General features: G+C 36.8%; 8 protein-coding genes across 18 annotated transcripts; 4 read left to right on the top strand and 4 right to left on the bottom strand.

Annotated features, from left to right (window-relative positions):
* Positions 1-454: 454 nt before the first annotated feature.
* Positions 455-9,718, top strand: alx3 (ALX homeobox 3). 2 transcript variants are annotated; one of them, XM_051903267.1, is made up of 6 exons: positions 455-1,203; positions 1,491-1,545; positions 2,921-3,204; positions 6,736-7,010; positions 7,616-7,741; positions 8,517-9,718. In XM_051903267.1, exons 1-6 carry the CDS (start codon positions 1,173-1,175, stop codon positions 8,880-8,882), a joined length of 1,137 nt encoding a protein of 378 aa, XP_051759227.1. In that variant the 5' UTR covers positions 455-1,172; the 3' UTR covers positions 8,883-9,718. The 2 variants fall into 2 exon arrangements, with proteins under 2 accessions (XP_051759227.1, XP_051759228.1); XM_051903268.1 differs by having other exon boundaries at positions 6,739-7,010; positions 8,517-9,717.
* A 3,204-nt stretch (positions 9,719-12,922) lies between these two features.
* On the top strand, positions 12,923-21,987 carry rbm15 (RNA binding motif protein 15). The gene is made up of 2 exons (XM_051902367.1): positions 12,923-21,591; positions 21,689-21,987. The coding sequence occupies exon 1, from the start codon at positions 13,088-13,090 to the stop codon at positions 15,647-15,649; it is 2,562 nt and encodes an 853-aa protein (XP_051758327.1). The 5' UTR covers positions 12,923-13,087; the 3' UTR covers positions 15,650-21,591; positions 21,689-21,987.
* Positions 21,988-22,181: 194 nt separating this feature from the next.
* On the bottom strand, positions 22,182-41,032 carry slc16a4 (solute carrier family 16 member 4). The gene is made up of 11 exons (XM_051902368.1): positions 39,935-41,032; positions 39,403-39,524; positions 38,338-38,448; positions 34,721-34,853; positions 34,480-34,612; positions 34,259-34,402; positions 34,008-34,169; positions 32,419-32,994; positions 27,831-28,042; positions 25,074-25,167; positions 22,182-24,144 (listed from the first exon to the last, which is right to left on the bottom strand). Exons 3-11 carry the CDS (start codon positions 38,358-38,360, stop codon positions 23,939-23,941), a joined length of 1,683 nt encoding a protein of 560 aa, XP_051758328.1. The 5' UTR covers positions 38,361-38,448; positions 39,403-39,524; positions 39,935-41,032; the 3' UTR covers positions 22,182-23,938.
* A 213-nt stretch (positions 41,033-41,245) lies between these two features.
* Positions 41,246-45,838, bottom strand: lamtor5 (late endosomal/lysosomal adaptor, MAPK and MTOR activator 5). Its single transcript, XM_051902369.1, has 4 exons — positions 45,647-45,838; positions 45,502-45,563; positions 41,789-41,906; positions 41,246-41,608 (listed from the first exon to the last, which is right to left on the bottom strand). The coding sequence occupies exons 1-4, from the start codon at positions 45,679-45,681 to the stop codon at positions 41,548-41,550; spliced, it is 276 nt and encodes a 91-aa protein (XP_051758329.1). The 5' UTR covers positions 45,682-45,838; the 3' UTR covers positions 41,246-41,547.
* Positions 45,839-49,918: 4,080 nt separating this feature from the next.
* Positions 49,919-53,857, top strand: prok1 (prokineticin 1). The gene is made up of 3 exons (XM_051902527.1): positions 49,919-50,303; positions 51,911-52,036; positions 52,774-53,857. Exons 1-3 carry the CDS (start codon positions 50,232-50,234, stop codon positions 52,891-52,893), a joined length of 318 nt encoding a protein of 105 aa, XP_051758487.1. The 5' UTR covers positions 49,919-50,231; the 3' UTR covers positions 52,894-53,857.
* Positions 53,858-56,508: 2,651 nt separating this feature from the next.
* On the bottom strand, positions 56,509-75,208 carry LOC127517209 (zinc finger protein 335-like). 10 transcript variants are annotated; one of them, XM_051902516.1, is made up of 32 exons: positions 74,316-75,208; positions 72,429-72,630; positions 72,063-72,333; positions 71,869-71,946; positions 68,807-69,733; positions 68,551-68,694; positions 68,323-68,478; positions 67,931-68,189; positions 67,612-67,789; positions 67,320-67,432; positions 66,969-66,987; positions 66,459-66,596; positions 66,211-66,287; positions 65,948-66,108; positions 65,638-65,855; positions 65,193-65,292; positions 64,962-65,035; positions 64,414-64,700; positions 64,188-64,329; positions 63,889-64,095; positions 63,638-63,780; positions 63,316-63,455; positions 61,910-62,010; positions 61,619-61,705; positions 60,971-61,054; positions 60,738-60,803; positions 59,863-59,968; positions 58,603-59,766; positions 57,698-58,425; positions 57,114-57,422; positions 56,707-56,830; positions 56,509-56,624 (listed from the first exon to the last, which is right to left on the bottom strand). In XM_051902516.1, exons 2-28 carry the CDS (start codon positions 72,621-72,623, stop codon positions 59,645-59,647), a joined length of 4,593 nt encoding a protein of 1,530 aa, XP_051758476.1. In that variant the 5' UTR covers positions 72,624-72,630; positions 74,316-75,208; the 3' UTR covers positions 56,509-56,624; positions 56,707-56,830; positions 57,114-57,422; positions 57,698-58,425; positions 58,603-59,644. The 10 variants fall into 10 exon arrangements, with proteins under 10 accessions (XP_051758476.1, XP_051758481.1, XP_051758475.1 ...); XM_051902521.1 differs by having other exon boundaries at positions 57,114-57,169; XM_051902515.1 differs by having other exon boundaries at positions 56,509-56,830.
* Positions 75,209-75,354: 146 nt separating this feature from the next.
* mmp9 (matrix metallopeptidase 9) lies at positions 75,355-80,164 on the bottom strand. The gene is made up of 13 exons (XM_051902526.1): positions 79,877-80,164; positions 79,504-79,742; positions 79,257-79,405; positions 79,039-79,167; positions 78,333-78,506; positions 78,007-78,180; positions 77,598-77,771; positions 77,366-77,521; positions 77,007-77,211; positions 76,749-76,882; positions 76,508-76,658; positions 76,269-76,372; positions 75,355-76,162 (listed from the first exon to the last, which is right to left on the bottom strand). The coding sequence occupies exons 1-13, from the start codon at positions 80,009-80,011 to the stop codon at positions 76,053-76,055; spliced, it is 2,034 nt and encodes a 677-aa protein (XP_051758486.1). The 5' UTR covers positions 80,012-80,164; the 3' UTR covers positions 75,355-76,052.
* Positions 80,165-95,153: 14,989 nt separating this feature from the next.
* Positions 95,154-99,300, top strand: zgc:110353 (uncharacterized protein LOC550482 homolog). The gene is made up of 6 exons (XM_051903282.1): positions 95,154-96,776; positions 97,180-97,240; positions 97,474-97,621; positions 97,777-97,873; positions 97,986-98,242; positions 98,530-99,300. Exons 1-6 carry the CDS (start codon positions 96,521-96,523, stop codon positions 98,662-98,664), a joined length of 954 nt encoding a protein of 317 aa, XP_051759242.1. The 5' UTR covers positions 95,154-96,520; the 3' UTR covers positions 98,665-99,300.
* The last annotated feature ends 22,596 nt before the right edge of the window (positions 99,301-121,896 follow it).

Here is a 121,896-nt window from a genome sequence, read left to right as displayed (position 1 = left end):
CAATTTTAAAATATTTTAACTGTTTGAAACTAACAAACAAAACCACCGAGAGAAAAAAAAAAAAAAAACGTTTGTAATTGGAGTTTTGAATCCAAATAAGATGTAGCTGTTGTGACAACCTGCCCCAGTCTCCTCAATAGTCATTTATTTTTAAATAATTACACACACATTCTCTTGGTGAATTAAACGAGCTGTATTGTTTTTAGAATGCATCTGTTACTTCAGCTTTCTGCTGTCCCGTATTAAACTCTCCCGCACACTTGTGTATATAGCCTTAATGCTCACTGTAGCTACATGTTGCTGTATTATTTCATAGACAGCGATACTCAAAGGGTGTCCAGTTTTCGCCCATTTTTCCAGAGCTCCCACAACATAATCTAAGTCATGTTCTTCATTAATTGGGTTACAAACATGCCACAGCAACCACGAGCGGCGGGCCGGTCATGTCCTTTTGATTAACTTCTGCTCGGTAATTAACGGGGCTCCTTCTGATGCCTTTTAGCATCACTGTAATGAAAGACGGCGTTTTTACTCTCTCTTTTTCATCTTAATCTCGTCTGTGCTCGGCTAGATGTGGGCTGTTTGCTCAAGGCTTTCCGCAAATTCATTTTTTCCCCTGTTCTCCTCATTTGTAACAAACATAATTTAGCCTACTCTCTCTGCCCATTACAAATTAGCATAGGCTAGGTCACTTTTTATACACAAACCGCAATAACGAACTTTCAATTGAAAGACGTAAGTTTAAACAACAGAATAACAGAATATGAGATGTAGGCCTGATGTTTAGCTTTGACGAAGAATACGACTTCAGTGTCATAAAAGTGAATCAGTATTTAATTTAACTTTTCAAAAGACTGTGCAGTTTGCAGTGCAACAAAACAACTTGTCAGAGGAAGTGATATGATCTCTTCCGTATTCCCAAAGCCTGTTAGCTTGGTGAATTCATCATCGAATGAAACGGTTCTTATGTGGGCTGACCCGAAGCAAATGGACTGGATGTTTACACACTTGTCCGTCAGGTTGGCTCCATGCGGCCTTATAGATATCCAAAAAACTGTTAGACATCCTGGAGAGCAGTGTAAGCCCTTTAAGTGCTCTATGTTTAGAGATCTATTGCAGAGATTTGAGCTGCCACGTCAATATCAACCGTTTTGAATTTCTTCGATCTCTGGATGTCCAAACTGAAACAACTCCACATGGAAGGTGATGTTTTTTTTTTGATTATTCGCTTGGAATATGGTGGACAGTCTATTATTCCTCAAGTTTTGAGTTTAACAAAAAGTCACTTAAAACCTAAAAGGACAAAACTTTTATTAAAACACTAACTTTTCTCAGAAAAAAATTGATGCAGCATGACTTGTTAGAATTAATCGTTGGCGATTCGTTTTAATAACCCTATACCTTATCAAACATTGCCTCTACAAAAAAGCAAGAACTAAGTGACATTCTCATATTGATTTGCTTTAGGCCTATTCTTTCTCTATCTATAGGAATAAAGTTGAAGTTCTGTGCTTTTGCGATGATAGAAGTGGAAAGAAGTAACAGGTGAGTTGATCACATTGACGAATTTTATTCTCAAAGAAGATTGTACATTTTCTGTAATGTTTAATAAAGACGCAACTGTATCAGCGTTTTGATAATTTTATTAATGTGTATTAATGATGCACTAACCATAAACCTGCTCATTTCTATTATCTAGCTAGTTTAAAATGTTTAATCTGGCGGTGTCATCATCTCTCGCTGTTTACTATAAATGTGCTGCTTTCTATTAACATCTTTTTAACGATTTTGGGTTATGTGTGGTAATATATGCTCAAACTTCCTTGTGACGTAAAAAGTCATAATGTAAAATGTTGCCACCATAGCTAATGAAATAATTGATTGTATAATATAGCCTCTTAGCCTCTACCTAATTATATAGCCTATATATATATATATATATATATATACGCTCTCTCTCTATATATAGATATGTATGCATAATTGTTGTATATGAATTAATTTATAGCATAGAGTAGCCATAGCATATGGGAATAAATATCGATAGTAGCCAAAGGCTACTTTTTCCTGTCTAAAATTCTACATAAAATCTCAATCAGCGGCAGTATTAGGCTATTACTGTTGTTTTAGGTGTTTCACGAGGTTGTTGCATTCTGCAAATCCAATTTCAATTATTTATTTGTACTTCTGACCTCGTTCATGTCTCGATAATAAAATACGATGCTTCTTCAACGCAGATTAGGCCTAATTTCTGATTATAGGCCTATTTTGTCCATAGCCTATAGCTAAAAACGTTAATGGCATTTCAGCAGTAGCCTATAAGATTTGTGTGGTCATAGATCCGTAAATGCAAAATATCTTAATTTTGTCAAAGATTCTTTATGTAGATGGGATAAATCATAATCACATTTTTTTCAGGGTATTTTATAGCCAGTTGGGTTGATCTCTGGTGTGATTGAGCTCTGACAGCGACCGGCAGCGTCACGCGTAAAATGCTCCTGGATCAAAACCCATCAATTCAGGCTACTTCGGTGATTTAAAGTTATAAAGGCTCAGCCAGTCACAATTACTCGATTTAATCACATTGTCCTATCTCTCATAACAATTTTGTTTTATTAAGAGAAAATGTTTTGGAGGTAGTAAATGGTTAATTGACAGGATCCGCACGTGACTGATTTCTGGGCGTATTGAATCAGACCGCTGTCTCACTCTTTCCCTCCCAGTTCACGGGTCTTTGTTTCTGATCCTCTAAATCCCACCCACTTGAAATGGAGAGGTGGAAAAAAAATCCCCATCTCGCTCGCTCATACACTAACTTGTCCCCTGTTAATAGCATCCTAGTCCGCTATTTGCGCTCTTGTGCTCGGGACGAGGTGATGGAGACTGAGAATTGTTTGTCTTTCTCCTCGCCTCCAAACAGGATCACGCCGGAGAATTCACCGGGTTTGGAGCATAATTCCGGCTCTTTCTTTCCGTGTGACGACCTTCAAAAGTCTCCGCATCTTCCTTTAGCGCATCGACATGAGTTTTTTATGGGACGCTACGCTGACGGCGGCTCCGCGGACTTTACGCACGGGGTCAGCACAACAGATCCCCGCGCCTCGCCTGGAAAGCATACCAAGTATTTGGAGAATATGAATCAGGACCAAAAAACTTCTTCGATCACTGAGAAGAACTCTTCATTTTATGAGACTAATTCCGATGGTAAGTGATAGTAGTTTTGTTTTAATAGTCAGTAGGAAAAAACCCTCCAAACGTTATAATAATAATAATAATAATAAAAATGGTCAATTAAAGTTTAGAAAACTTTTCAAAAACTCAATCTCAAAACGACTAAGAGGACTAGAAATGTGACAAACCATTAATGTTTTCTTTAATTGACAAATAATTTCTTAAAAGTTTATGGCAATTGGAAATGTAAATAGGCTATTACATTTCCCTTAAAATGATAACAGATCAAATAAGATGATGTTTGTCTGTGATTAGAGATAGATTAAGCCTATTTTAATAATTAATTTCATTATTCTTTTCGGTCAGTCTGTAGGCCTATTTCGTTCTGGATCTGGAATCCAACTTGCTAAGCATTTTGGAAATGTTCGGCTAAATGTCATTATTAATGTCTTTATTTTTATTAACTTCTCTAAGTTCTAAATATACAATATTCTAACTTTACTAATAAAATATAGGCTACAGATCTCAATAACAGAACAATAAATACGTAACATTAATAAGGTATTAAGAAAAATACCAACATCTTAAAAATAAGCATATATAGGACAATACACTCTTAAAAATAAAGTTTCTTCAACACTTTAGGCTCAACAAAGAAGCATTAAAAACCCCTTTGGCCGTATGAAAAAAGTGGATGTTTGGGGGTCAGTTTATTCGTTGCCATGTTCATAGATGGTTTTCTAAATAACTACAAAAAAGGTAGGCCTATATATTTATATATTATTTAGGCTATACTTTTGCTACTTAAAATAGTTCTGTTAGGCTTTAAAAAATATTTTAACTACCACCATTTTCAGGTTGTAGATATATGCTAGTTGATCTCAATTGCCGAACCGAACTACTCGACTTAATATTTTTATATTTTGATCTTGAAAAAAAAGGTTGACCTTAAATAAGATTTTGTTGTTGTTGTTGTTGTTTTTAGCGATGTATTTTACTATTTTTTTTATTTTATTTCAGGCCTTCTCCCAATATAGCCTACATAGCGCGTTTCGTCCTCAGACTTTTCCATATTAGGCCTATGATAAAAATAAAGCAATTATAGCCTATAGTTCTAAGATTATTGATAATTATTTAAACAGGAGGTTGAATAACCTTCGAAGCGATTTAACATTTTCTTCCCTTATACCGGGCTGGAACGATTAATTTTAACCGCAAGTCCCAATTTATATAGCAGGTCTAAAATATTGCAATGTGAAGGCCTAATGCTCAGAAACAATATTTCTTCAGATTACAGCATTCAAAACTGGATTTGTCTGCGCAGTTTTGAGGCCTGTCTCATTTGCTTTTAAATGCTTTATTGTCACATATTCTAAAGACGAACATTGATTTTCCTTTATGGAATAACAGATTGTAGGAACTGCTTGAGGATTCTAAATTCGTTTAATTAAACGATATTGTTGATATTTACCATTTTCCATACGTCAACAAGCAAGTGTCTATTTCTGAAAGGACTTATTTGATTTAAGATCACGAGTCTTGTTCAGCCAATATAGGGTCTTTTTTAGCCTTTTAATTGGGAACCTTATACCTTATGGGGGTGTGTCTAACAAATATAGCCTGGATTTGATTGGTCAGAAAGCAACACTGTTATAATGAGAGGTCAATTCAACATTTCAAAGACAGACTCTCCTTACAGTATAAGGAACAGAAAAATGCAGGGCTGTTTCTGCTATATGGCCGGGGTTTTGGGTCTAACTTGTTTCTGATGCGCTATTGCACTTACTTTATGTTCTCATAAAGACAATTTTGTGAATAATTCATTTATTAGGGTTTTTGAAGGCCACTAGAGACATCTTGGGATATAGCCTATTTATCGCAAATAAAAATGAAAATGGAAAAAAGTTCTTAATTCTTTCTCTAAATGACACAAAGATAAATCACAGTAGAGTATAACTGTTCTTAAAACTGAGTTTAGCATTTTTTCCCCCTCTGAACTATTTCAAGAGATCAAATATAATGCTCTTTAAATTTATGCAGCTCTAGTAAATGGCTTCTTCTGTTTTGGTGAAAATTAAATTAGGAAGAACCATAATTCATTTCTGCTACTTGTAATCATTGAGCAAAGAGACACATTGAGCAGTAAAGCAAACTGCCTGAGGACATTTTATGACCCAAGCAGATGTTTTTAATATCTAGAGAAACATCTAAATTATAATTTCACTCTAATTCAGATGGAAACCAAACAGCATCAATTCATTGATCATTATCAAACAATATTATGAGATTTGCTATATGAATGTCCATTAATTGTGATTATTTTTATTATGTCTCACAAACAAGATTTTTACTCCTGTATGTATTTTATTCATTAACTTACATTTTTAGAGACATAATTGCTTTAAACATTACCTCTCCATTCTATGCCTCCGTTCAGGCAACTATGAGAAATTGCACAAAGATATATGAAAACATGAATCCAGCTACATATAGAAACGGTACACTGAGGTATTCAATAAAAATGAGAAATACACATATTGCATTACAGTTTTTCTCAACGTCTCTATATTTTGGATAGAGGTGGGCATGAAGGAAAACAGCCTCCTCAAGCTAAAGCTCTATGGTTTATTCCTTTTAAACAGCATTTCCCATCCTTTATATTCTCTTGAGAAAAGCAAACACATCCTGTTTGAATGATGTTTATTATTATAGTGATTTTAACAGATCTTTTTTTGTTGTTGTTGTTGTCAAAATTCTTCGACTTCTTACAACCTTTTAACCTGTCGCATCATAATAGATATGGATTTAGTATGACATGCTTTTTTGTTGTATTATTCAAGCAAGCTTCTAAGCTAGCAAAAATTGCAACATTCATTCTAAACTCAAACCATTCAATATCAAGTTTCAAGCTTAATCAAAACAGTAAGCTCTGACAGTGTGTTTTATTATTCTTTTTAAAGTATGTGGAATACTCAAAAACAGACAGAATATTTGAAGGAGAAAATGTTTCTTTGTACAAGATTGGTTTAATGGTCTATATTTAAAATAAAAAGCAGAGATATTTTTGATGTTATGTGCCTGTTGCACACCATTATTTCAATCCAGTCAGGAAGTACATTACATAAGCGCTGTTGATGTACAACATAGCAGTTTACAGTAGTATTGCTATTAATTTATCACAGATCAACAAGTGTATGTGTTTTTAACTAAATTCATATAGGGAAAACCATATGAAAACCTGGATTATTTTTTTTTAAAAAGATAAATACTGCATTATAAATCTGTTTGCTGTTTAATTAAAACCCACATATTTGACATGCTTTTTTCGGTTAGTTTTTGGACGGCTAGCTCAGATGAGGAAATATTCAGGCTATACATAAAAAATATAAAATAAATAGTCATTAACAGCAGTTGAGTTGACAGGAAAAGCACTGTACTTACTCAGAAAATGTTTAGTTAGCCAATGCACAGTATTTACATTTATTTATTAGAGACTAAATGGTCACTGATCTGTATTTAGTGGCAAATCTTGCCGGTCTGTAATTCATTCTGTCTTGGTGTCAGCAGGAGAGAAGACCCTACCCAAACCCCTTGGCTATCCTGCACTAAACTCAGATTGCTGTGGAAAACTCAAAGAGCCGTCCAATGAGCTGGCTGGAGACTCCATCGCTGACTCCATCGATCTTTCTTGCAAGAACAAGAAGCGGCGAAACCGGACAACTTTCAGCACCTTTCAACTGGAGGAGCTGGAGAAGGTCTTTCAAAAGACACATTACCCAGATGTGTATGCAAGGGAACAGCTGGCACTGAGGACGGAGCTCACAGAGGCAAGAGTGCAGGTTCGACTCCACCTCCTGGGACACTATCTATTGTTAAAAAATTTGGGTCTGAGATTTTTTAATGTGTTTGCTCACCAAGGCTGCATTTACTTAACAGTAATGCTTTCACAGATTATTTAAAACAACAATCAATATACTCATTATACTGTAACATTTTATTTTATTCCTGTGATCATTACTGCATCATTACTCCAGTCTTCAGTGTCACATGATCCTTCAGAATTCATTCTGATATGCTGATTTGGTGCTTAAGAAGCATTTCTTCTTATTATTATTATTAACATTGAAAACAGTTGTTTGTTGAACAGTTCTTTGATGAAAAGAAAGTTCAAAAGAACAGCATTTATTTGAAATAGAAATCTTTTATAACATTACAAGTCTTTACTGTCACTTTTGATTAATGTATTGTTTCTGAACAAAAAGTATTAATTCAAAGTAAACTTTTGAGTATAATTGATAATATGATTTAATAAAATAAGAATTGATACAATTGTGATTTAAGAAAAGATTGATACATTTTACTTGAGACAGAGGTGTTTAATTCTGACAGGGCCTACATTTATATCAATCAATACTTCAGCTTAATAAATGTGTTCTTTCCCCAGGTGTGGTTCCAAAACAGACGGGCCAAATGGAGAAAAAGAGAGCGCTATGGGAAGATGCAAGAGGTGCGAAACCACTTCGCTGCTACATACGATATCTCCCTTCTCCCTCGCTCCGACACATATCAGGTACACACACGAATGCACAAACACAGAAGACACAGAAAGCGTAAGACAGAGCTTGAGAACAAGAATGCATTTTTTCTAGTATTTCAACACACACTGGGAAGTTGCTTTGCATGGTTTGGCTGGGGATAGAGAACATTGTAACAAATTATACTTGTTGTCAAACACACAGAGATTGAATTTAGTTTTAGGGGACATTTACACGACACCATTTCCAACTAAAAAAACGGAAAACTTTTAATGCCTTTGTAGCCGTTCATTTACACGACAGCGGCTTTTGGGGGCCTGAATACGCAAACTTTTGAAAACGGGTTTTCAAAGTGCAGTTTTTTCAAAACGATACAGTTATCGTCTCTGTGTAAAGTACAAAAATGCACATTTTTGACGTCATGCGCATGCGTATTACATATTCAGTCTATAGTGTTTCTTTATAAAGTGACATTGCCAACTACTGGCATGACATGGATAAAAAACTTTTTGCCTTTTTTTGCGAATCCAAGTGAACGGGGATTGTTTTGACCATTTTGTCATCTGTACGCAAAAAACGCATCGTGTAAACGTACCCTTATATTATCTGATAACATCAATCTGGTCACATGGCATATAGCATACATTAGCAACATATAAAGATTCTTAAATACTTTATTTATTTATGCATATTTATTTATTATTTTACTTTTTCAGACAATATTCTATAATTATCTTTAAGACATATTAGAATAATTCACTAATTTCTTTTTTGTGTTTATTTTTATTTTAATGTCTACTATCTACATAGATGCAAAATAACCTATGGCCAAGCAGTGCAGGAACGGGAGGCGCGGGCGGAGCGGCCAGTGGTTGTGTTCTGGGCACGGAAAACATGGCGTCATCCTGTATGACCCCTTATCCCCATCCTCACGGCAACCTACCCGGGCTTATGAGTATGTCTGCATCTGCAGGCCATCCTCCTCATCATCATCATCATCACCACCCACCCCACCACCCTAGCATCAACGGGATATACTCACTCCATGGCTTCCCAGGAAGCCTGGGGGCCCATTCCTTTGAGCCCGGACCAGAGTCTGAATACAAGCCCTCAGGCCTGGTGGCCCTGCGCATGAAAACCAAAGACCCTGGGAGCCTGTTATCCTGGCCGACATGACCGTGCAGCTGCAATTGAGATGACATCACTGAGCCAACAAACATTTAGCATGCCTGCACATACCGGCATGTTCGTGTTACTCAGAAACACACAACTGAAAGACACTATTTTTAAATGCTCAATGTACATGTTTCTTTTTTGCAGGCTTCCAGGTGTTTTCACTGCAAAGAACCGGACTCTTTGTGTTGATCTCTTTCGCTATGGAAGCATCTCATTTGTTTGTGTGATTTTGCTGAAACCCAATGAGCCATAATGGGCTTTGCACACAACTTGCCTTAATATAAAATTCTTTCTGGGATACTAAAATTGTAAAAATGGTGTAATATTAATTACCAAAGAGGATGTGCAACATGTTTATTTAAGTATGTTAATGTTAATCTCATAGTTTCAGTGTATGCAGTGTTTTAGCCCCATTAGCCCCAGTCAATAAATGATTTTACATTTCCCAAATTTGTGCATTCAAATACGTCACCACTAAAATAAATGTGCTTTTTTCCAAACCATGGCAGGAATTAAGCATCTCTGCATATACAGTCAAACCAAAAATTATTCAGACATATTTGATATATTTTTACTAGTGGGTGCAGGACACTATAGTTCATTTATGTAAGTGAGGATATAATATAAGGGTTTATGTAAGTGAGGATAGCAAAATAAAGTGAACTGTGACATATTATACCCAAAAATTCTTCATACAGTGGACTATCAGTAAAATTGATAAAAATTTGGAACCAAAAATTATTCAGACACTTTGATCTGACCATGTTTTGCTTAAGTGTTATCTGACATAATTAAGATTATTTTTTCTGACACAGTTTAACTCTGAGATCTTGTCATATTTTATTTCCATTTTTTTTTAAACTATAGTGAATAAACTGTATTAATGAAAGAAATGTTCAAGGTGTCTGAATTTTGGTTTGATTGTAGGTGGCATTCTGCGTTGCTGATTGCTTATTCTAAATAGGTATGCGTGATATGTATCATATTGGTTATCACTGATATTAGAGATTTTAATTTTAATTTTGATCTATATTTAATATCTACTTGTGCTTGCTCATTTCTCCAATTTTTACATTTAGATTACATTAGCCATCATCTAACGCTCACTTAATCTTTAAAAACACTCATAATTTAATCCATAATTTGTTAGCAAACATCAGAATTTCATATTAAGCATTAAAGAGTTACCCAAATTCACTTGCTGCATTAAAAATAATTTTAGTAGTGTTATTTTTAAATTATTTAGACAAAATTCTACAGAATTTTGGTATCCTAATTGTAATATTCATGCATCCTTAATTCTAATCTTAAAATATATCTGGAACACTTTCAGAAAAAAGGAATGCCGCTGTCACTGGGGCAGTTCCCTAAAATACAAAAGTGAAAAGGTACATCTTTGTACCTTACTTAGCCCTAAATGGTAAATATTCGTGCCTTAAAGGTACATATTAGTACCTTAAAGATACATATTAGTACTTTAAAAGTACATATTAGTACCTTTTCACTTTTGTACCTTATGGGTACTGCCCCAGTTACAAGCACTGTACCTTTTTTCTGACAGTGAATGTGCGGTTTTAGTAACGAACAGGCCCGATCCATACAAGGAACTTTAAAAAATTCTAATGCAAGAAAAATATTTTGTGTGCCAATTCTTTAAGGCTAGTAGAAAACCTCTTACATGTAAGGTGAAACGTTTTGTATTTGAGAGAGGACATGGCCGTCTAATGTGTAATTTTAAATGTGTGTTTTGCTGTAGGCTGGCTGTAAAGGCTGTCAAATGTCACTCGATACATCAGCAGCGTGTGACAGCCCTGCTAATACAAAACCAACTAAGTAACCACAAGCCCTTCACTTCTGGACTGATGATGGATTCCAAGGTTTTTCTCTGTCATACCCTTCAATTGTTGGTCTGGGGTCTGACAGCAGAGCACAACCACAAAGCCTAATGAATTATGAGCCAACTTACATGTTATGCTACTGTTTAATTCAAAAGTCTTGGACAACAATCAAAATATAACTTTGCAGTGCTGACTCCAAGTTCCTGAAGCTGGATCTGTGGTGGATGTATTGGATAAAAAATATATATATATATAATATATATATATATATGAACGTAATAAAATGCACATGGGCCTCAATATCTAATCAAAAAAGTCAAATTCAAATTTTGCCTGGTGAAAACATTTTTGCACATTCAATTTATCTGACATTGACTTTTAACTAAAACTATGTCCCTCATAAGAATAGAGTTTACAGTTGATCATGTTTGATGTGTTTTTTTTTTTTTTTTTTTAAATCCCAATCCAGTGGGAAATAGCTAAAGTTAAAGTGTTCTGTTGATACAAGTGCCAAACAGCCTTGAGGAGAGCAGTTCTGTGACCAAGCAATGGTGTTGGTTATTCAGCTCCATCTGGGATTAATGACTGCATGCCAATCCTGCCAGCCACTCTTTCAGAGTGATTCACTTAATTTAGATGACACATAAGACGAAATTGTTCGAGATGAAAAAAAGCTGCAGTGACAGGATTTTCAAAGCTTCTCTTATTTTCCTAATTCTCAAAATGGGAACAGATCAACAGTTGCTTTGGGGCAAGCATTTCCTGCTGCTTCTTTGCTTTGTGCATTGAAGATGACAGAAACGCTGGATCACATTAAGTGCCAGTTTAGCGGACCGTGCCGTGTTTTGGAGAGAGCTGACATGTGGTTCCAATAGAGGATAGAAAGGGAAGCTGACAGAAACTCTCTCCACACCCACAGCTTCGAATTCCAGTCTGATCTTTCAAGAAAGTGGAGACAGCTCCAGCTACACATGCAAACTGATTAAATCCCAGATTAAAGGATGCGATAAAGAAATCAGGAATACAAGAGAAGCATTACTAAATGAACTAAGGAAACACAATGGCAGCATGAAAAATATACACAAAGAGAGTGTAGTGAGCTAACTGTTGTAGGCTGTGATAGGAGAGACAAACAAGATAAACTACATATTTATGATTAATATGGTAAACCATGAAATCTCCAAAACTTTTGAGAGGACCTGTAATGACTAGGCCTGCAGCAGTTTGAATGACAGCTTAGTTTCCTGGCAGCTAACTTGCCTACTTAGTCCACTATACTTAAATAAAAATAAAAATGATGTGTTGGCTTGTGCATTTTTGTGTATTTAATCCTTATTTGTAATAGACAAATTATTTGTAGCCAGAAAGCAGTTATTTTCCTATAGCAGATATCTTTCTGAATTGCATGCTTGTTTTTGACCACACAAGGAACATTTACGAATATTTACATTTTTTTGCATGTAGTTCCGGATTAGAACATCTTGCCTTAAATAAATACATTCCTTTTTGCTATTTAACTGTGCCCTTTTCCATAACATTTTATTGTAGCATTAGCCTTTGGTTATTTGGGAGACAAAAAAAATATTCCACCCCTTCTGAAAATCTTTATTACTTAAAAATTATTCATTTTTATAACGGCGAACCGCGCTGACAATGCTAAATCCAACACTGAACCGACATGGTTAAAAAGCTGTTCTTCACGTTTACGCTAACGTGACCCTACCGTTCACCTCAGTGGAACAGACAAACATCACCATCTGTTGGACATAAAGTGAACTACAATATTTTTAAAGTTTTATTTATTTGACCGCTTAACAATTTATAAAGGTTACATTTGTAATTTAAATGAAATGTAAAACGAAACTCTCAGTCTTTAGCATCAACTAAACGTAAAACGCTTTTTTAAATTTAAAGAATTTCATTTTTTCCCTGCCAGATTTATGTATTTATCATGTTTATTAAAATATTATGGAATTCGATGCAATAGCAGATATACTATTTTAAGTGCATGACCTCAAGATCTCAGGGAAGATTAGTTAAATGTCACCTCTCTTGTTTATAAAGTGGCTATGATAAATATTTGGCGTTTGAAGCTAAAATGCTGTACACCGAGACTGGGCGCTGTACGGGCGGTCTAGATTGACAGACAAAACAACCAATGGCGTTGACGATTCTCAGAGATTCAAACCAATCAAAGTCGACGGGCGGGACATGCTTTAGTCTTGACAAGATGGCGTATGCGGTTGTTTTGCCGCAGGGACACTGAACAAATTATAGAATTTCTCGTGTAAATTCGTTGACATCGCAGTAGCATAACTGTTAAAAAAAAGTGTTTTGTTAGACGCGCAAAGCCAGTGGATATCTACGATGAAAGGGAAAGAGCGGTCGCCGGTGAAAAAGCGTTCAAGGGCCTTGGATGATATACGAGACAGGGGAGGAAGCCACCCGACCAGTAAGAAAATGGGGGTTATCTCGATTTCTGGCGGTGGGAGCAACAACGGCAATAGTTCTTCTAAAAGCGAAGGAGGTTCTGCACGACGGGGGCTGATCGGAGATAAAAGAGATGGAAGGGATTTTGATGGACATGTCTCCAGTCGGACTGGAAATAACCACGGTTACACCAGCCCCGTTGCAAGCTCGAGCGGCAAGAATCACGCGTCGAGCTTGTCCTTAGAGGCGGCCGCGCGCACCAACTCGCGTGGAGAATCGCGCGCCCCGCTTCCCACCAACGAAAGTGAGTACAAAACTTTAAAAATCAGCGAGCTCGGCTCCCAGCTTAGCGACGAGGAAATCGAGGACGGCCTCTTCCACGAATTCAAAAAATTTGGTGATGTGAGCGTTAAAATCAGCCGAGTCAACGACGAGAGAATCGCATTCGTCAACTTTAGGAGACCGGATGATGCCAGGGCGGCAAAGCACGCTCGAGGCCGGCTGGTGCTGTATGACCGTCCTTTGAAAATTGAGGCTGTCTATTTGAATAGGCGGAGAAGTCGGTCTCCAGTAGATAAGGACCATTTCTCTGTCGTAGCAGGCCATAGACATTTGCATACCCAGAGGCCGCTCTCTCCAACCGGTCTGGGTTACAGAGACTACCGGTTACAGCAGCTAGCGCTGGGTCGGCTTCCTCCTCCCCCACCCCCTCCCTTACCCAGAGAGCTTGAAAGAGAAAGAGAATTTGCTTTTTATGAAGCGAGGGCGCGGCCCGCGTACATCGCAGAGCGAGCCGCTCCTTTCCGCGAGGAGGACTTTATCTCCCCAGAGGACGACCAGAGAGCCAATCGCACACTATTTCTGGGTAATTTGGATATTACTGTTACTGAAAATGATTTGAGGAGAGCTTTTGAACGATTTGGGACCATCACTGAGGTGGACATTAAAAGACCCACTCGGGGCCAGAGCAGCACCTATGGCTTTCTTAAATTTGAGAACTTGGACATGGCCCATAGAGCAAAAATTAGCATGTCTGGTAAAGTTGTGGGCCGAAACCCCATAAAAATCGGCTATGGCAAAGCCACCCCCACCACACGCCTCTGGGTGGGCGGTCTTGGACCTTGGGTGCCTTTGACTGCGTTAGCCAGGGAATTTGACCGCTTTGGCACTATTAGGACTATAGACTACAGAAAAGGGGACACCTGGGCTTATATTCAGTATGAAAGCCTGGATGCCGCTCAGGCAGCCTGCACACACATGCGTGGATTTCCTCTCGGCGGCCCCGACAGGAGGCTAAGGGTGGACTTCGCTGACACAGAGCACCGCTACCAGCAGCAGTTCTTGCAGCCCCTCCCTTTGCAACACTATGAAATCGTGGCTGAGTCTTTCGTCCATCGTGCCACCCCTGAGGCCATTAGAGTCCGAGAACGGACTCCCCCACCACTGCACTTCAGAGAACGAGAACTGTATGCCGGGGCTGAATGGCCTGCCCCTGCCATTCGTGAACGTGTACGAACTCCTGCATTTGAGCCCCTTGAACACTTGGAGCGTGAACGACGGCGAGAGCCGTGGTCACTGGAGCGGGAGCTGCCGGCCAGGGACGCTGCACGCAAACGACGGCTCATGGAGGACGGGAGACATCTGGAGTGTTCGCCTGACAGCAGCAGCGAGTGGGCGGCCCGACGCCGCAGACCGCCGTCCCTTGAAGGCAGCCCAGGAGGGAGCAGCCGAGACGGACGATTCAGCGACTCAGAGCGGCCAGCCAGAGCGGACCGGGTGTCCCCTGCACGAGAGAGCCGCAGCAGCCTGGACCGAGCCCCTGGTGAGAAGCGCATAAAAGGCAGCAGCCTCTCAGAGTCCAGTGTCGGCGCAAGTCCAGCAGAAAGAAAGCGCAAAGCAGGTGATTCAGCCAAAGGCGCCTCCAAGAGGGACAGATCCGAGAGCAGCTCCAAAAGCAACCAGGCTTCAAAGCAGGATGCAGGGGGCAAGCTGAGCATGGCCTGGAATGGCATGCTGCTCCTAAAGAACAGTAACTTCCCAGCCAGCATGCATCTCCTGGAGGGGGACCTGAGCGTCGCTACTAGTCTCCTTATCGACGGCAGCACGGGCGGCAAAGTCACTCAGCTGCGCATCACGCAACGCCTTCGCCTCGACCAGCCCAAGATCGACGAAGTGTCTCGCCGCATCAAAGTCGCAGGCCCGGGCGGGTATGCGGTTCTACTGGCAGTTCCAGGCAGCACAGAGGAGACTTCATCTTCGGACCCAGCAGCATCGACGCAGAGGCCCCTGCGCAACTTGGTTTCGTACCTGAAGCAAAAGCAGGCCGCCGGGGTCATCAGTTTACCCGTCGGGGGCAGTAGAGATAAGGACAACACTGGGGTCCTGCACGCATTTCCACCTTGTGATTTCTCTCAGCAGTTCTTAGATTCTTCTGCGAAAGCTCTTGCCAAAACGGAAGAGGACTTCCTGGTCATGATCATTGTGCGAGGAGCATCCTAACAATCATATTACACACTAAAGTATTGTTAAATGCAAGCTTCTCTTAATGTCTCTTAATTGCATGCTCTCTAAAGCAGACGTGGTACTAGAGTAAAGGGCAAATGTTATTACCTGCTCTGCCAAACATGTACAAAAAAAAAAAAAAAGAGAGAGAAAAAGGCCCATTCGTATAGCAAAGTTTAGCTCTATAGCAATATATTTGTTTTCCATTGCAATTTATTCAGATGTCTAGTTTGTGATAAGTTGTACCCTGCGTAAAAGAATGACATTGGGCATATTAGAATAGAAATTTAATTTGCTTTTGGTCATTAAACACTGTCTAGTTACAATACTTCCTATCAACATGTATTTTAGTCAGATTCCAGACAGTTATCCCTGTACGAAATTATTTCTGTGTTCATTCATGTTCATGGTTATCAATTGATCTGATCTAATGGGAACCTGGTTTGTGTGTCTTGATGCTTTGAACAATCATTCAGTAATGGGGAGTGTAATATAGGCATATAGTGTTGTAGGCAACTAAAACCGGCAGAATATTTTGCTCAGTGAACTGCATGTTAATGCTAGTGTTCTACTGTAAGCTGTTGCAGAGGTTTAATATACAAAGATGTAGCCAAAAATGTCATCAGTGTTATATTGATTGAAACAGCTTGCATTTTAACACCCCTTATCACATTAAAAATAATTTGTAAACATATTTTGATTATAAAAGTAGGTATTTCTAAGCCCTCTTTAGACCAAAGCATAATGTCAAGCATCAAATTTTGTGTTTAAAGAAGAAAGGTATTTCACACGTACTGTTTTTATGTTTTTTTTTGAAAGGTTACATTTGAAAGGTTTTGAATGAAGCATGATTCCAGTTTCAAAGTGAGATTGTGTTAAATTATGATGGGTGTCTGATAATTAATTTGATTGCATAATATGGTTTTAATTTTATTTTCCCCATAGGACTGTCATAATTATCCAGTTATATCCTTACAGTGAAATTGTTAATACTGGTATTCTTATAAAGGTCTCTTTATAAAGATAAAGACAAAAAGATGCATTTGCTACAAAAACAGACATTTCAAATCATCAATGTTAAGTGCATGTGGCCTATAATGTAATATTTTGTCATCGTCACCCGTAATTTGCTAAATGTGCCATGTGGATAGCACTGAGAGAATTTAAAGAAATCAAGCCCACATATTTGTACAAAAACAGAGACTTGATGCCCTAATAATTTGGTCCTATGTTTTATTTCATTGACATACCTTTAGTTGACAATATAGACGTACATTTAAGTATGTTTATAGTTTAACAGCCATTTATGTTTGAAATATTACACACTGTTGTGGTTCTTAGGTGTTTGCATTGTTCAAATGGTTTTAAAATGACAGTCTATACTTTTCTCTGAAATCCTGAAGAAGTAGAAATTTGTGTTCTTAGTCTGTTTAGCTAATTGCAGTGTACTGATCTGATGCATAACTAACATCTTTTCATGTATGACTTTTCTATTCTTCACACTAAATTGTGTTTTAAAAGTTGATTGATTGGTGATTTCATGATATAACAGCTCTTTGTGTACACGATTAAATGGACATACTGTACGTTCAGTCCCGGCCACACAGGACAGGACAGCAAATGGACCATTCCACAAGTGGACTTCACATGGCTGGAAGCAGAAATAATTGTTTGAAATGATTCAGGAGCCCTTTGGATGCACAGGGGCAAGAGCTTTCCATTTAGTGTTAGTGTACTCTCACTGAGAGCATCTTCCTGCTTGTGTAATTGTTTTTTTTTTTGTTTTGTTTTTTTTGTGCTTACAGTTCCCATATTTAAACGGAAATAATGACACTCTTGATTTGTGCTGTGTTTACCTAATTTCTTGATTGGGGAGAAAGAGGAAGCGTCACTCACTCCTTGCACAGCTCTTGACGTGGCTGTTTGTACACACACAAAAAGTGCACTGGCCCCTCATTTGATTATAACACGCTATCAATAAATTGTTTCATTTGAGGGAGAAATGTTTATTCCTTGGAAATCAATTGAAGAACGCCTGCGCTGCTTTTTTCGGTTGTGTTTCGGGAGGAATTGTTGCTCAAATGCTTGTTTCTGCTCAGGAAAGTGAAATTCTCCTCCTTTGTGTTCGGCCCGGGATCAGTCATGGCAGTGAGAGCGAAGGGCGAGAGAGCTCTTTTGAGGCTCGATGTTGTTGTTGATCTGTGTTTTCCACCCTTGTGTCCCTGGAGTTGCCCCACATGCTAAGTAACCTGAGGGTGCTGCCGCCCCCAACCCTCAAACAGATCAGGGAGAAAGGGGCTGTTCTGCTGAGCGTTGAGAATGAGTGGAGAGATGATGTTTGCGCAGACCTTCATCTAAACTGAAATATCTGTTTCAGCACCTTTCGATTCTCACAGGCGTGGCGGCTGCTCCCCGTATGTTCCCCTCAGCTGGAAGTATCCAGGCTTGCTGTAACCTGGCCGGCCACACTATGCATTGCCAGCACGACTGCCTGCACGATAGAGGCCCCGAATGAACCTCATATCAGTGATTTCCAATTCAGAGGAGCAGGCATTTGTTTATCCCATCCTTTGATCTCGTCTGATATGATTTTGTGAAAATCAGTGAAGGAAGAGGATTTAGAAAAGCCAAAAGCGATTTTAGCCTTCGAAATTGTGTGCGACTCGAATCGAGTTTTGATAGCTTTGTTTCCTTAAACGTTTATTTTCCGAAAGAGATTTTAAAATGCATCCAGATGATCGATACGTGGTTAATTGACGCTTCGTTGTGAAGAACCCCTGAAAGAAAACAAGTTGCCCTTGTGAACTCCACCCAAAGTTAACATGGAGTTTGCTTGCGAGGAGCCTCGTCAGGAGGAAGAGAATGAACAGCACCTCCTTCCCTTTCCTTAGTAAGACATCTGGTCAGCTGCATCGCTTCACCAGCAGCTCATTCAGGCCTCTGACGTGAGGATCCAGACCAGTCCTCTGGTGTGGGTGGTGAGTAGGGGGCATTTGCTTCATACCAGGTTTTTAGACTCAGAGTCTACCTGGTACAGGTAAGTGTCAGTTAAAAAAAATACATTAGAACGTTACAATTGACTGTAACTGACATCTTTGTGTTATCCAAACCTTCTGAAAAAAACAAGAAAAATACAGAAATTTGTTATGTTACATTTTTGCTAGGAGGTCAAAGACTTACACAAATAAACTGGCAATAAGGATGTTCATGTTAAAGCACTAGTTCACCTGAAAATGTACTCACTCTCATGTTCTTCCAAACCTATATGACTTTCCTTCTTTGGAACAAACAAGATATTTTGAAAAACATTCTTTTTTCTTCTCCATATAATTTTTCAAATTATTGTTTTGGACCCTCTTGACTTATGGGCAAAAATGGTTAAAACATTCTTCAAAAAAATCTTTTTGTGTTCCACAGAAGAAAGTCATACAGGTTTGGAACAACTTAAAGGTGAGTAAATAATGACAGAATTTTCATTTTTGGGTGAACTATTCCTTTAAAGGGACACAAAAATTGAAAATTTTGTCATTTACTCACCTTTAAGTTGTTCCAAACCTGTATGAGTTTCTTTCATCTGTTGAACATAAAAGAAGATACTTTGAACAATGTTGGTAAGACAGTTGATGGCACCCATTGACTTCCATAGTAGGAAAAAAAAAACTATAAGTCGATGGGTGCCGTCAACTGTCAAGTTACCGACATTGTTCAAAATATCTTCTTTTGTGTTCAACAGAAGAAATAAACTCATACAAATTTCAAATGACATGATGGTGAGTGAATGACGACAAATTTTTCATTTTTGGGTGAACTAACACTTTAATTTGAGAATAATAAATTAGTTATTTTTAAAATGTAGATAAATATATAACTTACATATTATTCACACATGCAAAAATAATTGTTGGTAGTATCCCTAGAATGACCATAACCCAAATTAACGCTAATAATTTTAAAACAATTTAGAAAACAAAAAAATAAACCTTTAGAATAAATTAATCTGTGTTCTTTCATTTTCATTTAGATTATGACAAATCAGAAACAGCTTTTATTAGATCTAAAACAACCACATTTATAACTTAAATACAAAATTTAACATAATTCCACATTTAATTTTAGCCTTTTACAGAGCTTTTCATTCCAGTTAAAGCTTCAGAACATTTACTATTAGGCTTTTAAGCCATTTAATTTGCCTTATAATCCTAACAATTAATTACCTTATAAGTTCTAATGTTAATATCCATTGTAACATAACATGCTGTGTTGAAAGTACTGTAACTAATGCATTCTTAGAGCTCTAGGTAAATAATTAACTACAATGATGTCAATATTCGGCTCTCGTGGGCTCCTCCTGATTGTAACACTTTGTCCTAATGATAGAAAGAAATGTAGAAGATAGTGATTACATTTATGTAAACCTAACTGACTTGAAAATAACCAGGGGCTTCTTGTGGAAGATTAAGTTGAGTATCTCAGTTTAAATTATGATGGGTATCAGAAAAATGATTTGATTGCATAAGGTTTTACAATTTTTTTCCCCCATAGGCCTGTCATAATTTCCCCCTTTACAGTGACATTGTTAAAACTGGTATTGCTATCAAGGTCACTTTATAAACAAAGACAAACAGGAATTTTCTGTACAAACAGATTTCTGCCTATGAATATGAATAGAATTTACAAGCTGAAATATTACGTATATATACTATTGAAAATATTGGTGTTTTATTTCAAATTTCATCTCTATTGCAGTCTCATTTTAAAGGCTGCGCCCTCCGGAGGTCACATTTGTTGGCCGCATACGTCATTGAGGCTGCCACATTCAGAAAAGTATTACAGTCCAAAGAAAAAAAGAAATGACAATAATTTACACCTCACAAGGAATATGATTACTTTTCCTCAATGACACATGTGACCCACAAAGGTGACCTCTGGAGGGCGCAGCCTTTGAAATGAGACACAGCTTTTATTATGAGTACAGATGTGGAGCGTTCTGTACAGAACACGTGTTGACCAAAATCTGCTCTTTGCAAAAAGATTTAGGCACTGGCTAACATTAAATCCACTTGCATTAACAAATATACCTGAAATTATTCATATAATTCATCTCTATAACATTTTTACTTGTCCATTTTCAGTTACACATGGAGAGAATACCATGCTGAAAATGAGTTCTCTCAGTCCATGGCGCTCAACTGTGGTCTCTTATGTTTTCTCTTGTGTCTTCACCACAGTTCTGACTGACTGGCCTGTCTTCTGATGCTATGGAATGGGCCTGGTAACTTGGTAACCATAGGTCTCCATGGTAACACTCAAGACCCTCCTCTGGCCTCATTTGCATAATCTCTCTGTGTAGTCCAGGCACTGTTCAGTTCCTACTTTACCAAGTAATGAAAAGACCATATTAAGTCTGACAGTCCAAAACATTAGCTCATTGTTCTTGGCTATAGCTTAGTTCTCTGCATAAGCTACCACATGATGACTATAAGCTATTTCAGGCCTCACAAGAGGCTTACTAAGAATGATCTTACTACTCTTGTTTTGTTGGAAACTCAAGTTAAATGTGAATACAGTCAGAATTTGCACTTTAAAAAGTTAATTCTGAACTTTTATACCTGTACTAATCATTACTCCTCTATAATGATTAGTACAGTTATAATAGTTCAGAATTAACTTTTTAAAGAGCAAATTCTGACTATTCAGTTTGCACATTTAACTTGTGATGGTTGATGATCTTCAAACCCAGAAATCTGTTTTGCAACAGTACATTGTTGATGCCATAGGTGACCTATCTGCACCCTCAGCTGTTATAACTTCATTTTAACACCAACTTTTACTCTAGCAAGAATATATGCTGATTTTTTTTTTTTAACCGATGTCCAGGTGGACAGATCTGCTGAGTGATGAACCCACAGCCGGACGACTTCTGATGAAACAGTTAGATGGTTTGTTATTGATTATAAGCATTTGATTAATTATTCATATTTTCTTTTATGCATGTAATTAATGAGCTGTTCCTACACATGTTTTTGGTGTCTACAGAACATCAGTGTTGCATTGTGGGTAATCATCCATCAGTGATTAATCACGAAAATAGTGTCTCATCACGGCTCACATTTCTGTAAGTACTAGTTGATTTAAGTAAATTTTTTTTCCTCATACTTCAGAATTGAGTAGGTTCATATTGATACTAATGTGTGTTAATGCTTTCTTGTAATACAATATATGACATATTTTCATATTAGATTAATGTCTTGGAATGATGCATTAAAATGTAAATGCTGCTTACCATTGTTGTATGTACTACATTCAGTGTTCTCAATAAAGATATTTTTACACCATTTTGTGCAGTATTTTGATGTTACACATGAAAATGCAATCTTTTTTTTTTAAAAAAGCTAATAATAAGATAATTAATGTACTTCAAACAGTTGCATTTTCAAAGATTAAAACATGATAGTATCTATTTTCTTCATGGAGAACAAGAAGAACATCTCTCAGGTATCAACAAATGTTTTACAGAAAACCCAGTGGCTTTGTCTAATTTACCGCTGACTTTAATTGCAGTCATGTAAATCTTAACAGTTGTGAGCATTGTCAACAAAATAATTATTCAAAACCTCCAGAAACAGTAAAAAAAACAAAAAAACGTTCAGCTAATAACCCCAATACCAGCACAATGCTATCACATTTCCATACAATTGCAAAATCACTAACAGTACAGAATAGTGTTATTGTGTCCCCTTAACTGTCTAGTTTTTGAGTTTTCAAACAATTTATACATTACCAACTAACCAATTTCACCAAAGAACCCGGCTTTCATTAAACAATTTAGAGTGATAAAGAAATGCTTTCTGAAAAAGAAAAAAAAAAACATTTCAGTGGCCAGAGTATAACATACTGTTCTTATCTTTGTGATGTGCTTATTTGATAAATTGTTGAAGTTGTGCGTGTCTTGCTCATTCTTGTTAGGAAATACTTTCCTCATAGTTTGTCATTACTTGGCTGATGAAAGAAAACAACTAGACATTCCAGAACATGGATTGCCTGTTAATTGATACAACATTCCAGTAACAGTACATCGTTAGTGCCTCTAGAGGGCAACAGCTCACACAGAACTACTTTGAGCAGTAGTACTTACTACGTGTGAGCAGTAACTAGATTGTATTTCTATATACAAACGACATGTTCAAATGCGTAGAATGAAAAATTATATTTCTATTGCATCTTTGGCTCTCATCACAGGATATTTTGCACAGTCATTGTGTACAAAGGCAAACAGTGGTGATAAACATAGTGCACTGTAGATTACCCAGCAAAACAAAAACCTAAAAAATAAAAGTGACAATAAGTATAAAGGATTTGCACTTTAGAGAAACTCTCCACATAGATGCTCACCATCTGGGCCTCTTGTACAGGTACACATGAACCCACAAGCCAATTGACCTAATTCTTGCAACACTTGGCTCATTAGCATCAGAAGAATATTCACTTGTATTCACGCAGCAGTTTGTTCCAGAAAATCTCTTGGTTGTTGTCAGTAGTGAATGACAGTGGGACTGATTTGGCACCAGCGAGAAAAAAAACTCCATGTCTGGAATATTCTGCCCCAAAATGTCTTCCAGTTGGGGCACCGACGGCAAAACAAAATCTGTGTTTTTCCGTCATTGTGCCCTTATGTAGTCCTTTACACAGCTTAATAGCAACTGATACATTGCAAAAACACATTAACAGACACGAACAGGCATTAAAGGCTCAAAATGGGGGCTCACAGAGGAAACAGCCGTCCTAGGCTTATTGCATAGACCCATCACAATCTGACAAAATACTCTTATTTTAGTTCTAGTATATTTGCCTAAGTGAGTAAAATTTGTCATGTGATACACACACATTTTCAATCATACCAGTGGAAGCGTTTGAGTACCTTTCTAATGAAGGAAGATCCAGATTCATGATGTGCTGGAAAATAAATGCTTATATGGCGATGAAGTCTCCTCATTTTGTTCTTGTGCTGATCTGATTGTCATTAAAGATTGACGGTGAGTGAAACTATTTGTTTATATATCAAACCAATTCAACAAAATCCATTTGTATTCACCCACTAACAAAATAGTTTGCATTGTAGTGTCCTCAAGCATTAATTTATTGGTCTCTGTATTCAAATGAACATTCATTTGCTTGCCACATTGTGGTCCCACCAAATGTTCAGGTCAGGTCCTCTTCCGATCAGCCCTCAGAGGGCGAACCACATGACATGGTGGAAAGTAAAATGGCGTTGAGTTTATTCCTTTATTATACAACACCATTCCTCTGAGGTGCAGGGCAGAAACAGCCGTTACTCCACATCAATTCTTCGTTTAGCGTCTCCAGCCGCTTCTTTCGGGCTTGCCAGCGTCTCGCCAGAGGCTCGAGGAAAAGAGAAACCGATGATAACAGGTAACACACACCTGCCAGGTAGAAGGAGCAGTCGTAGGTCTGAGTGTAGTCATACAGGAAGCCTTCGGGACAAAACGACATAAATTAAACTGTTGGCGAAGGAATGTTTTCCTTAAAGAGATGTCAATGAAGACAAAAAGACTTTGTTTTACTTTAACTTTCCCTTGCATGATACATTTGAGAACAGTCAGTAACCTAACGATGGACAGATGGAGAAAACTTTCTTCACTTTCCACCCCAGAATCTCCCACACCTGTTTTCTGACTGGATACGCTTTTAAAACGACGGGTTGTTTTCACTACGCAAGCAGCAGCGGGTCAAGTCCGGAAAGGCCTTGGGTAGGGTAGAAAAATCAGTTTTGCTTCCCTGGCTGCTCATTATTTTTGGTAGGCGGGGGGATTGTGGAAGGGGGCCCTGACAAGATGGTTCATGTTAGCATAACTGTGTTACAGAGTTCAGGGCAAGCTCTATACTCGCCTTCCTAAAGAGGCCCCTCTGCAAGACTTGTATTTCCAAGAATTGTACCTCGCTCTACAGCTGCTCTACATAAGGAGATTCTGTATTGGTATTTATTACTATATATTGCTAATAAATAGCAGCAAATAAGACAAATAAATATCTGTTCTATAATCCTGAAAGTAGCCTAAAGGTATTTGTTCAGCAATAAATTATGATGAAAAGGTGCCAAATACTGCATATTAGAAAAAAAAAAGTCCTTGTCTACTTCAAACTGATTTAAATCTAACCAGACAGGTCATCCTATTTTTAGACGGGTTAACATGTCTCCCATCTGTAACCCACTTAAATTGAAATATGAAACTTTATGACCCCAGTGTCCCTCAAGCCACACACACAGAAGCAGGCTTGTCTTACACATTATCATGACTGGCCAAGACTTTGGTTATTTTCGTGAGGCATCAAGACTACATCTATCTATTGATGTTCATCGCTTCTATGATCTAGTCTTGGAGCTCATCCAAACTCCACATACCTGCCAGAGGAGGACCTGTGAGACAGCCAAGCCCCACAAAGAACATTGAGAACCCCATCGAGTTGTTCAGCTTTTCAGAACCCACCAAGTCCACCTGGAAAACACAGACAGGAAAATGAATGATATTTATGATAGATGATGTATGACAGATTATGACGATCTACGCACCAACCCAAAACAAGAGTTCAGATGGCATGCAAGAGCTTGCTAGTAGCCGTTTCGATTAATTTTTGTGACACGGAATCAGGACGGAATGTTGTTTGTTTTCTTTAATTTACAAATGCACAATGTTTTGTTTTCATTATGAATCAAAACACTGGTGTAAAAAGAAATAAAAACTGAACCTTTTGTTTTGAATGATGTCTTACTCTTATCTGTATGACCATAAATGACGGAGTATTTCACGTTGTTTCCGCTGTTAAAATGAGACAAAATCATTTGGCATTGTGCCGATTTGTGTCGTGACTTGTGGAAGTCTAACTACTACAGTCCAGTTATGAAATATGCGTGACCTGGAAATGGGAAGCCTCAGGTGCCGCTTCACTCGCTGCCTCCTCGTGGAAAAGTGAAGTAGGCTCTTTTTCTCATTCTCGCTCATCTTTCTGTGATTTCTTGAAGAAGCGTAATATTGAACTTTGTGCATCCGCCATTGTCACCGCATGTTAATGAACTCTTACGCGCAAAGAAAATGACAGCATAGGCTACGCACAACACATTAAAAAAAAAAATGCACAGCATTGGTTAATCTATCAATTAGAGTAACAAATCAACAATTCCTTCATTTTTAAGCAATCAGGAATCTGGGGGGGCCGGACATGTAAATGTACCGAATTTGTATCGAACCGTGACCCTAAAACCAAGGTAGGTATCGAACTGTGACTTCTTTAATGTCACTTTTGACCTATATATATATATATAGGGTATGTTCACGGTGTGTGTGTACACTTGGATGGGTGAATGCAGAGCACAAATTCAGGGTATGGGACACCATACTTGGCTACATGTCACTGAAATTCAGTAATTCCATCATAATAGAACAGCTGATTTTCATATCACAGTCAGGCATGTGTTGACGCAAATGGTATTTTCATATTTGGTTTTTGCTTTCTTGAGGGTCAGGGAGAACACAAAAAAAATCAATATTTGCTTTTTCTGTTATTTTAAAGCAATATTCAACATAACTACTTTTTAAATTCAACAAGCAATACTCATTTAATGTCTATGCATGTTCGCAACAGACTGTTTTCCCCCCAGGGCCTTTTTAAACACTAACTCTGCCTATCTGGTTCACTGACATTTTTCCATAGGTTGTAAAAATATTTGAAAGGTAAAACCTAAGATTCCTTCCAGAGGAACGGGTGTACTGCAGTGCTGCCTGTCAATCTATCCCTCTCACCTTACACTGCCCTGCACAGTATTACAGCACAAGAACTCAATGTCTCAATACTTAGAAACGTACGGAGACCTTTTCATGAGTACATATAATAAAAGTAAAAGGAAGCAGCAATCAGCATTAGGATGTCCTCAAACCCTGCCAGCCAGTCCATGTCAAGTCAAGTCAAGTCACCTGTATTTATATAGCGCTTTATGAAATACATATTGTCACAGTAATAAACAGGAAAATAAAAACGATGCAAAACTTACTCAAATATGAGACAAATTCAAATTGTGCTGTAAAGACAATCGTTTTGTTATTCAGCTTGAGTCCGTTTAGTGTTGATTTACAGTTTTGTTTTTTTTCTCGGAGGGTCTATTTACACTAAGTGCAAATAGCGTCCCTTATTGGCAAATGCTATTTACACTAGCTCCACCCATCAATGTCTGGTTGGGCCATTCAAGTTTTAAAAAAGATGCACGGACTACAATGTCTTCAGTGGCGAAACAGTAGCGATTAAGGCTCGCAGACCTAGCTTTTAATGAAATCGAATTGGGTTCGAATCTGCATTTTGCCGAGCTTGCATTTATTTTCAATAAAAATGAAAATAATGTTCTAAAAGTGGAAATAAACTGTGAGCAAGTGTTTAATAATATTAAAAGTATTCATTGGGTAGGGTTAGGGGGAGGTGTGGGGAGGGATTTTATTCCCCCAACAGCATCCAATTAATACTTTTAATAAATATAATCATTTACACTATGATATTATTGCATTCCGTTAATGTACAAAAACAGGTGTTAGTCTTTCAATTTCATTACTATCTATAAAAAACTCCAGTACATTCCAGTATAAAATTATTCCTAAGTTGTCCAATTTTGTATAGATGGTAATGAAATCAAAAGACTAACACCTATGTAGGTGTTCAGCTACTTCTAATTGTTTTGATAGTATTTCATTTTTTAGATTCAGAATTTATTTCTATATGGTATTACTGTAGAAATGTGTTATGATTTTTGTGTTTTGTTAGGTTTTGAACTTAAGTTTAAGTATTTAAACGTGCAAATTGGCCTGTATGTACATAAGAGTTTTGGTGGTGTTTGTGTCGGAGTGAGAAAAGAATTCATGAAATTTGAAAAATGTTGTCATTAAATGCATTTTGTTCCAAAGTAATGACAGATGATCCAAAGTTTAACCCACATAGACTGATGTTGTTTTCACTGTGTGAAGAGTTTTAAAAAAAAGTGACCTAAGTATTGAGAAATGGGTCCTAGTGATTGTAAAAAACTGTAACATCCATATCATAACTACTCAGTTTATACAAGATCTTTGCAAAACTTTCTTTGTTGTGACAATACCACATGCCCAGGCCTGCCAGTACTCACCAGCACAGGAAGTAGTAGCGCCATGTACCCTCCACAAAAGATGGCAAAGAAGACAGCGTAGACCATGAGCAAGATGTACGAGGTGGCCAGAGGGGAGAGAAGATTGACCACACCACACAGGATCAGGTAGGCCTTATGGTAGTGATATTTGTGAACCAGATTCCTGTCCGTCACCCAACCAGATGCAAGCTGGGCCACTGTCTCTGTTATACCTGTGAGACAGAAAAGATGCTGAACTGATGGACTGAAAATGGACCACTTAGTGTTGGATTCTTCAAAGGTTTCATTCTTATACAGTATTGAAGTATTATATTAAGCCACTAACAGCTTTGAGCACAACTGGCAACACCTTTATGACTAAGTTCTGAAGTTATGCAACAATGAAAAGATTTTCATCTTTTGAATACATTTGTATTTTGTCAACCATCAGTCATGCAATAGCTGCGGGTTGTTTCTTTTTAAATGGCAATTACTGCAGCTTGTATGTGCACATACATGTACAGGTGAGTGCTATGACAAACTCCTGTATACTCCACTGCACACTGAACAAGCCAAACACACAATATAGTGCTGTTTTACATTTTTCACATCTGTGTGTAGTTTGACGTGTATATGGCTAATCATTTGATGGTTTGTGTGTAGAGTTACAATGCAAAAACACCATTTTTAGAAGAGTTAAAATAGTTTTGAATGAAGTGTTTGTTTTTGCAAGAGGTGCGTGATGTTTTGCATCTTGTGTTTGTTTCGTGGTTTTCTGTGTAGAGTTTCAGCAATTGGCAATTAAAAAAAAATGTATTACCTCAACCTCATGTTGTTACAAACTTGCTTGACCTGTTTTTTTAAACATGCAAATGATAACTATGGCTGTCAAGATCTTTATATATATATATATATAAAACAGTGCTTAGCATACTGTCAGTTAATTGCTTTTGCAATTTTGCTGGCACAATCTGTTTTTCAGTTCAAAGAGTGACACAAGAGGAACTTAGTTATTTCGTGGCGTGCTGTACAAAGAATTGAGTGCTGGTTGTATTTGCTGTTGTCTGTGCCGCAGTTGTGATTGTGTGTCCGTGTACTGCAGAGCTTTATTGAACAGTCTAGGAAAAGACCTGAGGCAGCACTATTGCAGATTCATACGCAACAGATCCAAAGTGTGACACTCACTGCTGACATGTATGCTGCCACAGTTTATTGGATGCATAAAAAATGCACAATTGCCCCATACATTAGATTATATTTATTCTGTAATTCATTCATAACCTATCAAGTAACGTATGTTTACACAAAAGCCTAGAGGTGTTGGCATGATCAACCATACTGACCAGCTCATGTAGAACTGATGGCTTGAGCTGATGCTGCAGTTCATGCACATGTGGGGTCATTTATTGCTGGCCAGACATAAAACAAAACAGCTGCTCAATGTTTGCGTGTCCTCGGTGCGCCACTAAAGGTGACGTCCTGGTGTGCCCCGCTTGGACCCGAAGACATTTTGTGCGTTGTTTGTGTGTTTAAATCCCAGCTGGGCCATTGAGTTTCACAGCTGTTCCTATCATGCTTTGCACAATGAAACTTCAATACAAAATCTCAGTGACAGAAAGTAGCAAACTGCCTTTAAATGGAGGTGCCTAGTCCACAAAACTCTGTAGTGTATAGGGGGACTTTCACCAGGGTAATCGGGCATGTGACAGGTGTTTATGTCTTTGTGTACTTCACTCAGTGAAGACAAAAGGACTGGACGAATGCAATGTCCCCACTACATCAAAGACAGACAATAGGCCCTCACTGAGGTACAGAGAGCCCAAATGCATGTCCGATCGCTACTAGCTCATTAAAACACAAAACGTGTTTGGCTCGTCTCCCCGCTCTCTTTTGTCCGCTTTGCTGCCTCGGTGGCAAGCCACACAATGTCAGGCACTTCAGAACTGGGCACAGAACTACCAAGCCTGGCGTCAGCTACTTGGGCTGTTGCTTAGCGACTTCCCTCAGCTCGCCGACTGTGTGTGACCTGCCACGAGGAGGTGAGCTTTAGTTCCCTGCTTACCCTGTATGATGTGAAAACTGCAAAGTGCAGGTGGGAGGGAGTGGGGGAAAGGAGACGTTTGGAATACGTGAGTAGTATATTCACACTGAAAATTCCAAAAAGAAAAAGTGCACTTTAAATACGCAGCACTTAGGCCCCATTTAGTCTAGTGCGTTTTTGTTTTAAAATGGCGTTTTAAAATGAAAACGATCCTCATCTACACTGGCATCAGAAACGATCTCCGTCTACACTACATGGCCGAAAATGCATGTTACATGACCGTTCATGCACACTGGACATGCGTGTACAAGAGTAAACGGTTGCCTCTTGTGCATGTAGGCAGCTGCGGTATTAAAAAATGTAGAGCACAATGCTAAAAATTACAACAAAGCCAGCAAAGATTGCAGTTCAGTCTCCATGTTATTGTTATTTGTGAAATTTACTAGCAATTTTTAGATTTTTGGACAGTTTTTTGACAGCTTAAATCAGGCAAACTTGACAGAAAAACATGACTGAAAAATAAATTAAATACAGTGGCTTCAGAGTATTTGGACACTTAAGGGGATAGTTCACCCAAAAATGAAAATTTTATGTTTATCTGCTTACCCCCAGGGCATCCAAGATGTTGATTGATGATGATTTTTAACTCCAACCGTTGCAGTCTGTCAGTCATATAATGCATGGCAATGGGAACTTCGTCTATAAGAGTAAAAAAAACATGCACAGACAAATCCAAATTAAACCCTGCGGCTTGTGACGACACATTGATGTCCTAAGACACGAAACGATCGGTTTGTGCGAGAAACCGAACAGTATTTATATCATTTTTTACCTCTAATACACCACTATGTCCAACTGCCTTGAGCATCCAGTGTGTGAGGTCTGAAAACGGGCTCTGATGACGGAAGTGATGTCTCGCGCTTACACTTCAATGTATAGTGTGCGAGTGCGAGTGCGAGCGATCACTTCCGGCATCAGAGTGCATTCAGGCCTCACCAACCGGATACTCAAGGCAGTTGGACATAGTGGTGTATTAGAGGTAAAAAATGATATAAATACTGTTCGGTTTCTCGCACAAACCGATCGTTTCGTGTCTTAGGACATCAATGTGTCGTCACAAGCCGCAGGGTTTAATTTGGATTTGTCTGTGCATGTTTTTTTTACTCTTATAGATGAAGTTCCCATTGCCATGCATTTTACGACTGACAGACTGCAACAGTTGGAGTTAAAAATCATGATTTGTGTTCTACTGAAGAAACAAAGTCACCTACATCTTGGATACCCTGGGGGTAAGCAGATAAACATCAAATTTTCATTTTTGGGTGAACTATCCCTTTAAAAATATAAAAACAAATGGCATCTGTGAATAAATGATGCTAAACCTTTCCCTTTGAGCCATTTTTGATTCATGAATTTAAATGTTTTGCTTGAAATTTGACTCTAAAAAGTGACTTTTTGGCTTACTCTATAAAGTAGGGATACACGATAGGATTTTATTCTTAATTTATTTTAAAAAAATATTTAATAATTTTATTACTGGCCATTTATCAGTTATTGGCTATAACATGAAAATAACCAACAGTTTATCATATCGGACAGAATTTCAATATCAGTGCATTCCCAATTGTAATAAGGAAATTGCATGGGGTATAATATTAAAAATTAAAATAGGGCCTGACACGTTAAAAACGACAAAAGACATGTTGAGAATAGAGAGCCTTCATCAGGGCGTGTATTGCATTAAACAGATAATTAATAGGGTGTTGCGCGTTTACTACATACCCAGACAGCTTGTTGGGGGTTGGGGGGTGGGGGGTGTATTGAGTCCAGGGGTGGAGGGGATGTCGATACTATTATCTTTTGGTGAAGAAATGTACATAATTGAAAAAAAAAGCATGTCTGAGTCAACTCTTTCATTCACTATGGCATATTTGATAGGGCACTTACAAGCCCTCTAGTTTTAGCCACTGGGCCAAAGTTCATTATTTATGTAAGAGCACTCATTGCATAACACTGCAGATTTTAAACTGCTCACAAATAATTAATGTGAAGTTGGCTGTGTTTGCATCAACCCTTTAAAGCCCATATTACAGCACATCTTGCTGTAAAGAACAATGGCTGTAGTGCATCTCTCAGGTATGGCTTTATGGCTTTCCAGGAATACAGCACTGATGAAGCCAGAAAAAAAATCAGTTCTCTGGCACCGCTAATGACACGCTGTCCACTAGCACTGACATGGTTTTTTGTCTTTCCATTTTCCTCAGCATAGCTCAGCAGTGCCTGTGTCCTATTGATTTCTTCTACTGTTACACATTATTAGTGTACAATTGAACTGTTGCAGCCAGAGAACAGCAATAACAAACATGCTGACTAGAGAACTTTTTTTTATGTAATAGGTAACTTTGTAATTAGAATGATCACGTAACCTTTGTCACCAACCCTTCATCTATATTTTCCCCTGCTAATGCAAAATTAATTGTGTAAAAAGCACTTTATACTTAAAATAGATGACAGTGGAAAAACAAAACTCTAGTGTTACATAGGTTGGTCAAAGGTAATACGACTCACCAGCCACAGAGATGATGAAAGAAGCATCCATGGGGTCGATGCCCAGGTTCCGGGCCCTTGCAGATAAATGGAAGTAAGGGATAAAATAAGCCAGCTGACTGAAGACTAGCGACCAGGTGTAGATGCAAAAGAAAGGGTTCCTTAAAAGTGAGAAGTCCAGTATTTTTTGGGGGTTTTCAGGAAGTTTTTCTGTTTTGCTGTTCTCAAGTAATGCATCCACAGGAGAAACCCCATTCATCTCAGGGGATGTTTTAATTTGGCTGCTGTCTGTTCCATTCACCCCATTCTGAATGGATGTTTTGAGATCCAGATGTGGAAGAGTGTTCTGCTCATGAGCTGGGTTCTCTATTATAAGTGTGTCCCTGTGATTGGGGGAAGAGCTGTCCATTTTAGAAGTGCCATTGGACACAGGCGTGCTGCCATTCATGTTGTTCTTAAGAGGATCTTTCTCAGATCCAGCCTCATGAAGGGTGGAGTTTGACATGGGTGAAGCTAGAAGTCTAACGTTAATGGGCCGCAAAAGCATCCCAGAGGCCACCAGGTTCAGCATCAGGCCTCCCAAAATCAACAGAGCTCCTAAAGACATAACAAAAAACAGTCAGTAGCCAGGTTTCCATTACAGAATTGCGTAAAACTTTTGCGATATTTTCTAAATGTCGATAAAAAGCTATTGCGATATGACGACGTTTCCATTAACCGATGTTATGCGACTAAACCTTATTTTTTCCCTCTCCCAATAAGTCATTCCAAATATCATGGCAACGAATGTTAGTAGGTTTAAGTATATAGCAGCCACTGCACTAGCCATTATTTTTCATCGAAGGGGACGTAGGTGTGTTGTCCAACCATTAATATACTTGGGACCGGCCACATATGAGGTGTTTCTGGGTGTTTCTCCCTCCTATCTACTTTGAGGTCTTGATAAATTGTGGCATTTCTTTGTTGTGTAGAATCAAGTATATCCAGTAAAAAAAAAAGTTTCGCGAAATATTCCTTTTTCAAATTGCCTGAAAAACCACCTCATGTGAGCGTAAAAACTTTTTTTGCGATATATGGGAGTTTTTGTGAAATTGACGTGTTTCCATTGGGTGTATTTTCAATTCGCAATTTCAATTTGGGCAATTTGACGGGTAATGAAAACACAGCTAGTGTAAATAATAAGATTTATTTATTTATTTTTTGAAAGGAATTGATACTTTTATTCAGCAAGGATATGTTAAATTGCTCAACAATTACAGTAATGACATTTATAATGTTACACAAGATACCTGTTTTAAATAAATGCAGTTCTTCAAACTTTTTCTCATCAAAGAATCCTGAAAAAACTTCCACACTTTAAGCAGCACAACCATTTTCAACTAATAATAATAAGAATAAATGTTTCTTGAGCATCAAATAAGCATTTTAGAATGATTTCTGAAGGATCACGTGACACTGAAAACTGGAGTAATGACTGCTGAAAATCCAACTTTGGCATCAGAGAAAAATAGTTGAAATAGTAATGAAATAATAATATGAATTTCAGTTAAAGATGTATACTGTTATCACATTACAAATTTCATAATAATGTAGCTAAAAAAGCCAATTACCCTGCCAAGCATACTGATCCAAAAGCAGCTGAGTGAAAGGAGCGAGGGCAAAGGTCAGACCCATGCCAGAGCGTCCAATAGAATATGCAGTTGCCAGCCTCTTTCGGAAATAGGTCACTGTTACAACAGATGTGGCCTGATAAAGAAGAGCAAACCCGAGACCTGGAAAGATCAAAGTTTTGTAAATGACTTTTTGCGTGATAACCCTCCAATATTTAACTTTGATATATAAAACAAAACAAAATACTCACCAACAACTAGCCCCATACTAATGTAAAGGTAAAGCACACTGGGGGCAAATATGCTTGAGAGAAAGCCGGCGCTGACGAAAAGCGCCCCCACTATGGAGGTAACCCTGTTCCCCAGCTTGGCACAGGCCACCGAGGCCAACGGACCTAACGGGCCACAAACAAAGTTCATGACCTGTCATATTGACTCTTTGGATCGAAGATGGTTGCTATGGTGACCGTACCTCCGGAGAGCCTGAGGCTGGACATTATGGATCCAATCCAGCTGATGCTCTCGGACGAGCCTCCAAACTCATCCTGCAGTGCCACAAAGAAGATCCCAAAGCTCTTCAATGTACCCATCACCAACACGTTCACCTGAAAAGACACCAGAAGATTCAACTGTTAGACTCAATAAAAAACACTTCAGTTTTATAACAAAGAAGCTCTAAATCAAAGTCTATAAAAGTGGTATTTATGACATACCAGAAAACAATGCAAAACCACCATCCAACCCCAACCGCCATCTGGTGGATCCACGTACACAACCTCCTTCTTTTCATTCTTCATGGCCTTAGCTTTTTCTTCATTGCAGGAGGTTTTGGCAGCCTTGCCATCACTGGAACATCACAACATCCACTTAATACATTTAATACAATACATCCCCTTAAACCAGTGAGTGATAAAGTTTCATAAAATCAAGTATCATGAGACCATGTAGACTGTTCACACTGTCAGTCCAAATCCAATTATTTTTGTATCCAGTTAGAATGTGATCTAAAGCCTTGTTCAGTCCAAATTCAATTTTCGTGCATATCCGATTGGAATCTGATCACATTTAGCGAGTGCGAACAGTAAAAAAAAAAAATCACATGAAATGCAATTTTTAGGAATCCATTTTGAGCTACATTCATATGTGGTTTGAAATCTGTTTCAGTCTGACTGCTCTAATAGGATTTTGTGTGGTTTGTCACTTTTTTTCCACGTAAAATGTAAACATGTCAGATGTTGTTAAAGGTTGTGTTGTTATCTCCATTATATTGTATATTATATTCAACATGTCTCCATTTTATTGTAATTTTCTGCTCGACCGGCACTTTGCAACAACACAACCTTGTTTCTGCAGCTCAGCATGTTTTCATATAACAACGTCTGGCATGTTTACGTTTTACGCATTTTACGTGGCGTGAGAAAGCCACGCAAACCGTGCAAAATCCGATTTAGAGCGTTCAGACTGAAACAGATTTCTAGAAATGCAATTTGAATAGGATTTCAAATAACATTTGAATGTAGCTCAAAATGGATTTGTAAAAAAAACATCTCATGTGATTTCTTGCCGTTCACACTTGTGATATGATCGGATATATGATCGGATTCCAATCGGATATGCATAAAAATCGGATTTGGACTGACAGTCTGGACAAAGCTTAATATTGTCCCTGTTCATTTTCTGAAACATACATCCACTTACAGATAAATGGCTTCAGTGAACACGTTCTAATTTGTTACACTGTTAATTTAAGTTTAAGTTATGTTATAATATTTGATAGTGCTTTAATATTTGATAATATTTTATTCTATTATATTGATGTTGTTTTTATTATTGTTTTATGTATATATGAAGACTTCAGATGCAAAAGCCTCTAAGTGCCGTCTGAAATTTTCTTCTAAAATGAGCATTTTTATCAAGCTCGTATGTTTAGGCTCAGTAATTTCACTTTAATGGCAATGAATAGGTCATTTTCATTGCCATTAAAGTGAAATAACTGAACATAAACATACAAGCTTGATAAAAATGCTCATTTTAGAAGAAAATTTCAGATAGCACTTAGAGGCTTTTGCATCTGAAGTCTTCATATATATATGTATTCCAAGCTTTGGCAATATTGTATTATTTACAGTAATGCCAATAAAGCAATTTTTTTTTTTTTTTGAATTTGAACACATTAGGTAATTTATCAAGTATTACATCAACTGGTTCAATTAAAACAAGGACAACCTACCAAAAATTGGATGATTTATTTATTTTTTTGCTGTAGATTTATAAGGTAATCTAAAAAAATGTCCTCATGTGTTAGAGTTAATTTTTAATTTCACCTCCTGTCACTCTTTTATCTCTTTTGCACTGGACCCAAATACAGTATCGACAGCATAATGTGGTGTGATCCGAGGCTATCTGTTAAATATTTTCTGTTCCAGGAGGTGGTGGATTATGATGACATCAGTAGTACCATGGTTAAATTTTGAGTAAACACGAGGATGCCACTGGTTTAATCTGGTCATCAGTATGAGGTGAAGTGTTTTGGATCCAGGCCCGAGACCTCTTTATTTACAGCTGATACAGCTGAAAACAATGTGTATTTAGTACAGTGTTCAAAATGACACAGAGAGACTGAGCAAAAGAACAGTCAAAGGATATCGGGTTCGTTCAAACAAACACCTGGCATAAAGTTAACTGAACAGAGAGTTCCTGTGCAGAGGTGGTGGATCCTTTGAAATATTTCAGAGATAAATGTTTGCTCAACAATAAATACAGAACAATCAAAGTCAGCACCTCAGGTGGTTCCAGCTGAAACATAATGAAATTTGCTGATTTTAAAATGTATGTGTGCATATTTACCGTTCACACAACTGTATAGAATTATATACTTTTTATTTTAAAGGTACAGTTCAGTCAAAATGTACTCATTTACTGACCCTCATTTTATTTCAAACCTGTATGATTTTCTTTCTTTCATTTGTGGAACATAAAAAGGAGACATTTAATATAATATTTGAGCTGCTATTGGACATACAGTATCACTGTAGTAAAAGTGGATAGGGACCAAGCTCCAAAAAGCACAAAAAAACACCATTAAAGCCTCATAGTCATAGAAGTAGCCCATATGACTTGTGCATTACATTTCAAATGTTTTGAAATGATTTGATAGCTTTACATGAGACTAAAATGTAATGCTTTATTAACTGAAGTCATGGTCACTATTCACTTTCATTGTATGGAAAAGAGCAGCTTGGACATTCTTTTATAAACATCTCCTTTTGTGTTTTCCTACAAGTTTTGAAGTAAAATGTTCTTTGTTGAATGAACTATCCCTTTATCTAACTTATATCTAACTTACTATCCCTTTACTATTACTTTCAAAGACAAAAACAGTTCTGGAAATTCATAGCTTCATTGATGAAAACACAACAGTGTCAGAAAGAAAACATGTGGTTTGTCTCATACATAAAGCTCATGAGTTCAAGTAGTTGGCTGTTCCTTCAAGAGAAGATAGACAAGTGGAGAGGCCAAAGCATGCAGAAACTGCTTAGAGGATTACAGAGCAATGAATTGGGCCAGTGTGTTGTAAGTGGAAACATTTCCTTCCATGTGCTTACTGCGGGCCACCCCGGAGTGTGTTTGTACATGTGTGTGCGCTTGGATGCATGCATGTACGCAAGATCACAAGTGTGAATGCTTCAGTTCAAGGATAAATACAGGAAGCTGTATTAGAGAGGTACTGCGGCAGACTACGATCCACCCTGTTCACTTTCACTCAAAAGCCTCATAAAAATCCAGTGCTAATTACATTTTTGGTAACTGCTCTAAGCTGCAATTGAGTGAGCAATAATAGAAGTCCTGGTATGTGCTTTGTAAATCATTATATCGTTATCAGTTACATGTCAGTCATACAGAACTGATCGCTTTGTTTTAAATGTCAGAGAAAAATATGCATATAGATGAAAAGGGCCGTCTATACAAATTTACACATTTAAAAAACTGTTTTTAAAATCATAATTTTGGGTAATTACAGAAAAAAAAGACTTTCAACATTACATATATCTTCTTTTATCTTTGTTTTTCTTTTCCTTTTATATGTGTATCATAAATATTATGTAATTTAATTCTATATTATTTTTTCTCAACTTGTTCACAGAGCAGAAACTGAACAAAACATTTGAACATCCTAAATATGACAATGTATTCAATTTTAGAGTCACTAACATGAAAAGTTTTGGATGACGACAATAATATAAAATTCACAAAATCGATCAATAATGTTAGAACAATGCTGTCAGAACAATAATGAATAAATAAAAGGACAGTGGAATTGCAGACTCACCAGTGTTGCTCTTTTGGCAGCATAGTTGTTGCACAGGAAAATGAAGGGCCTTATTTACTCTGAGTCATCTTCTGCATGAAGCTCAACTTGCAGATCCCGTATTTGCCAAACCTGTTACACAAACTCTGTTATAACTTACTTCCCCTCATAATAACCTTTAATTATTTGGTGTTCAAGGTGTGTGTTCAAATAACTCATTCTCACAATTTGCATGCATGCTGACAGATGCATGATACAGTTAATCTTACATTCATTGTCACAAGCTTTCATAACTGCAGTGACTTTTGAGGTGAAAAGTCAAGAGTTCTGCTTTTGGCTCAGAATTTTAAAACACTGTAGTATTGGCATACCTGTGTGAAACTTTACACCCCTGTGACTGTGGACCCTTTTTTCTTATGTTGGATTTGGCCCTTTTTAATTAGTTATATAACTTCAATCAAAGTGAGAATTGGAATCAAATCAATACATCTCACTTATTTTGATGAATCTGCAAATGCAGTCTTGTCATTGTGACATTACAGCCAGGGGAGGGAAATCCTTTGACCTCTCCATTGATTTACTGTAATGTTTTCTAAACACATACATTCACAGAAGTACAATTCCACACATTGCCTATTAGTGTCTTCACATCAAACATTTAGATTCTACAATACACATACACAACTTATAACAATGTAAAACATACTAGTAGGTTTGAGTAAGAATAACAGAGCATATTCTAACTTTGGGAGAAAGTGCATCGTGCAAATAAATTATGATACATCATCACTCTTCTAGTCTACTTAATGCTCTGCCATTGCCATAAATAAAAACAGGCCGCGTGACTCGTATCTTTTTTTAAACAAATGTTTGTTAAAGGGTTTGTACCCTTCAAAGATTCACACAGGGAACGCACCGTTCAGGACATCCCACACTGTCTACAACGTGATCATCCTCAAATATCGACGGCAACTAGCAGTGCGGTTATATAGTTAAACGTCTAAAAACTTAGGCTTAGTTCATAATCCTATACCATGACACAAAGGAGTAAAGAAAAGCACGAGGGTGTTGCACTTATGCACTTACCCCAAACGCCAGAGCTGATGCTGTCGCGCGTTGTCCGCAGCCGCATAGCGCTCGTGTGTGGTTCGGCGCGAGCCCAGCGGCGTTCATGTGAATGCGCGCTACTGGAGTGCAGTACTTTACACCTATCGATAACAGTCGATGAAAAAACACCGTGATCAAACCTCCGGCATTGTATGATTGTGTGATCAATGCTTCATGTTCTGATAAAACATGCCGGGTTTTACTTTTCTCTTGTGAAGCAGCCTACTTGGAAACACTAAAAAAGTTAATCTCAAATAGGCTACCTGTCGTTTCACACGCATTGTTTCTTATCAAGTTTTTCAAATACATTAAATAATTAACAAAACAGTGAAAACACATTACATTTGTTAACTTACAATGATTCGACTATTAATTTTAAAAGTAAATACATTTGAAAAGTAAATAAAACTACCATTTTATTCAAGTAAATATAAAATAATTTATTCAGTGAATTGTCAATGACCATTTTATAAATTCAAACATATGGTTGGCGACGAAAATAAGGACTTACCATATTTCCCGAAACGATATCAGTCAGTTTATTCCAGATTTCACTTGTTAAGACTTGATTTGTGTAGACGTTTCCTAATTCGCGCATCTGCAGCTGTGCTGCGGGCAACATCCGTGGATTCCCCGGTGACAGCTCCTCCTATGTGGTGGTATGTCTTATCAGAGTCATCCCTGAACATGGCTGGACTCCCTGTGCTTGATTTCTTTTACTTTCTGAAAGTTTGCTCCTAGTCTCTGAGTCTCTCGGAGGTCACATCTGACCCCTCGGACTGGCACAGATCAGATGCAATACGCTCAGGCTGTGCAGAGCCAAATACCGGCCCCTAGTGCATTAAACGACCATGTGACCGGAACCTAGTAGCCAAGTATTGAAGTGGAACTAATTTCAGAGGCTTTCCTGGACTGTGGCTAATAAAGAGGTTACTACACTGTGACTGCTTCAGGGGCAAATTATGAATGCACAGGTATACAGATATATCACCATGTGGGGAAAAAGCCTAAAGGCACTAATGTGAGATGCTCAGGCCATTAAAACGTTGAAGGTTAATCTTTGAGGCTGTTAGAACAACACAGGTAAATAGACAGTAATGAATGACAGACTGTCCTGAAAGATCTAGATATGAACATTTAGTCCCAAGTAAACATTGCCATGTGCTGTTTTTGCGATTCCAAAAAGTTAGACATTCTGAACATATACTAAACATTACAAATAATACATTACAGATACAGTACGTCAAAGAATGGGACAAAATTACTTAGCTTGATTTCTTAGCATTCATACTGCGTACTTTATTTTTTCATATTAACTGCAAACTTGGCCAATAAACTCAAGTCTGTCTCACCATCAGTCATCACATGCATTCAGAAGGAACGCTTCATGACAGGCCAGAGTGACTGATAAAAAATTCAGCTTCAGATGCTCTTTTTTTTTTTTCCTCCTCACATTTTACTGAAAGTGAACATTACAAAAATAAGACTAACGAAGTCTCTGCATTCCCCATAAGCACACAATAAACCAGTACAATCCAAACAAACATAACAAAGAAAAGAAAATAGGGGTAATATATTTCCGTTACATAGGATTAAAAACATCTCACCTGTCTCAACTTTGATAATATAAACTACAGCTTATAATGAACTTTTAAACCGTTCTCTGTGAAATACTTATTGAATGAAAACGCTTTTGCTGATTTGATTATTTTCAGTAATCTGCTTCATGCAAAACGTGTTACAGCTACTGCCCCCCTCTGACACACTATGGTACTTCAACTAAAGCACCTCTCACGGATGTGCAAATTAGACACAGTCAGAATTAGTTTCCTTAAATAACAATTTATTAACCGGAAACTATATTGTTTGACCAAAAAAAGAAGTAAACACATTTGAGCTGTGGTTTATGGTTATAAGAAAGTACAAACATTGGAAAAGAAATTAGTGATTAACCACGGACAACAAACATGTGATGGTTTCTGATATGATGGAAGACGTAATCTCAGCCAATCATTAAGCTTCTATGTTGCTGACAATAGACCGTTAAAGCTTTTCAAACTCAAAGTAATGATGTTTAAAAACACTGCACACATTCAATATCTGACAAATAGATACAAACAGACTTCATGATGCCATCTTATGCACGGCCAGTGTAATTGTTCCATGTGTTCTCACCAAAATGTTCCTGCAATGACAGAATTACAAAAGTTTCCCAATTAATACTTAAGTGGCTGCGATATGTATTATGAGTCACTTTGTAATAAACTTTAGGATGAAGATACTAAGCCTTTAAGATCTGGAGTTTTTTATTATTCGTTGTTCTCTCTCAAAATTAAGCTTAACCAAGATCCCAGAAGCTTCTTACCCACTGTCAGACTCCAGGCACACAGTAGGGAAGTCAGTGGGGTCTTTGGTTAGAGAAACAGCTTGCTTGGCCAGTACAGACACAATTCCTCCATGTTCATCAGAGAGCGAGCCACGGCCTAGAGTTTAAAACATTAAAGAAGTTTACATTAACAGTACATGGGTCATTTGTTCTCCTATATTTTATTAAACAATATGCTTAATGGTTTAACTCTATATTGTTCAATATGCTCCTGTGTGCAGCAGAGATTGTATTTTCTGCACAGACTTAGGATTTATAGAGTGGACCAGAAAATATGTGTTTATTTTATCAGGCAGATAGAGAGCATAATGAGATATGGCATTACGGTATGGTTTGGTAACCTTACGGTTCAAGCAAATGAAGACCATAGGGAAAAAGAAACATCAGTCCTTTAAATCATTGTATGAATTTGGTTCTTTGGAAAGCACATAAAATTTTATCTGACCCATTGCACGTATCGCACACTGAGTATGAATTGTTGCCCTCTGGAAGATGGTACAGATTACCAGAGTGTAGGTACAATTGTTTTAAAAAAAATAATTTATACAGGTGCTGGTCATATAATTAGAATATCATCAAAAAGTTCATTTTTTTATTATAAATTATTTTTAAAAATGAAACTTTCATATATTCTAGATTCCCTACATGTAAAGTAAAACATTTCAAAAGTTTTTTTTTTAAATTTTGATGATTAGAGCGTACAGCTCATGAAAGTCCAAAATCCAGTATTTCAAAATATTAGAATATTTCCTAAGATCAATCAAAAAATGGATTTGCAAAACAGAAAAGTTCAAGTTCTTTAAAGTATGTTCTTTTGTGCACTCAATACTTGATCGGCAGGACATATTACAGCAAATGACTTGCTCCTAGCGCAAATTACTGCATCAGTGAAGTGTGGCATGGAAGTGATCAGCCTGTGGCACTGCTGAGGCACTATTGAGCCTTCAGATCATCTGTATATTGTTGGATCGACTGTTTCTCATCTTTCTCTTGAAAATATCCCATAGATTCAGGTCAGGCATGTTGGCTGGCCAATAAAGCACAGTAATATCATGGTCAGCAAACCACTTGGAAGTGGTTTTTGCACTGTGGGCAGGTGCTAAAGTCCTGCTGGAAAAGGAAATCAGCATCTCCATAAAGCTTGTCAGCAGATGGAAGCATAAAGTGCTCCAAAATCTCCTGGAAGATGGCTGCATTGACTCTGCACTTGATAAAACACAATGGACCAACACCAGCAGACGTCACGGCCCCCCCAAATCATTATTGACTTCAGAAACTTCACACTAGACTTCAAGCAGCTTGGATTCTGTGCCTCTCCAGTCTTCCTTCAGACTCTGGGACCATGATTTCAACATGAAATGCAAAATTTACTTTTATCTGAAAAGAGGACTTTCGACCACTGTTCACTGTCCAGTTCTTTTTCTCCTTAGCCCAGGTAAGATGCTTCTGATGTTGTCTCTGGTTCAGAAGTGGCTTGGTAGTCCTTTTCCTGAAGATGTCTGAGTGTGGTGACTCTTGATGTGCTGACTCCGGCTTCATTCTACTCATTGTGAAGCTCTCCCAAGTGTTTGAATTGGCTTTACTTGACAGTATTCTCAAGCTTGCGGTCATCCCTGTTGCTTGTGCACCTTTGCCTACCCAATTTCTTCCTTCCAGTCAACTTTGCATTTAATATGCTTTGATACATCACTCTGTAAACAGCCACCCCATTCAGTAATGACCTTCTGTGACTTACTCTCTTTGTGGAGGGTGTCAGTGATTGTCTCCTGGACCATTGCCAAGTCAGCAGTCTTCCCCATTAGTGTGGTTTCAAAGAACAAAAGATACCCAGAATTTATACTGTAGGGATGGTCATTTAATGAAACTCAAATGTAAATATTCTAATATTTTGAGATACTGGATTTTGGACTTTCATTAGCTGTACGCTCTAATCAACAAATTTAAAAAAAAAAAAACTTTTGAAATGTTTTACTTTACATGTAGGGAATCTAGAATATATGAAAGTTTCATTTTTTACTTTTTCACGATATTCTAATTATATGACCAGCACCTGTATGTACCTCAGTTAAAATGTTAAACAACAAATGAATGTTATCTTAACGGTAGGTATAGGGACTTGTGTTTTTATAGGAGTGTTTTTATTGTTATGTATTGTTGCATTTATGCAAATGCACCATGTAAACGCACCTTGAATCCAAGACAAATTTCCTTTTGGGTATAATAAAGTGTATTTCAATTTCAATAATATTGTGAAATATTATTACACTTATTATTAATATTATTACTCCAGTCTTCAGTGTCACATTATCCTTCAGAAATCATTCTAATATACTTATTTGATGCTCAAGAAACATTTATTATTACTATCAATGTTGAAAACAGTTTTTGCTGCTTACCATTTTTGTGGAAACAATGATACCATTCAAAAATTTGTGGTAAGATTAAAAAAAGATAGAGAAATTAATACTTTTATTCATCAAGGACACATTGCATTGATCAAAAGTGACAGTGAAGACATTTATAATGTTACGAAAGATTTCTATTTAATAAATGCTTTAATAAATAAATGTAATAAAAGCAAATAAATGCTGTTCATTGAACTTTCTATTCATCAGAGAATCCTGAAAAGTATCACCATTTCCACAAAAATATTAAGCAGCCCAACTGGTTTCAACATTGATAATAATAAGAAATGTTTCTTGAACAGCAAATCAGCATATTAGAATGATCTCTGAAGGAACATGTGACACTGAAGACTGGAGTAATGATGCTGAAAATTCAGCATTATAAATTACATTTTAAAATATATTCAAATAGAAAACAGATCTTTTAATGTGTAATAATATTTCACAATATTACTGTTTTTACGATGAAATAAATGCAAACTTGGCGAGCATAAGAGACTTCTTTCAAAAACACACACAAAAAATTGAATGTTTCCAAACTTTTGACAGGTATACTGTATATTTCACAATTCTGAGAAATAAACTTGCAATTGTGATTATAAAGTCCAAATTGCAAAATATAAACAACAACAAAAAAAGTTTACTTTTTTAAATGTTTTATTCCATGGCAGAAACAAGCTTCAATATACTATTTCCCTTACTTTATTAGTGAAACAACATAAAATAATGTAAAGCAACGTAATTTTACTATTATAGGTTTTATTAATATTTTGAATTAGCTTTAATTTTTATATTTTGTCATTTTTATTACTTTTTTATATTACAATTAAGGATTTATTTATTTATTATTTTATTCAGCTTTGTTAAGTTTATGTATTTCTAGTTTTAGCAAATTTAAACTTAAATTTAATTAAGTTAGTTGCCTAAGCAGCATTTCTAATTTTCCTTCAGTTAAATTTTTAATACTTATTTTGTTTTATTATTTCAATAAATTTTATTAGTTTTCAATAATTTTAGTTTCAGTTACTGATAACAACCCTGATGTAAAGTTGTCCATTTTGAATAGTAATAATGTCCCCAATTTTATGGAAGTAAACTGAACATCGTTCAAAACTTTGAATTTTCTTTTGGTCCAATTACACTTTCCCTTGTACATTTATGTAAATATTAACCAAAAATTAATGCTGCTGATTTAGCTGGAAAAAAAAAATGGACATGTAAACTACGCAGATACAGTCGTTACGGTCATCATGACCTTGTGAATGAATGAGACAGAACGATACTTACATCCTAGATTATGGCCTTGAGCGTCTGTGCACAAAACCCCAACAATGGCAGGATTTTTCATCCTAGTGTAAGAAAACACAGATTAGTAAATCAACACACAAAATAAGTATATGCTTGATAAAAAACGATACTTTTTTCAACGTACGTATCATCAAGATGCTGCTCCAGTGCACCCTCCATAACAGTGGCTTAAATAACGCTGTTAAAAAAAAACTGAAAAGAGTAAATATTGTGAAGAGAAGGGCACCGACAGTTATTATTTTGGCTACTTCCGGGATGTCAGCTGATATCCTAACATGCGACTCGAACACTACGGCGCCCTCTAAGGAAAAAACACAAAGCGAAAATGATCTAGCGCCATCTAGCTCAAGTCAGTCATGTCAGTAAATAGGGAAATATTGTTAGCAGCGAAACACTCTCCATGTAGCCTGTAATGCAATATGTGTTTTGGGTTAAATAAGCATTTAAGTTAATCTGATGCAGTTTAACAGACGTATGACAGGAGAACTGAACAATTAACATGCTGATAGATGTTGTTTTGCTGGACTAGCTTGGACCACTAGAAACCAGCTACAATGTACCAAAACGCAGCAACCAACTTTAGATGGATGTTCTGCAGGACTATTGTTAGTGGATGATCACATATGATTCAGTGTCTAGATCAACATCTTTTTTTCTTCCTCTACTTCCTTTTTTATCAATAATACTACATTCTTAAAGAATTCTTTAAAGGGCAAATACATCCGGTTAACATTTAGCTGTCATTGTCAGTGAGAACTCCCAGGGGAACGTGTGAATGTTCACTCTTGATATCTCTCTAGACGACCCCGTGCTCTGACCAAAAGCAGAATAAAAGACCAGTCCTGCTCCTCACCTCCTCACTTTTTGTAGGCTATTTGAGCAGAAGTTCTTTATCAGAAACTGACGCTGTCTTCTCTATTTTGAACTCATGATACTGAGTCACTCTGTCTTTTGTGTTTCATGAGCCCGTTTTAAGAGCCACTTTTGATGAAGACAGTTTTTCATGTCGTATCCATTATATAATATATAAAATATGTTCGTAGCATATATGTAGACTGTGTATACTATATACAATTTAAAAATACAGCCTACAATTTTGTGCAAAATGTGAAGTATAAATCAGGTTATTGAACTCAATATACATGCAAATAGAAGGAAGCAGAGCAACATCTGCCGTCTCTCTAGAGCCCATCAGAACAGTTTCAGGTTTCCAGAATGCATACAGCCTTTTATTTATGGATATTACATTTTAGTTATAAGGTCCGTTTAATTTATTTTCCCTCTATTTCTCTCTCTTGATAGATAAATGAATAATATACTAACATGATGAAGTGAATTATTAAGTAAATTAAATATTAAATTATATAATTTATGTAAATTATAAAGGACATGATATATAATATAATATAATATAATATAATATAATATAATATAATATAGGCTAATAATATAATATAATATAATATAATATAATATAATATAATATAATATAATACTCACCACTTTTTGGTTCAATTTTCACATTGCATTTATTATGAAGTTACGTTTAACAGCTTCTAAGCTCTTTTAGCCAACTTAGGTTCTTCCCTGCTGGCAACGCTTGATGATTTCTACCCAGTCCTGTGCAGTTAGAGCCAAGTTGGTCTGCTGACGGGGCAAAAAGATGCAATGTAATTACGTGGCCCTGGCGTCAGTGACATCCATCACTTTCACTGCAGCCAAGTAGTGCACTGCTGACTAACCAATGGCATTTTCATGCTCTCGCTAAACGTAAATCAAATCCCAACAGATAGGACTGACATTTTCCAGTCGGCTATCCTTCACTCCAATTGCTGTCAAGTTGGATATTTTATTTAGCTATAATTTCAAGTAAGCTCATTGATTCTGTATAATTGTGTTCCATCACATATCTCCATCCCAGGGGCTTTGATGATCAGCAGTTTATGCAGGCCATATCCACATTTTCATAAGCTTCTGACTCTGATGAAAAGAGTGTGCCGGACTTCATAAAGTGCAGAGCCACATAAGATTTCATAAAATTATTTCTTTAAATGTATTGTTAGCTGAATTATTAATAAAAAGCAATATCAAAATATTTAAACATGCATGAATGGCAGGCGTTCTAATTCTGTGTAAAACTGCAGAGCTTTGTATGAAGTTCTGCAGGCGCTTATTCAGTGTAGGCCTTCCAATGACCTCACAGCAGCAAAAGCTGAAGGACGAGACCAGATTGAATTTGACACGAGAAACTGAAGAGTCCTTATTTTTAAAGAGTCCCTTCGTGAGAAATGTACTGTTTGTGGTGAGTAGGGCACATGTGTCCATGATGAGATGTAATTACTCTTGTTACTGCTGGGTCAAAGAAGTTTTCAGGCTTGAGAGGACATGATGTCGAATACGTTTAACCATCTGTGCCTGACTGGCACATTTAAGACTTGTAAATAGGAAATTGTCAGTGAATGACAGTGCATATTATGTCATGGAGTGACTGTAGGCTTAAATGTCTCAAATGAATTGACAAGTGCTTAATTTGTTGTGATTTACCTGCGAGCTGCATCATATTGTCAGGAAGCAAAAATAAACGTTTCTTTCGTCAACCCCTTGCGCTGATGACTCATTTCCTATGAACTTACTTGACTTGTGTTGGTGCTCTGAAACTTGGCTGCAAGACTGACATTACTTTGGCACTGTAAAGGGTGATTAATCCTAATGATTCAAATTAGAAGGTGATAATTATGGCTCGTGGACTCCTGTAAAATGAACAAGTGCCTTGTGGAGAAGTGAATAAAGGAATGAAATGAATGAAAAAAAAAAACTGAAATGACTTCAACAAGCTGTGCAAACCGGATGTATGGAGGATATTAGATGATGAAGGTGTGAAGGATTTTTTCTTTTTGATAATGGAAATCATGTTAAAATATATATATTCAAATGATTGTTTCAGAATTTCAGACTCCTCATAGCTCTTACATCATTAAAAACCCCCTCAAATCTTAAAATATAAAAAAGATATATTCAATATTCTTTTAAAAATTGCATAATTTAATAAATTATAGAATCTTACTGCATGTACTGAAGATACACTGTTAACCCTAATGCTCAAAATAATTAATTGGTTTGAGTAGGGCAAACTTAGTTCAATCAAATGAACATTTATGAGTTCACAAAACTGACACATTGTAAGTAATCTGAATTGTTTAATTGTTTTCAGTTTCATGACCTTGTTTCTTTTAATTTGGACAAAGTTTGAGAACAGGTATTTTGTAATGCCGTACTCATTCAGTAATTCTTATGCTAATGCTATCAAAGCATTGTTTTACTTATTAGCAAGTTAGCATTTATTGAATTAGCTAGTTAAAGCTAGCTAAGGGTATGTTTACATGGCAACGATATGCTTAAAACTGACTAAGACGTTTTTCCTTTTCAGTTTTCTGCGTATATACGACACCATTGTCAAAATAATCCCTATTCACACGGATCCGCGAAAACTAAAAATGCTGTATTCTGTAGTTTTACGTTTTTAGTTAAAAACAGTGTCGTGTAAACAGCCCCTAAGTTTTCGCTTCTAAAAATTTTTAAACTGAGATTACATGATAATTTTAAGTTAAACATATGAACTAGCTTACTCAAATTAAGAGTAATTAAAAAGTATGAGAACAAAATACAAATATGTGAGTTCTGCTTACTTAAACTTTGAATTTCTTAACTTAAAAATTTTAATATAACTGATTACCTCAATTTTTTTGAGTTTTGCCAACTTATCTGGGCTTACAGTTATACAAACATTATAACTACAAAAATTATGTCAATCAATCAATAAACAAACTAGAGGATTTACTCAAATATTACATAGGCCTAGTGATTTGTGCTCCAGTGATTCACAAGTAGGGATACTTGAAAATAAACAGATTTCACTTCCTTTTTAGAGAAGAAATAAAACACTAAATAAATAAACAAATATTGCATTTTTTATGAATTTCTGTGGATGACACTCATAGCTGAATATATGTGCTACTGTTTACTATATGTGTAAATCTGTTTTCAAACCACATATCAACTGTGATTTTATTAAATTCTGACTTTAATTGTATTAATGATATTGCGATAATAAATGATATCCGGTATAAAATGAGTCAACAATATAAACACATTTCAGGTTTCAGTGAAGGGGTACTTAAGACTTATTGATGGGGCTTTTGGGGGCACGTAAGTCAAAAAAAAAGGTTGGCAAACAATGCTGTTCTAAATTTAACTCAACTGATGAATAACCACACAAATCCAATAAAAAAAAATGTGCTAATGTAGCTGGTGTCATCAGGAAGGATTTGCTTGAAGTGAAACATCCAGTAAGGTCCCTTCTCCATCATCCGGTCCAGCGTCATACAGAAAGAGATGACGAAGTCCCTGTGGAGGTGTGGGTGGGGGGAAAAGAGGGGCGAGGGGAGATAAAGAGAAAGAGAGATGGAAAAAGAAAGAGAGAGACAGAGCCAGATCTCAGACCTTATTTCAGAAGTTACCAAAGACTCCATACTCTGAGACAGAAGGAGAAGAACAGCAGAGAAGTCAAATCATCTCCTCAGGGCCATACAAAATCCTCTGGGAGCTCGGCAGGACAGAATAAAGATCAATAGGGAGAATTAGAAAGACTCAAAAAACAAAGATCACGCTCTTAGTGTTTTGTGGTGTGTGTTTGTCCCACTGCTGCTGCTATGAGCAGGGTGTTGATTCTGTCCGTGCTCCTGCTGTCCCTGAGCTGGTGCAGATGTGCCGTCATCACAGGGGTAAGTCTGACAAATAATCTCACTCCATTTACTCTTATTCATTTTTATTTCATTTAATTGTATTTGGCTATTTCATTTTAGTTAATCATTCAGTTCTGCAGTTATACATAATAATGAATATTGGTTTTGATAATTGATTTCAATAATAGTTAAAAAAAAGTGACAGGTTTGCATTTCGTCAAAATGGATTGGTAACAATTTACAGTGTTTCATTTGTTAACATTAGTTAACATGAACTATCATTTAACAATACTTCTACAGTGTTTATTAATATTAGTTAATGTTTATCTCAACATTTACTAATACATTTTTAAGATCAACAATGCGCTGTGAACTAACGTGAAGATGAATATTTTTATTATCTAATATTATTGTTCACCCAAAAATGAAAATTCTGTCATCATTTACTCATCCTTGAATTGTTTCAAACCTGTATGAATTTCTGTCTTCTGCTGAACACAAAAAAAGATATTATAAAGAATGTCAGTAACCAAACAGTTGATGGACCTCATTGACTGAAAAAAATACTATGGAAGTCAGTAGGGCCCATCAACTGTTTGGTTATCGACATTCTTTATAATATCTTTAACAACTTGAGGGTGAGTAAATGATGACAGAATTCACATTTTTGGGTAAACTATCCCTTTAACAAAGATTAAATGCTTTAAAAATATGGTGCTAATTTTTAGTTCATGTTAGTTAATGCATTACTGTACGATGTAAGGTACGGTGCTTGTCACTGGGGCAGTACCCTAAGGTACAAAAGTGAAAAGGTACATCTTTGTACCTTACTTACCCCTAAATGGTCCATATTAGTACCTTAGAGGTACATCTTATTACTTTAAAAGTGCATATTAGTACCTTTTTACCTTTTGTACCTTAGGGTACTGCCCAAGTGACAAGCACCGTACCTTTTTGTAAAGTCATTGTAAAGTGTTACCAATGGATAATGTTTATTTATGATTTACCTTCATTGTGTTTGTTCAGGCTAATTGTTTAAAAAGCACTTGCTTGTCAGATTAAATGTATTGTATTAGAAAAAATTTTTTTGTTCATTATTAAATTTTAATAAGCTTTTCCACATTTTCCTTCATATAGCCTAATCATTTTTGCATTTGCTCATTTTTTCCATATTTGATCAGTTTCCAATCCTTTTCCCATCCTTTATCCCAGTTATCATCCCTTTAACTCATATTCAACCCTATCACCTAGCATTTTCATTTCATGTTGAATAATAAATATCACAAGATTCACTTAAAAAAACAACAACAAAAAAAGAAAGTTACCAAGAAAGTGGCTTCCTCTTTGCTGGTCTGCCACAAGTTCTGAACATTCTAGGGAAATTTATATTTAAAAAAAAAAAAAGTTTTCTGAGAAAGCCATTATTTAATCGTATTTATATGTGAAAAGTCATTCACACTCTTGGCACTGGAGAATTCAAATACATAGAAGCTCAACAAGTCTGAAATATCACCCATGAGCAAATACACTATCATTTGTACAATATTTTAATATTACAAGTAAACAACAAGGCAAAAGCAAGATCTTACATGTATTGGGAATCAAGGACAGTATGTGACTGATTGTGTGTTGTGTTTGTGTATCAGGCGTGTGACAGGGATGTGCAGTGTGGTGTGGGTCTGTGCTGTGCTGTGAGTCTGTGGCTCCGAGGCCTGCGTATGTGCACACCGCAGGGGCTGGAAGGAGACGAATGCCACCCGTACAGCCATAAGGTATACACAAATACACTCACACACAGACTCTACGTAGCCATGAAAAACCCCTCTGGAATATGAAAGCAGTGATTTAACTGACTGACCCAAGGGAACCCAAGGTTATAAGAAGTGAAAGAGAAAAAGAGAGAAGAGAAAGAGCAAAACAGAGAGATAGATTAGTCCGAACGGACAATAGATGGTCAAACAACTCTAAAGCGAAAAGAAACACATTCGGATTCAAGAATGCAATCTCTTTTTAAACAGCTGATCTGATTGTGAAGTAAACATGCTGCCAGAGATGACTGAGAAAGGCTTTAAAGGAATCTGCTGATAAGTGTAACAGATATCGATCGAATGTCTCACAGATCAGGGCTGTTTATCACTCTGTCGGACAGTCTCAGACTGATACAGAAGCTTTTCCTTTCAGCTGAGGCTACGAGGTGAAGAAAAGCGGATTTGGGGGGTGTTTGTGACTCAATGATGACTAATAAAACTGACAAGATCCTTAAACAGAAATCTAAGCCTTTAGAGTTTTGTAATATAATCTTGATTGGCTAACCTAACGCCTGCAATGTCTTTACGCCAGTCATGGTTTAAAAAAAAAAAATCCACAAAATTCTGTCTTTTTAAAAAAAAATATTAATTTGAATGTAGCAATTCATGTTTTATTGCTGATCAATAATAATAAATTATATGAAATAATAATATCATTTAATGATTAATAAAGTTACCTGTGTGTTTTGACTTCCCTGCAGGTTCCTTTCCCCGGAAAGAGACAACATCACACTTGCCCCTGCCTGCCACATCTGGTCTGCACCAGGTACAGCGACAACAGATATCGCTGCACCAGCGACTTCAAAAACATAGACTTTTAATACTGGAAAGAGTGTGAGGAAATAGAGGAATGGAGGAGGGGAATACTTGAAAGCAGGATAGCACAAGAAGATTAATAACAAGTGCCATAGCACCTTTCTGCTCATTTTTATTTTTCACACTCATGCACTTTGCACTACAAAAACGTTGTTATCCAGCTTCCACACAAATGCCGACATATTCACAGTGGCACAAGGTCTATGTCAGAATCACTGGTTTACTTTGGCATCCACTACACTTGATAATAAAAACAAAGGTAGTTTCATCACTAGACCTTTATGTTGAGTACATGCAAACATAGACATTTTATAAGGAATGTGCTTGGGGGGAGACATATTTCAGGATGAATTTATCTTCAGTATGCTGTAAATTTGTTGAAGGCTTAGCTATTGTAAATAAATTATAATCAGTCTGAATTGTCTCTTTTCACTGTGTGAATGTGGGTTTGAATGTGTACCTTTTATACTTTTTGATGCCTTCCCCTTTAATGTTTCTGTTAACAAAGTATATGACAGGGAAAAAATTATTTGAATTTAAATTAAACAGTTAAACATAGCATCAAATCACTCCTGACTTTCTCTGAAATTCACATCTAATGAGTAAGGTGAGATTTAATAGTATCATAAAATTAAAGATTATAAGTAAACAACAGCGTTTCATCCCTATAACAGGGAACATTCACAGAACTTTGGCTAAAGTTCTCTCAAAGCTATGAGCAAACGTTCTTCCAGTAACGTTAATAGAATGTTTGTTCAATGTTATCTGGTCTTTAACAATGTTAGCACAAAAAGGTTTTTTATACATCATTCATGGAACAATTTTTTTTTCCTGAGATTTAGTTTGATGTTTGACGAATGTTTTTAATTGCTTCAGAACATTCAGAGAACATAAAAGTAACGTTTCCATAATGTTTGCAGAATTATAAAATGTTTTAAAACATTAAAAAAAAACAAAAAAAAAAAAAAACGATTTGAATGTTCAGGGAAGATTCAAAAATAACATTTTCATTTCATTACTTAATGGGAATGTTAGCAAAACATTCTTAGAATAATATTTTAGTTAGGTGGCATCTGAAGCTTAATAAAAAGGTTTTTCTATATGAACACTTGCAGTGCAGTAAAGACAGCAAAATACTTAATACAAAATACCAATAAAGTTCCAATAAAACTTTCCAAATTTCTATTCAAAAATACAAAATAAAACAATAAAATATTAAAAATAAGACAAATTATCATTGTTAACATGCATTAGGGTGTCAACACTCACTGAAAAAAATGATTTGATTTTCCAAGATACTAATGAAAAAAAATATTGGAGAAAAAATATATGCCCTAGATACATATACTGTATATACCTCCAAAATATATATCTCCAAAAAAAAAAATTCCCCCCCAATTTTATCTGCTGTCAAAAGTAATAATATATAGGACATATGCAGAAGCGCATATAAAACATAAGATTTATGAATGTAAAAATGCAAAATAGAAAATTAAGTGCAACTCTAGGTTTTTTTCCTTCATTTTAACACCTGTTTGCCCCCTGATGTCACCTGTTGGAGTTTGGGTTCCTTGCCGCTGTTGTCTTTGGCTTGCTTAGTCGGGGACACTTGACATTTGATATTTAACAGTGTTTTGATCTGCCTGCATCGACACCATTGTATGCGAACTGAACTGAGCTGGATGATGACATCACTGTTTACTCCAGTGCTGATATAGATAAATTAATTAAATTAATAACTATTGATTCTTACATCGGAATGAATCAATACTGAATTTACTTAAGATGGACAATGACACCATTTTCTTTAAGAGCTGCTGTGCAGCCAAAATTATATACCAGTTATCACTGTAAAGCTGCTTTGACACAATCTGCATTGTAAAAAGCGCTATATAAATAAAGGTGACTTGACTTGACTTATCAATATCAGTAATATAGTAGGCTTCCCAAAACATATTTTACTTTGAGATGTATGAATCAACTATTTGACCCTTCTTCTTCCTTTAGTTTTTAATTTTAGATTTCACTTCTTTTTAACAGTCCACATCTGTTCTGCATGATTGGTACAATCATCTGAGTTTCAGTTCATAAAATGTGAAGAAAAGAAAAAAAAAAAAGATCTCAATACGGTTCCTATGAACTCTGTAGTGAATGCAAAGGAATTATCTTCACTTCTGAGACCTTCTGGCATGGACAGGTCAACAAATTGACTAGGACAAACAATATGAAGACAGAGCAACATTGACTAAATATCAATGCTGAATTTATTGGCATGGTTTGTGGAAAGTGGTTGTCCTGATTCATTTGAATGGCCTCGATTAAACCAGGGCCCTTGAAACAACTCAAGTAATCCTTTTTCGTACTAACATACGAGGTCACAACATATGTCACCACAGATGAATATGTTGCCTTGCTTTGCAATATTGTACTTTTGACAGTGGCAAAGACTCTGACTGGATTGCAAGTACTGGATTGCAAAAACTGGTTTTCACTGATTTCGACATCTAACTAGTTTCATAGTTGAAAGTTTCTCTATTAATCCAAAATAAAATGATTGCAGTTATAATTATTGCATCACATATTGTCGTCCTATGTGTTTTTGTCAAGTCAAACACCCAAATTCAATCAAATACCCAAATTTTAATGATGAACAGTTTGAGAGTAGAGTAACTGATTTTTAGCTCCATATAGAGAAAGTATACATTTTTCTTTACTATTTAGATGTTTTCAGTTTGATATCATCACATCAAACAGCATTGCATTAATAATATATATTCTCATAAAAAACAAAACAAAAACAACAACCAAAAAAATAATAATAAAAAAAAACAAAGCAATGAAAATATCATAGAAAACAAACATCACAAATGTTTATGCTGGTGCTCTCAAAATAGTGGAATATTCTACACTTTCCTCTGTTGTGAATGTACATCTTGAAGAAGGATTAGTGTTTTCTGGACTGTGTATCTGCAAATTGGCATAAAGTTCAGATGGATCCTGGTGGGGCTTGAATTCCACCATAGAGTAGATGATGCCGTTCTGCTCCTGTGGAGATATGTTGAGCAGACAGGGTTTGATGATCAACCATCCATCCATGCAGGTTGATTGGGACACTTTTTGCCATTGAGATGACTGGGAAAAAGTGTCCCAATCAACCTGAATTCACACTATATCAAGCTGTTGCCTTTTACAGATGCTGATTACAGATCAACATACTGAGATATTATGAATAAGGAATGAAACAAGTTGTAAACAAGTTGTGGTTGAACTCAACGATCACCAAATGTCTATTTTACCCCAGAGTAAACCTTATTTATAGCACATTGCAGATGAATTTATTATAGAAATGGGAATTACTTTAAAACATAATCTGCAATTTAAAAATAATCTGAATCTTTAAATATCTTACATCTGATGTATGTTAAGCTGCTTTGAAATATCTTTGCTATATGGGACTAAATAAAAGTCATGTGTCAATAGAGAAAATATGTACAAACTCCTTACCATGGTGGTGTTAGCAGAACCACAAGTTCCACTTTTTTCTGTGGGTAAAAGAAAATGTGATAAATTCAACAAAATTTCAACCAATAATTGAAAATAATCATCATCCCTCCACCTACCTGTGGATTTTTTCTTCTTGGTCTTTAGAAGACACACAAGCAGTGTCATTGACATGACAGCAAACATCAGAACACTTAAAACAGCAGCGAGTGTGTAGAATGTTCTCCAGTCGTCACTGCTTAATGTGTAGTGGTACACAGATTAATGAGCATTAAGAGTTGGAATTGTAAGGGGTTCATATTTGTGACAAAATTGACCTGAGTTTCTCTGGCTCCTCAGGAACAGTGGCTGTTGATGGAGAAGATGACATCCAGACTGCTGGCTTGGTGGATGATTTTGGTGAGAGAGGAGTTGTATTTACTCCACTGTAATATTTTAAGTCTATTTGTGGAAAATACAAATATTTTTTACATTTTTTATTTTAAAATTTATTTTTTAAACATTAAATATTTAAATATTTTACAAACTATTATGTAATAATTATAGAAATACAACTTCCAAATGAGTATGATCAACACATAGCCAATATAAGACTGATCTCTCATGATTACAAAAATAATTATTAATTCTTATTCAATGTATGCAAAAACAAACAAACAAACAAAAACGTTTTTCTCAATCCTTAATAAATGAATGCAATTTAGAAATGCTTCTTAAATCTTACCAGAAACTGTAACTTCAACAACTTGATAGCTGTAAGGGTACCTCTTGACAGCACATCTGTATATACCAGCATCCATTACACTCAGGTCTGTAATTCTTACTTGAAAATGTCTATAGTTTTTACTGATGGATATTCTTCCTTTATACAGAGATGCAACTTGTCCTCTACTATTCACAAAGGGGACGCATACCGACTGTTCAAACTTACAGCAAACTTTTTCAAAACTATCATAAGATGAATGAAAGTAATAATTTAAATTAATTTGCCCTGATAAATAAAGCACATCGAGTCCTTCAGTTGGATCCGTTCCTGTAAAACATTTTCTGAACATTATTGATATTTTATTGCTGCTTCAAATGTTGTATTTTATTTGTAGTGTTATTATGAAAATTATTTATTTATTTCATTAATAAAAATTGAATGAAGGTTAATCCATAAACATTTTTAAATTTAGCTAAAATAATAATAAAAAATTGCTATTAAATTTAAATTACATACAATCCTAGTAATGCTTTCAGTATAATAACAGATTTAGCTCTATAATCTTTTAAAAAGAACAGAGAAAAAACAAGAACCATTCTCACCGTTCTTCAAGAGCACAAGAAGAAAGAAAATCAGCTTCATTTTCCTCTCTAATAGTTCAAATGTTCTCTAAAGCTGGACTGACTGTGGAGAACTTAGTTATGTTACAAATTGAGGAACAAACAATCTAAATATAAGACCATGAAGAACAACTGACAGGAAAAGGAAGTGTGGCCTTGTTTCTCGGTCAAAATGATGTTATTCAAATGTATTAATCAAGCCAGTCACCCAGTAATGAAGCCAGATATTTCTTTACCACCACAAACAGTTAATTGAGTATTTTGATTTCAGTACAAGTGGCATGTTTTCAAACATATCAGAAAATTATTTTCGACGGCTCTCTCAGCATATGAGCAACCATATAATGTTTAAACATTACATGTTATCTTAACCATATCTGCACAAAATTATATCCAATTTTATATCATCTAAGTCAATATATTTTGTTCTACCCACCATTAGGAGTATTGTTGTTAGATGTGTACACTATGACTGTCAATAGAATAAAATAAGTGTGATAAATATCATGATTTCCAATTTCCAACCATCATTTACACTGAAACAGTAATGTCAAATTCATATAGGCTATGTGACAAAATTTACCCAAGTTTCTCTGCATCGTTCTCAGAAACAATGACTATAGATGGAGAAGATGACATCCAGACTGCTGGCTTGATGGACGATTTTGCCGAGAGAGGAGCTGTATTTACTCCACTGAGATCTTTTAAGCCTATTAGTGGAAAACATAATTATTTCACAATTTATAAGAATACAACCTCCAAATGAGCATGACCAACAGGTAGCACAAATAAGACTGAAAGCTCTAATATTTAGGCTTGAGAAAGATTTCTCAATCCTTAATCAATGACTGAAAAGGCTTTAATTTAGAAATGGTTGCAAATCTTACCAGAAACTGTAACTTCAATACTTTCATAGGTGTCAGGGTATATTGTGACACCACATCTGTATATGCCAGCATCCATTACACTCGGATCTGTAATTCTTACTTCAAATTCTCCTTTGTAATTATTGCTGAATATTCTTCCTTCATACAGGGAAGCAACTCATCCTCTATTGTTCACAAAGCGGAAGCACTCCGACTGATCAAACTTACAGCAAACTACTTCAAAACTATTAAAATATGGGTTAAAGAAATATTTCCATTTAATCCAGACGTTCTCTAAAAAGCTGGACTGGCTCTTCATCTGAAATTTTTTTTAACCTGACACAGCTTGGGATGTCCAAGATGTCTTAATAATGTACACAAAGCATAAATAATGTCATACCACATACCGTTTTATATTCTGTTATGTTCTGTTCCCTTGTATTGCTTTGTAAAACCTGTAGAATATAATAAAATGATGACACTAAGAATATCAATGATAGATTTAGATAAAGAGGTTGCGATTTATTTGGTATGCATTCCTTTCAGCAGCCATCTCAAAGAAAAACAAATCTTTAAAACTTAAAAAGCTAAAGATGAAACAGCACATTTTACATAAAATGAAAACAAATGATCAATCCTCCTTTATAAGCACTTTAGCTACAGCTAGGAAGTGTTTCATAACAATGTTAACGTCAATCCTCCAGTCTACCATTTACACACTGTCTTTGAAGTAGCATTCACCATATTACATCACAGCAACATGTAGAATTATATACAGGATTCTCTATACAGGCTGCTCTCAGCTTTCGTGTTTCTTTTTCTTTACAAGGCAAAACACTGTAGGCACACAAAGATAAATGCTCTAAATATTTACAATGGCATAAGTTGTATAATTTGCAGAGAGGATCTAACTGTACATTCACCCTCTTGCTAATTTAAGTCTGTGGAATAACTCGTCAGAGTTTGTGATGTCCACTGCAGTCATCTGTACTCGAGACGAGCCGCAGATGCTCTGTCTGTGTGTCGGTGCTGTTAAATAATAGTCAAAGTGTGTGTCTTGTTTTTACTCCTCGGTAAAAGTGATGACGTCATACTGGATGCCCTGCTGTTGCAGCTGCTCCAGTTGTTCAGGTGTGGCCTCTGTGTAAACCGTCTGAGCCTGAGCCATGGCTGCGTCTGCAACAGCTACACACACAAACATCATTACATCACCTATGATTCTTCGGCACATTACGAGTGATCGAAACGTCTATGGTAAGTGTAAAAGGTGAAAGGTCATACCAGTGACAGCGGAATGGGCGGCTGCCTCCAGGTCCTCAGGGGCGACAACCTGCTGCTCGCCAGTGATGGGGACGTACTGGATCTGTCCATCCTGAGACAGAGCAATCTGAGAAAAAACACAGAATACATTTACACATGAACCAGTTTTTCTGTTTTCACTGTTAAAGCCAGTTAGGTAACGTCTACACATTCACTACCATTTCCAAAGTCCCCAAACTTTGGAAATGGTCAGTTTCTTTTGTTTTTGTTTTAAGAAAAAAATGTGATGTCCTTTTCAACTTTTCATTCAAAGAATCCTAAAAAAGTATATCACTGTTTATACAAAAATATTAAGCAGCACAACTGTTTTCAACATTGATAATAATAAGAAATGAGCACTAAATCAGCATATTAGAATGATTTCTGAAGGATCATGTGACTAAAGACTGGAGTAATGATGCTGAAATTTTTTTTGCCATCACAGGAATAAATTACATTTTAAAATATATTAAAATAGAAAACTGTTATTTTAAATTGTAATAATGATAACATTAATAATTCACAATATTACTGTTTTTACTGTATTTTTATCAAATAAATGCAGCCTTGGTGAGCATTAGAGACTTCTTTTAAAAACATTGAACATACTTCTGATCAATCTCACTTTATTAAAATAACAAAGAGGTTTCATATGCTGTCATCAACAACAAAGCTGCACATGGAGGCATTTAGCATTATGAAAGAAAGAAAACAAATAATTTAAAGTCTGAAGACATGAACAGCTCAAAATAGAATCTCTGAGTTATTATATTGTAATTAATTCAGACATGCCATTAATGTAGCATAAACTAAGCTGTAATGTAAAAAGCATGTTTGTATTCTGCTCTGGGCTCAACCTGTTGCTCCTGCAGAAACGTCCCATCATGCTCGTACTGAATGTGAGCGATCCGCCCATCCTCCATCTGCAATTCACAATCAGATTTTTTTTTTTGTCATAATGTTAAGATATAGCGTCTAACAGACCATGAATGAAACTGAAAATGCTTTTAAGTTAGCAGGTACAGACCAGATGAGTCTGTTCGTAGCCAGAGAACTGTTGTGGACCCTTGTGTAAAGAGCACATACTAACCTGAATGTGGTTTCCGTCAGATACCACCACATATTCCCGTGGGAGAAGGTGTTGAACTCCATCCTGAGAGATGATATACTGGACCTGAGAAAATACAGGGCAGAAGCAGGCACCAAAATTTACATTCAACATGAGTACTACTAAAGGTCTTGAAAACTAATTGACAACAGAACACGAATGTGTGCTTCATATACAAGTTAGGGGCCAGTAAGATTTTTAAATGTTTTTGAAAGCAATGTCTTATGCTCACTCTATTTGATAAAAAATACATTAAAAACATTAATATTGTGAAATATTATTACAATTCAAAATAACTGGTTTTCTATTTTAAAATGTAAACTTTTTCCTGTGATGCAAAGCCCAATTTTCAGCGTCATTACGCTAGTCTTCAGTGTCACATGATCCTTCAGAAATCATTCTAATATGCCGATTTGATGCTCAAGAAACATTTCTTCTTATTATCAATGTAGAAAACAGACATGCTCCTTAATATTTTTATATTTTAATATTATTATTAAAATATTATATTATTATTATTATTATTTTAATATAAATATAAAAAAATCTTACCAACCCCAAACTTTTGAGCAGTAGTGTAATATGACTTTCGCTGGTTGTCAGAATAAAGCCCTAGAAAATGAGTTGTACCTCAGTGACCTGATTGTCTCCAGTCATTAAGTGCTGTACCGTCTGTCCATCTACTGTTGTGATCTGCTGAATATATGTCGCCTCCTCCTGAGAAATGTAGAATTTTGTCAAAAACAAGCTAAACGTGAAACTTGAATCTACCTGAAGGCTGATATAAGAGAATAATCAAAACTGTATTACATACAAATTAAAATGTAATAAGCTATTCTTTGATTGGCCAAAAAGAATCAATTACATAAAGGATGAGAATGAGAGAGTGTGTCCGGTGTGGACTGAGCAATTGCGCAATACCTGGTCAGAAAGCGACTGATCCTGGGCCACAATGATGTGTTCCTGACCCAAAGCCTGCTGCAACCTCTCCGGACTGATGACTGTCTGACCCGCCTGCAGATCTAGAGAACATGGGAAAAAGAAATATTATAAGTAAAATGAAGAACAACAGAAGCTTAAAGTGCCCTTATTATGCTTTTTCGGATATTACCTTTTGTTATATAGCCGTTTGTGAATATAAAAGGTCGGCAAAGTTTCAAAGATCAAAGAGCACGATAAATGGAGTTATTGTCTCTCAGCCTGAAATGAGTTGTCAATAATTCCAGTCTTACTTCCTGCACGAACCTATTTGTAACAAATTTGCATAATGCCAGCCTAGGATCTGCATTGGCTGCCTGCAAACAATGTCTACTTTGACCCGCCCTCAAACACTGTAGTTGTAGCTGAGGCCTGGAAGAGTTTGGTTTGTGTTGTCGACAATATCAAGAAGATGCTGTTTCTTGGGCTGCGAATGTTCAAAAGCAAATCCACTTTGCATAGACTCTAAAGGATTAGGATTCAGTCTCGAATTGATAAGGTTTGTTTATAGTTTATCGCCATAATATCTACCCATGACTATATTCATGGAGAGAAAAAAGTGAAAGATATAAAAATCAAATAAAAAATATAAAACATCAAAATAAAAAGGTAAGTCAAGAAAATATTTATAAGATGTTTTTAAGGTTTATCTTTGATAAATATTCTAAAACTAAAACTGGTTTCACTTCATTAAAAATCTTTTTTATAGAATCAACTGAAAAGTAAAGAGTCCTAATGGAGTTCAAGACAAGACATCCTTCAAAATATGTATCTGCAATAAAGAACAAGAGGGGTGTAAAGGAGGATCTTCACTCATTAACAAAAATGTATTGGTTAGTCTGGAGTGGCCTGTTCAACAGCAAGTGTAGATAATACGGTCCCTGCGATTTTCAAAATGGACAACATTTTTCACCAACCACAGGATTGATTTTGTAAAACGAATTGATAAAGTAAAACCGCCGCCATCATTATTCTCGTATCATTGGGAAAACAATGAAGCCTCTGGAGTGGAAATTCAGATATTTTAATAGGCATTTTGTTTCTGACATGCACAGTAAGTGGTAAACCAATCACAACAGACTGGGCCATCCGACCAATCAGAGCAGAGTAGACTCGTGCAATAAGTCTAAAGAGACCTCAAACCGTTTCAGACACAGACTCTGAGAAAAGAGGTGATGCTGCAATGTATATTATGAGAACATTAAAGTGTTTTTTGACATTGGATGCATATAAACCTATTGTAGGAGACCTCTAAAACAACATTAGGAACCTTTAAAATAGCATAATGGGGTACAAGAAATGTGAAATAATCCAAACAGGGCTGTGTGTCTCACTATGTCAGCACTTACTCTGTAGTGTGGCTAAAGCTTCTTCATCGCTGTTAACGATGATGGTCTGCTGAGAGGGGACAGAGCGGGTTTTACGGGGCGAAGGTTCCTGAGTGTGAAGCCTTTCCATGTGAAACTTTAGATGGCCGTTACGGTTAAACCTAAAAGAGAAACTCAGAGCACTGAGAAGCTGCAGAGGTCTGTGTGTATACATGTTGTTTACATTGAGTAGGAGAAGCGTTTATGGTTGTAGAACTGTATACCAATAATGCAAACAGTAAAAATTCTGTGATAAATCAATTCTATTATCATTTTAACAATGGTTTCTCATTTGTTCCCTCACCTCTGGCCGCAGACCTGACAGGCGTAAGGCTTCTCATTGGTGTGTGTCATCATGTGGCGTCTCAGGTCTTTCTTGTTTTTAGAAGCAAAACTGCAGCTGGTGCATTTATGAGGTCTCAAATATGCGTGCATGGCCATGTGAGACTAAGATCATAAAAAAGAAGTAGTATTTAACACATAAAATGGTTTTGGACAGGTAAGAAAAAAAATCATAGGCACTGAATTAACACTCATACCACATGACCAACACACCTTGACTTCTGGCCAAGAAGGTGCTGTAAAGTCACAGTCTGGACACTTGAATGTTTTGGGGTCTATGTGCGCCCTCTTGTGGTTCTCCATGTCCGAGCGGCCGTGGAAAGCCTCCATGCAGATGCGACAGGAGAAGCGTTTGGTGTTGAACTGTTGAGAAGGGGGCGATGGACACAGGGAAGGGGAACCTGGAGCTTCACTGCTTAGCTGCAGGAAGAGAAGTTCGTCAATTTATCTTTCCACTGGAAGGAACCTAACATTGGTTATTCCATCTGTGAAGTAGCAAAACCCAGTCTCACCTCTACCTGCTGCAGGACTCCATCAGTCAAGCCTGAGCTCAGGAAAAACTTCTCTTTATTCTCTTTGAGAGGTGTAGAGATGGACAAGGGCTCCGTGCTCACTTCCATGACCTGAGGCTCTGCTGAAGGCTCCTCTAAACTGCTGCCAAACACACGCACATCATCTTAAAGGGTTTATATGACATTTATAGGCTTTACAGTGGCTGTTTTTGACATGCAGTAGTACCTGTGTGCCGTCTCGTCGGAGGCCTGCTCAACCACACTGAAATCTGCTCCCTCGTATGTACCGATGCCAATCTGTGTCACTTCCTGCGACACACCAGTTGTCTCCTCTTGCTCCACGGCCCCTGTAGCCGCCTCAAACGCCTCCTGAACCAGAGTGTCCCCATTTTCTGACACATGGAAGGTGACGATCTTTTGAGGCTCACTCCCAGAGCCAGCTCCGGGCCACGTTCCCGTCTCTAGAGTCTTACCGTCTGTTTTTAGCACCGCCACCTGAGAAGAGTGAAGAGTCTGATCAAGACAGATTATAGGATCTATATTTAGATACAGATATATAATGAACAAAATGTTAAATTATTTTATAGATTCATGTACATATGATATGTGATGATATGATTAATCAGTCATATAGTAAATACTAATTCTAGTTTAACACTGTGATGCATACATATGACATTAATTCACTTACTGATACCTCTTCATCCAATAAATGCCATATTAATTAGGCATTTATAACATTATTCTATATTCCAGTAGAAGACAGTACAGTACCTGCAGTTCTCTGGCGTTACTCATGTTTAGCAACAGATCTAGAGCATTCTGGGCTGAGAGGTCTGTAGTCTGGGCTGTGAAAGAAGGTACAGTTTACATTTAACACCATAAGCTGAATATTAATATAATGAGGTGAATGATAAAATATGTGTAGATGAATTCATAATCACACACTATATTTTATATGGGTTACAACCACAAATGTAATGTACTGATAACTTTTTTACTGACCTTGCTCATAAATGATGGTAGTGTTTCCCAGTGCATCTTGGGATACAGATGTGTTCCCTATGGACTCCATGGTTTGGAGAGTAATGGGGTTTACCGTTACCTTCAGGTGTAAAAACAAATTATATATATATATATATATATATATATATATACACTGTATATTCAGATAAATACATGTATCTATTCGGATAAAACCGAATAAAACCTTTTGTAAGATATCATATCGTACAAGTTTTAAATAGACATATAAATTAGACATATAGTAAGAGCTGGTTTCTGAGAGACGCACAGAGAGGGTAAAAGGCTATTTAATTTGCGCTTGTTTCATTCATAGAGCTTAGACTCACTCACTTCACACACTCATTATTGCGTTTTACAGACAGACAGACAGATGCTGTGTTTTCCTTCCATACAAAAGCATCAATATGCATATCCATGTACTCACAATGGTCCCCTGAAATCCCTGGGATTCTTGCTGTAATTTCAGCTCCTCAATCTCCTCCATGGTGAAAACGGGTGTCTGCCGTCGACGAATTGGCTCCTCTGGGTGGGATCGACTCCACTCATCGAAGGCCTCGGGGTGGCGACACTGCACATGCAGCCGCAGGTTCTTTCTATGTCTTGTTGTGAAGTGGCACATGTCGCAGGAGAAGGGCTTTTCACCTGAGCAGGGGTTAAATATGGACAGACATGAGTGATCAGGAAACCTTCTTACTGTCAACATTTGAAACATTCCTTATCTTTACGTGACTCACCAGTGTGTTTAATAGCAATGTGGGACACCAGGAAATCCTCTTTACTCGTGGAGTATTTGCACTCTTCACATTTGAAAGGTTTGTCATTGGTGTGGGACAGCTGGTGATTGAGCAGGTGCTTCTTGTCATTGCAGGTGTACTCACAAAACTCACACTTAAACCTGACAAAGAAGATGAGAAAAATAGCTACCTTTACAATATGTTTAACAGTGGAGTTTTTAAGAGAAACAAACATATACACTGAGTCCTGACATCTCACTTACGTGCTGTTGCCACAGTTTTGTATGTGCGTGAGAAGATGCATTTTGAAAGTGTAGCGCTTCTTGAAGGATTTCCCACACTGCAAAGCAAACACATTTATACTAGTGTTAGCATAGCAAATATCCAGGGCTGTGTTTCCCAAAATCATCATCATGTTTTCTACAATCTGTTTAGGCTTATTCATTGATTCATCAAAACTAGTTTAATTAACAAAATTCAAATGCTTAGCTGCAGCATATAATAACTTTACCTTGTCACACATGTGAGGTTTCTCCGTGCTGTGTGTCTTCATGTGCTGCGTCAGGCGTTTCTGCATGGGGTACACGCGGCAGCAGATGGGGCATGGAAACTCGGACACTTTGGGAACCTGTGAAGGATTTCCACAAGACTGCTGTCGCATGAAAAACTACCCTCATCAAACCACTCAGAGCTAACTTAAACTGATACATCATCACCCGGTTTCACAGACAGCGCTTAGATTAATCCAGGATTAGGCCTTAGTTCGATTAGGACATTTAAGTAGCTTTTATAAATGTGCCTTAGAAAAAAACATTACTGGTGTGCATCTTGAGACAAAACAATGACACTGACATATTTTAAGATACGCCAGTGCAACTTGCTTTCAGTTAAATCAGCTCAAACATGCATTTTAATCTGGGACTATTCTTAAGCCTTGTCTGTGAAGCCAGGCACATGTCAATAAAAGGATAATTTTGATTAAATGTGATTGTTTGTTGATGTTTTACATCTTGATTCTTACCATATCTGTCTTCCGACTCCTAAAAGAGAAGAAACAAGAACATTTATTAATAATCAAATCAGGTTATGTCAGGTTTGAGTTTTAAATTAATAAAATGTTTTATTTTCATAATCTGCACAATTTCAAAGGGACAGACACAATGCAGCCTGATAGAATTTTTTAGAATTACATTTTTAATAGGCCAATTAAATTCCTGTATCCCAAATTCCTGACTGTAAATGTGAAAATCTGCTATAACCGAATTTTGCCATCTTATAAAATTTAAACTAGCATATAGATGACCTCAAGAGTTTGACGAAATAAAATTCATGACGAGTGATTGATAAAAAAGAACACATTTTCAGTTCTTACTTGCTTTTGTTGTGGACGGCTGAATGCCGGATCACATCTTTCTTGTAAACACTGGAGTAATCACATACCTCACATTTGTAAGGTTTTGTACCTTCATGATTGAACATGTGCTCCTATAGGATAATAAGAAATGCAGAACAATGACTAAAGATAATATATTTATTTAGACACTGAAGCACATATTATACAAATATTTACATAAAAATATTTTGAAATTATAACTAATAATTAACTAAAAGTGACCAAAAAAATATTTTTATGGGTTTGTCAGATGAAGGACTCTAGTTCTTACCTTCAGTGAGGACCACCGTTTGCAGCGGTAGCTGCACTGCAGGCACTTGAAGCGCTCAGGGTCGTTTCCCTCATGAGAATCCACGTGGAATCTGAGATCCTCTTGTGACAGAAAGCGAGAGCCACAGATCCAGCAGTTATGAGGCCTCAGCAGAGGCTTAAGAGATCTGTAGTATTTACTTAAAAAAGATAAATGAGATATTGACTGTCCAGAATATGTGGTTACATTGGATTATAAATTAAGATAATTTGTGTCAAACAGACAAGTCAAATCAATCAAATGTTGTGGATTAACAAAAAGTAGTGCCGGCATTACATACTTGCGATTCATGTACTTTTTGTACTTCTTCTGAAGAAAACGTTTTGAAGGCCGGCCTCGTTTTTTGGGCAAAAATTCCAGGTCATCAGGGCTTGTGTTTGATGAGGGATCTTTGTTCTCTGAATCTGACTGGCTGACGCCTGGTTCCGCTGCCGTCCCATTGGATAATGAGGAAGTTCCATTCTCCAATCCAGAGGAACTTGCTTCTTCAGGAGCCTGAGGGTCCTCTGCATTGTTTGTTTGAGACACTGCTGGTGACTCTGTTTCATACATAGGTGAAAATAAGAGACCAATGAAAAAGTTAAGTAGATTTATGACTTTATGAGTAAAAATTACTAGCTATTTTAATATTTACTTATATTTGGTGACCCAAAAAGCTAAATTAACATTGACCTGACTCAGGAAGGAATTTGCGGGGTGGCCCCACCATCCTGCGGGGACGTTTCCGTGAGGTAGAGGAAGATGATGAAGAGCAGGAAGGAGGAGTGGTGTGACTGGCAGCCAATTTGGGCCTGGCCTCTTCTTCAGCTGGCTTGTAATCACTGTCACCTGAATGCAAATAAAACTGCATTAAAAAACAGAAAATTATGAAATAGAGAATGCAAACTGCACTCCATTAACCTTGATCATCAAGAGCGCCCGCATCAATGATGTCATCTTCTTCCTCTTCTGGCGGCTCCTCCTTTTTGACCGCTGCGACCGCTCGTGCTTTGCTTTCGGCCTTTCGAGGACGTCCCCGTCCACGTTTCTTTTGGCCTGGAACACCTGCATGTGAGATAGCACATCCTTAACAAGAGAACCTAAAGAAAACTGTATGCATAAATCAAGACCTGATGGAAACTTAAAGTCAGCATGAAACTGAATTTTCCTACTTTACCTGTTGGTTTAAAGTGTTTGTCTCTCATATGGTTGATGAGCGTATCCTTAGAGACACTTTTATATGGGCACATCTTACACCTAAACTGCTGTACGATCACAACTTCCATCATTTCCTCCAGTTCGGCCATGTCTGGGGTTCTGTGCCCGGACTCAACCACCACCCCAGACTCCACTGCTTCAGGCTCTGGGTGGGTGGAATAGGTCCCACTGCTACTTATGTATGGGCCAGGCAAGTTATCATTGCAGTCCATTTGATCGGTGAGCTGGGACCCCATTGTGTCAGCCAGGGAGTGGCGAACAGTGCCCTCATCGGCATATAGTGAGCCCTGCGGCATGTAGGAGTGCTGGGGCTCTTCTACCACACTTCCTTCCTGCTCCGAGGCTGAGACGTGCTCCCTATCATCCATGCTACTGTCGATATAACGTGAATGCTGTGGCTGCTCCGCCCTCTCTGCATCGTACTCCAAAAACCCATCACTGCACTCTACGACATAGCGAGAGGAGCGAAACGAGCGTCTCTGAGGGCTACCGTTCGTTCCGCTGCACTCTGCTGCATAACCCCGTAGAGGTTCTTCCGAGTCAGCCACGTTGTAGCCGGTGACCCCAGAATGACGTGAGGTCTGGTCTGGTTCGGCTCCTGAGCACTCAATGTACCGAGCCTCCCTGGTCTGGTCTGGGTCATCTCCTCCACTGCATTCTATGTACTGGGAGTGCTGAGGCTGGTCTGGGCGGCTGCAGCTGCTGCTGCTGTCGTCGTGCTCACGGTATCCAGAGTGTCCAGGCTGGTCGGGTTCCACGCTGCCCTGCGGGTTTTCTGACAGGTCTGCCTGGTCCAGGCAAGTGGAGGTGGGTCCATCTGCAAGGGCTTCAATGGCAATGCGGTTCGACAGCGCAGAGGAAGACATCCGAGCCACCATAGGAGCTCCTACACACAGTGAACAAAGAAAATGGCTGAATATCTAAAAACTACCCCACTTCTCTTTTATCTCTTCTAACTTCTTTGATTTTTAAAGGGATAGTCCACACAAATAAGAAAATTCTTTCATCATTTACTCACCCTCATGTCATTCCAAACCAGTATGACTTTCTTTCTTTTGAACTGTTCTGGTTCTATTGATTTCCACTGTATTTTTTGCCCATACAACGTAAGTAACTGAAACTGTTTGGTTACCAAGATTCTTCAAAATATCTTTCGTTCCACAGAAGAAAGTCAGTCATACAGGTTTGGAATGACATAAGGGCGAGTAAAGAATTTTTGGGTGAACTGTCTCTTTGAGTTCATTTGAAAAAGTTCTTTCCTGCAATGAGTGTGGCAGTAATACAAGTGCATTTAGGTAAAACAATACATTAATTAACATTAAAATATAGATTTGTCATACAGATTATGCTAAGAACAAGAACAAAAGGGAATTTTACTACAAGGTTACTAATGACAGTGCCATATGAATGGATAATTTAGCCAAACATGAAAAATCTGCCATAATCTATTCATGCTCACATTGTTTAAAACCCATTTGATTTGCATTTTTCTGTGGAACACAGAAAAGTCATGTAGCATAGTGGTTCTCAAGTAAATATAACAATTATAATTTAAATAAAAAAATAGAATTCCAGAGGTTTGGGAGTGAATTAATATAAGAAATATATTGATTTTTTGGTAACTTTAGCTTATTTCTTATTTTTTATTTATTTATTTTTTAAATCATTCATCACTAATTGAATCACTAATTCATCATTAATTTCAATATTTATCACTATTTTTATGGTATGTTTTTAATAGTTTTACAGCCCCAGTTCCTATCCACCTTCATTATATGGAAAACAGCAGACTGGACAGCTAAATAACTTTTTTTGTGTTCCATTGAAAAAGAAATTAATTTACTTTCGATTGACATGAGTCTAAGTGAATGATGTCAGAACTTTCATTTTTTGCTAAACTATCCCTTTAATTTAATTTAATTTAATTTAATTTAATGGAAAACCTAAACCTTGGCTGCATCTGAATATGCATACTTCCTTACTATAGGGTAGGTGTGTTAAAGACAGTACGTGAAAAAAGTAGTATGTCCAAATTCACAGTATTCATAAAGTAGCTGGATGACTTACTACTTCTGGCAAGATTCTGAAGTGCGCATCCAATAAACACTTTACTATCCCATGAGGATACGAGAGAGGATTTGTGAATGGCAGCGAAGCGACGCAACTGATGCTGTATGTCACGTCCGGATTACATTCATACTAAACACATTCATATTATGCAAAACATACCTTTTTAACAGTTGTGAAGTAAGTACTTTTTCAAAAGAAGCACCGACTCAATAATATGCGATTTCGGACGCAGCCCTAAACTTTGAACTCTGGGGATCTTTCTCACCATAAAAAGGTAAATAGAAATTATATATATATATATATATATATATATATTGTTTAATTCAAATACTTTGCACATATTCATGAAGTGTCCTTTTCATTCATTCACATAAATATCGATTCACCTGCATATTCTCTGCAGTATTTGCACGAGAGCTGTGTTGCACAACATTTCTAATTCATTTTCTAAATAATTCTTAAATATTCTATTCTTTTTATATTGTTTTATATTTTATTAATTGTAATTACCTAGTCTGTGATTTAGGTCTACTGCTATAGTCTCAAATCCCCCAAGGGATGAATACAGTTGTCTTGTGATAGCGCCTTTCTGGGTCACTTAAGTACTTTATAAACACATTATAAGCTTACCAGCAAAACTACAAGCCAACGTGGTCTCCGCATTAAATTTACTTAAAAAAACATAATCTAAACCATTTGATTTCTCCCACAAGCCAACTGATACCAAACTCTCCCCACCAGAGCACCCATTTGGCTGTTTTTGGGACATAAAACCTGACATCTCTTGACTCAAACTTCTCAAGGACATCAAGTTCCTGGTCGTTGCTCAAACGTGTCCTTGCAGACGTTTTAATGTTGAGCACACTAACAGCTTTATAGAGAAAATGTCGCTGCAATATATCATAATAACACTTGAGACCCCGTATGGACTGTGGCTACTCATGTTCTCACCATCATCAGGACCTTGGAGTATCAGATACTGTGTAGTCTCTGCACTGCCGTCCTCTGCGCTTGTAACTGCAATACATCCTGTAAAATTGGCATAGAAACACAGTATTTACATACCAAATAAACTTCAAAGATGACAATGTCTACCATATCAACTACCTTGAGTGTAATGAAAATAAAGAGACAAGGTTTCCTACCATTCATAATGTCAGGTCCAATGGTGGATTCAATGATCTTATCAATAGCTGAGCCAAGATCTGAAGAGGTTGAAGCAGTGGAATCAGAAACCATCATCCCTCCTTCAGAAACAGCACTGGAGTGCACCAGGACCTGGACAGACTCCGACACCAGGACCGATTGTGTCACCGTGGAGACGCTGGACACACTGGTTGACTGGGCGACAGAAGAGGAGTCTGGGAGATGAACTCTTTGGACATCTGTACTGGAGCTTGTCTCTGGGATAAACACCTACAAAACACACACCCGCCCCCCAAAACATTTTAAAATGAAGAATAACACACTAACATGTGGAGCTACACAGATGTGTGGATTGCTTGTCTTACCACAAGTCCCTCTGAGCTCTGTCCTACGTGACAGTCTGATTCTGGGGCCGTGGCGGCAGGAGGAGCGGCTGCATCGCTGCTATCGGCTGACATGGCTTCTGAAGACTCCATGCCCATGCCGCTTTCTGACGGCTCCTCCATCCCAGAATGCCCCACATCACTGCTGCTCTCCACCTCCATGTCATCAGAATCCATCTCTGCTCTATGGGAAAGTGTCTGTCACTAGGTTACGCAGCACCAAATGTGTCCTGAATGATACATGCTAGGGCATGGATGACGTATGGTCAAGTGCATAATGACAAGTGTAAGGAAGTATAATCATTTTTTTTTTTTAATGTAAAAATTATTTTGATGAATAAAAGTGATTTTGTGGATGTTCAGTATTTAAATTTTTATATGAATAATATATATATATATATATATTTAATTATTCAACATACACTACCGTTCAAAAGTTTGAGGTCAGTAAGATTTTGCTTTTCAAAGAAATTAACTTTAATTCAGCAAGGAAGGATGCCTTAAACTGATCTGAAGTGACAGTAAAGACATTTATAATGTTACAACAGCTTTCTATTTTAAATACATGCTGTTCTTTTAAACTTTCTATTCATAAAAAATCCCCCTCAAATAATGCATAATGGTTTCCATAAAAATATTAAGCAGCACAACTGTTTTCATCATTGATAATAATGGTTCTTGAGCAGCAAACCAGCATATTAGAATGATTTCTGAAGGATCATGTGAAACTAAACACTGGAGTAATGACTGCTGAAAATTCAGCTTTGCCATCATCAATAACATTTTACAACATTACTGTATTTTTGATCAATTAAATGCATTCTGTGTGTGTATAAGTGACTCCTTTTGAAAAACTAAAAAAAAACTTTTGAACTTTACTGTATACATAAATTATATTTTAATTATGTTACATAGATTTTCCAAGTGTTTTCACAGTAATCTGTGTGGAAATAAAAAGGTAAATAGAAATTATATATATATTTTGTTTAATTCAAATACTTTGCACATATTCATGAAGTGTCCTTTTCATTCATTCACATAAATATCGATTCACCTGCATATTCTCTGCAGTATTGGCACGAGAGCCGTGTTGCACAACATTTCTAATTAATTTTCTAAATAATTCTTAAATATTCTATTCTTTTTATATTGTTTTATATTTTATTAATTGTTATTACCTAGTCTGTGATTTAGGTCTACTGCTAAAATCTCAAATCCCCCCAAGGGATGAATACAGTTGTCTTGTGATAGCGCCTTTCTGGGTCACTTAAGTACTTTATAAACACATTATAAGCTTACCAGCAAAACTACAAGCCAACGTGGTCTCCGCATTAAATTTACTTAAAAAAAAAAACAATCTAAACCATTTGATTTCTCCCACAAGCCAACTGATAACAAACTCTCCCCACCAGAACACCCATTTGGCTGTGTTTGGGACATAAAACCTGACATCTCTTGACTCAAACTTCTCAAGGACATCAAGTTCCTGGTCCTTGCTCAAACGTGTCCTTGCACACGTTTTAATGTTGAGCACACTAACAGCTTTATAGAGAAAATGTCGCTGCAATATATCATAATAACACTTGAGACCCCGTATGGACTGTGGCTACTCATGTTCGTTTCATTCACTGCTAAGCGCGAATATGTGCTGCCCTTCTTCCTGCCTGCTCGCGCAACGCCATTTTCCCTCCCGCCGCTCCGAGTTTATTTTTTCCGCTCAGGCGATATGAAGAACCGCTCGGGGACCTCGAGGGCCTGCGTGAGCAGGGAGAGCCAGTCCGCCCGAATGTTTTTCTCTCGGCCATCATGGAAGAAGCTGTATTTGTAAACAATTTGCCCCCACTATTTTGAGCTAGGAATTTTTCTTACCGTAAATGGACGTCTGTTTTGCTCTTCAAGCTCGCGAATAAGGCGAAATAAATAAATCTTTGAAAGCGAATAGTTGCTATGCTTTCTAGTCGGGCGCCATCAGCGTCTCCTCGCTTCCTGTCCTCAGAGTTGGCCGGAACTCATTTATCCGTCATGGGGAAAAGACGAGTGGGATAAACGCTTAATCGGTTTTATAATGTATTGTGAATCATATAAAAACTCATGTTTTATCTAGAGAACACGTATATCGACTATTTTGCTTAATTTTTTAAGTGTTTTGTTAAGTAATGGTGTGAACCGAAGGACTATTGCTCTGAGAGGATGAAACCGCTGAATGTCTCGCGGATTAATATGACGCGAGTTGTTTATCTTACGATTTTTATTTTTTAATTACGCCAAAATAAAAATTTCTTTGCGCAGATTGAATGCAAAGGGTCACATGGTATTCATGATTTAATTTGCATTCTGTTGAATCTTTGCTGTGGGTATAAATGTAGCATTATACCTTATACTATAGTGCATGCTATCGTCCTGTGATTAATATGTATGCTTTTTCGATTTTGAATGTAAATTTTAATTCTACAATTAGTCTAACTCTTTTACTTATTTTAGCATTCTCTCGTTAAGTATCAAAGACGGCACAACATTTTTACAGGGGGGAAAAAAAACCAACATATATTTGAATGCCAAAAGTCCCCCTGAACTGTACAAGAGAATTTTTAGTACTTTCCTCATAAGCAGTTTTGGCAGTTTTTTTTTTTTTTTTTTTTTTTTTTGTTATATACAGCCACTTTATGAATGATTGTATTTTCAACTGATTACTGCTGTAATAAATTAAACACAAGTATGTGTGGTGGTTGTGTGTGATTGTGTGCATTTATGACACCCCAAAAAAAGGGTGTCAGGTTTTCATGAATTCACCTTACAAGAGAATACTGTGAAACACAGTAGTTTCATTCTCTTAGAGTAATAGTCCAAAAATTCAGCATTTTAGTGTTGTCACACAGGCCAAATACTAATGAAAGAGCAGTAGCACATATTGAATGATCTTGTTTACAAATTTATTGAGTAAACGCAATGCAGCAAACAAATAAAAATTACATAAATAAGTGGAAAGTGGAACATTAAATTAATAATATTAATATCATTTACACCAGGCAAATGATTTCACAATACACCAAAATCTGGGCTTAATAACATCTCAACATTAGCTCTAAGGCTAAAAATAAACCTTTGCTTTGAAAAACATCTGAGTGGGGTCAACACAGAGAATGGATGCTTTGTTGACAACAAATGCATTTAGGCTACAATATTCCTGTGGTGACTCCACTTGTACATTTACAAACACAAAGTTAATTCCTCGAGTTAGACTGGCATAGCCTCATTGCTGTTTTATAGAACAAGATTATAGTTTCTCTTAATGTGCTGTTAAGAAACTCATCATGACCAAAGCAGTTATATAGTAAGCTGAAATGATAAATTATAAGACCACGTTAAAGCTGACAATGAGACAAATATGCCTAACATCCCGTTTCATGTGCCTATGATAATTTCAGTGTTAAAACTGTTCTTCTCCTATAACAGTTAAAGTAAAAGTCCCCAAAACAGGACTTAAAATTTAATACATTCTGTCTGTGTCTTCCTCACTACAATTTACACAGAAGAGAAATGGTTTCCCTAAAAAAAAGGGCTCTGTCATCAGGTTAGGATGTTGGACGTCTTCACTGTGCTGAGCGACTACACGTCTCGGCATTTCAGGAGGTCGTACTTCACATAACCGACTCGGTCAACCTGCTTTTTGGCATTCATTCTCCAGTAGAAACTCTCCCGGCAGAAGTAAAAGAATCCTGCAAAATATCAAAAAATAGAAGAACACATTTAATTTGCTTGATCAGATAAATCAGAGTAGTTAATCAGACTTTTAAACATTAATTTGAACATAATCTCCCTTACCCTTGTAGAGGAACACATCATGTGAATCGATGGGCACTCCACCAAAAGCTGAGTCAGTGAGTCGAGGGTATCCTGTGTCAATCATCTGAGCCTTCACATCGAGTCTGTGACAAGAAATAAGAGATAAGACAATACTGTGAAAAACTACAATTATCATTATTATCATTAAATTATAATTTCCCATCGTTAGCTCAATGCTATAAGCTTATCAGTTACAGTCTTGAAGCAAAGTTACTTACCTCCAGAAGTTCTCTCCTTTAAACAGGAGCACCTTGCCTTTTGCTCTCTGCACAGCTCCCTCCACTCTGTCCAAGTCGATTGGTAGGCCGAGCTTCTCGATTTTACGTGGTCCAAGCACATCATTTCCAGTATAAACCCAGAACTGTTTACCTGTGCATATGAAATACAGTACTGTTATATATCTGAACTTCAACCTATTCTGCAATAATGGCAAAATATCTCAATCTGATAAATAAGTACCTGCAAAGAAGTAGATCTTTTTGGTGAGTTGGTCCTCAAAGGCACTGTTAATGATGGCTGGCAGGGCAGGCCACTTCTCAGAGATCAAGAAAGGGCCTTTGCGCTCTCCTTTGCTTGAGATCTTCCAGTAGTGCCTTAGATGTTTAAAAGTGAGAATTTAGAAACATGTATTTGAGAAAGTGGCTTAATGAAGTGCTTTAGAAAATGAGAAGTTTCCTAAGTTATGTTTGCAAGTTCATGTAGAATAACAGCTCATACCCATTCTTGAAGAAGTAAAGCTCTTTCTGGATTTCAGTGATGGTATCAAATTCCTTGATTTGGCAGGCATCCTGTGATGGGACTACATCTGTTGTGGTGGAAACAGTGGTTGTTTTCTCACTTGGGGTGGGTTTAGTTGGCCCAATCGGAGAGGAAGTGGTGGTCTTTGGTTTTGGAGGAGTGGGGTCAGGGCCAGTTTTAGGTCCTGAAAAGAAAAAATAAATAAAAAAATAGAGATATAAAACCAGAATTGTATATGACTCTTCAGTTTCAAGATAAAAATTCTTGAATTTTGAATAAGAACATGCATAGTAAAGTAAACAATCAGAGAATGATGGATCATTTAAGTGGGTAAATACCATAGAGATACTGAATGCCTGCAATATCATCCTGATTCAAGGAGAAATCCTCTATATATTTGTACATGGGAAACATCAGAGCGTCTTTGACGTTGGAGTGATCCAAACCAAGTGCATGTCCAAACTCATGAGCAGCCACCAGAAACAGACTGTATCCTGAGAGAAAAGGCATGTTAGCTAATGTCTCGCTTTCATATTTTTATAGTGTCTAAAGGAGATGATTATAACTTACCCCTATCAGGGCAAAATCCCCATTTTTTATCTGTGTCATAGTTGCTGGTAGTTCCACACCAGAGTTTTCCATCACTACGGCCTTCACTGGTGCAGGAAGTGTATGACTGTCCCAGGAAGATGAAAGGAAACTGGCATGGCTCTCCTTCTGAATTTCCACCAATCACAGCTGTATCTGTAAAGGGAAAATATATCATAAAAGATTTAATATATTAATATTAAATATGAATTTACATGTAAATATCTATCTATCTATTTTAGATAAATAGATATATGGTGTGCTTGTGAAAAATAATATCTGATTGTGAGCTGCTGAGACTTTGAGAACATATTATTCTTTCATATTTTCAATATGTATCTTACTCCATCAAAGTTTCAGGGTTGAGTCTGAAGATATATGAGCTGCTCACCTCTGTTAGGACAGAATCCATACTTTTTATCAGTGTCAAAGTTAGCTGTGGTGGCACACCAGCGATACCCATCAGATCGTCCATCGGTGGTGCATGAGTTATATTTTACCCCCTGAAACACGAAGGGGAAAACACATGGTGCTTCATTGCTGTTCCCATCAAACGTGAAGAGAACTGTGGGAAAACAGAGACGGAATGTTAGACATGCTCATAAAAATAAACACTTGTGCTTGTTGAAATACTGTCACAATAATTCCACATAAGGAGTCAGCTGAAATGTCTGTTTTGGAATTAAAGCCCCATAAAATCATTACTGGAACACTTACGCTCACTGGGACAGAAGCCATATTTCTTGTCCTTGTCGTAGTCTGCAGTGGTTGCGCACCAGGGGAGACCATCTTCACGTCCCTCAGTGGTGCAGGAAGAGTAGGATGTTCCCTCAAACAGGAAGGGGAAGTGACACAGTGCACCCTCTGCATTACCATAGCGGGTTTGAATGGCTGAAGGAGACACATCAATGTCATTGTCTACTCCACAAATTTATATATAAATTAAATATATAGGCATAAACATGACGATCCCCTTGTGAGGGACCAAAGCTTTATTTATTTTTAAGGACTCAATACTATATATGAGAAATACTAAGTGTGATATTATATAGACAATATGTTTCCAATATTAAGTAATCTGCTTTTTTATGGTTATTGGATGGAACCCAAAGCAAATATTTTAAATATTATCCCAGTTTGACAACCCTTGTTTCAGGACACACTCTAACTGTCACTATACACTCAAAACTGTAGAGGGAGCTATTGTTCCACTATGCGCCCTGTATGAAACCGTATGATGAGCGTATTATACTACATGAAATAAAACTATTTATAGGGTGAATTCAGGGCAATTGGGACACTTTTTGCCATTGAGATGACTTGGAAAAGTGTCCCAATCAACCTGAATTCACACTATATCAAAGCAACTGCTATTCATACAATGAAATTGGGGTGTATTGAAATACAAATAAAATACACTCACCTGGTCCAGATCCAAGGGTCCAGTATTCATCATCATCAAAATGGGCATCTCCTTGTATTCCCTGACCTGGAGGGTAGGCGTGAGCCAGCAGCCCATCTTTCCCATCAAAAGGGTAGGGATCTCCGTGATCTGAAACCAAAACAGCAGCTCATTCAAACCTCCTCAGAAGTCCAAGTGTTTAATCTTAATATTTTATCCATTTCAAAAACTCAACTCACCTGCTCTCCCAAAGGAGATCATGATGTCAGCAGTGCCGTCATAGAGGCGCGTGAACGTCAGAGGGGTAACGTCACTCCAGACTTTGAAAGCTCTGGCAAAGGCGTCATCGATCAAAGAGGATTCCATGTCTGGTGAGTAGTTCAAAATCCTGCAAGTCAAAACAATGCAATAGATTACATCATGTTCATCACAAACATATGAGATAAAAATGTTGTAGTCAAAGGTTTGGTGCAGATAATTTCTCACCTGTATGTAACTTCACTGTGATCCCACTTCAGGTCTCCATCGAAAGTCTGATAGTTGCGGATGTCTGGGACCCCACAGCGAGGCTGCTTCATTGCATCAATCGTGGGCTGGTCAAGCGACCCTGTCTCCTCCAGCCCGAGCTGCCGCTGGAGCTCCTTCAGAGCTTTAGAAGGGGACACGACTGCCTGCAGTCCGCTCTTCTGGAGAACATCTATGTAGCCATAACGCTTCAGGTACTCCTGGAGTCAAATATATGCATAGAAAGGTGTTCATATAGAATAATACAACTGCATTTGTACTATTTCAAAAGTGGAGGGCTGAAAGTAGATATCCATATCATAGAAACCATGAACTAATAAGTTGATATACTCACATCTGCCAGCTGTATGTCTGTCATGTTCTTGATCACATCTCCAGGGAAAGTCACATACACAGATTTGAGCGGCACACACCAAGCCCCTAAAGAGCAGGTTCCAAGAACCAGAAACGCCACAACTCCAAGTCTCATGTTTAGAGTTTCAAGTCAAAACTTGAAAGAAAAAAGTAAAGTTCGATAAGAAAACAGACTCTAGAAATACTAGAAAAAGTCTTCCAGGGAGACGAAGTGCAAGCAGTCTTGTTCTTTCTTCTCCTGCTGATTTGTCTTTTCTTGTGCCCTGAAGGCAGTATTTATGTGCACCTCAGAGATTAGTCACTGTGCACCCACCCCTCCATAGGTCATTTTAGCACTCCCACTTACCAAACACTTGCCCACTGAGAGGAGTGATTTTTTTCTGTCCATTCAAAAAACAAGGGGATTTCCAGCAACCTCACATTGAGCTTGAAGACACAAAAGATTGTCTTTTATCTAGTTTCTTAAAATAAATGACCACTCACATCACATCTTTTTTTAGTAATCTTTAAAATTTTAAAGTAATCTTTAAAAATGTAAGTATCTTTATATAAATATAATAATAAACATAAAAAAATTGTATATATGTTTTGAGAAATAGGCTAAATGAATATGACTTTTTATGCAAAAGAAAAGTGAATAAATAAATAGTATATATATAGCAATTGTTATAAGAGTATAAATGTATTAATGGAAAATAATTAAATAAAATATATTTTTAGCAATTGGCCATACAACTATAAATGCACTTATGTACAAGAAAAATAAATAAATAGTATGTATTTTTAGCATTTAGGTATAATGAATGAATGAATAGATAATTTTAGAAATTGGCTATATGAGTATAAGTGTATTTCCGCCAAATATATAAATAAATATGAGTGTGTAGGGGAATTTTACAGTTAAATACCCAAAAGACCAGATATGTTGAATAAAGACCCGGAGTCAAAGTTTAAATAATTAATAAATTGAAGAAAATTTTACTGAAGAATAGTTTGCAGTTTCATCAGCAGAGTCTCACAAGGAGTTCGTAGGCCGCTCTGCGTACATTCACATTTCCACAATAATTATACTCTAACAAGAGTCTACTAACTACGTCATTACTTCAGGTTGAATGATTCTGATTGGCTAAGAAAAATAGGCAAATTTGGTAATCTTCCACACATGGACAGATAGTCAGAAGCATATCTCCATTCGCCAGGATGCTGACGAGGGGACCCTGGATTTAGGTACTGGATGTCCTTTTGGGTTCATGACATGGCGTCTGCTGGTCTCAAGCAGAGTGCCAGTTGTCCACCAGTACAAAGGACCTGCACAGAACACTAGCGCACATACACAGATACACATGGTTCGCAGCTTCTTCAAGGTTGAAGTTGATCTGAGCTCTGCTCTGAGCAGGAAACTTTCCCAAAACATACTGATAATATGTTCTTTTCTCTCCGTGAGAGGTACAGATGATATTCAAAATTATTTTCTAGTGTTTGAAAAAGGAAAATAAATGCTTTAACATATGTTGAAGAAGTCATTCAAATAATTTAACAGAAAGATAAATGTTGATTAATAACTTAAAAGATATATATTGAAGCGGCAGTGGATTCCAGAATCCACCCCTTCAAGTGTAAATTTACTTATGTAGAAAAATGATTAATAAACCATTATAATATAAATATACTAGATACAATAAATATAAATAAATTAAATGTAATTATATTGATATATCAGTTTTCCAAAGGGTGTTTTCATAGTTTTTTTTGTTGTTGTTGTGTGGACCGTTACCTGTCAAGAGCAATGGATGGATGTAAAGTCACTCTATGTAAGTAAATTTTAGAAAACCCATAAACTAAAAAGGTGCCAGATTTATTGCACAGCATTCATGAAGCTGAATGATCAACCTGATCTCACGGGAAAATGCAACTATGATACAAGGTGTCAATTTCGTATGAATTTGTACACAAATATCGTGTACAATTAGCAGAAAAGTTGCCTAATGATGCTCTGCAAATGAGGATCTAAGAGTGTTCTTAAGTAATACAAAAAACACAATCCTATGTTAATTTCCTAATTTTGGTCACGGGTGTTGTATCCATGTGCATTTTTTCGGAACATGCTGTCACGCACAATGTAAAACAATTTATTAATTCCTTGTCATATCAGCAAATGCATCAGTACATTAATAAATTGCAACAAACTGAAACAGGAAACACCTCTCTCATGGCTAAGTATCTTGTATATCAAACATGTCTCTATTTTGGACATGAAAATTCATTTCCTCTCTCTCAGTGTACGCTTGATAATGAATCAGCAGTTACAGTGGGGGTGGTGACTGCCTGTAGATTTGCTCTTTTAAGGACATAAATAAAATAGTCTGTTAATTTTATAAATAAATTGTTACTAAGAATAGAATACAGAACAAGGTAGGGAAAAGTATAATAGCCTATTTATGTTGAACAAACTTATAGGTGCATTCAGACGTCAAAGAGCTATAGTGGGACAATTAGTAATGTTCACAGAGATGGACTGATTTCACAGTAAAACTTTGAATTGTATTAGGACATTCTTGTGTCTGAGACACTTCCGACACAAATGCAACATCCTTCTTAATCATTTCATTAGAAGCGAATGATGAAACGTGATCACAAACAAGCTTTTATCACTGTTTCAACAACATAATAACACAAATGCTTAATTGTACAACATAACAAACCAGAAAATAGCAGCATTTTAGAATTCAAATGTAAAAGCTTATTTACATCTGCCATTCACTCACACATCAGTGTCAGTGTTTTCACATGTTGTTTACTTAAACTGTTTCTTTAGTCAGTTTCAGATTTAGTGGATGCCAAGGGCAAGGAACTTGTTTGAGTTGTTTGTGTCATGACTTACACCCCAGTTGTGCATCCCAGTTGAGGTTTAGTTTTACATGTTACATGTTTGCGCCTTAGAATTTCCATCAAGAGGGTTGGAACTGTAATCCATATGTATATGTGTTTTTCTGTTAAAGTAAATTGCTATAGAAAGCATGACCTTAGGGCAATATATTAAACATGTTGAGAGCATTTTATCAGAAATAGTTTTGACACTTTTATGATGCACTGTAATGTCTGTGGGTGGAGTTGTATTGGAAAATGCATTTGATTTGTTAAAAGTATAATAAAGATTACAATATAATGAGGTCACTTTTATAACCAGTGTGTGTGTGTGTGTCAGGGCATTGACGTGTAAGTTTGTATTTTTGGCGTGTATCTAACATAATGGTGAGCAAGAAATTATTAGGAAATTTGTTAGACATTTGCAAATCCTGAGACAATTTTGCAAGTTGTTCTTACACATCTTCACATATCTATTTACAATATTAGATCTTTATTACATAATTTATTTGAAATTATTTCTGTATCTCTCTCTCTCTCTCTCTCTATATATATATATGTGTGTGTGTGTGTGTGTGTGTGAAAATATTGTTTGATCATGCTGAGGTAGAGTAAGTCTACACACATTAAGACTTTAATGCACAAACTGTGCACAATTTTCTTATTAGACAACAAGGGAGTGACTCTTTAAACTTAAAGACAAAACAAGGGAAATATACTGGTGTTTATGTTTTTCAGACATACGACTTTGATGTGGAAAGTGCTGTTGTTCATTTAAAGTTTAGCCATGAAAACCCTTTTGAGGACAAACCTTCCTACTAGGAGGGCAAATGTCAAACGTACAAAATATTTCAAAACGGATTAGCATAACAACCACATACACACATATGTTGGCTGTTGTGCTATATTTAGAAAGAAACCAAAATCCACAAAGCATGACAAATCCCCCAAATTTTGCCCTGTTGTTGTTATAATCCCGTTGGATGATTTCGGACTTCATATAGTATTTCTATAATAAAAGTTCTATAATGACATGCTGACACTCTGTTAATTTTTTATGGTAATCAAGTCCTGTAGCTATAACAATTAATAAGCTGGGTTAAATCACCTGACATCAATTTACAATAATTTATGCACAATCATATGGGCGCTACTATTTGCATCTGTCACATTTCCAGGTTTCTCAAAAACGATCCAGATTGCTTATGCGGAAACATCTGTATGTGTTTAAGTATGGCGTCAAGTGAGCAATGAAAAACGGCTCGAGGGCTGTAGAGAATGCCACAGTGTTTTTGCTATTCTTCATCCAAAAAACGCCTATCACACCCCCCAGCATCTTCTGCTGGGAACAAAATATCAACTTGCCTTGTTTGGCAATAGTAAATTTACCCTTTATTTGAGAAAACATTTCTCATGCCATATGTGACAAGAGGAAACCACAGCAAACAGACATAGGTTATTTCATCACAACAATGAGGATGTAAGTGTGACATCAGTGTGAATGTGACCACAGAAAAGATCTGAAAAGATCCTGTGTGATAACAGCACCGGTCTGTGCGCAACCTCCTCTACGCAACTGTTTGCCTGTAGAGTTGATGCGCTGCAGTCCGCCTCTTCTTAAACTCTCAGGGTGATGCATGAACATAATTATGTTTTAAATGTCGCAGGCAGAGATTGCTGGCTATAAAACAACCACAGCAGCATAGTCTGCCCTGCCCTGGTCCTCCAGCCAAAGCCTACACAGACACTGAACCCTCACACTTGGCTTCGTCCCACTCCAGCAGGCTGCTTTTTAGGAAAACAATACTCTAATAATATTTTATGATATGCTTGGCCCATGAGATTTGTGTTATGAAATGGCTGAACAACCGAAAAAACTGTTCATAAATCATTGAGAGTAATTCCTTATTGTGTTTATCACCACTGACCACTTGTGAAATGGAGGGCTGCACCACAGCCATGTATTCCATAAAAAGATGCTGATACTTCAGCTTAATTGAATGGGAATACACCGAACAGCTGAGAAATATGACAGTGGACTTCTGTATTATTGAGAAATGGTCTGAAATGTCATGATCGTACTCCCACAGGGGTAAATTTGTACATCAGCAAAATGATGTTTCCTGGGAATATCACTCCCAAGTTATATAGAAACTACCAGCGTCAATACATTTTTTTGGTGTTGTTTTTACTGCAACCCGAATTCTGGAAAAGTTGGGACATTTTTTAAATTTGAATAAAATGAAAACTAAAAGACTTTCAAATCACATGAGGCAGTATTTTATTCACAATAGAACATAGATAACATAACAAATGTTTAAAGGGAGATATTTTACACTTTTATCCACTAAATCAGCTCATTTCGAATTTGATGCCTGCTACAGGTCTCAAAAAAGTTGGCATGGGGCAAAAAATGGTTGAAAAAGCAAGAAATGTTGAAAAGATTCAGAGAAACTGGTCGAAGACCTTCATTGGATACCCGTGGTCTTCAGGCCCTCAGACGACACCGCATCACTCATTGGCATGATTGTGTCAATGACATTACTAAATGGGCCCAGGAATACTTCCAGAAAGCACTGTCTGTAAACACAATCCACCATGCCATCTGCAGATGCCAACTAAAGCTCTATCATGCAAAAAGGAAGCCATATGCGAACATGGTCCAGAAGCGCCGTTGTGTCCTGTGGGCCAAGGCTCATTCAAAATGGACTGTTTCAAAGTGGAAAAGTGTTCTATGGTCAGACGAGTCCAAATTTGACATTCTTGTTGGAAATCACGGACGCCGTGTCCTCTGGGCTAAAGAGGAGGGAGACCTTCCAGCGTGTTATCAGCGTTCAGTTCAAAAGCCAGCATCTCTGATGGTATGGGGGTGCATAAGTGCATTCGGTATGGGCAGCTTGCTTGTTTTGGAAGGCACTATGAATGCTGAAAGGTATATAAAGGTTTTAGAGCAACATAAGCTCCCCTCCAGATGACGTCTATTTCAGCAGGACAATGCAAAACCACATACTGCAGCTATTACAACAGCATCGTCGTAGAAGAGTCCGGGTACTGAATTGGCCTGCCTGCAGTCCAGATCTTTCACCTATAGAGAACATTTGGTGCATCATTAAAAGAAAAATACGTCAAAGATGACCACGAACTCTTCAGCAGCTGGAAACCTATATCAGGCAAGAATGGGACCAGATTCCAACACCAAAACTCCAGAAACTCATAACCTCAATGCCCAGACATATTCAAACTGTTTTGAAAAGAAGAGGAGATGCTACACCATGGTAAACATGCCCCCGTCCCAACTATTTTGAGACATGTAGCAGGCATCAAATTTGAAATGAGCTCATTTTGTGCATAAAATTGTAAAATTTCTCAGTTTAAATGTTTGTTATATTATCTATGTTCTATTGTGAAAAAAAAATATTGGCTCTTGTTATGTTATCTATGTTCTATTGTGAAAAAAATATTGGCTCATGTGATTTGAAAGTCTTTTAGTTTTCATTTTATTCAAATTTAAAAAACGTCCCAACTTTTCCGGAATTCGGGTTGTAAATCTTTGCACAATTTTGCAAAACTTAAAGAAAATGTACAGAAAGCATGTTGAAAAACCTGTTCTTAGTATTGGTAAAGCTACTTTAAAGTTGGCATGAAATAAAAATTCACCCTATCAATTTTCTAAATGCATGTTATATATCTTATTGTGAACAATTCATCCATGCATACATTTCGTTCCTTTTTTTATATTTTGACCTCATATTGTTTATTCAAAATGTCATAACTGGACCTTCCAGTGAAAAAGACATACAGTACTTCTCTCTGGAGATGTATGCAGGTCTTCTCCAGTCACTAAAGTCCGCTTAAACCTTGTCACTGCAAGCTCAGATTCATCTGGTCAGGGTTGCCAGGTCTGCACAACAAAACTAGCCCAGTGGACAATCAAAAATATCCCAAAAGTAGCACAATGCGATTTTCTTTATTGGGGGGCCGAAATGTCTTCGCTGAATGTGTCCTGGGGAGGTGTTCCAGGGGGTGGGAATGTTGAAATCAACCCAAGGAAACAATTTAAAAGTAGCCCAATTCAATAGGAAAACCACGGATTTGGGAACATTGATCTGCTTCCACTTCTGAGCACAACGACCACATCTCAAAATTCAATCAACAACCGATGAGTAGAACCAAGCCCTGTTTTTTTCTTTTCCAATAAAGCGTTACACTTACATAATAAACAAAGTAAATATAAAAAATGGTGACATCTAAAATGTCTAATCACAGTCAGTTGACACGATAAGATTTCAATAGCAAAGAGTTCAACTGTCAAATTCCAGTCAAATTCCAATTGACTAGCAACTTTTATACAGAGAATTTATACAGCCGCATTTCAAAAATGGGGTTATGAGTCCTGAACGTGGTTTTCCCTCTGTTAAATAAATTAAACTATGTGTAAACAACCTCTGTGTATCAACTGAATCATTTTACTCACATCATCTGCTGCAATGTTGACATACATTTATAGTTGCAGAAAAAAAAAACAGTGTTAAATTGAGCAACTCTGCCAGTAAGAACAGCTCTTATGCAAGGTATATGGGAAGGCAAGTCCTGATTTTTCTGAGTTCGATGCGTTCCTGGGTCAACATATTTTGTTGAATCTGGAACAACAATCCTGTCCAAAAATGTAGTCCTAATCATATCCCTACCCCTAAACCCATAACTTATCTCTAAAATCAGAGGGAATTGATAGGTGAATACCACTGATATAGAAGCACCTAACCCTGGTTGTAAGCCTAAACTTGACATAAACTGTAAACTTGTCCCTCAAATCTGACTGATTGATTGGAATATTGTTCCAGGATCAACAAAGATGTTGCACTTGGTGAAATCAGGTTCTGCATATGGGAAGAATCAAAACAGAAGACAGAAGCAAAAAAGTAGGAATTTTATGGTCTGAACGTCAAAGGTACTTACTTTTTGTTTTGCTACTAGCGCAGCAAATGCGGACTAGATGTTTGCATAAGAGCTTGAATCATTTCCTGTGGCTACATACAGTATGTGATGACACTATAGGAGTTTAGTGGGGATTTTTTTTTTTGGTCCTAAACATTACCAGAGAGGGGTAGGATATGAGCCACCATACTTTTTTTTTGTCTACCAGTCAAGAGGCAAACATTGGTACTTAATAGGAAGATTATGTCAATGATAAATATGGAACAACATGATTTGTATCATCTACTCCCTCGGATTAAGCATGAATCCAAGGATTCTCAAGTACTCCATCCTTGGGCAACTGTCCTATGCAGTTTCAGAATGAGATGGATTGACATAGACTCTATCCCATCATCTGTCAACTACTTCCTCAAGAGAGCCGTCATCCTGCCAAATCATTGTACTTTCTCTTCCATCATGTCACCTACACTGGATATACCCTGCAGCACTCAAATGAATGTACATATATTTGATGTGTTTTGGAATTATGTGTATATTGTGCAGGGCCTTTGTTTTCGGGTATGTAATGTTGTGCTGTTAAATTATTCATTTATCTGTTTGTTTATTTGACAGGGACAGTGCTGATTAATCAACAGAAACAAGACTGTAATCAAGCCAAAGTGAGCCCTGTAGGCTAAAAAACCTCTCTCATCCCTGGCCAGTTCTTCAAAATGTAACCTAAAATTAGAATAAAACAAGTTATCACAAAAATCACATATTAAATATTCAAAAAAATCACATGCATTAAATATCCAAACCAATACAATACAATCCACCAAACAGCACAAAACACCATTTAGTAACACACAAACTAAATAAAAGGGATTTATTTAACTAAATAAATACACTTAGTGAAGATGAAGTTCAGAATGCCAAAAGTAAAAGCAGTCACCACTCAAACTGAGTAATACTTGCAATCAAATGTAAAGCATTATTATTTAGAGCCTAAGGTGTCATGTGAAAATAGGTTGAAAAGAAAAAGCAACAATGTCTGTGATCCATGGGATCTGTGACTCAAAGGCCTGGTGTTGATAAATCCCAGATGACTCTTCCGTCTGGCTGAAGTTCTGCAAATCTTTTCATAGAGCAGACCTCACTGCATGATTCATTTAAATCCCCGAGAAAGAGCGTAATTAGGTGTTCAGTTGTCAGAATGATGTTGTTTCCTGAACGAATCGTGTGGGAGAGAGATATTAATTATATCAGTCTAACCTGCAGATTCTACATTAGTTGTAAACAATAAAAACAAATTAATGACGGAAACTGTTACAACAGCAAAACCAATAAATAAAAGAATAGTAATATAATTGAGGCAAAAGATCACAGGAAGTGTGAAGGTTAAATAAAATGGTGTGCAAAAAAAGAGGAGAAAACATGTTTTTTTTTTTTGTTTTTTGCTCAGAATTAACTTTGTAAACTTTGCACAATATCCAGAATTTACTGTCATTCAAAAGCAGCCACAAGCTGAACTCAGCAAGACCTGTAGCAAGTAGTGGTTTTACATTTCCTTTTCTTGCCTTCCAATGAAAAAACACCCAGCAGTGTCTATTCAGCTATAGACACTATAAAAAAATATACATAAAGACACATAAGGCACAGAAAAACCACACTCAAAATAAAAAAAAAGAGAATTATATGCAATGCACAAACAGACTTGTTTAACAAAGTCAGTTTAAAGGGCAGTTAGGTTACATTCAAGTGAGAATGAAAGAAACAAAAGTGGGGTGGGGGTTAAATCTAAAAAAAGGATGGATTTTAGCAAAGACAGTCAATGAGGAGTGAGAGAAGTGTGGTTTGAGCAGAAAGGATTCTTTAAGTTGGCAGAGGAAAGCAGTTGTAAAGCTGTGGTTGATCACTCACTGTCGCAGTGAGAGGAATGGACCACAAATCTTGATTAACCCACATATAATTAGAGCTTATTTAACATGCTGGAATACACAAGACTACGCCTCTATAACAGTTTAAATGTGTTTATTTTATTTTTTTCTCTGTGAACAATGTCTGAGACAGACATCAGAGATGTCTCCTAAAAGAGAATATCGGGTATTTAGATGTGTTTTAAAGAGGTTTCAGGAAGCAAAACACCTACAACATTCACTCTCTTATTGACCTGTGTTTAGTATAATTATTGCAGCAACAAAATCCCCTTAGTATCCACAAACTAAACCATCATCACCATCATCACCATCATCACCAAGTTTCAACTTTATGTATAAAACAACAGTTCCTCTCAAGACAGCAGGTTGAGGAATTTCCCCCTGGGCTTGAGTCAGGAGCAGCTGCTAGCACAACCAACCACATGCAGGCCCTGACATGACAAGGTTGGGTTCATTTTTGCATTTGTTTGTATAAGGTTGGATAATTGGTCATTTTAAGGTGAGCATATTTCTTGACCACTAATTTGTAATGTGGTTGTATACCAAAAATAAACACATTTGTGTGCTGACATAACACAAACACAATGCAATTTGGCCGGAGAAAAGCAGAAGAAAGGACTATAAGGTAGAGTTATAAGCCAAGACAGGTGATTTTAGTTTTTGTACATTTAAACAGATGATTGCATTGTGTATTTTAAATGCAAATGGAGAGATTCATATAAAATGAATCATAAAAGCAAGCTCTTAACATACAAAAATATTAATTGATATATTATAAATAATTGTAATAATTGTAATAATTTATTTTTTTAACAATAACAATAATTTTAAATAAATCATATTTAATTTAGAGTTGGGTAAGGTTGTTATAGCTTATATTTTTGCCATAGAAAAAATAATAAATCAATTTTCAAAGAATCATCTAGGCCCAAATATCATAAAGGGCGTTTTAGCATTTCACAACTGCCAGTGTTGAGTGACAGCAGGATAACAGTCATGATCCAGGTAAAATTTTTCCACATGCAACGCAATGAACCTCCCACATCCTGGCAGCAGGCACATATTCAGGAGTCTTTTCCTGTAAGCGTTAATCATCTTTAAAAACTAGGGAACTCCAGGACCATGTAATCCATAGAGGGTGATGTTTACATTGTTAAAAGCTGAATAATCAATTTTCAGGCTGTAACAAATCAGTTTCAACACAAAACGTTCAAAACTTATTAAAAAAAAAAAACAGACAGTTGTACCTAATTTAACCCAAAGGTTAAGAAATAATGAAGCAATCAGTCATAATTGAAGTCATTATGCAGTTTTATGTCGAAGTACTCCTGATTTAATTAAAACAGATTAAAATTGACAACTAAAAAAAGAGGCTGTTTACACCTCTGGCGTGTCTGCAAAGGTTGTTCCAAAAAACTAAATTACACTGTCTAAAAGTCTCTTTACATTAATAGGCCTATTAATCTATATAATACCTTAACAACCTCTATTAACCTATAAGACTACTGTTATATGAAAATTTCAACATTGTTTTTGTGTGGGTCAAAATGCCCCCAGACATCACCGATTGGGTAAAAATGTGCAAGTAACAAGATGTGAAAGGTTCATGAATTCTTTATAATTAGCATATTTTTCAGAGATGTCAAAGTTGCTTTGGGGTCAGTTTGAATATTACATGAGGGTTAAGATTTATTTATTTATTTTAAAGAGCAATGTATGAATCTAGCTGTAGAGGGCACTGTGTATCTCTGTAAACTCAGTGGACAAATCATTAACACACACACTGTTGTATATGAAAAAGTCAAGAAGACACAAACCAAAACTTATAAAACAATGATATTTATTGGAACAATTTCTTTTTAAGGAAAACATTCAGAAAATGTACAACCACACTTTTTCAGTGTATAGAGTAAAATAATCTGCATCTTATTAAATGTAGTCTCTATTTCATATTGAAGCATAACAGGAAAAAACATGCCCATCTGTTGCCAGGAATACAAAAAAAAAAAAAAAAACATCTTGGCACATCTTTCAGACGTTAAATTGCTTGCAAAGCTGACATGATGGAAACATGCTAAACATGTATAAGATAACAATGCATAAAACATCAATACATTTTTCTAAAAACATCAGGATTAATGCATTGACACACATGTCTGTGCAGAAATCCCAGTAGAATTGCTTGATAAAACCAACAGCTGTGACCTCAAATGTGTGGCACACTGTTCACAGAAACTGTGAGTGTGTTTATACAGCCTGGTCTCATTGTTAATATGTAACTTTCAAAGACACAAAACGTGCATTTTTGTACGTTTAGAAAGGTGCTAAAAGCATACAATATTGACGTATTTATAGCACTAAAGCGTAAAAATAGTTATGTTTTTACAGCGAAAAAACAAAATATTACGAATCTTTCATATCATAAAGATATGTATAATTTCCCTTTTATCGTTTTGTATATAAATGTAAGATCCCTAAACCCAAACCTGAACATACCCATTTTATACAGAATGTTAAAAGAATAAAAAAAATTGACAGAAATGTGTAGGAAAATTACAATTTTAGTAAAAATATAACATTAAAACGATATTTTGAGCCACTAATCACCCACCCATAACTATTTCTTAAAACTATACTGTTATAAATAAAAGAATAACAGACAAACAAGAGTTGTCACAATCATTTATTTATTGCGAAAATGTCAAAAGTGGTACTAAAAGTAGTTCAAATGATGATGAGTTGCAGTTCTCTCTGGTAATAGTTTTTTATAGGTTACAGAGTAGAATTTAATTTATTAATCCATGAAAATATGAATCCGCCTTCACGGAGATTTCAAATGTCAATCCACTGAAACACGGCATGTCGCAATCTGTGACGAAGCGGGTGAGAGCCAATGAGCGTTCGATATCAGTGCCGTAAACCATGTCGTAACGCTTCTCGAGGGCGCAACTTTCAAATTTGAATCATAACAAGTGCGGGCTTTGACCTTGACGTGTCGTGCTGAGAATGAAGATGAAGACTGATGGATAAAGGGCTAAATTTGGATCTGTTCCTTACAAACATATGGATTCTAAAGATTTGGAGTACAGCGAACTAATAAAATTGATGTGATTTGTGAATTTATGTTGTGCTTTGGTGTATCGGTTGTATTGTCAGTCGCTGCATTGGAGAAAACGCCTTCTGTGTCGCACATCAAACAAACTAAATATTACAAAATGGTTAAACAATTACAGAAATTTTATTCATTTTAAGGTTTCAAAGTGTAGCCTTGTTTAACATTATGTAATCCTCCGAAACAGTTTAGATGAGTAAACTGCTTTCAATAAATTCGACTAAAAACATGTATTGATATGACAATTGAATACAACAGATTTAAAACATTAATGCCACGATTTTAATATTAATACATGGAAATGGGAATACATACACATTCACACTTGGATATGTAAATTATTTACGTTTTATTGCTGTTAATACGTAAGTATTTTTACGTTTTAGTGCTATAATACGTCAATATTGTACGTTTTTGTGTGTATGAAAACGTAAGTAAATGTACGTGTACACTTTATGTAAAAATACACACGTATTCTCATGAGATCACGTTGCAGCATATAGTGTTTGTTATCATTCATTTATGTAAATAAAGGAGAAAATAAATGGTTCTGAAGGTTTCCTTCCAGTAAGATGGTTAAAAGAAGTGTGCTAGAACATTTTTTAAACTTATGTGTGTGTGTGCTTGCGTTTAATCAATTTAATTACAAAAATTAATTTAATTTTCTCCTTTTATTCTTTATACCTCATAGCAATTTATAGATCGGCTTGATTACTGGCCTCTCTGCTCCTCCATTTCTGTCTGCCTGTGCCTTTTAAGCCTGATTTCTCCTCCATAAATATACTGCACTGTACTATTGATCTGCTTTGTGGACAGCCTGGCCCATAACATCTCTATAAGCTCATAATTTTACACAATGCTTGTTTGACAATCTCAAAAGCATAAGGGCCAAATGGGGCATCTTTTTTTGTCAGATGTTATCTTCAACACTCATTTGAAAAACTGTAGGTCAAAATGAGTTAAAAACTACTCCTTTACTAGAGAGAGTTTGGACTTTAGAATGTATTTCCCTTCATGTTGCATTGGTAAATATGGTATAAACCTTCTACTATTCAAGTTACTGACTGTAACTTTAATTCACAGCAGGACATATACCTCAAATCCAGGAGACTGGATATTTCTGTCTCCGATGCCTTTAAAAGCATCCAAAATTATGTTTGCAGAACATTTAGCTTTCAGCATCATTGAATCAGCGCTGATGTAGTGATGTTTATTCGAGCTTAAGCCTGAATAAATTACTGGAGCTTCAACTAGAACAGCACACTTTTACCTCATTCATGCCTGCTGACCCAAGTGAGTTAGATAAGAGTTATAAAAATCCTGGCACTCATGTGTGTCAGTGCTTTTTCTCTTATGCCCTACTGGAAGCCATTGAAGATTAGACTGCAGTCTTTAATTAGAAAAACACAGTCTAAAAGACAGTTTGAATACCTTCGGTCCGCTCTGTAGATGAGAACAGTGAGCACTGCATCAGTTTAATGGGAATACGAGTAAATAAAGACTAACCGCTTGCTATAGACAAAAAATGTAATAGGTTATAAGCAATGCTGGAGCAGTGCTTAGATAACTGTATTATATTAAAGCAATTAAAAATTTCTTGCCTGATATGCTGACATTGTGACACGAATTCATTAATGTTCTCTCATTAACTCGTTACAATGTCCAGAGGCTAAAAATATCTGATAATTTTGCTTCAAACCATTTCAACAAATCATAATAATTTACATAGAATTTAATGACGACTTAAAAACATTTAAAAGGGTATCAGGTCAGCTACTCAGTCTAATTTGTATTTAATGAAAATCTGGATGTGAAACATATATTGGACAAGTCTAATGACTCTGCCCTTGAAAACCCATGACTATATCAGCTTAGAATCATGTTACAGACAGTGAGTGTGTTCGGCTATTTTCAGAAAATCTATAGAATCAAATATCGCCCTTCTTGCATACAGCTTGAGACACTATAACAATGATATTATCTGTGTGGAACATAAGACAGGTTCCTTTCTATACATTAGACAGATGTCATGGGACTTGGGACCGATTTCCACACATTCCTATTGTTAATCAGCTATTAAACACATTATGAAAGTAAATTTGATTCAGTGTTCTTTGATAGAATTGACCTTGCAATGAAAATCATAATATTTGGAATGTCCTTTATGTTGCCTGGAGGCAACAGAAATGTGCAACAACAGAAAAAATATTTACAACTTATTATGATGTCATAATACTATAAACTGACTGCTTAATGATGGAATCTAATAGAATATCCTGCTAAATTTAACCAAATGCTAAAAAGGTAGATTCTTCAATAAAGGATAACAAAAACAAACAAATAAATAAGTAAATGTTATAAGTTAGCAACAATATATAAGACTAAGGGACAGATTTACTAAACGGCAAATTAGCTTGAGAGTGCAATTCCAAAAAAAGATGGCGCAGATGCGAGTGGAAAGTTCTGCATTTGATTTACTGACAATGCGCAAAATAAACAATACAGACGCAGCCGGATCATTTCCATAATGACCTACGCAATCTATCTAGAGCAGCGCAAATTAGCGTCTGGTTTAGGACATGCTTTTTTGGGCCGGTAAACAACGGCGCAAATATCAGTAAATTGACTAGCGCAAACCTTAGTAAATCACCTTGCGTGATTCATTTTAATACTCTCCTACCATAAATTTCTGAAAGGGAAACTCCTACAAATGCATATGCAATAAAGTCAGCCACAAAAATAACTCTGTCTACGCCTTTTCATCGCTAATTTTACACTGCCTGTCTTTAGTAAACTTTGACAGTAGTTTTTAACGCCGAAAGAGGGTTTGCGCTGACGCAAGCTGTTAATAAATCTGGCCCTATGTTTTAAAGCAAGCTTACTTGTGAACAAATGTAAATCACACACACACACACACACATACACACTCAGAAAAGAATAAATATACTTTTCTAAGGTCAGATCTGCAGAGCAAAAATGTGGCATGTCTTTCACAAGGCACAGGAAAAAATGGCAGATTAAGAAAAAGATTTTTTAAAGATTTATAACAGCAGGATGTAGTGACCAAGAAAAGCTTTTAAATGACTTAAAGTCATCCCTTCATTATTAATTTCATTATTTCATTGCCATCATTTATGTATTATGTGCTTGAAAATAGGAGAAAATTAGTTACACCAAAAATAATCCACCACTTAGAAATCCTGTAGAAATTTCATCCCACACATTTCCATTCAACACTTCACTCACTGTCTTCATAATTGCTTCATCCATCATCACATTTTGTTAGCACAAAGAGTATGTTCAAATAAATAAGGGCAATTATCAAACAATAGACAGTAATTACTAAATTCCCTTCAACTACAAAACACACATCCATGATGAACTGCAATGATTAAAGCTCAGGTTTGTGGAGCAGGTGCAGCAAGAGCAAAGGGACTGTTGTTCAGATGCTCTTCCGTATTCACGTTTGCTGCCTCACAAGACCACTGTTTACACTACCATGCTATAAAAACAGATTTTCCCAACAGACTCTTTGGTCTCTGACACCATAGAAATACATACAACGCTTCCATTTTATCATGTGGTTTACTTACAGTTTACATGCTACACCTGTTGACGAGAGTTGTGTGTCTTTTTGAAGTGAAACCCGCTGAGCCAGTTTGGTGAGCTCTCCGTCTGGGAAATGCCAACAGGTGTATTTTTAAAAGACAGATAAAGAAAACAGAAGGGATTATTACGACTCCAGGTATCCTACAAATTCGCTAACAATTTCACACTTGACCTGCTTTTCCTGAAGATGACAATCCGGAAATTCACCATTGAGTATGATGCCTTAAATGATCGCAACACCTTCAGCAATGGGGATACTTTGACAGGCAGAGTTATTGTGGAGGTGTCAAAGGAAACCAAAATCAAAGCTCTCACTGTTAAGGCAAAAGGCAAGGCTGATGTGGCATGGACTGAGACACAAGGGGAAGAGAGTGTGACGTACTGGGATAAAGAGAAGTATTTCTCACAAACTCAGTCTGTCTTACCGGAGGATCAAGCAGATGGTAATATCTGATGATAAGCATGCTGTTATACATGCTGTAAACACTCTTCTGTGCAAAACAATCTTTGCAATTCATCTTTCATATCTTTCATATATTTACTTAGACACACAACACTACAGTATATGTAATATATTAGTGCTGTCAATGATTAAAAAATTAGCTAATTAACTGCATATTCTACAATTAATCACTATTAATTGCACCCAACATTAAAATTTGTAATATATATTTTATATTTTAATACATATTTTTAGATTGAATTTCCAAATTAATGTAGAAACAACATAAAGACTGGATATTTAAAATATTAAATGTAATATATATATATATATATATATATATATATATACATACATACAATATATTTGTCTGTATCTTGTAATCTTGTATCTTTTTTTTGTAGGCTCTGTTACTCTAGTGGCCGGTAGACATGTCTTCCCTTTTGCCTTTCAGCTTCCCTACCAGTAAGTCACCAGACATACGGTTGATAGATGTGAATTAAATACAGTATATACATTGTATTGATTCCTACGAGAAAATCAATCTTCCTTTAAAACGGTCTCAGTTACTTTTTGCAATGTAGTCAATAATTCAATGTGCTATATCCTGTATATGCTGAAATACTGATCTATCATATGATGCAAGTTTTTCTCTCTGAAGACTGTTAGTCATTCTTGCAAAATGTCTCTATTTTCAGGGGGCTGCCGTCATCTTTTAAAGGTGCTCATGGTAAAATCCACTACCGACTTCTGGCCAAGTTGAGCAGGTCTTTGCGTGCTGCGAGCAAAGCGGAAGCAAAGTTCACCTTTGTTGCCAAAGCTGATTATGTTCAGTCAACACTGATGGTATGATTAATGACAACAATTTTAATGGAAAAAGCCCGAAATTCAGAAAAATGTTACTCTGTAATGGTGAGATTAACATGAACAGATTAGCAGAAGTAACTGTTACTTTATGAATAGTAATTACCTAACAAGCCCTAAAATTTCATTATCTGCAGGCACCTCAACATGGCAGTAAAGACAAGAATGTTATATTTTTTGCTTCTGGAAATATTTCAATGGATATTTTCTTGCCAAAGACAGGCTACCAGCAAGGTAACCCAGGCAATATAATTTGCATTTTGGTAATTTAATGGATCTATCATTTAAAAAAAAAATGCTTTGATTCATTTGACAAGCTATAATGCAATATTTATTTCTCAAACAGGTGAAGGGCTAGTTGTTAATGGAGAGATCGTCAATAGCTCAACTCGAAAAATTGTGCCAAAGTACATTATCTACCAGAAGCAGAGCTTCTTTGCTGGAGGCCAGAGAGCCGTTCATACCACAGAGATACTGAAGGAGAAGGGAGAGCCTTTAGTGTCCTCCACCAGACAGAATCTGACAAAAGTACTAGCCCTTCCCCTAGAAATGAGCTCCAGCATCCAGAACTGCAGAATCCTCAAAGTAGAATATAGACTGAAGGTAGGTCCCCCGTAGGCCTCTAGAAAGCCCTTTCCAAAAGGGCTTGATTTTTTTTTTTTTTTCAGGAGCAAAAATGATTTATGTACTATGGTCAGGTATTTCGCTGATTTTTTTTTAGTCTGCCTTTGTGTTTTCATGGAAATAAAAGACGGTGTCATTCAAGCAAGTGTCTGAATACACAAAAAACATGTTGAGCCAAATAAGAAATGGTCTTGAATAAATTACACAGATTCTGTCTGTTTCTCTCTTGAAATCAACAACAATGTAACTTGTTCTTTCTTTTGCAGGTTATTTTGGATGTATCATTCACTAAAAACCCTGTGATTAAACTCCCATTGATCATACTACCTCATAGGACCTCATCCAAAGCGTTGGAGGCAGGATTATACCCAGACCTGGCCAACATGAATATTTTAAATTAATATAAGCAATAAGCACTACTTTTGTTTGCACTTTTGTTTTACACTTACGGAATACTTGTTTCAGACACTATAAAATATAATTTATTTTCAAAAATATGAAAGCATTGAAGGAAATATGCAAAAATGTAATCTATAAATTTTGAATAATTTGCATTTGTTAAAGTGATGGTTCACCCAAAGTCATAAATTATTCATCTTCATATTGTTCCAAACCTGTATGACTTTCTTTCTTCTGCGGAACACAAAAAGAAGATTTTGAAGAATGCTGGTATCCAAACCATTTCCAGACTTTAATTCTATGGACAAAAACCATTTCTTAAGAAGAAATAAAGAAGTCTTGCATGTTTGGAATGACATGAGGCTGAGTAAATAATCACACAGTTTTCATTTTGGGTGAAATATCCCTTTCAAATTAAGTGATTTTTAGCTTCTTAAAAAAAGTAATTGCATTTAAAATAAAATCTTAAATTAACATTCTATTGACAACAATATCAATCATCCTGTCTTCATTCATAATAATATGCAGGTATGTATACTATTTTCACATGACAATGTCATCCCTTCAAGTGCTTTTCCGAACAAAGTGTACAGTAATGCAAAAATAAATAAATAAAACATAAATGCATGTGGTGTCCCTGAGGCAGAACCCGATTTCACCAAGTGTAACATATTCCTGGATCAACATTTTTTTATTTGTTGATCCTGGAACAACATTCTAAACAACCAATTAAATTTGAGGGACAAGTTTACATTTCATGTCAAGATTAGGGTTAGGTGCTTCTACATCAGTGTTATTTTCCTATAATTTCCTTCTGATTTTAAGGATAACTTTTCGGACAGGAATATTGTTCCAGAATCAACAAAATATGTTGATCCAGGAATGCGTCTAAAGCTGCCTTTGACATTTGGGCACGACTGTTGGAATTTGCCCCCAAGTGGCAATCTTAGTGAACTTTCATTATGATTTTGCATGGCAACATGGGTAAACTGTCGCTGTCTCAGAAATCTTTCCTGCTAAGGCGCATCTCTTGCACTAAACGGTTACACGGTAGTGTTTTGCCCACACTGACTTGCAATATTTTTTTTTGCATCTCCAGTAAAGGAATACAGAAGCAAGAGCCTTTATCCTCTGAACTTTCACCATGGTGGAACGAATAAATGAATGCAAACCCTAAACAGCCGTGCAGGACAAATGACCGCCAATAATTTATCGAAATATCTGATTTCTGAAATTTCTGATAAAGTTAAAAAGTGTTAATAATTCTCACACCAATCTGATTGGAATACATTGGAATACATCACATCCGGTCGGCATGTCGTATACGTAGTCGCTCAAGTTCAAATTTTTTAATGCATCCAAAGTTCAAATCGTATCTGAAAATTCCGCATCCGCGGATAGTCTCCGCCCCACGCAGACCCTGTGTGACTCTCCATAGCAAATGAATGATTTCCGGTCCATTGGCTGTCGTTTGTCATGTGCAGTGGAAGGGCGGCTTAACTTGGAAAAATCAGGACATGCATCCCTGAGAGTGTAATGCTCTCTATTGCTGGCTATGTTCTCTCTGTAACCTCATTTGTTATTGGATCAGCTCAGTTAATTCAACTAAAGGGGAGAGTATGTCATGTTCCTTTTAAAAAGCAGACATGTGAAGAGAAATGGAACATTAGAATGGCATTTACCGTGACACTCGGGCCCTCACAGTGACATAAATACAGAGGAACTGCCTGTCAACCTGGAGGCCACTGATCTCGGCGGATATCTTCAGCTCAGCATTTGTTCAGGCAACCTTTCTGCACCAGTATCCTACTGCTCTTTTGCTGTGTGCATTAACTCACTGCTCCTCATTTCAGTGCTCAACAGACACTTTAGTGAAGAGTGAAGGATGTGGAATCAATATTACAGCTAATCTGTGACCTTTGACTCTACAGCAAAAGATGAAATATAGAATGTCTGAGCTTTGTAAATGGAGGACAGTGAATTTATATGTTCCATCTGAAGAGAACTGATATATTTGAGCAAAGTAAAAAAAAAAATATTTACACATGATTTTAAGAGGATGAAAACCTTTATCACAGTTTACACCACAATGCGTAAATCAACATTTAAAGAAAAATCTGTTTCATTTAATTCTACAGCGTTAACTGGAAAAAGATTTTACTGTGAATGATCAGCAGCCATGTTTGGATGACAGCGATTGAATGAGTTTGGTATTTCACCTCCCCCTGCTGGAAATCAAACGTTGTTACTTCTCACTGACTTGACAGTTTAATAGTACCAGTTCTCTCTGCTGCTCGCCATGTAATTGTTGTAATTCACTTATCAAGTAGAAATCCTTAACTGCTGTGTGTGTAGCCTTCTACCATCAGTAAATAATGTCACAACATCAGACAACATTTATTGAACGTTTCTTAAAAACGATTGCTTGAATCTAATTACAGGATATGTGAGGCTAATATCTTTTCTGTGAGACATACAAATAGGTTAACTGGGGCAGCATAATTGAATCATTGCATTTGCTTAGCTAAACCAGATGATCTTTAATTAATCTTTAACATTAAGACTAAAGTGGTGACATTTACTGTGTGATGCAATCTCCTGTGTGAAGTAGTCTCAAATTAAAAGATATTCAATGGCTGATCTAGTTGCAGTTCCTCAGGAAAAGAGCTTTATTTTGCTGATCCAAATTAACTGATATGCTGCAAAATAAATAACAACTGATTAACTGGAATATTACTAAGATAAGCGTAAAAAAATGATACCACATGAATGTTTCTCACTAGATAACATGAGGTGATGTCATAGTTGGCCTACAGCATGTTGCTTACTCTAATGTCACAGAGATATGCTGCAGCCGGTGCTATACTGAAATATGTACAAACAAAAACATACTGTGGTGCCTGTAAAATGATCTCTTCTTGTTTGTCAGTTCTTGGCTAGAATAAGCTGCAAGGTGGACCAGATTTTATGTGTCTGGCTGTGTGAGATTAAAGCAATAATACAAAAAGAATTGTGCACCATCTTGGCACAAGATGTAAAGGCCATCAGAATAAATGAATCGTACGCCACATGCACATGCTGTACATCAGTTTCTCCAGGCCTGATTCTACCATCATTGAGATTCAGATTAAGTGTAGGGGCACAACCTAACGCTTTTTGACTTTCTCAGTTTGTGTAAATCTACTTAGGGTTCAGGGAATTTCTTTTGTTCCACATTAATTTCATACATGTCTGGTACAAATATGTGGATTTGTTTAATTAATACAGTGTATACTTTTTTCTTTATTTACCCTGAAAGAAAGGAAGTGAAATGTGACAACATGCCCCATAGGTGGGTCACATTGTAACATGACCATATGACTAGGTTTGGGAAACGAGAACCGGTTCTCATCCGGAACCGGTAGTGTTTTTTTGAAAAGAACCGGAACCGTGCAAGATTTCTAAGTTTTGGTTCCGAAAACGGTTCTGGTGTGATGGATGGACGAAGTGCGGGGAGCGTATCCTTTAATAGAGACATCTCACATCATGAATATTATAACAATGAATGCACTGAAAAGCCCTCGCGCTACTCATATACGTCAGATTTCAATGCAGAGAGAGAGGTGCCCAAAGCTGCACGATTAATCTTTAAAAGATTGCGTTTTCGATTTCATCACCCACATGATCTAATTCCTAAATGACAACGATTCGCCCGTGTATATTAAACCTTTGACAAAAATAAAATCGCAACATTCACATCTGCGTTCGCGCTGCCGTTGATCTGGAGAGAGTTGTCATGTGTAGATATAAACAGCTTCACAAACAATCTTTTCAAACGCACAGTATCATTATTTCTGTGTGACAAATAGGCCTATTCCAATTATAACATAAGTATACAAAAGTTTATTATTCAGATAGAAACGCTGATGTTTATGTATAATAAGTTACCTTCTGAAAGTAACTGGACTTCAAATAACGACTGTATCGATTGCATTGTTACGCCACTAGGTGGCAAAAAATTTGCTGTTAAAAATGTGTCTATCACTGAATCATTCTTTCAGAAACAAGTCTTTATGAATCCAACTTACAAAAATATTCTGTTTCACCTGTCTGGATCTTAAATGCGTGTTCAAGCATCTTATCTAATTTGTGGTAACACTTTAGGTTCATTTATGAACTAACCATGAGTAATACATTTGTTACTGTATTTGTTAATCTTTGTTAATGTTAGTTAATAAAAATACAGCTGTTCTTAGTTTGTTAATGTTACTTCACAGTGCATTAACTAAAGTTAACAAATACAACTCTTGAATTTAATGATGTATTAGTAAATGTTGAAATGAACATTAACAGAGATTAATAAATGCTGTAGAAATGCAGTTCATTATTAGTTCATGTTAATGTAGTTAACTTATGTTAATAATGAACCTTATTGTGAAGTGTTAGCGAATTTGTTGAGATTAACAGTCTGTTAAATTCATTTTACAAGAATAATAAACACAAAAAGGACTGTTTGAGTGGAGTATTGTGCATTTTTCCCTTACTACTATTTTTTATTAGTTGTTTAATTATTTTAATGCAACCGGAACCGGAATCGTTAGGCGGAACCAGAACCGGAAAATTTCTCACGATTCCCAACCCTACATATGACAGCTAAAAATTTTATCTGACTTAATTAAAAAAATATACATGACAAACTAAAATATTTTGTCAATAAAAGACAATAATTATTTTTTTCATATAAAATAATAACATTTTTTTAGAAATTCAAATTTAAATAATTTTGTATTTTGACAACGAACACTCTGCAAAACACAGCTATACAGCACTGGTCAAAACAATACAGGCAAACAGATGAAGAAACATATTCAGACATTCAGAAAAACACAGAGCTGAACAAAACACTCCTCTCACAGCTAATTTCTTGAAATAATATTTTCTGGATGTTCAGGTTCTTCCTCTCAGTCTTTATTCATCTTTTTTTCCATAGTTTATCAACAGAAATTCATAAAAGTTAAATACGCCAGTTGTATCGTAACTGTACAGAATAGCATAGTTCTAATAGCGGGGCACATTGTAACGCAGTCTTACAATGAACCCTCTCTGTGCAACTAGACTTTAAACCTGGTTAGTGTCTTCTGATAGTTAGTGAAGCATTAAAGAACTACCCAAACTGCTAAACAAGAGACTGGAGATTAAAATAATATCAGATTTGTCTAATTTTCTCTAAGTTTCTTCATGCTAGCGTGTGTGGAAGTATTTAAGCCAACTAACCCCGCGTTAGTTTGTGCCCCACGCCTCCCTATTCTTTACAGATGAGAGACTGGAGGAAGACAGATGTCTGTCAGTGTGTCTGATGTCTACAGCATCTCATTAGATCCAGCTCTTAGCCCGTGTTTGAGCAAACTATGAGCAGACAGCTGTCATGGTTTGCTGTTACTAATGAGACAGGTGAAGCTGATTTAAAGTCAGTGAACAGACTCGGACTGGAGGGAACTCATCAGAAACCCCTGTTATAGCAGTGGACATTCAAATTTCTATGGCCCATATGCCAAAAAAAGGTCAAATAAATAATGATGATGATGATGATGATGATGATTATCATACATTATTATATTATTATTTTTATACAAAATCCATTTTTATGCTTTGGCCACAGATTTATATATGCAAGCAATAAGGTGCTCGAGGCTAGTGCTGTATCGTGAATAAGTCACGGCTGAAGGGCGTTGTTAGGTACAACGCAAAGCGGAGTACCTGCAACCCCTTCAGCAGTGACTTATTCACGATACAGCACTAGCCTCGAGCACCTTATTGCTTTTATAAAACGGTTACCACACAATACAAATATTAAAGCCAAAAATATGTATCAGTGCAACTTTCATGAAGTAAAATCACTAAAATCCTTCCTTCTGCCGGAAAAAATATTCCCTGACCGTGAACAGCAACAGAAGTTACATGAAGTTACGTGAAGTTACGTGAAGTTACAGAAGTTACGTGTATCAGTCAGTAGCGAAGACTTTTACACTGAAAAGACTGAATTGTTGTGAACACGAAACAAGATGCAACTGAGAAATGCTTTGACTAGCGCTGTCAGTCACGGGAAAACACCTTAACTGTTAAAAGGACAAGATAATACATCGGACATTTAAACAGATTTTTTATTATGAACATAGGACTGACCTGAAGGATAATGCTAAATCTGAATGCAGGTAATAAACTCGCTCAATCGATCTCTTTCTCGCAATACTCCTCTAGTTCTATATAATACAGTAAGCTTCAATGAACAATATCAATGAGAACAAACATATGTTTACGTTGCTAAGAGTGGTTGCTAAGGGTGTTGTGGAATGATACACAGAACCGTTGGGTGAAGCGGTCATAGCCGTGTTTTATCATGAATAAAACACAGCTATTGACCAATCAGAATCAAGGACAGGAACTAATCATTTAAAAAAATAAATATATTATATTATATTATATTATATTATTTTACAATATCCATTCATGGTCTTCAACAGATTTTTAAAAATAATTATAATAAATATATATATACAACATTTTCAGGCTCAATTTTGCTTACATTTTCTAATTTAGACAGACTGGAAAGACTGGAAAATAAATGAGCCAAAAATACTGGTTAGGAAAATTATGCATTGCAGTGAATGTTGTAAAAAGTTGTAAAGGATGATTGCTTTTTCTCTGATTGGTATCATGAGCAGGGAATTGCACGATGAACTGCAGATGTTTGGTTATGACTATATTGCATGTGAGATTTGAACAAGCTGCTCTTGAAAATTAGATGAATGACACTAATCAGAAAGGCAGATCTGAACTAATGTGATCAAAATCAATGATATGGATGGATGGCAGTGTGAATTGGGAAAACATAACAGCAATTCAACACCTCATTCTTCTAAATGAAAAAGGATATTTGATAACAAACAACAGTAATCACTAGAGATGTTAGGCAGTCCCTATTTATTTCTCCCATTTCACTTATATTCACAATAATTAATTGCATGTGGAAGTTTGGTGCCACACACAAGACAGGCTGGAAATAAAATATTCCCTATAGGAAGGATTCTTCCATATTTGCTTTGCTACGGGGCCAGGGTTGATATTTTACAAATTTATGTTCAAATATGGGTGCTTTGCATTTTAAGGATTTTTATACATTCTGTAGCACGGTTCGGTCATTGGAGCCCATCAAATATGATTGCATGCTCTCATCAGCAGAATAATTTTGCACATATAGTAGTTCAGGAAGTCAGGCATGAACATCTGTTTGTCTGGTTAGAGGGGGAAGGGAATCTGAAGAAATAGAGAGTGGGAAAGTGTGGACCATCTGTTGTCTGTGCAGACAGAATACAATTTCAGCTGTTCCAAATAAACGACTTCAATTTGTTGTGTGTAATGATGCAAATCACAAGTCCTTGAGTATTTTTTTGGATTTTTAAACAAGTTTAATTCTCAAATTACTAACTAAAATTGTTCTTGCACCCAGTCAAGATTAACTAAATCTAAAATGGGACAAAATTTAGAATTTGCATGTACACTCTTAAAAATAAAGGTTCTTTACTGGCATCAATTGTTCAGTGAAGAACCTTTAACATCCATGGAAACTTTCCATTGCACAAAAGCTTACACTTTGTAGTGCTTATGAGAATTTGTTGCTGACAGATGAAGGCAGTCATATTCATCATTTGTTTGGTCTTACCTGAACAGGTGCCAGAATCTGTCTAGCGGTATCAAGATCAATAGACCATTATGTTATTATTTTATTAGTTATATTAAGGACAAAATATAACTTTTCTCTTTTTGCCTTCGGGACCTAAAAAGCAGCTGACAGATATTCCCACACGGCTTTGGGCAAGTTTTTGCAGGTTGTATGGCTTGAATTCTCTCACTCTTTGCTGTGGGGATCTTTCTTGCATTAGGCAGTCTGGTGTCCAATTATGGGGGTAGAATTGTAGCAAAATTCCAAATAAATAGATTATGATCCACAAATAAATGTAAAGAGATTCACAAAAAATAATCAGTTGATTCTGAAACAATTCTAGCGTCACGACTGCAGACAAATCCACAAATACGTCGACTCCACCCATCGACTACTCAAGCCAATCAGATAACGGACACGTTGCGCTGACCAATCGCAGCACACTCTCGCTACAACCAATCACGTTTTGCTTTACAATCGTGGGCAGTCACGTTGCTTAGAAAGGAAGTAAAGGGTTTGGTACAATGGTATAGATGTTTAAAATTTAGATTTTGTTAGACCATTATTGTTTGTTATGGAAGCAAACTATTCAATTTTATGCACCATTTAAAAATGTCAGAGAAACAGTGTATTTTTTAATGTATTGTTATGGGCACAACGGTATATTGGATACATATGCGTTATGGAAGCGTCACGTTATTCAAGATAGAACAGAAAGCCTCAATAATTAGCTATCAACCTATCTAACTGGATTTAACCTTATGATAAACATGCGAGTTTGCAAAATAGATTAAACTGTCAACAGCATTTCCCAATTTATCAATCAAATATTGACAGATATGAGCAGCAAACCAGCTATTAATCATTATTTAACAGGCCCTTAAGTAATATTTTAAATATTAATCAAACGTTTTAAGGTTACCATTGTTTGTAGAGAAGATACAGACTTTTTAAACGTGTGACAGGTTGTTGAATTCCATATAGATTATGCATTTCATTTAAAAGTAAAATGTCCAGCAGTCAAACACTTGATCATACAAATAATATTTCAAATAAATCAGACTTAATAGAATTTGACTAGTTGTTTACAGCATCCAAAATAAATACGATTGGTCAGCGCAACATGGCCGTTATTTGATTGGCTTGAGTAGTCGGTGGGTGGAGTCGACCTATTTGTGGATTTGTCTGCAGTCTTGAAGCTAGAATTGTTTCAGAATCCACAAATGCGCAGGAAGTGATCCACAAATGCACAGAAAGCAATTCACAAATGTACAGGTGGGGATTCACAAATAAATGCAGGTAGAGTTGTGCTTGTGACATAAAAACATATTTGTGAATATGTTTTTTATTAGCAAATCTCATTTTATATATTTGTGAATTTAATTCATTTTTGTGAAACGCCTAACATATATTTGTGGATCTCATTCTATTCATTTGTGCATACGATTATGTTTTGTGAATATCTTTACATTTATTTGTGGGTCATAATCTATTTATTTGGAATTTTGCTACAATTCTACCCCCATATCCAACTTCAGAGTAAAATCCTTGGAAAAATATGTGATGTGTGAGCAATGCTGAAGGCAGTTTTACAGGCTGAGCTGTGTCCAACTGCCTTCCGCTTTCTGTTCCAGTATTTTCTCAGTTGATATTGAATGTTTGGAATGTTTTGCAGTGGTCCACACAAGTGCTGTTGTCATTCGAAATTCTGGATCTGGCTGAGACAGCTGAAAAAGATTTTTTTTTGTTAAATGTCTCATAGATTTACTTCTTGCATCAAGATTTATAAAGTGCCAATATATCTTGCTACCAATGTTCCTGTGCTAGTCTTTGTGTGTGTTTTCTTAAAAATCATGATTTTCCACCAATTTTCAAAAATAAATAAATAAAAATAATAATTAAAAAATATATATAAATATATTTAAAAAAAATTGACAAATTCAATTGACATAAAATAATTTTAATTAAATAAATAAATAAATTTTTGCCTTTTGACAATAGCATTATAACAACAGCCATTCCTTTAGCCATTTCCTAGCATATTTGTGACAAATCAGCACAGATCATTGTGTCACTCTCAGCATTATATGAGATGAAACTGCACCTGAGACACATCATGAGAGCTATTTTTAGATACATATTTTCAGCACTGCTGTTTTTTTTGTCTCTCTATTGTTCATTCTGTGAACTAATGAAAGGGACTGAATTAAAACTACAGTAAGAGAAATATGACACCTCCCACAAAAGAGCAAAAGCTGCAGACAACTCTTTTGGTAACCACCCTCATATGTACTAGGTGTGATATGTTTCGAGTTGCATGCATCAACCAACAGCACGCCCACCTATAGTACACCCACAACAAACCAATGTTGCTTGGTGCCACTTTAACCTCCAAGGCCTTGTTTAACTTGGAATCTGCATGCAGCTTGACATCAGTGCTCAGCAGCAGCTTAATCAGATGAGGAAGCAATGAGATGCCTTACTAACCAGTGTTGACAGGGGCTATATAAACCACTGCTTTTTCAAAAGAAGTGCACTCACAAAAACTATATTTGATTAACTCTGTGAACTCTACTCAAAGATATGGAAATACAAAGTCCTATCATGAAACTCTAGTGCCTGGTTTCACAGACAAGGCTTAAGTCTAGTCCCAGACTAAAATGCATGTTTGAGCTGAAAAGCAGCTTGCACGTATATATGTTAAAATATGTCAGTGCAATTTTTTTGTTTCAAGATGCACACCAGTAATGTTTTTTAAGGCACGTTTATAAAAGCTACTCAAATGTCCTAATTTAACAAAGGCCTAGTCCTAGCCCTGTCTGTGAAACCAGGCCTAAATGGCGCAGGCTAATAGGTCTTTTACTCAATCTGCTTGCAATCACATAGGGCACAGCTGACTGGTTCCTGCTGTATCAGTAGTAGTGTTGTCAAAAGTACCGACCGCGATACCAAGTCGGCACTGAAATTTTAAAAATATGATGCTTTGAGTGCTGTTGAGCGGATTCGTAAAAACCTTTGATACCATCTCTTGATATTTCAGCAAAAGCCTTTTTTTTCCAGTTGCCAAAATTTTGACAACACTAATAGACAGAAGAAAGAAAAATATCCGCCCTCAACTTAAGCTCCAATCTTCACCATGTAAATAACTCCTAAAACACAACCAGAAACGCTTTCTAATTATTTTTTTTTCTCCTAATCTTGTTAAAAACTTAAAATTCAAAACTCAAAACACTTAATTTCAACATTTTTTTCCCTATCCAATCCAGCAAGACAATCTACATCAATGTGGGATCAGCATTTTGGGCATTATTCAGGTTACCAAGGCAACGGTTCTCCCAAGTGTGTTCTTGGACTGGCCTCAAAAAATGTATTAAACATGTACTGAAGTTGAGTGACAGAGGTCAACAGAGGATCATGTCATGCTATTAATGGATTCAATGAACCCCTGAATCCTCAGGCTTGTGCTGTATATTAGTAGGGTTCCTCTCCTCTGATACAAGCCTGCAGATCAGTGTGACCTCACTTAATGTGATTATTTGGCAGCATGCTGCCTTTTGTCTTCATTAACAGTCAGATGGAGCATAAACACCCAAGAGCTTGTGAATGCACAATCCTTAGGACTAAAAGCATAGCAAGAACAGAATCTGGAACCTTTTTAAAAGGCAGCCACTGCTTATTGCTGCCCTACTGTAGCGGAGATGAGACCATTAAAAATAATATATATACACACACACAGTCCTGGTCAGAATTATTGGCACCTTGGTAAATATGCCAAGATAACAAGCCTTCTCCTATAATGCCTGATGAGTTTGGAGAACACCTGACAAGAGATCAGAGATCATTCCTCCATACAGAATCTCTCCAGATCCCTCAAATTTCCAAGTCGATGTTGATACACTCTGCTCTTCAGTTTTCTATAGTGTTCAGGTCAGTTAACTGGGATGGCTATGGCAGAAGCTTCATTTTGTGCTTAGTGACCCATTTTTGTGTTGATTTTGATGTTTGTTTTGGATCATTGTCCTGATGTAAGATCCAACCATGGCCCATTAAAAGATTTCTAGCAGAGGCTGTTAAAGGGATAGTTCACCCAAAAATGAAAATTTGATGTTTATCTGCTTACCCCCAGCGCATCCAAGATGCGTTGGGGGTAGAACACAAATGATGATTTATAACAACAACCGTTGCCGTCTGTCAGCCGTATAATTGGTGTCAATGGGAACTTCTTTTATAAGAGTAAATAAAACTTGCTTAGACAAATCCAAATTAAACCCTGCGGCTCGTGACGACACATTGATGTCCTAAGACACGAAACGATTGGTTTGTGCAAGAAACCGAACAGTATTTATATCATTTTTTACCTCTAAAACACCACTATGTCCAACTGCATTCAGCATTCGCTTAGTGAGGTCTGATCGCGCTCTGACAACGGAAGTGATGTCTCGCGCTCTTCGTTGTCAGAGCGCGATCAGACCTCACTAAGCGAATGCTGATGTTTTAGGACATCAATGTGTCATCACGAGCCGCAGGGTTTAATTTGGATTTGTCTAAGCAAGTTTTATTTACTCTTATAAAAGAAGTTCCCATCATTTGTGTTCTACTGAAGAAACAAAGTCACCTACATCTTGGATGCCCTGGGGGTAAGCAGATAAACATCAAATTTTCATTTTTGGGTGAACTATCCCTTTAAGGTTTTATTTTTTATCTGTTGGTATTTGCTAGAATCCATGTCCAGGACCTCCAGCAGGAAAAAAAAAAAAAAAAAAGGCCCACAACATTAAAGATCCAGCAGTATATTTAATCACACAGATGGGATACGTGTGCACCAAACCCATCTCAATTCAAAAAGCTTTTTTGTTGTTGTTGTTTGTTTGGACGTTACAGTAGTGTCTGACAACTGAATATGCTGGATATTGTTTTTGGATGAGAGCAAAAGATTTTTCTTGAAACCCTCCCAAACAACTTGTGGTGATGTAAGTGGTTGTGGTGGTTTTTTCTTTTTTTTTTTTTGAGGCTTTCTGACCCCAAGACTCAACTATTTTCTGCAATTCTCCAGCTGTGATCCTCTTTGTCTTTGGCCACTCGAACTATCCTCCTCGCCATGCATTAAGACAATATAGACACGCGTCTTCTTCCATGCAGATTCATAACATTTCCTGTTGACTTCTTAATTATTGCCCTGATGGTGGAAATGGGATTTTTTTTTAATGAAAGATCAAAAGGATAAACCATGCAGATTTATTTTCACAACCTTCTTTGATCATATTTACCAAGGGTGCCAATAATTCTGCCCACGACTGCGTGTGTGTGTGTGTGTGTGTGTGTGTGTGTGTAAATATGATGTTTTATTAACAAAGTTCCGGAGGAGCAGGTTCAGATAATTAACCTAATTAGCACAAGTGGAGAGCATTCAATTAATCAACTCAACCAACCACAAGAGGTATATATATACAGCAGACTTGCCTCTGTTCGTTTGATGGTTTATCAGCATCCCTCCACCACCCCACCTCCTCACTTCTAGTTCTATCTATTCTTACCACAACCGGGGGTGGGTGTAGTGGCCCAAAATTTTACTAAGCACAATAGTCACATTATAGTCCATTTCAACATAAAAAACTACAACTAGCCAAATTAAAGAAAAGTCAAAATGATTCAGAGCAGCATATTATTATATTTTACAAGACCCTCACAAAAAAATCCTAGAAATATTACAACTGAGAATGGGACTACAGGAACCACTGTTTTAGGATGGAGGTAAATTTGCATGCTGATTCAAGCGATATGAGGCATTTAATCAATTTTTTTTTTTTTTTTTTTTTTTAATGTTGGCAGCATGTTGTGCTATTGCGTTTTGTGATTATTTTGTATGAAATATTGAAATTTATAAATATGTGTTTTGGCACACCAGGCCGAGTAGCGCTATGCATTGTTCCACAATCTGGTTTTAATTCTGGGATGTTACATTTTTTCTTTTTTTCTTTCTCATAACAGCGGAAAGAATTTAAAATACTCCGTTGTTTTTAGTCATACTACAGATATGAGTAAAGCCCCATTCACATGCAGCGACAAATAACAGAATCCCATTTGAAGAGATACATCTGAATTACACTATATAAATGTACAATACAATACAATATACAATTTTTAAAAATAAATCTAAGTGAAAATTGCAGCTGAACTTGCCAGCCAGTGCAGTTTTGTTCTGGAAATGAGCAACTGTGTTCCAAGGGGGGAAAAATCACTTGAGTTTCCAGTGATACAAATGTGACAGTTTTCAGTTAAAAGCAAACAACTTGTGGAAAGTGTGACAGTGACTGAAATATTGAAATAACCAAACTTACATGCATGTGAACAAGTTATTTTTGCCACAGTGTTTTAGACGAACACCTTCCTTTACTTACAATAATTGTGCAACTTACTACAGGTCCAAAAGTCAGTACGAGTTTTATTTTAAAGAAATGAATCCTTTTATTCAGCATAGATGGATTAAATTGATCAAAAGTGACAATAAAGACTATCCATTTCAAATAAATGCTTTTCTTTTGAACTTTCTATAAAATAAATTTTTGGGAGTTGCATTTAAAAGCATGTTTTGTGTTTCTCATTCTGGCTTCTGTGGGTCTCCCATTCATTTCACATTTTGGATGTCTCCCTTATCTGACATACCCGACCCGCTCATTTGTAGAGAGCTCCATAACCTGAAATGGGTGTCAGATTAATGAGACACCAAAAATGTGCAGTGCTGGGGGGTCCCTGGGAGCAAGACTGAAAAACACATTATCACACCGCTCAGATCTTCATGCTCTCTCAGTAAACACAAACCCAATGAGTAAACGCAAACCTATGTGACCCTCTACCTCAAATGGAAGAACATGGTAACACGGTCATGACTACCAGGAAATGCACATACTGATAAAAATGATAGCTTGAGTGCACCCTAACTGAAAATACCTGCCATGTGCAATAAATCTTGTTAAATTTGTGGCTCTCCACAAATTGCAAATATTCCTGCAATTAACTTAAATTCTCAATAGCAAAAACTAATTGAAAAACAACTTAGATGCGAGATTGGTTGTGCTTTTGTGAGGTCTCATACTTCATCCGAAGACCCCTGTTGACCCTGTATATGCATAGATTTATCTATCATTGTTTTTTATGATTTTTTTCCAAACCTTTTCATCTTCAATGTTCTCACCCAGAAAATAGATTTCAGGTCACATCATAATACTCTTTGTTCTGGTGTTGTGTCTTGTGTGAGTTATAAATAACTTCCTTTCCTCCAGAGGAGGCTGAGGCTAGAAACTGCTTTCCCACCCTCTCCCTCAAAGTGTAAAAACATACAGTACTACACCCAAGATTTCACTGCAGGGGTGGAGGAACAACCCTCTCACCTTTTCCAAAATAAATCACCTTTGCCCTGAATACTGAACATCTACTACCTAGTATAAATATACCTACAGTAAATGCAAGAAGTCTTACACCAGTATGAAAATTTGTCTTTTTGATGCAGTTTCAGACAGGCTTCGGAGGAGATCATTTATTCTGTTTTAGTAGGTCAGGCGTAAACCTACTAGAGGTGCTAGACCAGTCATTTGAGCTTTAGAGTGAGTCCCCCTGCAGCACAACATAGAGAATGACAGTTAATTAAAACAAATCTCACACTCAGTTTTCACATCTCACACTATTCTGATGAAATTGAGTGTGCATAGATGTTTTTTTTTCTTGCAGTGTTTTTATGGAGTGCAGTGTGCTGCTGTCTCCACCCATCAGCAGACAAGGCTGCGTTCTCATTACCGTTTTATGAGGCCCAGGGCACTATAAGTCTGCAGAGCTAGTGTCAGAACCAAGCTGCTATCTAAAGATCTTCGCACATGAGCCAGATTCAACTGATTACTTGAAAAGCTGTTCAGAGAATTTAATTATGGCTCGTTTCCACCTAGCGGTACGGTTCAGTTCAGTACAGTACAGTACAGTACGATTCAGGATGGTAAACCCTGATCCGGCTTATGTTTCCATTCCACCGCCAACAGTACCCTTACTTGATAGGCGTGGTGTATGCTGGGAAGTAGGAATTGATGTCATTCTCGCATGAAGTGTGAAGTGACAGTAAACAACAATGGAGGACATACAGCAGCTTTGTTTGAGCAAAAGCTCAAACAGCTGAAAAATACACATTGTGTTGCAACGGTATTGTGTTCTTTTTTTTTTTTTTTTTGGTTATTGTGTTGTCATTCCCCTTGTAGCAAGCGCAAGTGACGATTCTTTGTCAACCAATCAACGTTCTGCCGTGAGTGTACCCTTTTGGTACCGGTACTATTGGTACTATAGTGCTAGGTACCTCAACAGAAGGGTCCCAAAAAAGTGATACGGTACGGTCCGGTATTTTGGTACCATTCACAGCTTCTGACAAATGAAACGGAAATAATTGCGTACTGTACTGTACTGAACCGTACTGCTTGGTGGAAACGGTAATTTCCTGGATTTACACAATTCACCTGGACTTTGTTGTTCTGGTAATCCGGTCAGAAACTAGAATGGAGGCAGTGGTGTTACTAGGCTCATTTTAGGAGGGCTTCAGCCACTTTAAAATTTACACACATCCCCCCTAAAAATTGCAATTATCTCTGTAATCTGTACAAGAATGGCAAATGAGCTATAATGAGTACCACAATAACCACAGTTATTATAAAATATTAGTGTTTAAAATATTACGTGTTTAAAAAAAAAAAATAAATTATTAGCCCCCCTAATATTGAAATCCTAGAATTGTCTCTGAGTGGAGGTTTTAGCACTTTGGTAGATGTAATACAGTACATCTGGTTCTAAAAAAGCATTTTTCTGCCATTGACAATCAATCATTCAAAACGATCCATCTATACTGACCAAAAGTTGGTCAATAAAAAACAAGCAAGACATATATCACTACCATTTGATTATAATCTAGCATATATTTGACCAGCAACCAGTTCTTTCTTTCTTTCTTTCTACACAATTTGGCTGCTGTGTAGAAATATATTCTAATGAGATTTTTACTTCCCACTCGAATATATTTTTACCATATATAAGCATATGTGCACAAATATATATATAGTTTGGCATGATTTCAAATGATTTAATTATAAATTAATGTATTTACTCAAAAATGTCTTGCAAAATGCCTTGTTATTTACTCTTAAAAGTTTGTAAAATGTTGTAAGTGGGTTGTTTTGTTTCATGGCTGGGAAGCCTTTGCTCAAAAAATGCTAAAAAAAACAATTAATCAACTCTTTCTTAGAAGAGCCGTCACAGTCTGTGTTCTTCTACAGTGCATTTTGACTGGCCTATTGCTGCAGAAAGCAGTGTTAACGTGACAGCTGTTGAGATTAGAAATACTATGCAAAGCCTGGGAACACTTTTCTTATTACATCCAGTGAGAGATTAAAGCGTCACACAACTGTGTGTATTCAAGAGGGAGTACTTGACAAACACTGGCTGGGAACCATGACATCACCAAGGGTTATCACTAAGGAATGCACTCTCTCTCACCCATTCTCTCTCTCTCTCTTTGTGGCTTTCGCATATCAAATCAGACCTGAGGCAGAGGTGCTGAGTCGTTGCTGACTGAGTGCAGGAACAAACGGTGTAGAACATGTTTTCGTTTCGTTTCTTATAAATTGCTATGTACTCGTGTCCTCCAGTCAGAACCATTAGCATTACAAAATCACAAATCAGTTGGAGCCATGGAGCCTGTTCCATTAAAGAAAAACACCACAAGCACAGCTTTGACCTTTATGCTTGCCGATATGTTAAAAACAAAACGCAGATTTTATTCTGTTAGACAGGTGTAGGGGTTCACCTTCAGCAAAACAGCATAACATAATCCCAGCGTGTAAGAAGAAACACTATGTAAATAAGGCATCAAGGTCACATATTACTGAAGTGAAGCTGCATGGGCATCTCTCAGCACATTAAAAACTGTTAAAGGTAGCATCCAGACTGGCCTGAAGCCCTGCTGTGTTAGTGGCATCATTGTAATGGAACTGACAGTTGTGCACACCCTCCATAGTCCAGCCCTACTGAAAAAGAGCAGCACTGCATGACTTCAACAGCTTCTTCAGAACAAAACATGCTTGCACCAACTTCACCAGATTTCATGTGCTATAAACAATCAAGTTTCATATGGCTATGCTTGTTCACTAGCTGGACAAGCACCAAACCAGCCAGACTGCAGTTAATATAATTAAACACGTGTGGAGCAAAAAAACTGAACTCATTAAAGGATTAGTTCACTTCAGAATGAAAATTTCCTGATAATTTACTCACCCCCATGTCATCCAAGATGTTTATGTCTTTCTTTCTTCAGTCGAAAAGAAATTAAGGTTTTTGAGGAAAACATTCCAGGATTTTTTTTCCATATATTGGACTTCAGTGGGGTTCACTGGGTGGAAGGTCCAAATTGCAGTTTCAATGCAGCTTCAAAGGAGTCCCAGCTGAGGAATAAGGGTCTTATCTATCTTTTTCTAAAAGAAAAAAAAAAATTATATACTTTTTAACCACAAATGCTCATCTTGCACTAGCTCTCCGATCTGCCCCACATGACATAATCACGTTGGAAAGGTCATGCGTGACGTAGGCGGAAGTACCGATCCAGTGTCTACAAAGCGAACTTGCAAAGATTAAGCCAAACGCCCTTTACAAAAAAGGTAAAACAAAGATGTCAGACGATTTTGAAGTTGGAAGAGAAAATTAGATGAAGTTTTTCACCCTACTGCGGTACTTCCGCGTAATGCGTGGTGCATTGCAGAGCAGTGCAACACGAGCATTTGTGGTTAAAAAGTATATACATTTTTATTTTTTAAAAAAAACATGACCGATCGGTTTACTAGATAAGACCCTTATTCCTCGGCTGGGATCATGTAGAGCCCTTTGAAGCTGCACTGAAACTGTAATTTGGACCTTCCACCCGGTGAACCCCACTGAAGTCCACTATATGGAGAAGAATCCTGGAATGTTTTCCTCAAAAACCTTAATTTCTCTTCGACTGAAGAAAGTAAGACATAAACATCTGGATGACATGGGGGTAAGTAAATTATCAGGAAATTTTCATTCAGAAGTGAACTAATCCTTTAATGAATTCAGTCGAAATGATTCACCCTGGAACCAAGTAAGACATTTGAATCAGAATCAGTGAATCATTCAGAAATTCACAGTTCACTGAACTGCGAGTCTTTGAGACTTTATACTAGTCTACACTTCACCGTTCAAAAGTTTGGGGTCAGTAAGATCCCTCCCCCCCTTTATACATATATACTATATACTTTGTATTCATCAAAGATTTCTGAAAAAAAAATATATATATATATTATGGTTTCCACAAAAATATAAAGGAGCACAAACATTTTTTAACAGAAATGTCTCTAGAGCACCAAATCAGCATATTAGAATGATTTCTGAAGGATCATGTGACACTAAAGACTGGAGTAACGATGCTGAAAATTGAGCTTTGTCACATTAATAAATTACATTTTAAAAATATATTAAAATTGAAAACAGATCATAAAAAATGCTCACTCCTAGGTAAGCATAAGAGACTTTTTTCAAAAACATTAAAAAATCTTCCTAACCCGAAACCTTTGAATTGTAATGTACGTACTAATTTCTAAATTCATATGACAACGTGAAATTAAAGGTGCATATTGCACTCACAACAAAGTGTTAATATATTCTAAAACAAATGGTGTATCTGAAGTACAGCTGAATTATGAAAGATTCAAATCCTGTTTAATTTAAAATCCATTTGCCTCAATATGAATAGGCATGATGCTTCTTGTCCCTTCATCAGGATCTTTGAATAAAACAGAAGATAATGCATCTGAGTATGCATGCCATTTATTGACTGCACTGCCGGGAGATGAAATCTGATATTGAATTTGTACTGAATCACAGTGAATTATTGACTACTTTATTTTTAGGCAGTGGTGCATTTATAATTAATCAAATAATGACTGCCCATGTTTTTATGCCCTGGGCTCTGATGCAATTTCTGAAGGTCTGATTTTAGAGGCGTTGAACTTGAATGAATGAGAGAGACAGGCATTGCTGCTGCTGCATTAGCAGTCTTGTTCGCACAGAGAGTCGAGCACGGGAAGAGAGTGTCCGGTGCTTGGGAGAGGAAAACACTTCACATATGGATGCACAATTGTGTCAAATGCAGGTTTCAACAGACTCTCGAACACACTCACACAGACAACGCACAAATGTCATGTACTAAATGCAAGAGGATCGTCCCAGAGGGGGCTTCATTTTGCAACACTCTGTTTAGCCAGGCAGACAGAAATGCCCCTTAAAGATCAAGTCAGTCACTTCTGATGTTGATAGATGGCAGACTGAAAGAAGCATCTAGATCTCTCAGGCCTGTCTGTCTGACACGCTTCAAGTGTTCTGATTGCAAATCTTATAGTCTCATGCCCTACCTTCAGTGACGTCTGATGCATATTGCACTCAAAATCCAATAGAATTCACCAGTTCCATTCAAATTGAGTTTTTTTTGGATGCACCTAAGTAACAAGTAAACTAAATTTCTGCAAGCAGAATATTTTACTTTGTTCAATCAGTATCACGCTTTATGCTGTCAAATGTGTGGTCATGCAAGATGACAAATGTCATAGTGCAGAATCAGATGGTTAAAGCGGCAGTGAATGAGTATTCATGGGTCCTTTAAATGCTGCAGTGTTTCTGATTACTGGAAATCAAGAGAGTGACCATGACCCGACGGACCATTGCATTAAGAGCTCTTACCCACTTAAAACATCTAAAACCGACTAGCCTACGGCAGGTAAAAGGTTGTAATATAAAACGCTGGGGCTCTGGAGTGGTGGCCATCTTGCGACGAGGCTCTGGAGTGGCGGCCATCAGGATCCCTGAACTGAGGACGTGGGGAAGTGCCGGAGGGCAGAAATGGACCGATTCATTGGAGGCGTATGTGGAGGGAGCCGGCAGGGAGTGAGCTGACCAGGCCACATGTGTTTCTGATGGGGCTGGATGAGGACGATACTTCTCTACTTTAACTTCTTCAACCTCAAAATTAGAACCATTTACATAGAGAACGAGATTAATGGACTCAACTAGAGAGAGATAACAAGTAGGTTCACTATAACGAATGGTATCCTCATCCAGGCCCATCAGAAAACAAGCACTAAGGGAAGCATCAGGCCAGCTCACCTGACAAGAGAGCTCAGAAAACTCCTCCACATACCTCTCCAATGGACGACCACTCTGCCTTAAGCCCCACAGGCGATCCTCAGCCAGGTAGGTGTTGGTTTGGTCGGTTTTTCTGTCACAGAGCATGGTTGTGGGAAACACACGCAGACGATGGAGATTCAATGACAGGGCCTTTAATTACAACACGCAGGAGATCAATACACATAGCACGACACAGACGTATTACAGAGACGAGAACCGACAGAGACTGAGGACTAATAAACCTGGGACTAATAAACTCAAATCAGGGTAACCAAGGAAACAAACAAGTGACGGGAAAACTGAACAAAAGAACATGTGACCAGGGAAACAAACACAGAACACTGACAATAATATAATATAAAATAATATAATATAATAACCTTGGATTCCCTTAGATATTTGCAGAATCATCTTTGCCCTACTAAATACATTAGCTCAATATTAAATTCAGTACAGTGATTCCATCATCTGAAAGAGTATCCTCCCATGCATATATTCTCTCTTGCACTGATTGCCCATTTACTCCTATCCTCCAATCAAGAGGCTCCTCTGTGTGCTGTCTGACTCCTAATTGGACCCAAAAGGGAATTAGGGTAGACACGACTGAGTATAAACAGCCAACAAGCTTTCTAGAGAAGAAAAAAAAAAACAAGTTCATCAAATTGACTCTGATTAAACATTCACCTACTGAACACATACACACAGTATCTTCAGCTCACAACTTTTGAAAAATGTTTGTAGGCCTCTCGTTAACCAAAAGCAGTAAGTTATCTGTGTTTCAGTCTGATACACGTAAGCCTGACACCCACAACCTTTCATGCATTTTGTGCGTCATATTTGTGGAGATAAGCTTTTGGCAGTGTTGGTGCTGCAAATATATCGGCCTCATATCAGCATCACAGACAAGGCTGGAGTCTCAGACCAAAACCTGAATACTGATTTATAATATAAACAAGAGCCTGGAAAGGTCAGTGGGTACGGAAACAGAATTCCAGTGTTCCAGCTGCTGTTTGAACAAATATTAGTTCAAACAGAAGGAGAAGGAATCTACTTAAATTTAGACAAAATGAGGCAAAGGAATAACATTTCTTACATTAATCTTGTTATTAATAATTTTATCAATTAATTAATTAATTAACAATCTGCTTTATTTCTCAGAACTTTATATTACTCTACCTTATAAAGGCATTCATAATACAGTATGTGAAAAAAAACGACTCCTGTACTCCTTGAAGACAATATGACGAAAAGTGCTTCGGATATACTTGGCATTCATGAAGGCAAGTGTGCAGTTCTCTGACCTTGCTTTGCAATATTGCACAACCTTGAATAAGTCGTTATCCCAAAGGATTGAATGAAGACCTTGACCTTGGCGTTTACCTTCCTATGTCTGTGTTACATTCCTTTACAATTCATCTCATGAGCTAGACACTTTACCATTCTATAATGCATAAAAAACACAATATCCTTTTTACACATGTGTCTAATCAAACTGTTTTGCTCAGGACGTCTTATAGCTTCCCAGCTGTGTAAAGTAGTTTATATATTTTGAAACCAACTGTTCTTTCACCCTGAAGTACTGGGATCACTCTTCTGTGTCTTTGCTGACATATTGGACAGACAGGCAGGTACCCCTGCAGTGTAGTCCTGTCAAAGTAGGGTGAGAGCTGCGATGTCAAGTTCTTGACATTCACTGCTTTGGGTCCATCATGAATTACAATAATGCTTCAAAGCCTCAGAGAGCCTCCTTTTACCCTACAGCAACATAGCATAAATTTGTATTAATTATCCATAGTTATTGTATATGGTGGCCCACATGAATAATTCAGTAGCAGACTTTGCCATTTCTTTCCTTTTAATGTATTTATGTTTACATTATATTTATGCATTTTGGAGATGCTTTAATTTAAAAGTGACATAGCAATGAGGAACATCGCAAGTAATTTATCATAATAGGCAACAATATTTGCAGCACACATTACCAAGTTTCAAGTATAAGCTAGAGTAGTACACAAGATAGAGCAGAAGTGAACTGCAGAAAAGCAGAGAAAGAAACCACTCATACAGTATTTAGGTCCACATAAAATTTTCACATTAGTTGTGCTGACATCTCAGGAATTCTGCAGAATGGACTTATAATCTTAAAGGCAATGGCTATTTACACTTCAAAAGGTATATGTTACTTACACTGAGTGTAAATAGTGGCGGATACTGTTTGCACCTATAAATAGCAACAATTAGCATCTTGGTTACACAACGTGCAGTAGTAGATGCTATTCACACAAAGTGTAAACAGAAGTAATATGCTATTTGTACT

Source organism: Ctenopharyngodon idella, chromosome 8 (assembly GCF_019924925.1).
Source record: "Ctenopharyngodon idella isolate HZGC_01 chromosome 8, HZGC01, whole genome shotgun sequence".
NCBI lineage: Eukaryota > Metazoa > Chordata > Actinopteri > Cypriniformes > Xenocyprididae > Ctenopharyngodon > Ctenopharyngodon idella.
The sequence above is the reverse complement of the archived record's forward strand: the minus strand, read 5'-3'. Positions and strand labels throughout refer to the sequence as shown.

What these genes read in the sequence shown, in the direction of transcription:
- alx3 (XM_051903267.1), top strand. Translation starts at nt 1,173, where the DNA reads ATGTCCAAACTGAAACAACTCCACATGGAAG. An exon ending in GAAGTGGAAAGAAGTAACAG is followed by an intron (nt 1,546 to 2,920) that starts GTGAGTTGATCA and finishes GCCTCCAAACAG; the next exon opens with GATCACGCCGGAGAATTCAC. An exon ending in CTCGCTCCGACACATATCAG is followed by an intron (nt 7,742 to 8,516) that starts GTACACACACGA and finishes CTATCTACATAG; the next exon opens with ATGCAAAATAACCTATGGCC.
- rbm15 (XM_051902367.1), top strand. Translation starts at nt 13,088, where the DNA reads ATGAAAGGGAAAGAGCGGTCGCCGGTGAAAAAGCGTTCAAGGGCCTTG.
- slc16a4 (XM_051902368.1), bottom strand. Translation starts at nt 38,360, where the DNA reads ATGCTGCCAAAAGAGCAACACTG. An exon ending in TGGTTTTGCATTGTTTTCTG is followed by an intron (nt 34,613 to 34,720) that starts GTATGTCATAAA and finishes GTGTCTTTTCAG; the next exon opens with GTGAACGTGTTGGTGATGGG. An exon ending in CGCTACTACTTCCTGTGCTG is followed by an intron (nt 25,168 to 27,830) that starts GTGAGTACTGGC and finishes TGTGTTTTCCAG; the next exon opens with GTGGACTTGGTGGGTTCTGA.
- lamtor5 (XM_051902369.1), bottom strand. Translation starts at nt 45,681, where the DNA reads ATGGAGGGTGCACTGGAGCAGCATCTTGATGATAC. An exon ending in GAGCAGCATCTTGATGATAC is followed by an intron (nt 45,564 to 45,646) that starts GTACGTTGAAAA and finishes TTCTTACACTAG; the next exon opens with GATGAAAAATCCTGCCATTG. An exon ending in TCAAGGCCATAATCTAGGAT is followed by an intron (nt 41,907 to 45,501) that starts GTAAGTATCGTT and finishes TTTAAACTCTAG; the next exon opens with GCCGTGGCTCGCTCTCTGAT.
- prok1 (XM_051902527.1), top strand. Translation starts at nt 50,232, where the DNA reads ATGAGCAGGGTGTTGATTCTGTCCGTGCTCCTGCTGTCCCTGAGCTGG. An exon ending in GATGTGCCGTCATCACAGGG is followed by an intron (nt 50,304 to 51,910) that starts GTAAGTCTGACA and finishes TTTGTGTATCAG; the next exon opens with GCGTGTGACAGGGATGTGCA. An exon ending in GCCACCCGTACAGCCATAAG is followed by an intron (nt 52,037 to 52,773) that starts GTATACACAAAT and finishes ACTTCCCTGCAG; the next exon opens with GTTCCTTTCCCCGGAAAGAG.
- LOC127517209 (XM_051902517.1), bottom strand. Translation starts at nt 72,623, where the DNA reads ATGGATTCTGATGACATGGAGGTGGAGAGCAGCAGTGATGTGGGGCAT. An exon ending in TCCGACGAGACGGCACACAG is followed by an intron (nt 64,330 to 64,413) that starts GTACTACTGCAT and finishes TGTGTTTGGCAG; the next exon opens with CAGTTTAGAGGAGCCTTCAG. An exon ending in CTTCTTGGCCAGAAGTCAAG is followed by an intron (nt 63,781 to 63,888) that starts GTGTGTTGGTCA and finishes TTATGATCTTAG; the next exon opens with TCTCACATGGCCATGCACGC.
- mmp9 (XM_051902526.1), bottom strand. Translation starts at nt 80,011, where the DNA reads ATGAGACTTGGAGTTGTGGCGTTTCTGGTTCTTGGAACCTGCTCTTTA. An exon ending in AAAGATCTACTTCTTTGCAG is followed by an intron (nt 76,659 to 76,748) that starts GTACTTATTTAT and finishes TCATATGCACAG; the next exon opens with GTAAACAGTTCTGGGTTTAT. An exon ending in AAAGGAGAGAACTTCTGGAG is followed by an intron (nt 76,373 to 76,507) that starts GTAAGTAACTTT and finishes TTCTTGTCACAG; the next exon opens with ACTCGATGTGAAGGCTCAGA.
- zgc:110353 (XM_051903282.1), top strand. Translation starts at nt 96,521, where the DNA reads ATGACAATCCGGAAATTCACCATTGAGTATGATGCCTTAAATGATCGC. An exon ending in AAAGACAGGCTACCAGCAAG is followed by an intron (nt 97,874 to 97,985) that starts GTAACCCAGGCA and finishes TTTCTCAAACAG; the next exon opens with GTGAAGGGCTAGTTGTTAAT. An exon ending in AAGTAGAATATAGACTGAAG is followed by an intron (nt 98,243 to 98,529) that starts GTAGGTCCCCCG and finishes TTTCTTTTGCAG; the next exon opens with GTTATTTTGGATGTATCATT.